Genomic DNA, 144179 nt, shown 5'->3' with positions numbered 1-144179 from the left:
TTTATTTAAATCCTCCCTTCCTTTCCACAGTAATGGGACTGTACCAAACTAGAGATTCAGCCCTCCCTTGAAGCTCCATGTGGCCAGTATTTACTTACCTATTGTTGAATCACAAATTATTCTGAAAGGTATTATTTTAATAATTAATTCTTATAAAGTTAATTATTTCATTATCATTAATTTATTGTCATGGAATTGCTCCTATAACACACACACACACACACACACACACACACACACACACACACACACACTAAATTAAATAAATTAAAAAAAACTTTGTTAAATTTGTCTATGAGGCTGGGGAGATAGCTCAGTCACTAAAGTCCTCAGCTTGACCCCCAAAACCCACATAAAAAGCTAGACATGATAGCATGATTATAACACTAGCACTGGGAGATGGAGATAAGCAGGTCTCTGGGGCTCGCTGCCCAGACAGTCTGACTAACTTGGTGTTCCAGGCCTGAGACTGGTATGTGTCACCTGAAGAATAACACCCAAGCTTGTCCTCTGACCTCCACACAGACAATCGCACATGTTCACATGCACACATGCTCACACTTCCCCATTTCCGCATGCAGCCATACACCTTCACAGTAACCCATGTCTTTGCGTTATGTGACACCTAGCCCCATCTTCCATCCAGCACCCTCTTCCAGAGCCCTACAGGCCCTCTGGCCTTGAGTCACAGATGTACACTTGCAGCTCCTGCAAACAGTTCCTGGTCGGCCATGACTTCCCCCTTCAAATCTATGGTGTTGCGCACTTTATCCATCTGGAATGTCCATCCATTGCTCTAAGAGATGGATTGTCCCCTTCAAAGCATCTTTTAAGGGTCACCTTCATGAGCATCTAACCTTTTAACATTGCAACACGACTTTGTCATCTACAAAGTTCATGCTAGTGAACCATATAATTAAGTCACACACACGGGGGGGGGGGAGACAGAGACAGAGAGACAGAGAGAGAGAGAGAGAGAGAGAGAGAGAGAGAGAGAGAGAGAGAGAGAGAGAGAGAATATCACATTTTAAATAAGTTTAGGATTTTGTCTTGGGCTGCATTCATAGCTACCCCTGGCTGTACATGGCCACATGATCCATACACCACTAGTGGGACACACTTTAGGTATTTTTCTCTATCTGCACTCACTCCTTTTCAGTTTTGTGGAGACTCGTGCTTTTAATTTATCCCAACAAGGAATAGGTTTTGTCCAAGAATCTATACTTCCCCACAATATTTCAAGCTCTTTTTGAATAGGAGTAATGAGCACTCCAGGTTTCTCATTGTCAAACAGCTGAAGTTGCTATGTTGGTGGGAAAAAGAGTTACCTAGGTGGGGCTTGCCTCACAAGCACACGGACCTGAGCTTGACTCCCAGAACACCACATGTGCCAGCCTCGGTGGCACATGTTTGCAATCCCAGTGCTGGGGGCATGGAAAGGTGAAGACCAGTGGCTTTCTGGGGATAGCCAGTGATCCTAGACTACTCAGCCATCTTCAGTCCAACCCCAGGTAGGGACTGTCTCAGAGAACAGGTGAATAACTTCAGAGAAACAACCGTGGGATTGATTTTCAGTATGCATTGTTTAAAGGATGTGTTTTATTCCTTCGGGCAATATTATGTAATTTTAGGAGGGAGAGTGGCATGCTCTCTTGGGGAATAGAGGCTTCCCTGGACATCTGCATTTAGACTTTGATTACAAACACACGCCAGTCTGCAGTGGTGAATGCTGTGAAATACATACCAATTTGGTGAATGAAATTTGGTGTTTCCTATGGCAGGAAAGAGCCACTAGGGGGCGCCTTTGTTACGTACATTTCTTTGTAGTTGGTCAATTACAGTCAAATTAGTTTTGAGCACAAGAAGAAACCAATGTCAACGTTTGTTTAGTCATTCTGATTTTTTTCAAAATGAAATAGAAAATGAAGTTGCTGTTCTTTACTTCCATCTTCACAGTTCAAAGTCTGCTCAGATTCTCATACCTTTGACAGTTCTGAGGAAACTGGATTCCTCACTCTCCCCCTCACTCCAGTGGAATTCATCATTTATCAAACATTATCTTCAAGTCTGTGTATAAGACAGTTTGGAAGACAGAATTTTCAATCATGTATGCAGTGGCCTGATCCAGAGTTTAAAGGTTCAGGGTAATAGGATAGTGTGTATATCTATTCACCCTCAAATAGAAAAGAGAAGTCAGTTTATGCATGTTACAGAGGTGATTAATGCAGTTGAAAGTAGCATGCATCATTGTTCTTCTGTTATGGAGACAGTAGCAAAAGAATAATGTCAAAACAGCTGGGTTGAACTCATGCAAGTTGACCATGCCTCAAGGTGGAGAAAGACCTGCAGAAAGGCTACATACATGGACATATAAGACAACAGCACACACATCACCTATTGAAGCTCATCTGTTCCACAGAAGCCCATCCTGAGTAAAGCAAATGCCCTAATTAAAGGTGGGCTAAAAGGAACCTTGATCCTCTTCCTACTAAAAGTTTAAAAAAAGAGAGAGAGAGACCTCTTACTAGTTGAGAGACAAATAGTCAGAGACTGAGGCTGAGACAGAGGCAGAGGCAGAGGCTGAGGCAGAGGCAGAGACAGTGGCTGATACCTTGTGATCGATATTCTTGGTTGTCACCTTGACTACATATAGACTTAATCCCCCAAAATAAAGGTCATACCCATGAGGGATTTCTAATTAATTTGAAGTGGGAATATCTTCTTCTAATCTGGATCCTTGAAGGAGGAAGGCACACCTTTAATCCAGATTCTTAATCCAGATCTAATCTGATGGGAACCTAAACAAGCACATTGGAAGAAGGGAGCTTTTGCTCCTTGCCTGCTTGCCCTCATCTTGCTGGCAAATCCATTCCTTCACTGGCATTAGAGGCTACTTCTTTGGGATTCCAGCATATGTTGAAGACCAGCTGAGACATCCAGCCTTATGGACTGAGCAACTACTCTACTGGATTACTGGACTTTCTGTTCATAACTAGCCATTGTTGGATTAGCTGGACCACAGCCTGTTAGTCATTCTAATAAATCCCTTTTCTCTATATATATATAAAAAGATTCATTCTATAAATTCTGTTACTCTAGAGAACTCTGACTAATACAGGCCTCATTAAGTCTAGGGCCCTCAAAGCAGAAGTCATCCTTACCTTCAAGTAGAAGCAAATGTACATCCTATCTAGAAGAAAGTTTCCCGTTTTTTTGCTCTGGGACTTTCCAGAAATTTAATCCAATTATATATAATTTCATCATCAAAGGTCACCAACACATGGGATTAAATCCCATGAGACAAAACGATTGGAAGCAAAATATAAAACAGCTCAAGATGCTGTTTGAATAAAGATGAGATAAAACTAACCAAAGTAAAATAGAGTAAACATTTCTAAAAATTTAAGCTATGAAGAAAGGTTTTAAAATGCTAAATATGGAATTGGAATACCTAACATCTGCCCAATCAGAATTCTGGAAAGCAGAATATGGTAAAGGGAGGTTAGCATACAGAAACAGGAAGTCTAAGAATGTTCTGAGACTGATCCCACTTTCATCAAAATCCTGCATCTCTACATATCAGAAAGCACAATGTGCCAAGCAAGGTATAACATACATGGAATACCTTACATTATATAATGTATGGTCTAAAGCATGCCACATACATAGTACCTTAAATTTTAAGGGGGTACTTGTTAATAAGTATCACATACATAGAATCTTGAATATGTATAGGTGCAGGCTAAGAAGAAACATCAAACTGAGTTCAAGTTAAAATGAGTTTAGGAAGATGAATTTCATTCTTCATCACACACACAAAAAAGGCAAATAAGAGCTCCTGTCATCAAACAAACTCTGCAGCTCAAGGAGACTCAGAGACAAGGATCTTCCACCTTAAGCCTGATTCTACTGTGTGTCCCAAATGTTCTAGTGGCCGGTGACTTCCAGCCAGTATGAACACACTGTCTTTTTTAAAATTATTTATTTATTTTTATTTCATGTACATTTTGTGTTCTGCCTGCATGTACATCTGTTTGAAGGTGTCGGACCCCCTGAAATTGGAGTTACAGGCAGTTATGAGCTGCCATGGTGATGCTGGGAGTTGAACCCAGGTTCTCAGGAAGAACAGCCAGTGCTCTTAACCACTGAGTCAGCTCTCCAGCCCCGAACACACTGTCTTTTAAGAAAGAGTCCAGAGATTATGTGCACCATTCATTTGTGAAGAAACTAGTTCAACATTTAACAATCTGGGAAAGCAACAAGTCAGATTTGAAAATGGAAGAGATGCAAATGAAAAGACCTCATTTTCCATCCATCATAGTCTCTCCCTGGGATTTTCTTGAGTAGACAAGCCTCTGTGAGATGAACGAATGGTAGGAATAATGGTAAGAGACTTCCAGAGCTAGAGCATAAAAGGCAGGTGACTTCCCTGTTGGTCTGTTAGACCATTTGCCACTGGGCAAACCAGTCACATGTCATGAGGTCACTCACATATATATATGGATGTAGCTCAGGCTTAGCATGAACAAGGCTCTGGCCAGCAGAAAAAAGAAAAGGAAAGGGAGAAGGAAGGAAAAGAAAATACAAGCGACATCTAAAGTAAGTAGAAAGGGAAACATGGAGACTAGAGTAGGTTAATAACCTATGGAATAAACAGAGCACCATGTGGGGACACTAGGAAGTAGAGGCAGGATGAAGAGTTCAAGATCGTCCTTGGCTGAGGCTAGACTGTGCTGCATGACACCCTGTCTCAAAAGTAAAAAGCAAAAGTCACTACAAGAAAATACTATAAACAAATGTGTAGCAGCAAATTACACCAATGAAATGGACAAATTCTTTTTTTTTATTAAGAGATTTTTCTATTTGTTTTACATATCAACCACGTATTCCCCTGTCCTCCTTCCTCCCACCTCCAGCCTCCCCCCCCCAAACCACCCCCTATTCCCACCTCCTACAAGGCAAGGTCTCCCCTGGGGAGTCAGCAGAGCCTGGTACATTCAGTTGAGGCAGGTCCAAGCCCCTCCTCCCTGCACCAAGGCTGCGCAAAGTGTCTCAGCATAGGCACTAGGTTCCAAAAAGTCAGCTCATGCACTAAGGACAGGTCCCGGACTCACTGCCTGGGGGCCCCTAAACAGTTCAAGCTAAACAACTGTCTCTCTTATCCAGAGGGCCTAGTCCAGTACCATGGGGGCTCCTCAGCTATTGGTTCACAGTTCATGTGTTTCCACTAGTTTGGCTAGTTGTCTCTGTACTTTTTCCAATCATGGTCTCAATATCTCTTGCTCATACAATCCTTCCTCTCTCTTGTTAATTGGACTTCTGTAGCTCCACCTGGGACTTGTCAGTGGATCTCTGCATCTGCTTCCATCAATTACTGGATAAGGGTTCTATCATGACAGTTAGGGTGTTCGGCATCCGATCACCAGAGCAGGTCAGCTCAGGCACCCTCTCGACCATTGCCAGTAGTCTATGGTGGAGTCATCTTTGTGGATTCCTGGGGACCTCTCTAGCACTCTGCTTCTTCCTATTCCCATGGGGTCTTCATTTATCACGGTAACTCTTTCCTTGTTCTCCCACTTTGTTTCTGATCCGGCTGGGACCTCCCGCTCCCCTAAGCTCTCTTTCCCCCATCTCTTGCCCTCCGTTACCCACCCACTCCCACCCCCACCCCCCGGTTTGCTCATGTACATCTCATCCATTTCTCTGTTGCTGGGTGAACCCTGTGTCTTTCCTAGGGTCCTCTTTACTAGTTAGCCTCCCTGAGTTGCAGTCTGGTTATCCTTTGCTTTACATCTAGTATCCACTTATGAGTGAGTACATACCGTGTTTGTCTTTCTGAGTCTGGGTTATCGCACTCTTTCTGAGTCTGGGTTACCTCACTTGACAAATTCTTAGAAAGACACAATTACACTTAATCCAGGGAAGAGAATCTGGACATAAAGGTAAAGATTTAATAAATAAAAAGGCAAACAACCCCCATGAAGTGTCAGGCCCAGATAACATTACTGGAAAATTCAAATCTGCAAATAAAAATTAACACCAATCTGGTGACACAAGCTTGTGACTCCAGCTTGTGGAGTCACAAAGGCCAAAGGTCACAAATCCAAATCCTTTTGGGGCTATAAACAGAATTCAAGGCCAGTGCAGGCAACTTAGCAAGACCCTGCCTCAGAACAAAAAAAAAAGGATTTGAATATAACTCAGTGGTAGATATCTTATGTGAAATCCCCAACATGATAAAAACAAAACAAATCAACACAAAGTCCAAAGCCTAGACACAAACCTTTTTTTGTTTGTTGTTTAGTTGGTTGGTTGATTGGTTTTTCAAGACAGGGTTTCTCTGTGTAGCCCTGGCTGTTCTGGAACTCACTCTGTAGACCAGGCTAGAATCAAACTCACAGAGATCTGCCTGCCCCTGCCTCCTGAGTGCTATGATTAAAGGCATGCACCACCACTGCCCGGCACAAACCTTTAACTAATCAATGAGTTCTGAAAAGTTGTGGCTTACAACATAAATATATTTTTAAAAAATCATTTCTAAGTGCAATAATGAAAAAAACAGAAACCAAAACCAAAAATTCAATATAATTTACACCGTTTAAGCTAAAAAAAAAGCACTAAATATAAACCTGATACAATAAGCACAAAAGTTCCATGATGAAAATTATAAAATATGAAAAATAAGAGATGATGTAAGAAGACAGACATGCTCATGAATTCAACACAGTAAAGATGTCAGCTCTCCTCAAACTGATACAGAGGTCTAATAAAATGGTAGCAAGATAGATTTAAATAATGTTATGTAAAAAAAGCTTATATACAAAGACAATGAAGAAATTATAACTAAGCAAAGGAGAGATGCTAGGAAGAACCTGCGTTGGAGTCAGAGGTATCAGTATGCCCTCAAGTTTATTCATATCCATATATATGTGTACTGGAATTTATAAACTTATCCTTATCTGTGTGTACATTTGTATCTGTCTGTATACAGATATATGAATGGAGAAATAAAATGCAGGTGTGTATATGTGTGCGTGTGTGTGTGTGTGTGTGTGTGTGTGTGTGTGTGTGTTCTTCTGTTGCCTGAGAGAGCCTGCATGTAACAACACCTCTGCAGCAACAAACACACTTATTTGATGGCCACATTCTGGATTCTAAATTCCACTCACCCATAGAAGGAGCTTGGATTCTTTACAGGAAGGATCTATTCTAGGCTTTAGACAATGGAAATACAATTTATGCACATGTATCCTAGAGCATATTACGACACCACAAAGGAAGAAAGTGACAAAGAAATAAAAAATAAAAAGGCACCCCACACACACAAAGAAGCTCATGGTAAAAGCAGAAAGAATTGGGTGACCGAGTAAGTAGTAATATCCCCCAAAAATAAAATATAAACAAACAGGACTCAAGTCTTAGATAAATAAATGAATAAGTTGAAGGGAATAGAAAACGCTTTTTCACAGAATTCTAATTACTAAATGAATAAATGAGAAAAACCAAAGTCATTAAAACACTAGTCATTTCTGAAGGCAATTGATAAATATTAGAAATATCAGGCTTATTGACACAGCCTCAAATTATCTTACTGTTTACTACAATAGTTTCAATGTGTCCAAAATTCTTTAATGTTTCTCCATCCAGAGGAAGAGCATTACTCTCCCTACCTTGAGTGTGATCTAGACTTAATGAATTACTACAAAGATTAAAATATGAAAATAGAAAATCTTTACCTAAGAAGTCTATCAGACATCATCTAAACAAGTGGCCCAAATTATTGTAACCTGTCATAAATACGTGGCTGTTACCCATCCTGGACATCATATCTTGGTACCACTGCGATGTTCTTTCCCTGGTCTGTAACCTCCATCCTGTCATGAGAATTCTTCACTAAAATGCAAAGCCAATAAAGTCACGTAAGAATTTTTTTCATGATACTTTGCCTCTGTTCTGTAAGTCCAAGTTATTTCCAAATAAAATGTTCAAAATATAAATTATGTATACTTATAATCCAATAAATTATGTTAAGATAGGAGAAGACAATAATGAAAGATTGGCAGATGCAAAAACAAGAACAGTTTTCAGAAACATACTAAGAAAGGGGAGCCTGGTGCGAAAGAGGGCATAGTGTATGTTTCTGGTTATACAAACTGCTAGATGGGCAAAACCAGTAACGACAAAACTTTACTTGTGGTGTCCCTGAATAGGGGGAGACTGAGCAAAAGGGGGAATGTTCTGGAATAATGAAATATTCCATGTCTGAATGAGGGCGATTATTACATGAGTGTTTACATTCGTAGAATCATATAAAGTCTCTGTTTTAAAGGTGAGCTCGTCATATGTGAATTCCACCTCACAAAAAGCTGCTTTTAAAGGAAGATGATGGAGTGGAGAAATGAACTTAGAAAGGATTCTTTATAAAACTTACAGGACACAGACCCAACAGCACTACCTTGATCAGGAAAGGACACAAGAGCAGGCAATCATCCATTAAAGCTTTGAAAATAACCACAACACCCCCCCCCCAATTAAGCCCAATGCTCTGAGCACTGAAACTGGGAAACGTTTGAAATTTCCAGTAAAGCAAGAGTGACCGTGGGCTGTTCCTACACCCCCAGCTAGCTCTGGCCCTGTGTATATTTGAGATTAACTTGCAGTAGTAAAACACTAAGAAATGATCAGAACCCACGGCACCATTCAAGGGCACGTTCTGAAGTGCCAGTCATTTCTTTCCAATGCTTGGAAGCACTTGAAGATAAAGTTCTCCAAAGAAACAGGTGAGCTGACACCCACCCCCCAAAAAATAAGACTGGGCAAGTCATCTAAGGGGTTCATTCGAGGACAACCTTGTATCACCCAATCCACACATCCAGCCCCAAACAAGGATCTTGGGTGGCTTCCAAGCCATCGACAGGGTAAACTAGATGAGAAGGAAGACAATGGAGAGGAGATATGAAAATTAAGTTGATCTTGCTACCTTTTGCTTGGTTCATGGGCAATAGCAGACTAGGAGAATGGAAAGAAAAATGAACCTGGTTTGGGCAATGGACTCTGGATTGAGGGATCAAACACAACCTTGCTCTGGAAAACGAGTGCTTGTAAGCCATCTGGACGTCAGTCTCACAGTAAGAGAAATGTTAATATCCATACCATGGGATGGAACTAAGCAAATGGCCAGGACAGCCCAGAGACCAGGGATAGAATCAAACACCACTGGCCAAAAGAAAAAAAGATGATTTCAGGCCTCCTGCCTTGGTGATTGAATTTGAGTGGGAGTGATCCTCACATTCATTTCTGGTTGACAACTTTTTTTGTTAGATTATTTATCCCACTTTTCCCTCAAAATTTGGGGGTCTGTATTCTCCCACGCCCTCAGGATTCTCACAACAAAGTCTCCCAGAAATAATGTGCCATCATTCAGGATCAGTTTTGCAGGGTCTCAATATTCTCAAGAGACGAGATAGACAAATGTGTGTTGTTCTTGTTTTTGTTGTTGTTGTTGTTTAAGTAATTTCCTAGATGAGTGATATGACGTACACCTGTAATCCCAGCACCTGGACTTGGGAGGTAGAGGCAGGAGGCCTGGAAGTTTAAGGACAGCCTGGGTTATGCAACAAATTGAAGATCTATCTATGATCCTGACTCATATAACCATAGACTGGGAGTGTGACTTATTAGTAGAGCATTTGTCTAGCATGTGCAGAGGAATAGATTCAATCACCAGTGCCATTAAACACACACACACACACACACACACACACACACACACACACACACACAGAGTTTTTTTTCCATGGAAAAGTCATTTGTTAGTTTGATGGATTTTCCTTTATATAAACTTACAGTTTTCTCTTTCAGTTTTCAATACCTTTCTTTGCTCTGGGTACTGGTTGTTTTAACCACAATATACCCAGGGGAGTTTCTTTTCTGGTCCTATTTGTTTGATATTCTATGTGCTTCTTCTATCTGAATGGGTATGTTTTCCTTAATTTGGGGGAGTTTTCTTCTGTTATAGCATTGAAGATCTGGCCTATGTCATCGACCTGCTACTCTTCTTTCTTCTATGCCTAAAAATTCATTGATTTGGTCTTTTCGTGGTATCTCAAAGTCCCTGCATGTTCCTTTTGAATGTTTGTAAGTGTTTTCATATTCTTTGATTGAGTGGTCCAGTTCCTCTACTTTCTCTTCAAGTCCTGATGTCCTGTCTTCTACTTAATCCAGTATCCTGGTAAGACTTTCTCTGGATTTTTGAACTGGGTTTTTGAGTTTTACAAGTCCATCTTCATTTCAGCTTGAGCTGTCTTCAGTAATTTTATCTCTTTACTGAATTCAGCTTTCAAACTCTGAATTATCTTTATCATTCCATTCATCAATTGTCAGTGGTCAGCCCAAAACACAGGTACATAAGAGTAACACTAAGTAGACTCAGTAGCGTACACTCATTCGTGCATGCATGTGTGCACATGTGTGTGTGTTTGTGTGCATGTATGTGTGTGTGTTTGTGTACATGTATGTGTGTGTGTATGCACGCGTGTGCGAGTGCCACAGCATATGTGAGAAGGTGAGAGAACAACATGGGGGAGCAGTTTCTGGTTCTGTCTTTCCACTATATGGGTCCTGGCATGGATCTCAGATTATCAGGCTTGACAGCAGGTGTCTTTACCTAAGGAACCTTCTTGCCTGCTGCAGCAAAAAGACTTTTTCACAGCTCAACTGAAATTAGAGTGTAAGTATGATGCTCCAGCCTTCCAAGTGGAAAATCCCAGCAGCAAGGACATTCTCTTACAGAATCAAAAGCAGGATACAGACACATACAATGATCGTTGGGTTTCAGTCAATGTTCGCTGTGTCTCTAACAGTGGTCTTGAAACCAAAAGAAATCATCCATTGTCTTTAGTTACAAAGCCAATTGAGATTTCTCCGGGGTGAAACCATTTCTCTGTCTTCTTTTTCCCCTTGACTTTTCTGACCTCGGTTCTTTTGGGTCCCACATTCTGTGGCTGCTTATCTCATCTAAGCAGATCGCATCCCTGCTCTGACTCTATCTTGGGTCACTCCACGTAGGAGCAGGATGCCTTCTCCACCTTCCCATGTGCGTGCAACTTTAACACACTCTGACTCCAGCATGCCATCCTGGCATGGATGACCCCTTCAACTACCTTTGGATGCCACACCCTTAATAAAATGCTTCAGGAAGATTTCCACATTCCACCTGATTTAGGTTAGGGAGCAGGACATATAAATGAATTTGGTCATTTTAATGGTTTTCAAGCCTGCTAGCATAAAGTTAGCTTAAACGAAGCTACTGAACTATGTGAATACCAGATGTAAAAGACAAAAATGTGATGGGAACTGGTGAGCCAACTCTTAACCAAGTCATATGGTTCTGTGCTTTCTTCTTCCTTCACAGAATTGCTAACGGCCGCCGAGAGGCACATTAATTCTACCAGTGTGAGTTAGAAGTGGTCTCAGGTCAATCCTGCCATCCCATTATCACTCTGAGAAATACATAAATATCTCAATGTTCTTTTATTACCAGAGGCAGAAATCATCTGGCCATTGACTCCACAGTTAGACATTTGCTAATGATGCCTTCCAAAACATCAGGAGCAAAGAAGGCAAAGAGCAGGAGCTGAGGGAAAAGCACAAAGTGCAGCCATGGGAGCAGACCATAGGAGGAATGTATGACAGGGCCATCTGGCCTCATGTTGCAGGTCATTCATCACCTCCAGCCCTACCCTCCCACTTCTCCTTCATCTTTCCCACCAGCATACAGCATTTCTAAACCTCTCCCATCTTTCAAAATTCCTCCTTTATAATGTACAACCTATTCTTTCTCACCTTTACCTTACTTCCTTCGCTCCCAGACTGCTTGCTCAAGGCAGCTGATGCTGACCTTTTCTACATTCTCACCTCACTCATTTTTCCCATTTTCAAGCCATAGTCCCTCGTCACCTTCCCCTTAAAGACAGCCATCAACTAAGACTATCCTGCTGCTAAATCCAACCGGCAAGTATTTGTCCATCTCTATGTATTAGCCTTCCCAACAGCATTTGGCTCTTACACCATCTCCTCGTACCTGAGCTGCTCTGCCTTTGCATCACAGGGCATTCCTACCTCCTGGTTTTCCTGCTTAGCTCTCTGGCTCCTCTGCTGTCTTCATGACCTCTGGTTTGACCTCCCCCAGCCAGCCCAGGGTTACACCAGAGCTTAGTTCTCATTCTCCAAGGGCTCACATGCACTCATGTCCCAGCCTTTCACAAACAGCCAAAGTGCTTCGATCCGTGTGTCCTGCCTGCAGCTCTCTTAACACCTCCAAAAGCACTGTGTTGTTCACCCTATGTCCAAAACAAAACTAAACATCCGTTACTAAATCTCAACCCAAACCTCTCTCCATCATTGGAACACAAACAACACAGCTGATGAGAAAACTGGGAGTCCTTCCGCACATGTCTTTCTCCCTCACCTCTCCTAGGAAGTCTCACACAGGCCAAACATCACTTAGACTCCATCTCTATTTCTATCATCATTGTTTTAATTAGAATGTTTTTCGTCTCTCGTTCAAGCTACTGATGAGCCTCCAAACAGCACTGCGCTTGCTCTGCCTTTGTCCCTTCCCACCAGGAAGGTCTAAGTTTCTGTCTGATCATGCTGAAGACTCTGCTCCAATTCCCTTTACAAATCCTACTGCCTTCAGAATATGCTGTGAAATCTTTATGGCCTATTCTTCTAGTCTGGTACCAGGCTAACTCACAAGCTTCGTCCTGCAGAATTTCAGGCTACCCTGCAAACCATGAATTACCCAATCTCTGCCTTCAGAGTTTGCCTCACTGTACTGCCTTCTAACCATTCAGGTGTGGGCCAGTCACAGGCTACTTCATCTAGTAAGCATACCCAGGCCTTCCCACTGGGCTAACACAGGCCTCCCCTATCAAAACACTCATCAAACTATTTTGTGTCTGCTGGCCCTCTTATTTCTGTCCTTGTTTACAAAGTGGTTCCCTATACAATGTGTTCAATCCAGTGCATACGTGCCTTTTATTTACAGAAACATATTTAAAATTCCTACTTGAAATCAGTTGCCAATGTGAAAACTCTGGAGATTTTCTGTAGCAATAATTTTTTAAAAGTCTGGATTTCTGTTATTTCTGGGGCATAGGCCCAAGTTCCATCCTCCTGAATTGTACTGATTTTTTCTGAAGTCAAGTTATGGGTGCTTCTTTATACAAAGAGGAATTGGTCCTCAAAACACAGTCCCTATATGACCTCATTGCCTGTCCCCATTTAGGTACTAGACTTGCTTCACAAACCATGTGCTCCCGTCAAACATGAATGGCATCTTATGTGTCTATGCTTAAGGAAGCTTAATAGTTTCATGTTGTTCTCCCTCCTCGGCCACAGCGAGTGCAACAGAGTATTCTTCAGTCAACAGCTGCTGACCAGGCAACTAGACACGGGCCGTTGGGCCCTTCAACCACGGTTCCATGAAACCGACCAGGGTGACTGTGCCTAGGGCTCTGTAAACACAGGCCAAGTGGGGAAGGGTGGAGCTGGAGACACTGAGGGAATTGTGGAAAAGAAAATCAGCCAGCTATTGCATCCCGGCTACTGTGGCCCTGGCTTCTGCTCTGGTAACATTGGGTATTTGGTGAATGAAAGCCTAGCCCGAAATAAAGTATGTCTGCTTTTCCCCACTCTGGGGACATGGCTTTTTTTCTTTCTCCTTGGAGAAGAGACCACGTTTAAAGATCAGTTTCCTCAAACAGCTTTGAGGGTTGTTGGTTTTGTGTGTGTGTGTGTGTGTGTGTGTGTGTGTGTGTGTGTGTGTGTGTCTGTTTTATATTGAATCTCTAAGAGCAGTCTGCCTAACTCATTGCCAAATGAGTTTTAGACATTATTCAGGAATAACGCTCAGGGCTGTGGTTTTCTGGGAGAGAAATAAAAAACCACTCCTAAGACTAACAAAACAACATTTGAAAAGAACAAATGGTGATTCAACAGCCTTCCACCTCACCAATCACACATGCCAGGTGCGCACATGACTGTTCTCTCCAAAGCCTAGCATCAGCCAGCCAGCATCTCCTTTGTTTGACCAAGTGGAGGAGGCTGCTGACATCTACAGCTGCAATAGCCCTGAGGCTTTGATTCCCAAGTAAAGAAAAGCTCTTTGTCCATCTTTCCTTATCTAGCTGGGTTGGGGTATGCAAGCGTGTGTGTGTGTGTGTGTGTGTGTGTGTGTGTGTGTGTGTGTGTGTGTGTGTATGCGTGTGTGTTCTCAACTATTCCTAGTTGAGAACATCCACAGTTTTAGAATTGTATCCTGTCCTCACAGAATCATTTTTTATTAATTATTTCTCTAGTTCAGTGATGGAGATGTTAGATAGCTAAAGCATGGTCATTTCCATTTCTAAAACAGTAAGTACTCCATTAATGCTGTAAGCTTTGAAGTCAAGGAGAATTGTGTTCATATCTCGGTGCAAACATTTCCTAAGTGACCTAAATCAAGTCACTTAACTGTATCAGAAGTGACTCATGATGGAAAATATTGGTTATTGGGATAAACTTGAGATCTATTAAATACAAAGAACATTTACAATGCTGTACAAACACCAAATGTATTTCTTTTTTAGTAGGCAACATCTTTCTATTGCATTATATCAAAATTACACAACTCTTCATCATGACCAGTGCAGGGTGACATCATCCACATAAGCCTTCTTTCACAGGTCAGGAATCCCAGATGGCCAAGAGCAAGTCACTGATGGCTATACACTAAATGATCAAGAGTCAGGACTGAGCTTGTGGAACCCTTATGATAGTTTTCAATGTCAAAAAGATCAAAAATTTAAAAGACTTAAAATTACACCAAGCCTTGTACTTTCAAAATGATAAATGGTTCCTTAGCCCACTTACCTCCATCCATTTCATAATATTCTCCCCCATCCTCCAGCTCTTATACTCTTTCTGCCCCATCTTCCACAATGTTTCCTAAGTTTTGCAAGGGTTGATATACAATGCTCCATTCAGGGATGAGCATTCAAATGTTACTCATTCTTACCATTTTAATCATTTACAGGTCTCTCCATTAACAGATACTAAGTACAAAAAGAAGCTTCTCTGCCTAAGATGGAGACCAGAACAAACCTATGGATGTAGATATAAAAATATCTAGCCTAACAGTGGGAGTGTCGCTGACTCTTTTGCCGGCTCTTGGGAGCCTTTTCACCCGCTGGATTCCCTCACCCAGCCCTGATATGAGGTCTTGTATCTAGTCTTATTGTATCTTGTTATATTTTGTTGCTTTCCCTGGGAGGTCTGCTCTTTTCTGAAGGGAAACAGAGAAGTAGCTTTGAGGGGAGGGCTGGGAGGAGTAGAGAGAGGGAAACTGAAGTCAGATGTATTGTATGAGAGAAGAACAAATAGAATGAGAGAGAGAGAGAGAGAGAGAGAGAGAGAGAGAGAGAGAGAGAGAGAGAGGAAGGAAGGAAGGAAGGAAAGAAGGAAGGAAGGAAGGAAGGAAGGAAGGAAGGTTTAGAAGGTAGTTTGACAAGATGACTATTCAACAAAACAACAATAGTAGACTCCTCCTTAGAACCTATGACCTCCCCCAAGTATGGGTATTTGATTAGGTTTATAGTATGAGGCATGAGTTCCCTCTTCTGGAGCAGACCTTAAATCCAATTGGAAAGTGGTATGTTACCCCCATAACAGCTGTGCCACTCTTGTGGCATCTGACAGGTTAGTATTGTAGCATGGAGGGTTCGGTGCTGGATATGACCATTGATTTCTTCTCTCCACCAACATCCTGCATAACATCTTCCGGCTCTATGAAAGTTATCAAGGAGAATATTTTCACTTATTCCAGACTGATTTTTCTATGTCCTACAACCAATGTGTCTTCAGCAACAGAGTCTTTCCGTGTAGTTTTCAAGCTCCTTTTTGTTTTCCATTATAGTTTTCAACTAGCTTATAAAGGACTAGATTTTGTGGTAGTTTGAATATACTTGGCCCCCATGAGCTCATAGGGAGTGGCACTATTAGGAAGTGTGGCCTTGTTGGAGGAAGTGTGGTCCTTTGCCTTTAATCCAGACCTTGAGACTGGAGGGCACACCTTCAATCTGGGCCACACCTTCTGTTGAAAGTGTGTCAGTGTGGGGGCGGGCTTTGGGGTCTTTTTCTTAAGCTTCAGTCAGTGTGACAGTCAGTCAACTTCCTCTTGCCTCTGAGTCAAGATGTAAGACTCAGCTCCAGCACCACATCTGCCTACATGCAGCCATGCTCCCCATCACTGATCATAAATGGACTGAACCCCTGAAACTGTAAGCTAGCCACCCTAAATTCTTCACAGCAAGGGAGAAACTAAAAATGTTGCTTTTTAATTCTCCCCCACACTTCCAATGCTTTGCCTGTTTTTCTAATTATGTTAATTACATCTAATTAAAAAACAATCTTTTTCTAACTGTGCCTTTAAATATAAGAAACACAATTTAATTACATACTGACCGGAACCAGAATTCTGAGCTAGGAAAGGGGTGAAATTGCTAAACATCTACAACATTCTGTCTCAGCTGGAGAAGAGAAAGTTTCTGAACAGATACATGTGCCAAACAAAAGGACTGTCCAAACTTTAATTATGTGTCGCCAGGGAAGCGACTCTGTCCCTAAATTCCCATCTTCGCAGCTCTCTATTTTCTGTTCAATGTAACCCTTGGCCCCTCAGCCTCTTCCTGTTTTCCTCGTGTTCTGACTCCTCTTGGCTTCATGAGTCTCCTAACCTCACTTCTCCTTTACAGTCCAAGAAGCCCCATTTTTTTTCATTGTTCACTTCTCTTTCTTGCTCAAGCTGACACAAAGAGGCTCCAGATTGCACTATTTTTTAAACTGTGGTTAAAAATATATAAGATCTAGTCTCTCCTTCAAAAATTATAAATGTGCAGTGTAATGTTGTTAGCTAGGAGCGCAGTACTGTACGGCAGCTCTCTGGGGCTTTTTCACCGTGCCCTACCACAGCTAGACAACAATCCCCTCACCACCTTTCCTCAACCCCCAGCAATCACAGTTCTATTTTCTGTTGCAACAAGTTTCTAATTGTATATACTTCCTATGAGTGGAGACAACCTAAATATCTACCGGTGAATAAATGAATCAATAAATATGATTCTGCATACAGTGGGATATTATTCTAACACATTTGACAAGATGAGTGTTGAGGTCTATCTATGATCTGCTCATGTCCCCCAAAGTTCACAAGCTAAAGCTCAGTAACCTACATGATAGCACTCAGAGATGGACCTTTTGAAGGCTGTTTTGATTAAAAGTTCAAGAGCTCATAGATTTAGGAATGGGGCTTTGATATGAGGATTTGATGGATAGGATCACTCTCTTCTACTTGTCTGAAAGCAGATCTTACATTAAATCACAGCGTTTGTCTTTCACCACATGGAGATAGAGCAAGAATTGCCAATTTGTAAGCAGAAAGTTGCTCCTCCACTATGAATCTACTAGAGACTTGAATTTTGACTCCCTAGCCTCCAAATTCTGAGGAAATAATTTTGGTTCTTTATAACTTATCCAGTCTAAGTTTTGTTTTTTTAATAGCAACACAGACTAAGACTTTACACTAAGTCAAATAGTTGGGTTTCATTTCTACAACAGACAGGGTTCCTTGAGTGTGGAAAGCTTCCAGAGAAGACTTATTCATCTCTGTGTACCCAGGGTATATAAGATATTTGGCACTATTGAATGCATACATGGCAGAATGTTGAAATTGGCCCCAATGAAGTATCTATCTACCACCAGACTTCTGCGAGGCATATAGCCTGATTGTTGAGCATCCTTTTTTGAATCTTAGCTTCTCTTCCTGTTACTGTGATAAAATACTCTGACAAAAACAAGTTAAAGGAGGAAAGATTTATCTTAGTCCAAGGTACAGCCCAAAGAAGTAGAGAAACTAAGGCACCAGAACTTGAAATAGCTGGTCACACCCCTTCTACTATGAGAAAGCAGAGAAGGATAAATACATGTATGTGTTCAGCTCAGTTTCCCGTTTCATACATTCCAGAATCTCCTGCCCAGGAAATAGTCCTGCCCTCAATTAAGATGGCTCCTCCCATATCAATTAGCACAATCAAGATAATCCCTGGCAGACAATCTCAGAGGCTAACTTTAATCTAAGTAATCCCTCACAGGTGTGCCCAGAGACATCTCCTCAGTGATTCTAGATTCTTTCAAGTTAATGATTAATGCCAACCATCACACCATCCGTAAGTGATTTCTTATTAAATGTCCACAGCTACCCTAAATCTTTTCCACATGTCCCGCTCGCATGCCCACTTCCCTACCATCTGCACCCGGAGTTCCGTCAGCTTGTTCTCTCCTTTGAAGCTATCTGTTGAGAACAATCTTTGCATGTAATTATTCAAGATTATGCCTCCCAGTCCCCAGCTACTCTCCAGAGTTTTGTGCTGACAGAGACCCTTTTCAAATCACACTGTCATGACTAAGTCCACACTTTTTCCTACTAAATGTCTCAAACATATTTGAACCACATGGAACAGTTTTGAAAGCCCACGTTTTCTCCCAGAAGTCTTTATTTCCCTCCAAGTTTACCAGCCTCCAGAACGTGCTTTATAGGAAACTGGAGAAAAAGGAAGAGAAGTTAGTGGAGCTATATATTCCTGCATCAGTCCAGAGATATTTACTACTAAAAGCCTATCAATTTCAAAATCAGGTCATTCCACATGATGACAAAACTCAATTGCCTTTTTAAAAACTAATTCTAAGTTTTTGTTCAAATATGTATAGTATACAGTCTATTCCCCCTCATACCTCCTCCTTCCCATCAGTTGTCTTTGTCACTCTACACAGTTCCACTTTTATCTGATGCCATATATGTGTATATTATTTTATTCATCTACATAAAACTCTAGAAACACACTATGTCTGTCTTTCTGAGATTGGCCTGGTTCACTTGATATGGGTACTTCCAGTTGCATCCACATTTTCTAAAAGTAGCATGATGTCATGATGACGCCTTTTCACAGATGAGGCTTCTCTGCGTTTCAGAAGTGGCTCACACAGTACTAAGCCTCTCACAGATGAGTAGCAGCCAGGTTCCCAAGGCAAGCAAACAGTGCGTCCCTAACACAGAAAGTCAGTCTGTCCCGTGCAACCCAGCCTCCTACTCTTCACTTTCTTACTGGTGCTTACACAGGGATGAGAGGAAGATCAATTTAAGAAATCTATGTGCAAGTGTTTGGTGACTTTAAGGTCTTTACCCAAGGGAAAATGCACTCTATTTATACTGGAATCCTTGTGATGTTATTATACAAAATCTCTTTTTTTAAAAAATCTTTTTGATGATTCTTGGTGGGTTTCACATCATGCACCCCAATCCCACTCATCTCCCCATCCCCTTGCTTCTGTCCTCTGCCCTTGAAACCTCAACAAAGTAAAACGAACAAAAAAAAAAATCTTGGCATGGGAAACCTGCAGAGACGACCAAACCAAACTAGAGGGAACTCATGAAAGAGGGGGATCTTTGATTGGTGTGTAAAATGAATGAAAAAATTTTTTCTTAATTAAAAAAACAGAACCCCCCCCCAAAAAAAAAAAATCTTGGCATGGAAGCTGTAGTGTGACACAGTGATTCACACAGTATACTCTTTAGTCCATACATCTTTACTTGGAAGTGTTCATTGCAATGAGTCTTTGGTCCAGTTCAAGGCCTCTGGCTTCTGCTACACTATCTATACTGGGACTCCTTTTGGATATCTTGTTGTTGCCTTGTGTTGTGGAGATCCTGCAGCTTTGGATCTGCAGGTTCAGCCCCTTCATATGCTCCAGCAGTTCATAGATGAGATGGATATTGGGGTGGGCTACCTCTTAGTCCTGGTTCTGGGCCTCAGTGGTTGCTGGGTTGGTCAGCCTACCAGCTTTCCCTCATTGTCACCACCAGGGCGAGCGCTCCAGGACCGCCTTAGTTAGCTCACCCAATGTAGCAGACAGCAAGGAGACCGGACAATTCTCCTGCTCTCACAACTTTGGGTCCAGCTTACCTGCCCTCACTCACACCACCAAGGGCCAACTCTACCGTTTTTGCCCCCGCGAGGTGTAGGGCCCGCTCTCCCATTGCTGCACTTCATGAGGGCAGATGAGACCAGCTCTTCTGATCTCATGCTCCCAGCCCAGCTCTCCCACCGGCCACAAGCAGAAGGGGAGGGCCGAGAACATCTCTCCCTCTCCCACTCCACCATATAGCAGAGGAGGGGTGGGGCCAGATTTCCCACACAGGTTCATGACACCGGATCACCTGCTGCCCTGTATCACCAGAGCCCTCCCCACTACGCACCCCCCACTCCCCACTACGCACCCCCTACTCCCCGCTAGCCCCGGTCAACAAAGTCAGCTCTACTGTGCTGTCGCCCATTACGGGATCAGCTCTCTCACTCTCTCTCCACCCTGGGACCAGCTTTTCCCACCTGTAGTAGGGGGCAAGGGGCGAGGGCAAGGAGGGTAACTCTCCCTCACCCACACCACCGGACTATGGGGCTAGCTCTCCCCACTCTCATGTCTTCAGGGCCAGTTTACCCACACCCCACTAGCAGGGACAACTCTACTGTGCTTCAGTTAAGGGGCGGGGCCAGTTCTCCCTAGTGCTGCAGCCAGTGAGGGGCAGGGCCAACTCTATGCAGCTCTATCCCCACTGCTTTGGGTGGCAACAGGAGCCATGGACATCAACACAGACATGGTCCTAGGCAGCAGCCCAGGCCCTGACGACGTCATGCCCCCAGATGGCAGCACAGTCTACTCAGATCTGTATGGCCCCAACAGAGATTCAACCCTTGGACGCTAACCTGGCCCAAGTTGGCAGCCCAGGACCCCATGAGTGAGTTTTGAGGCTACATCGATCCCGCCTCAAAACAAAAAAAAAAGAAGAAAGAAAAGAAAGTTGAGTGTGGTGGTACACACCTCCCAACACTCAGGAGGCAAAGGTGAGCAGATTTCTGTGATTGGAGGCCGGCCTGGTCTACATAGTGAGTTCCAAGCCAGCCAGGACTGCAACAGTGAGACCATATCATAAATACATAGGTAGGTAGATAGATAGATAGATAGATAGATAGATAGATAGATAGATAGATAGATAGATAGATAGTCCCCCTCTTCAATTACTTAGTACTTTGTTCACAGTAATATACTCTAAGTCCCTGTTATAGTATGGGAGAAACTGAACAAATGTTTATTTAGCTGCCACTAAGTACCAAACACGAGATTACTGATAGAGAAAGCACTACCCCACAGTTAGCACAATAGCAGGTTACCCAGTTCAAAAATAGCACTGTTTACAGTACTAGAGAACTGAAATTGACTTCAATGTCTACCATCAGTGGAATGGCTGGATACAGTTCATGGTGTATATACACTGGAGATCTATTAAATAAGTTATACCTGCAGCTATAGACAGGAAAGTAGATCGATGGTGCATTGTTAACTAAGAAAAGATATTTCCGATTAGTATGAGTGATACGACGTCATTTTTATAAATACAAAAGAAACAGCAAAATTATACATTCATGTGTATGTTTTTGTATAAATATGGAAAAGTCTTTAAAAAAAATAGGTATTAAGTTATTTACAACAATTACCACTTGGTCACCAGGGGAAGAATTTTATTAATATTCGTATATCTCTGCAATTGGGCAGTGGAAGTGTTATGATTTATTTTTTATATTACAGAGAAATTCAATGAGGAAAACATAAAGAATAAAACAAGATGTAACTCCAATTCAGCAATGCTCCTCACATCTTTTGATCAGTGTATGTAAATTGCCTCGATACTACATGCAACATAAACAAAGAGGAATATTTTAATCTGGTTTGGCAAACAGGAACAGAAACAGCATGCAAACAGAATTGAAAACTTTTAAAGTATTATGCCTAATTTTCTCATATATAAGTATTTCTCAGGGTGATAAAGAATTTAGTGCTGACTAGATGAATGTATATTGGTCTTGAGTCCTGAAACAAGTGATATGGTGGTCATAATCCATTCTCTTGGCACCTATTCACCATAGACAACCACTACCAACAATGAATGGCCTCTCTCCCCTGATGTAGGCTTTCTCTACACACACACACACACACACACACACACACACACACATAACACACATACACACACATATACATACATATATATATATGTATGTATATCCAAGCTTTAACTGATCATTGAGAGAAGGGATGTATGGTTATGCTGACTGATTTAAGTAAATGACCCACACTGCAAACAGACAGAAAATTGTCTCCTATATCACATGATAAAGGGATTCATTCACATCTGTACTCTGCCCTGTGTTGATCATACTTAAGCAAAGGACTTCAGTTTGACAGTGGGGATAAGATTCTGCTTTTCCTTCTGCATATAAATAAGAAGACCTATGGCTTCAATTCACAGCCTTGTTAAACTGTGAAAGGGCTTTGCACAGATGTTAACCAACAAGGACAAAAGCAAAGTTGTGCCTTGGTTTTATGGATGCCTACCTGACCTACAATCCACCTTAACGCTAAACTTTACAATCATGGACGCTAATATATTTTATTTACTGATTATAGCAGTTTATGCTAAATATTATGCTATATGCCACCAAAATATTTTTAAAGTAACCCCCTGTCTATAATAGTCGGATTTAAAGAAAAGAAGAAGGAGGAGAAGCAGAAAGAGGAGGATGAAGAGGAGGAGGAGAAGAAAGTTGCATTTTCCTATATCTGAGGTACTACTGAGAAAACATTAGCCCTTTCTAAATTACCTTAATGACAGTGTCTACTCACAATAGGCAAAGGAAGAAGAAGCCATGGACCAGCAACTGAGCAAGATGACAATGGTTGCCAAGAACAGAGATTGAAGGCATTAGAGAGATGTCATTCAGAAGGTCAAAATTCCATAGAAAAGGGAAGAAGGAAGTTCAAGAAAGCTTTTGTGCAACACGGTACTTAATACATGGTACTTAGTCCTGGCTGGCCTGCAACTCCCTATGTAGACTAGGATGGCCTAAAAGCTCAGAGATCCACCTGCCTCTGCCACCAAATTAAAGGCATGTGCCACCATATGTTCTTGAGAATTGCAAAAGAATAGACCTTAATTATCCACACTACAAAAGTATGTGAGGCAATACATGTTAGTTTTAGTCATCGTGTGTGTGTGTGTGTGTGTGTGTGTGTGTGTGTGTGTGTGCCTGTGTGTCTGCATGTAAGTTAAAGCATTTTATTGTATACCAGCAGTATATGTAATTTTTATACAGCAATTAAAATAGTATTTGAATCAAGGTCTTAATTCAAGCTGGCCTGGAATTCGATATGGAGCCAAAGTTGGCCTTGAACTCACAAACTGCCTGCCTCAGTCTCCCACATGTTTAGATTATACCTGTATGCCACCAAGCAGGCTAAAAATTTATTTTTAAAAGTAAGATACATAAAATAAAATTTAAAAGACCCACAGAAGATAATTAGACTACCTGGAATATACTCAACATTAAATTTTACATTTTATTGACTTATATCCTGCTCCTTGGCATTTGCTTTTCTCAGCAATAGGAAGGGCCACAGGCACAATTTTTTTTTTGTATGTCATAAAACTCTTTTCAGTACATCACATAAGATGGTGGCCAGCATCATTGAGAGGTAGGAAACATATGTTTACTAAACTCTTCTCCGTTTCCTAAGTCTCACCCCAGATTTGGTCTAAAAGCACATGGGTGCCGATCAAGTGTCCCCAGAAGGGCTAGGAACTATGGCTGGATGGTTGGAACCTGCAAAGGTTTGGAATATTCTCATCAGTAAGCAAACGCCTTCAAGATGGAGACAGTTTAGTTTATTGGGTGTAAATGCCATTTCCGGCATCAATCATGAGTTAATCATGAGTTAATGCCTGTCAAGTCCAGAACATTGGATACCTGTGCATTCTTCAGCATCATTACCTTTAAAATGAAGATGATAATTAATAACCACCTTAGGACTTAGCACTGTTCCTAAATGATGTCCGGAAATCATTTAAGCAGTGCCTCATAAAGGCAGTAGGCACTCAGGAGCCGTTACCTGTAAAGATGTGAGGAACTGGTTAAAAACGTGAGTGACTGACAGGGAAGTGGAGAGCCCAGATGCTGGAGAACCAGATCCAGTGCTCGTAAGGGGTCCATGCTCCTTCATTGTCTAATACTTTGCCAATTTTTCCACATTATCAATAATGAGTTTGCCCATCACATCTGGGAACAATCAGACCAAGGGCAAAACTTTCCAGCCAAAGACGCAGGCACTCTCCTACCCCCACCACGAATCAATTGAAATTGCTTTTCCAGTCTCCAAATGCCATAAACACACACACACACACACACACACACACACACACACACACACACACACACACACATACACCAGCATACTGAGATATCTTTTGTGCATGACAGTGGGCAAAAAGAGAAAAGAAAGTATTACTCAAGATCAAACACTGTTTTCAAGTCTAGGTTAGAATTCCTGGAAAATCCATCCACAGTATTTTTCAGGCAGGTTAAAATTTCTGAGCTGTGATCAAATAGTGCGCCAAGAACGTGGCCAGACATACAGGCTTGGAAAACTGGAGAGAAGGGCTTATTTCCAAATGAAAAGCAGAACAAAGTTATGCAGGCAACTCAGCCTGAAAGCCTCTGTGGAGGACTGCTTTGTAGATGATTCTGACCGGCAGATGAATCACTAGATGGGAGCAACATCAATATTTTTCTCTTAATTTTGAAAGATCCTCTCACATAATCTGGGTTTGTCTTGAACCTGCCATATAGCTGAGGATGATCTTGAACTTCTGGTCTTCCTGCCTCTACCTCTGGAGTGCTGAGACTACAGGAAAGCACCACCATGCATGGCTTGTGGAGCTAAGGAGCCAACTGATGGTCTTATGCATAGTAGGCAAGCACTCTACCAACTAAGCTGCATTCCAGCAAAAACAAAAACCAAAAACACCCACACTAAAGTCAGTAGAGGTGGCACACCTTTGCACTGTTACTTGGAATCTTGTTTTTCTTCTTCCTATCTTTGTAGCTCATTTGATCCCATGACAAAGGTGTCCCTAAAATGGAAGAAGTGTCATGGTGCCAGCAGGCTTCAGGCTTTCAAGAAAGACTGTAGGGACAGTCTGCCTGGTGACTTTCTCTTCCCTAAGCCATCTGAAATACAACTTAGTCCTTCCTGGAGCCCAAGGCCACAACCAACATTCAATAACTGATCCAGCAGTGGTCAGCAGCATAAGTCAGGGTGTTTAGATGCAAAAAAAATCCCCCTCCTCATGTAAGTATATGATTTATGGAAAGGAAGATGAATGTACTCACTCTGGAAATTGATAGGACCAAGAAATAAGCTCAAAAACGAGCAAGGATTAGCAAAGACGGGTGGTATCTAGACCCACAACTAAGATCTCAAGCTAAGATTGGTCTGGATTGGGCTTCTTTTCTTTTTTTTTTTTTTTTCTTTAACCTGCAAATACCAGATGCTTCAGGAATGAATTCATAGCCATTCCCTATGACTACTTAGTACTTAATCTCCACTCAGGCCATATAATCTGATGCCAAGGCTGCCAAGGCTGCCAAGGCTGAAGGTAAGGAAGCATTTGATGGCAGCCTTCCTCAGCAGGAGATTAAGGTCCTGACTCTCACCCCAATCATGTGAAGGAGGGTCTTCAGACAAGAGTTTAGATACTGGGCTAGTGTGTGTGTGTGTGTGTGTGTGTGTGTGTGTGTGTGTGTGTGTGTGTGTGTGTAGATAGACAAGGCGATGAAGACAAACATAGATGCTATATTTATACAGATATCAAAAAGCATCAACTTAACTTGGCTCATCACTTAGGCTATATCATTTACATTGTATCACTTATGTATGCAAGTATCCATGTGAAATTATTTAAAAGCAGGGAAAGAGTTATCTAGGCTCATGGTTGTAGAGATTTTGGTGCGTACTCACTTGGCTCTGTTGATTCTGGGCCCTTACATCATGATGGGGAGTGTAGAGGCAAACAAAGAAATTTGCCTCGTGGTAGACCAGAAGCAAAGGAGGGACAGGAAAATTTTGGGATAAGGTGTATCCTTTCAGGGCTTATCTCTACTGAGCCACATTCTCTAACTAGGCCCTACCTTGTGGTTTTCATCATCTTTCAACATGCTGTCCTAGGATCCATCAAAGGATTCACTCATTGATTGTATCAGAGTTCTCATGATCAAATTACCTGGCAACCCCTGGATCCACCAGCTGAGGTACAAGCTTTCAACACATGAGCCTTTTAAAGGACATTTTGAATCAACACTGTAAGTACACTCATGGGAAATGGTTAGTCAAAATTGTGCAAGTGTCAAGGCCTTCCAAAACAAGGAGATTTAGACAGTAGGTTAAAATAATGAAGATGACGAATAATCTCTAAAGACCAAACCACCACTTGGGTTCTGCCTCCATAAGAACGGGTTAGTGAAAGTTAGGCAAATATTGAGCCCAGATGGCTAGACACAATATTGACAGGAGGTTCCAGTTTCTCTAAAGTAACCAAAATGCACTCAGGAAACCTAGGAGAGCCCCAGTCAAAAGCTGGAGACGAAAAAGTGACAAATGTCCATGGCTCATTCCCAGCACAATATTATCCACAATATTGCCCAAGGGACTTATGATTTAGCCAGGCCTGGTGTGGGCACTAAGTGGAGGTTGATACTTTGAAGTTGAAAATTTTCCTGTTTCAGCAAACAAGCGTGGCTAGTGAAGGCCATGCCAGGAAGATAAATGACCCAGAAAGAGGAGCAAAGAGTTTTCTCTTCTTCTCTATCACCCCCAGAACCCTCCCTCAAATAAAGAAAAAGACAGAACAACATTTCTTCGGTGCCAATGTACTGAACACTGTACTACTTTAAAACCTCAGAAAGAGATCTGTTATCCTCATTTTCCCACCGCAGAAGCTGAATACCCGAGATCTTAAATAACTTGTGTTGAGTCCTACTGATTTTAGATTCAGATTCTAGACTGCCCAAAACCAGAGCATGTGTCTGTGTATTACCCGTCCTCTCTCACTTGCATTTCATTGTAGGTCTACCACCCTCATCTTACTCTGAGGGCTTCTTCTTCCATTTTAGATGGTATACCTCTAACTAGAATACACATTCTCATTATAATGTGTCAGGGGGTATAAGAAGTGACCAGGTTAGAATAAGGTACACTGTGCAGTAGCAGTTTTGTGTGGAGTTTTTCCAGGGCTGGGATTGCAGGTAGAATCAGGATGAGGGCTGATTTAATTGCTCCAGAGGTTGAAACTCTTTTTGTACTAAAGGAAACAGGTTCAGGGGGTTATAAATAGGTAGGACAAAATGTATAATGCCAAGGAAATCTCAAATCATTTTGGCCTTCCCTACAAATCCCTGAGAGAGGAGTTCACCCTTCTCTGTCAGTAGAATATATCTATCCCAACCTTTTTTGCATGTATATGTATGTGTGTGTGTGGTATGCCTATGTGTATGCATGCTCTTGCATGCATGCGTGTGTGTGTGAGTGTGTGTGTAGAATCAAGAAATTGACTTTGAATGTCTTCCTCGTCACTACCCACTGAATTTACTTAGGCACAGTCTCTTGCTAAACCTCAGGCTTACTGGTTCCAGCTAATTGAGCTAACCAGTTTGTCCTAGGATTTCCCCATCTCTGCTTCTCAAGTTCTAGAATTACATGAGGCTACAAGGCCTGTTCAGTTTTTGTATGTGGGTTCTGGAGATCTGAAGTCTGGTCTTCATACTTTGGGGGCAAGTTCTTTATTCACTGAGCCATCTCCCTAACCCTGTGAACCTCAACATTTAAAAAATACAAAGAGCTGGAGAAATAAGCTGTCCAATAAAGTGCTTAGTATGATTCCCCCAAACCAATATAAAAGTGCTAGATGCTTGGCACCTGCTTGTAATTCCAGTTGTAGGGAGTGGAGACGGTAGCCTCACTTAACTGCTAAGTTACAGGCCAATAAAAGATTCTGAGTCAAAGGTGAATGTGCCTGAAGAATGATCTGAAGTTAACCTCTGGCCTCCACATGCACAAACACATGCATCTATATACACATGAATACACATGCATACAAGAAATTCTAATTATGAGGGGGAGCCATGAAGAAAACCCAACTAGGCTCATAGGGGCTCTAGACTCTGGGCTTCATTCCTCAGGTCCCCATCATAGAAGCAAATGAAGAATTAATGATCCTTCAGAACATCATGGACACTAGGGAAATTCCAATGGAAAAAGTCCCTAAAACTTCAAGATTTTTTAGAAGAATGGAAACTTCTAAAGCTGGAATGAGTCAGAGACCCAAGAGTATAAAAAGAGGAAAAATAAGATAAAATAGAACAAAGGAAAACTTTAGCTCAGAGTCAGGAAGTTTCCAAGCTTGGAAGAACCACTGGGTGATGGAATGATAGAGAAAAGAAATGTAAAGTCAGTGACAGTTGGCTCATCTCATTGGGTATTCCCTGTGACAAGGACTGTTTGTACCAATCCTGAGGAAAGAGATGACCATGCAGGCCATTTTCAGCTTTAATTTCAACCTCTCTACAGAATACAAGGGATTCATACTGTATGCCTTTAAACCACTTTTCATTTTCATGGCTTGGGCTCTTTTAAGGGATCACATGACTAGGGCCGTTGTGACAAAACAAAGCTCCCACAAAGTTTGTTTCTGACCTGACTTTCTTATCTTCTCCCTACTCTGCATGTCAGGCAATGTACTTTCTCTTAGAACTGGAGCCAGCATAAACTGGATTGATGTAGTATTTTTTGTAAACTATGAGACCAAAGAACAGGATAGGAAAGATCCCACAGTGAGCCAGATCAAATTTCAGGGCAGCCCAAGGTTTTGCATCTGACTTTGGTAACCAGGGACATGTGGTAAAGAAACACATTGGTTGTTGTTAACCTCAAAAGGACAAGGACTAACCCGGAGCAGGAAAAAAAAAATGTGTCTATCTTGCATGCAGATCTCTGATAGATGTCTAACTCCATCTCTAGAATTCAGTTGCAAAGGTCTGGGCTATGGAACCAAAGGTCACCCTGCATTACCCTGTCATACAAGAAAGAGACTTCTTCATCTTTAAAATGGATATAATAAAAGCTATACTGAGGAATGGCTAAGAATGAGGAGGAAAACGAATGTGCAAGAAAGATGAATGTGAACGACTAGTTGAGAACAAGAAGTGGATAAGCAGGAGTGATTGGAGGGAATGAGAGTAATGGGGGGCTGTGAATATAACAAAATGCCATATGAAATGCCATATGAAAATGTTATAATGGAACCCATGGTTGCATGTAACTAACAGAAAACTTAAAAGTACCACATATAAACATGGGCTTGTATTGTATCTGGTACAGCACTACTAGAAAAAAAAATAGAAAGAACAGAAAACACACGTGCAGTACAGAGTGCCGTGGCTGGCACGTAGTAGGTACTTCAAAAATTATAGTAGGACTACAATGGAGGTTTGTTCTAAAGTATTAGCTGGTGCACTGCTCAGGTGTGTGTGAAACTCAAGGCACTGTTTAAAGTGTGTCCCTTTAATGAGTAATTTCCCACCTAACCAAGAAAGGCCCTAGCTAGAAGGGAAGGTTAGTATTTGACTAACATTGCCTCAACCCCCATTGCAAGAAAAGCCTCGCTCGGTTCATTCTTGGTTCCTAGGACACTCTTGACCTCTGACTTCTTTTCTCAACTCTTCCCTGACTCCTTAGCAATTAGCCTATTCCTTGCCTTCCAGTTGCTACACATTAACCTTCCTCTTTTATGGGTTTATTTACACAAACATAACACTCACTAACATCTGTCATCCAACAAGAGATTTAGTACTTACTTGTTGTGAAGAGAATGTTAGGAGAGTCAACGAGAAACCAGTAGCAGCTTGTAGTGGCCTTGGCAGCAGATTGTGGTCTGCCCAACAATCTCTTTGGAAACATGCTAAGGTATTTGTAGCTCTCTCGTGTCGTTTTTTGAGAGTGCACCCAAATGCACACATCTGGGGGCTTCACTCATGGGAAGGTCTACACTCTACAGTGCCTGTTTCTTTTGATAGTAATCCTGCCATAGAATTATAAAGAGCGTGTCTGAGATTGGCCTGGATCACATTAATCACCAGTCCAAGTATATGCTGTCTGTGCCCCTATGAGTCCTTGATTCATTGAGAATTACTCACCAGAAGATTTAGATTTTTGCTCAGCTTCATACAGTGAGAAATATCCGGGTTGGATTCATGAGATAATGGACAAAATGTCCTGGTGTCGCAGGTGAAAATGGAAACTAATGACTCTAAGGAACGCAGCTGGGACCTCAGAGAACAGCAAGTACCACTTGTTCATATTTGCTGAGCAATTACAGTGTCCTTGTTCTCATCGTGAAGACCCAGGCTTCCTAGGGCAAAGAACAAGAATGCTGTTTTACAAGCGCAAAGGGGCGCTTGTTTCTGTCGATTTTCATCTACTTTGGACTGAGTTGCCCTTGAGTTTAACTGCCAACCCCAGTAGGTATCTGTAGAGCTAGGATTCCATTCCAGAAGATCCATAAACTAGGGTTTGGTAGCAAATTCCCTAAATAAACTCTAGACTACTTGAGCAGAAAAGATACTGACTGCACAGGTGCCTGCTACCTTACTGAACTGATAAGATGTGACAAGCAGGCTCAGCAGAGACCAAGGGAAACACAGCTCAGGTCTTTCCAGAAATGGTCTGGCTGGAATGCCACCACTGTTCTTCAGCCATCAGATTCCTGTTATGATAACACTTGCCTCATGACTCTGCTTTAGCCTCCAGAAATCATGGGTTTTTTTTTTTGAGTGCATGTGGGGCACACAAACGTGTACACATGCATATGGAGAGAAGTCAACATTAGATGTTTTCCTTCGTCCTTTCAACCTTATGTGTTGAGACAAGATCTTTCATTGTATCCAGGACTCACCAATTTAGTGAAGATGGCTGGCCAGTAAGCTTCAGGGAATCCGATGATCCTTGCCTCCCAAATGCTGGGATTTGAGACATGCGTCACCACATTCAGCTTTTCTGGGGCTCAAACTCAGCTCCTTTCATTTGTGCAGCGAGCATTTTATTAAACGAACCATCTCTAGAGCCCCCAGAAATAACTTTTTACTGTCTTACTCAACATATTCCTTCAGCAGTCAGTCTGCTGTATGTAATCTGATTGGCTACACATGGGACATGACGATGCTCCACAAACTGCATGGCTGAGCAGGGCTGAGAGTGGCCCATTCCTTCCACTTCTGTACCTAGAATATCCCTCCACACAACTTAGAATTTTTCCCAAGATACTGAAGATATTTTTATTTTTCTGAGCAGTGCAAATGACTAATGCTGATCACTGTCCACCACAGTAGCTAATTTCCCGCCAAATCTTCCTTCTTACCTTAACATTGCCAAAAACATTTCTCCTGTTCAACACAATGACACTCAATACCTCCCCTGAACACAGGGCAAGCAAAGCCTCGTCTGCTACTCTAACCAGCTCAGCGTATGATGGCCATTCTCTTTCCTGATATCCTATCACTGTAAGCAAATGAAAATCAGCTCCAAACAACACATGATACCTACATGTAAGCACACGGTAGAGAACAGGAGCAGAAAGGCCAGGGAAATCATCACCACCAAGGAAAGAAGTATGGTTTGAGCCTGCTCCCTTCATTTCTTTCTGTTCCTGAAGTGAGACCGCAGCTTGAGCTGGAGGCTGGGTACTTCAGAATACAGACTCTGAGGTGGATGATGACTTGCACAACTTCCTAAAGAAAAGCTCCTGAAATCAATATCTTTCAGAGGGGTAAAGAAGGAACCAGAGAAAAACAAAAAGAGCTTTCGAGTTACACTGTTGGCCCAACAGCCTCAGTCAGTCCCTACGGAGACCTTGAGGGCTAAAGTGACATTTGGTGAGCTGAGATGACCAAGCTTTGGAACCCCCACTGATGAGTTAACTATATGCATGCCAACCTAAAGAAATCGAAAGAATGTGGGTGAGGCGGCTGTCCATAGTTGAGCTGATCTGTGTAAGGGCTCTAAACTGAAGGGCTTTGGCAGTCTCTCATCAGCTAGGTTGCGCTTCTTTCACTGAAGAGTGACCTGGATGCTGTATCTCACTCACTATCCAGCACACTTAGTGTTTTTATCTTTTGCTTCCTCTTCTGTGATATTTATAACCTCCAACAAGCACTTCAATTAATGGGGATTACTCATTCAGTGAGGCAACCCAAATTTTGTTCCTCAAAATGTGAAGTTAAAAGTCTCACTGTCTTTTCCTGCAGCCATAGCTAAGACTTCATAGAACAACCTATGAAGAATATTTTATTGAATTGGTAAGGAGATGTGGCCTATATCCATTCTCTGACATCTTTACATTTTAGTGCTTTGCTGGTTGGGTACCACGAGACAATAAGATACATTCAGACATTTATAAACATCTCTTATCTAATCCAACGAGGACAAATAATGTCTTTTCTATGAAGTTTTCCATTAAGTCAACTTCTATCAGGGCTCAGGAATGGTCAAATGGTCAATTTGGTAATTGGTGGTGGTCACCAGCTTATCCATGGTCATGTTGTCCAGCTTATATATAGGATACATCCCTAACCCTGGCCCTCATCCCAAGAGGCACCATAGCCTCCTATTCATGTGTCAGTAAACAAACATGGTGATGTATTGGGAAAGAGACTCTGGAATCTTAGATTCCTGAATTAAATTTTTTCTCAACAGAGGAAGTCTTTTATTGTTAATTCAGAAGACATGAAAATTTTTTGATGAATATTTTCTAAATAGACATATTTTGTGTCAATTTTTAAAAACAATTGATGATTCTTGTAACAGTTTTAGGTTCACAGCAAAACTAAGTGTAAATTATAAAGGATTTCCAAATGCCCACCATGGTTATCAAGTTTGATACAGAATAATTGTTTATTCTTGAAACTTCTTAAGAAGCAACTTCACACATTGAATTTGATTTCCAATTGTCTAGGTTTAAATCCTTGATATATTACTTCTTAGCAAATTGGACTTGGAAAAAATTTCTTAACTTTCTGTGCCTCAGTTTCCCCATCTTCAATATGAGGATAACAGTAGAACCTGTCTCTACAGCTGTTCCCTCAGAAAGAAAAGCAAATATAGAGCTCAGTGGTGGAGTGCTTCCCTCGCGTGTATGAAGCCCCATGTTCAACCCCTAATACTGCCAAAAATAAAAATAAAATAAGATAAAAAGAAACAAATAATGCTTCCAAATAAACTCTATGATACTACCAATTATGAACACATCCTGATTTCAGAAACATCTAGATGTGGTATTTTTTAATTGAAACAGAATTACATCATGTTCCATCCCTTTCCTCCCTCCAAACCCCTCCCAGTTACTCTTTCCTACCTTGCTCTTTGCCCCAGAAGGCCGGTGCCAATGTACTAGCTCATCTTCTAGTCTTGGACTGGGTATAGATAGTGAGGTTTACCAAGAGGAGATCAGCCGGAAAAGAAGAATGAAGAATTGATTTACTGGCCCTTGTTTGCCAAGTCATGAGTTAGCAGTGACTAGATTCTTTTATCAAAGTCCACCATTCTTATTGAAAATTTCTTGAGGATTATGGGAAGTGACTGGGTTGCAGGGGCGCTCACTCCATCAATGAGTTAATCCACTGATGGGTTCCTAATACAGTGGTGTTAGGAGGTGGTGCACACTAGGAGGTAGGTCCTATTTGCAGAAGTAGGTCTCTGGTTGTGTGTCATCAAGGGGTCGATCTTATCCCTGTTCAAACAATGTGAAGAAAGGGATTCTTTATATTTTAACTCACAATTTTCAAGGTCTCAGGCCTAAGAGAAGCAGGGTGGAGCAGAGCAATTCACTTCCTGGAGGCTAGAAATCAGAAACAGAGCACAAAAAGGGGCCAGGCAGGATCTAACCCCAAGGACACACTCCTTAAAATACTTCACCACCCTTGCTGATTTTCTCTAAACCTGCACATGATATTGTAAACAAACCTTTGATTCAACTTTTCAAATGCCCTATTGGAGTCTACCATCTCTTTCCCACTGAGATCTCAAATAATAGTCTTCATTTCAGATTCCTGGAGCCTTCTTCTCTATGCTAGAGCATTATCCACTCATCCCGGCCACCCATGTCATACATGTGAGACCCAATCAGAAGCAATAGTTTAATTAGCAAATATCCAACTGTGTGCCTTGAACATGCAGGTTTCCATCTCTGAAAAAGAGACCAGACTTAGCCAGAAAACTACCACAATCATCACTGGTGTTGTTTTCATAGAATAGTCCATGCCATAATTGATAGGACCAACACCTCTAAACTTGGACTTCATCTCTTTGCCAGCGGCCACTCAATTTCACCACAGTTGTCCCTAGTGACCTCCAACTTCATGGCAATTACTTCTCCAGTACACTTGCTCCAGCATTTTTATATCAGTCACAGACTAAGCCTGGAATCACCGCCCCAGGCAGCTCAGGCTCTCTGTCCTTCTTTGGACTCAGAGGTCCAGTGTTTTGTTTTGTTTTTTTCCTGTCTCTCATTCTTTCCATTGCCTTCCCTCTTAAGCATTCATTTGTAAGACCATTCATACTGCTCCTTGTCTCTGACAGCAGGGGATAATGCAGCTTTGGTAGGATTTAAAAGCCAGACATGTGTATGGGAATAAATTCATTCTTCCTTCATAATTTGTTAGACTTCTTTCTTAGTCCATTCATAATGGCAAACACCAAGATAAAGAAATTCTCCAAACATTTATGTCACATTAAGGCTTTCAGGTTTTTTCTTCAATAGTCTGGAACACCGGTATGTCTAGCTGCCTGAATAAAGCAAAGCATTAATTTATTCTTAGTTTTGCTATGTAAAGGATGTGAAGGACATGTAATCATTCTTGACTTCCCAGTTCCAGGAAGAATCCTTTAAGATACCTTTCTTACACATAAAAAGGCAAGGCAAGTGGACAGGTATTATAATAATTTGAGGACATTTGCCGAAAACTTGCCTCTCCTGAGAGTTTCTGTTATACCAGATATAATACAGTGACTTGATGAGAAACTTTATGTAGAGATGAAGAAACTTCAGTGAATATAAATGGTGGTGACTCCAACGGTTTCCATTCTGATATTCAGCATTTAGAGCTCTTTAATAGATTAAGATGATCTTATAGACAACATCACCAATGGCCATTTAAAAAGGGGCTTATGATGAGTAAATGTAGAACATGGACAGAAAACAAGTTCAAAGGTCTATTCTGTAATAGAAAGGAATAGATTCCATCTGAGCATGGAGTTCACAGTCTTCCTGATTCAACAGTCATTATAGATGCTTGAGAATAATGCGTTTTCATGGGAATAAATTAAGGAGATAGAACTACAAAAGGTTACCCATGAGGCACCTTGAAGCTCAGAAAACAGTGAAGACCTTGAAGAGTTACTGTGGAAAGCCCAGGAATCTACCCTAGCCATTCTATCAAAGCAACTTGGCCAGCAAGCAATTTGAGTATCGTGAGCACTGAAGATGGAGCCCTATGTGTGTCTTTGGAATTGTAAGACACATCATCTTAGTTAAATGGAGCATGCGATGCTAAAATATTCGTATTATACAGACTTTTAATTCTGCTTTTTTAACCTATTTTTTAAATAATTTTTTCATATAATATATTCTGATCATGGTATTCCCTTCCCTCAGTTCCTCCTAGATACTGCACTTCCCCATCCAATCCGTACCTTTCTCTCTCTCTTTAGAAAAGAAAAAAGCAAGTAAAAAATAATAAACTAGAATAAAACAACAACAGAAGAAAAAGCAAGAGAAACATACACACAAAGACAGACAGACAGACACACAAGCACACACACACACACACACACACACACACACACACATCAAAAACCATAATATACAAACAAGAGACCAGTAAGACAGAAAAAAATGTCCAAACAAAACAATATGAGACAAAAAAAAAAGTACCAAAATACCACTGAGTTTGTTTTGTGTTGACCTGCTAATGCTGGTCAACCATAAGCACGGTTTATATACCCACTGAGACTCCATTGGAGAAAATTAATCTTTCCTTTGCAAGTGGTTGTCACTTGGGTGTGCTTTCTTGGTTGGTTAGTGGTGAGGGATTGTGTTCACTTCCCTCTCTCAGTGTTGGAATCCTGTCTGATGGGACTTGTACAGACCCTGTGCATGCTGCCACAGTTTCTGTGAGTTCATACGCGCATCAGTCCTGTTGTATCTGGAAGATTCTGTTTCCTTCGTGTCATTCATCCCCTCTGGCTCTTAGACTCTTTCCACTTCCTCTTCTACATGGTTCCCCAAGCCTGAAGGAGAGGGATTTGATGAAGTCATCCCATTTAGAATTGTGTGTTCCAAGGTCTATAACTCTGCACATTGTCCAGTTGTGGGTCTCTGTGTTAGTTCCCCTACTGCAGGAGAATGTTCTATGATGATGGTTCTTTACATACATCCTAGAAAAAGATCCATCCACTAGGGGATGGCCAACACTGGAGCTGATGGGTTCATAAAGCCACCACCATGCTAACAGGAAAATGCTCCAAAGTTCATCAACTCTTGAAGAGTTGGACTTTGTACCGTTGATTTGTACCCTTTTGTATTCTTTATACTGGTCAGCCTAAATCTGTGGCGTGGACATTGTCTATTGCAAAGACTGAAACGCCATTCATTAAAAAAAGTATATTTAAAAGTTTTACCAGTAAGACCTGATGATTAAGTTCAAGCACTAAACTGGGAATGGGTGGACCAACTTGATTCCCAGACCTCATAAAACATTTAATTATCTGTGCAATTATGGACAAACAAGTTACTTTCTTTCAACTTAGTCCTCATCTGTAAAATCCATAAAGTGAATAAAGCAAAGCAAAGCAGTCTAGATAGCCTAAGGTTACTATGAAGTCTAACAGAATACTGCATGGACTATTGCAATGCAAATTGGATTAAGCAATGTATAAATGTGAGAGATGATGTAATTCATCTTAAAATTTTAACTGGTGAATTTGGACTTGGCAAGAACTCATTTGGAATAACATTTCTCTGCGGAGTTCAGGACCTCTCCATCATCAATGCCCCAAAGGTTTTTAAAGAGAGTCACAAGGCTGAAACTCCACGGCCACATCCAGAGTATGAAAAGACCTTTCAGCTGTCATCCCTTGCTCTTGGCTGACTCCCAGGGAATGCCAGCAAAATATCTGAAATTGGAACAGCAACCCACCAAGCACATCCAAATCCTTCATCAAACTGTGCCTAGTTTAGAAGTAATATTATGTTAGCCTTACCCCCACTGTGGATGATTTCTAGTGAAACCTGTCTGCCAAGGTGAAATGAGAGCATGTGTCGCAGAGAGGCATAATTGGGCTGACCTGAAAACTAAGCTGAAAAGTAAATATCCTGTCAATTAAAGATGAGCAAAAAGGTTCCAGAAAATATCAACCCCCCCCCCAAAGCTTTTCAATCAGCTCCCTGTCCCCAAGACCAAAATATAATCATATCTTTAAAGTTTCTGGATGCAGCTAGAATATAAATTTGTAAATCTGGTTATTGAGTCAAATTCTGTTGAAGTATAAACTCTTGTACTTGTTGGCTTGTAAAACTCAAATGCAAAAGAGAGAGAGAGAGAGAGAGAGAGAGAGAGAGAGAGAGAGAGAGAGAGAGAGAATTTCCTTTCAAGCTAGCAGGACACCATGAAGAAAGTGGATGAAGACACCATGGCATCTTTACGTTCAGTCCCTGCGTTGACATCATTTCCTTCCTCTTCCTCATGGCATCATTGTTTCTTCCTCTCTTTGTGGTCACCTCATGCTAGGCTCCAGTGTTCTGTCATCCTTCTGTTTTCTTGCCCTGGAAATGGAAAAATGAGTAAAATGTTGAATACTCTGCTTTGATTCTCAGCCACTCCTCTTCTCTCTTCCTGTCCAGAGTCACACAGCTCCTCTGTGGTGCTTATCCACAGTTACCACAGAAAGCTAAAAGGTGTCTTCTTTATATTGTATCTTCCCTTGGAACACACATCCATTTGAATACTTACGTTGTCATGTGTTACAACTATTATTTGAAATTGGTGGTCTAGTCTTTTCACCTTTCTATTCTAACAGTCTCCATAGTGTCTGGTTCAAAATAATTATTAAAATACTTGTTGAAGCAGTGATTCCCCAATTCAGTTCTTCCTTAGTCACCAACCATATTCATTTCTACCTCCTTAGTGTTTCTCATCTCCAAATCCCTTTCCTTCAGTATAGATGCTGCCCAAGTATAGTTTTCTTCACTTTTTACTATGTCTGTTTCAAATATATTTAGTATTTAAAAATGTATTTGCTTTTATTTTACATGCATTAGTGTTTTGCCTGCATGTATGCATGTTGACCACATGTATGCCTAGTGCCCACAGAAACCAGAAGAAGGTGTTGGATCCCTTAAAAATGGAGTTGCAGATGGTTGTAAGCTGCCAGGTGGGTGCTGGGAACTGAACCCAAGTCCTCTGCAAGAGCAGCAAGTGTCTTTAGCCACTGAACCATCTCTCTAGCACCTCAAGCAAGAACCCTATATTCTATTCTTATGCATCCCCAATATAATTTCTGATCCTACTGCAGTTATGTGTAGCATGTGTCAGACAATATCATTCTCCTCATCAAATGGTAGAGATACTCTGATTTGTCTTCTTAAAGTTCCCACCGAATTCCCCATGGTCCTAAATAGTTTATGCACTTTTGATGCCCACATTCTCTCTCTCTCTCTCTCTCTCTCTCTCTCTCTCTCTCTCTCTCTCTCTCTCTCTCTCTCTCTCTCTCTCTCTCCCCCTCTCTCTCTCTCTCCCTCCCTCTCTCTCTCTCTCTCTCTCTCTCTCTCTCTCTCTCTCTCTCTCTCTCTCACTCTCTCTCTCTCACTCTTTCATATATATAACTAGCCATCTAGTTCCAGGGGATCTGGTATCCTCTTCTTGGCCTCTGTGGGCACCAACACTCAATTCACTTAATATACATGCAGGTAAAACACTCATATACAGAAAATGAAAATAAATAAATCTCTTTTAAGAAGAAAATGCAAAGGAGCCCACGAAGGGAAAGAATGACTAGCACAGCCAGCGTAAGGGCATCAGCTGAGGAGGAGAAGAAGCATTGAATAATGTCCTTGGCAGGTGAAGACGTGCTAGCTTGAGCCTGAGGAAATTCCAGTCTGAAGCATCAACTGCCTCTGAAACCAGAGAGGAGTCAGGAACTCAGAGTGAAGGGGAAAGATGACAAGATGTTGACCCTAGGTTATTATGAAGGGTGGCAGGGGGCGGGGCTAATGGAACAAATAGAAGATGTGGCCGTGAACTTGTTGTGACGCTACTACGCCCTATTGTATGGCTCTCTCTAGCATGACTACACAATCCAGATATGGATTTAGAGAAGAAGAAACCAAGGCTAGTGCCAGGTTGTATCAACCCCCCCCAAAAAAAATTATGCAGAGAAGAAAGCTGCAGAGAGAGAGAAGCAACTCTGAGACTTTCTTCTAAGGTTTTCTTTTCGTACATTTGTGTGACAGGATACCACATTGTCCTTTTCCTCACACCCTCAAGTTGCAGCTAAGACCAAAAGCTGAGGACCAAATTGGCAGGTACAAGTCATGTTCTACAGGAGACTTCCAATAGTGGCTGGACCAAACTAGGGCCAGGCTCCTGCCTCTCTCACATCACAAGGCTTCACCAAGAAAGAGTGGAGTAGGCCCTACAAACATAGGATTTCATTCACACTCCTTCTGTTGACACCAACCATATCCAGTGTCTACACATATCTTGGGATAAATACACAGGACTGAAAAATATAGAGCTTTTGTAGGATGTAGAAGCAAACAAATGTGTATATTGGTAGAGCACAACGTGTAGAAAGGATAGCAAGAAAGGCCAGGTGATGAGAAGGATGGAATATAGGTAACAGACACTAAATCCTCTGGCTGGGAGCCACCATGTAGGTGTTGGGAACTGAGCCAGGATCCTCTGCAAAAAACAGTGAGAGGATATAAAACTAAATTTTTTTCCATTTTTGTAGCATATAAATGCCTACAAGTATATTTGATAATGGATATGTAAGTTCCAAAATGAAGCTCCACAGCTTCAGAATGGCTTTCCTGACAGCATAGAAGTTCATGGTTCAGGTCTGGTTAATTTAGATGTGTGTGTGAGACCTCCTTTTTTTGTAAGTTCTTTAAACATTTAATAAATTTTTAAAAAGTGGTCAGAAAGCTACAAGTCTTTGCCCCAGATTGCCATAAAGAATGAAGAAAGAAAATGGTCATAGTATACATACAAAGATTGATGTGCTGTCTCTACCTAAACATAAGAGTTACGTTAGCCACATACATCCCCTGAAACATGACTTCATATGATGTAAGTGCTACAGGAAAAACTCTGTTCTTTGCCAAGTAGTCCTGTCCTGGTGTTTGTTTATTTTTTTTTCATCACTCATGCTTCTAACTCAGTAATTAAACTTTTTCCTCCCCAAAGCCAATTAGTGATGCAAAGATAAGAGCCTAGGATGGAGAGATCTAACAAGATTCTCTGCGGCCACTGCACTTCTCCCATAGCTCGTGTTTGCCCAGATTCACTAAGCACCAAGTCCTCTCCCAGCTTCACTTTTCCCAATGTTGTAGGACAGAGAAAAGGGTTGTCTCCTCCATGTCCTAAGGGAATTGAGGCTTCACAGTCCAGGGCAGATGGCATCTCTCCCAGGCTTGGAAAAGAGCAGGGGATTGCTGCCAATGTTTCAGACCCTCTGCTGAGAGGAGATCTTACCTTAGTGCAAATCTATCACTGAGCTCCAAAGCAGTGACTTCCTCTCCCTTTTCCAAAAGCAACACTTCACTGTTTGATGAGTCATTGGTTCCCTGACATTTGTAGAACAGGCTTGAAATGATCCCAGAGGGGGTAAAATTATACAGTAATCAAACCACACTCACTCCCCACCGGCCCTCCCCTTTCTCCAGCTCTCGAAAGTGCGGACCCTACAAACATAATCCCCAAAGCCTCTGGAGCTGTGGTCTTTCTCATATAGCTCAGCTCAGTGGCACAGTTATTCAATTTTCCAAAAATAAGTGAGCCAGGTCTCCCCTCAAAGCCTCATTCAGGACAAAGACACTCGTGTTTTTCCTTGGAACTGAAAAGGCTTGGGAGGTATGACATGTCCAGGGTCTTGTCATGTTATAGAATCAAGCTTGTTAGGAAAAAGCAGAGACTGGATCCATCTGATTAAATGGTAACTGAGTTTGAGAAGATAAACAGGTCTCTAGAATGAGAGTTCTGAGACCCAGAGAAAGTGACACTGGAACATAGAAGAAAGTTCTTCTTTTGAGAAACCAGACAGAAGTCATAAACTAGATAGAGGCCTCTGAAGTACCATTTAATCTTCATTTCTGCCTAAAGATTGTCTTCTATAATTATGCTAACCATCTTATAAGATAGTGAGGTTAATCAATCATTAACTGTCATTCAATAGAAACCAAATCAGGGCTAAGTTTTGCTAATTTAAATATGAAATATCTGCCATGGGCTCATGTGTTGGAACTTTGGGTCCTCAGCTGGTGGAACTATTTTGGGAGGTTGTGGAACCTTTGCAAGATGAAGCTTAGCTGAAGGAATTAGGTCAGGGAGTGGGGAGGTGCTTTGTGGGTTATAGTCAACCTCAATTCCCCATCAACTCTGCTTTCTGGTCTACAGAGAGGTGAACAAGCAGTCTCACTACTTCTGCCTCAGTTTCCCCATCAGCTCTCTGCTTTCTGGTCTACCTAAATGTGAACAAGCAGTCCTGCTACTTCTTCCTCTATGCGTTTCCAGCCATAACGGAGTATGTCCTTCCTTAACTTGAAGCAAAACAGTTCCTTCCTTCCTTGAGTTCCTTCTTTTCAGGCATCTGAACAGTGATAAGAAAAGTTGCTAGCCCACAGGCATTCTGCAAAGTTCTGTGGAGAGAGGTGACTAAGACACAGTTCACTACCTTGGAGATGGAGGAAATGAATTATTAAAGTTAACTGGCAGCAGTGATTACTACAGTGATAAAGCCACAAGGGGGAAAACATGCATTAAAAAAAAATTGATAGTGAAAGTGTAAAAGTCTAACATGAAGCCCCTCAGCTTCAGAATGGCTATTCTAACTGCAAAGAAGTTCATGGAGATGCATAGACTTTGGGTCTTGTTAATTTTGGTGTGTGATGTTTATTTGCAGGTATTTTTTATAATGAAATTTATTTAAAATTTTGCTAACAACTGAACTATTTTTAAAATTAATTCATTAAAAGGGTAACGTATCTTTCTGGCAAAGCACTAATAAAAATGTGAATCAGGACAGAACAACAGTTCATCTTGGCTTGTCCAGTATTTCCACACACTGTTGTTGTCATTTAAGACAAGGTCTTACTGTGTAGCCTTGGCTGGACTGGAACTCACTATGTAGATTATGCTGGCCTTGAACTCTTAGAGATCTACCTGCTTCTGCCTCCCAAGTACATCCAAACTAGCAAAAGAAGGACCACACCTGGCCCGACGTTTATACCTTTGAGTGTTGAAAACTTCCCATTCCAAGACAGTCTGAGATACCAGGCCACACAATATGAGAATCAAAATCCTTTATCTTACATCTAGTATCCACCTATGAGTGAGTACATACCATGTTTATCTTTCTGAGTCTGGGTTACCTCACTCAGGATGATTTTTTTCTAGATCCATCCATTTGCCTGCAAACCTCATGACGTCATTGTTTTTCTCTGCTGAGTAGTACTCCATTGTGCAGCCTGGGTGAAGGGAGGAGGGCACTCGATCTGCCTCAACTGAGTCTACCAGGCTGAGCTGAATCCCCAGGGGAGTCCTTGCCCTGGAGGAGATGGGAATGGGAGGGGTGGGCTGGGGGGAGGGTGGGGGGGGGGCGGGGAGTACAGGGAAATCCATGCCTGATATGTAAAATTAAATCAATTATAAAATTTAAAAAAAATAAATTGTGTTAAAAAAAAAATCAATTGCCTATAGACAGATAAACTAAAGTAGTGAAGTAGGGAAAGCATACAGTAAATAAATATAATTTCAAACACAATGAAAAACAGCAAGTTAACCTCTACTTAGAGGAAGAAACCTGACTCAGAGCTATGTAAACCCATGTCTTCTAGATGACAATAGCCAAGACTCCAAATAGAGACAAAAACAACAACAACAGGACTTCATAAAACCTTTTAAAGCGTTGAGGAAAGGTAGTGTCGTGAGCAGGACCAAGGACCCCCATTCGGACCCAGCTGGCAGTTGTTTCTGTCTGTGCAATGTATGAAGAAGAATTGTTCTGTTGGGTTTTTTTTGTTTGTTTGCTTGCTTTTTTAAACATTTGAAAACCCTAAAGAACAGTAACACTTTGTGCCCTACTGGAGAACAGTCTCATTTTATTGGTATGAAACTGTTGCATTTACCTGTGACAGGCACTCTCTGTGGGCACATTTCAGAGTGCCAGGACAAAGACAGTGAGCTTCCTAAAAAGATGGACAGGATAACCTAGCTGGCTGACTCTCCAGGAGTCTGGTGGCTGCGTGGGTGGTAGGGAGCGCTGCAGGCTGTGGTGGCAGCCTTTGGGTAAGGTGAGGAGAATGAGAAATCAAGAAGAGAACTAACGGAATCAGAAGCTGGCCTGTAAGACAGAGGCCAGCCCCATATAGAGAGTCATAGGCCACGAAACATTGAAGTCTGAACGGATTTCACAAGGAAACTGACCAAGGTTGTTTTGTTTGTTGTTGGATTGTTTTGTGGCACTGGAGACAGCACTCTAGGCTAGAACTCCAGGCTAGCACTTCCCCTCTCCCCGAAGCTAGATCCTGATCCCTCTTCCTACTTTTGTTTAAGTCAGAGTCTCATTGTGTTGTCCAGGTAGACCTTGAACTTGTTCTCTAGCTCAAAAAGGCCTTGAACTTACTTTCTTTTTTCCCTTTCCTTTTAAACAAATCCTGGGATTTTTCTTGTTTTTTTTTGTTGTTGTTGTTATTGTTGTTGTTGTTGTTGTTTTAAGATTCTTTTATGAAAAAAAGAGGTTTCATTACGTCTTTACAGTCAATATCCTGTGCTTTGCTCATATCCACCCCATCCCATCAGTCTCTTCTACACCTCCTCACCATCACTTATTGACTCTCTCCCTCTTCCTCACCATGTCCACACACACACACACTCGCACATGCACGCATGCATGCACACGTATGCACACCAGAGAGAGAGAGAGAGATACTCACATTTATATACATATCTTTAAATGAATATATTTACATATATTTAAATCTAGATTCGGCAAATGCAAGGAAACATACAGTATTTCTTCTGTCTCTTCTTGTGCCCCTCCCTCTGTGTTTTAGGCCCTTCCTCCCCTTTCACAGTCCATCTTCTCATTTAATTTCATATATATATATATATATATATATATATATATATATATATATCCATATATGTATGTCAAATTATTTGTGCATAAAAATCCCTTGAGTACCCACCCAGGAGCGGTGGAGCTAGGTATTATGATAGCACTAGTTTTAGTTTTTCAAGGAACATCTCAACTGATTTTCATAGTGGCGGCACCGTTCCCACCAACCATGTATAAGGATGGCTCTTTCCCCACATTGACAGTACGTATTGTTTGGCTTTATCAATGATGGCCAGAAATAGCACTACTTTGTGGCTTTAAAAAAAAAAAAATTATGAAAGTCAAGTCTGTCCGGATAAAGTTTATTGGAACACAGCAAAGTCCATTTCTGCATTGTTTATAGTCGTTCCCAAACTTTAACCGCAGGACACAATAGCTAGAAACGATGACAAAGCCTGAAGTATTTACTGTCCAGCTCTTCAGAGGAAGCAGTTGCCAAGCCTGATTTCAAGAGCAGCTGCTGAGGCTCCCACTGATCGTGAGCCTACCAGGCAACGATTAACATTTTCAATCCTTAGCATCTTTTTTTTTTTTTTTTTTTTGGTTTTTCGAGACAGGGTTTCTCTGTGTAGCTTTGCGCCTCTCCTGGAACTCACTTGGTAGCCCAGGCTGGCCTCGAACTCACAGAGATCCACCTGGCTCTGCCTCCCGAGTGCTGGGATTAAAGGCATGCGCCACCACCGCCCGGCCTTAGCATCTTAAGAAGGGCAAAAAAAGAAATCTGGATTTTTATTGGAAATTTGTTGATATTTTTAAAGTATTGGTATCCAACTTAATTTTTTAAAAAATGGATTCAATCAACCAATTCATGACCTATATCAAGTTCACAGGGAACCACTTTAGAAAGTTTGATGGCCGTCATGTGTACTTTAATAATTTCAAGTCATGATGCGTATATACTGGAAGCAATTTATTTACAGCTGAGTCTTCATCTGTTACTTTTAATTTCAAATTTCTTTGCAATCCAGTTTCCTTAGATGTTAGTTCCTTTCCTCTCAAGAGCCTGTAAAGCTTTTCCCACGCTGAACAAGACAAAATCCTCCTCAGGCTTTATCTCCTTCTCACAGTCACTTGTGATTCTTCTGTTTCCTGCCCAGGTTCCTTCACAGGGCAGTCTCTGCACACTGTCCTTAGGGTCCTTATTTTCTCTGTAGCGCAGCCCATTGTGGCCATTTTCAGACCAGTCCATTGAATTTACTTCCCAAGAGGCCACCAACACCATGTCACTGCAAAAATCCAGTAGATGTTTCAAATCCCCATCTGATTTGACTTCTCTCTGGAATTTAGTATCTCTAACTCCAGTATCATGAAATATATTCTAACTCCATATTGTTCAGAGTTAGAAAGATGGATTGAAGACCTGAGTTCAGATTCCCAGAACTCACATACAGTCAGACATGGTAGCACACGTCTATAATCACAGCATTCTTATGGTGATAGAGGAAGTGGAGACAAAGGGATGAATCTCTAGAAGCTCACAGTCCATATATAACGGTCAGCAAGAGATCCTGTTTAAAATGAGGTGAAAAGTGGGGCCCAACATTCAGGAATGCCCTCTGACTGCCATAAATACTCACCTATCTCCTATCTTCTCACACACATACACACATACACACACACACACACACACACACACACACACACACACACACGTGGTGGGATCTCTAACCTTGGATTTTAGAGTGTCTGTGGTTTCCTGATTCTCTCTTCAGTTCTGAATCTGTTCCTTCCTATTTCTTTTCTTGACTCTATTTCCTGGAGTTAATATTTATTGAATACCTGATATGTCGCAAGCACAGTGCTAAGCAGCTTCTAAAGGTCTGTATGTATCTTTTTTTTTTTTTTTTTTTTTTTTTTAAAGATTTATTTATTTATTATGTATACAGTGTTCTGCCTGCATGTATGCTTGCAGGCCAGAAGAGGGCACCAGATCTCATTACAGATGGTTGTGAGCCATCATGTGGTTGCTGGGAATTGAACTCAGGACCTTTGGAAGAACAAGCAGTGCTCTTAACCTCTGAGCCATCTCTCCAGCCCCAAGGTCTGTATGTATCTTATGCCACAGGAAATACAACTTTATTTTTTTAAAACAAGAGTTATCGTAATGGCTATTCTTGGTTGTCAACTTGACTACATCTGGAATTAACTAAGACCCAAAAATGAAGGGCACACCTGGGAGGAATTTTTTGCTTAATTTTGAAGTAGGAAGATCCACTTTCACTCCAGATCTTTGAGGTGGAAAGACACACCTTTAACCCAGATCATTTGAGCTGGGAGAACCTCTCCTCAGATCCCCTGAGCCAGATTCTTCCCAGAGTTCCTATCTCTGCCTGAAAGTCCTGCCTATCCTCTCCTGCCTATCTCTTGGCCATACAGCTCTTTATTAAACCAATTAGAAGGTGCCTTAGGCAGGCAAGGAAGGAGAGAAAGACATATCTTCACACTGTGTGATCAAACATTCCAAAATACAGGACTACAAGCCCGGGGTTGGCACCACCCGCAATGGGGGTGGGGGTGAATGAATCGCTCAAATGAATCACTAATTAAGAAAATGCCCTACAGGCTTACCTACAGCTCTTATCGAGGCATTTTCTTAATTGAGGTTCCCTCATCTCAGATGACTTCAGCTTGTGTCAAGTTGACATGAAAGTATCCAGCACTGGGGCGGGGGGGGGGGGGGGGGGGGGCATTCTTATTCAACCACCAAAGTTATGAACACTCAGTTTGTATGACTTATTTACTATTATATCAGTTTTTATCATGGCACCCACCTTTCCCCTGGGGTCATATGAGAATCTGATACCCGTTAAAGGCACTGGACATAAAGGCAAACCTGTGTGCATCTGGGTCCTTCGAAGGATGCCAGTCTCCTGTACCCAAGCCATGGCAGAACCCCATAGCCTGTTATTCTTTCTCCCTACATCACATCCCAGAATGAACCACCCGCTCAGACCTCCACACTTGACTCCGGAGACCAGGGAAATCTCTTTTCTTGTGCAGTTTATTCATTTTCTTCTTAACCCTCTTCTGTAGATTTAGACTTTTGCTGTGGATGATTGTTTGATAAATAAAACACTGATTGGCCAGTAGCCAGGCAGGAAGTATAGGTGGGACTAACAGAGAGGAAAAAGGAAAGGACAGGAAGGCAGAGAGGGGAGACACCAGCTGCTGTCCAGGGAGCATCATGTAGCGGCAACAGGTAAAGCCACGAAACACGTGGCGACATGTAGATTAACAAAAATGGGCTTAGTATAAGAGTAAGAGCTAGGCAATGGTAGGCCTGAGCTAATGGCTGAGCAGTTTAAATAATATAAGAGTCGATGTGTTTATTTTATAAGTGGGCTCCGGGAATGGCAGGGCTTGGCAGGAGCTGGAGAGAAACTCTCCAGCTACAGACTTTTCATTCAAGACACAGAATTCATGAATTTCAGAGAGTTTCTTCTTTACATCCCTTCTTTGGGAAAAAAAGAATTGAAGACCCTCAAAGCCAGACAAGCCTTCCAAAAAGGTATCCTTCTTTCACAGGATACCTAGGATGTGAAGACAAAAATACAAGGCTGTTTCTGCTGTCTGTGCTTTGCTGAAATATCCTCTGATAATTCATGGTTTTGCTGTATTGCTGTCAGGTACTGAAGACTTACTACGCTCTGACTGCTTTTGTCTGTATGATCTTGCGTTAAACAAGGGAAAAGCCAGCATTCAGACCCTGGGACTTTTCAACCAAAGACACGAGAAGAGAAACAACGGGTTACAACAGAGTGCATACCTGTGGTGGGCTGGAATGTTTTGTTTATTTGTTTGTTTATCTGTTTATTTTTACATAGATTTAAGTCGAGAAACAATGTGTGAGAGAAGACATGGTATTTGTCCTATCGCCATTGGACCCTCTTTTGTTCTCCCCGTAGTGGGTAGCTGTTCCAGTTTTGACCTTGAAGCACTGCCCCAGTGAGTCAGCCAGTAACTGCCACACCTACCTAGGACCTGCCCCCGGGGCGTGGCCAGGACAGGAGCCCTTAAGACCCAAGATGCAGCACTGCTGGTGCTCTTGGTCCCTCATGAATCTGGATGCTGGATGGCAGACCCAGTCAGAGTTCTCCAGAGAACCCCGCTGGACTGTACCTCACCTCTCTCAGATCCTGTAACCAACCCCTCTACTGGCTGTAAGTTACCCCAAAATAAACCTCCTTTTAACTACGTGGAGTTGCATTGTTAAATCCCCACTTTACTCCCCTCCCAATTAGGCCTCTTCCTTGCCCCACCCCCACACTGTCTCTTCAGCTCTAACAATTCTGGAGAAACTCAGCCACCATAAGTTAGGTGCAGAGCTCTGCAGGAAGACACCCAACATCAACCCCAGGCCTCTACTTGCACCTGCACATACTTGCCCACATGCCCACACACATATCAGATACCACAGATGTATGCATACATGCAAAAACTTTACAAATGCCAAGATCAAAATTACTAAATGGATTTAAAAGCCTTTTTAGCTTAAAAAGTTAACCTTAAAGGCAGGGGGAGGAGGATGGTGAACTTGAAGACATAGAAAAAGCAACCACCTGAGATGGAACTGACAAACGTTGGAAAACCAATGGGCAATATCACAGGTTCAGCAAACCAAATACATGTGCAATAAGTCCCGGAAATAATCCAAGACATTTGAAAAAAATAATAGCTTTTACATTTTCTAAAATCAATGAAAGCTATTAAGTCCTGTATCCTCAGCACAAGAAATAAAAATAAATAAATAAAGTGAAGGCCCATCAAAATCTAGTTGCCTAAAGCTGATAAAAAAAATTTTAGAAGCAGCTGGAGAAAAAAAAGAAGAGGTCAAAAACAAGAATGACAGCGTTCCCATCAGAAATAATGCATGCTAGAGGACAATGAGCCGATGTGTCTCAGGCACTGAAAGGAAGAATTGTTGACCTAGAATTCCTCACCCACTGAAAATATCTTTAAAAGTCATAAGTGAAATGAAGGCCTTCCAGTCAGAAAAAGGCCAACCATTAAGTGGAGAAATACATTTTGTTCATAGGTCAGGATGCTCCGGGTTATTTAACACGTTCACTATCGTTTGATGGATCGAGTCAATGAACATCCCAGTAGGCCCTTTTCTAAAAATTGACAAGCTATATTTAATATTTACATAGAAGCACAAAGAAGTGCAGCAGATTGGATTTATAGAAAAGAAGAAATTTGGGAGGCTAAAAATCCTTCAATGTAAAATCATGAAATCATCATCATTCACATCACATGTATTGGTGTAGACAACAGGCAGACAGATCGATGGAACACAGTGAACAAGTGAACCAACATCTACACACATGACTGGTTTATGACCAAAGTGGAAAAATAAAGATAAATAAAGTGAATTGCTTTTGGACAGCTATAGCACCCCTCCAAGGCTCGGAGATCATCATGGAAGAAGGAGCAGACAGAATCTAAGAGCCGGGGGATGGGGGATGTGCAACAAAGAGATGTATTCTAGACATAACTGTTTCCCTCGTGAACTCTTTAGATCCAACAACACCCATGTATGACCAGTCCTTCAACATCTCAAAGTGAGTGGGGAAAGGCCTGTGAGGACCTGTTCCCACCTGAGGGACTATTGGCAGGTGATGCTGTTGGGAAAGGGTATCACTTTCCTCTGTGATGTAGCCACTGGTAAGATACTCTTGCTCTGGTTAGTAACCCCCACCCACACTCAGGCAAGGGAGTCTAACTAAAGTCAGCGGGTCACACACCAAAAGAAGACTTCAAAGAGGGCGGGGAGGCTTGCTGAGAAGACATGTTCTAGGGGAAAGGAGGGGGTAAGAGAGGGTGAAATAGGAGTGTGAGGAGAACTGAAATCCATTATATAAATGCAAGAAACTGTCAAACAATGTTTAAGTGCTACTGAAAAAATTGGCTATTCACATATCAAGAAAAAGAGCTAAGGTGCATATCTTATATGACATCAACATACAAAACTAATATGGAGTGAACCATAAATCTAAAGTAAAATATTAAAACCTGAAACTTCTAGAATAAAACAAAGAGAAAATGTTTGGCCATGTTGGGTTAGGCAAATATCACTTAGATACTAAACCAAATTAGAATTTAATGAAAATCAAAACAATAAATTGGACTTCATTGTATGTTTTTAAAAAACTTTAATCTCCATAATGTAATATAGAAAGTAAAAGGGCAACTCTCAGACTGGAAAATAATTATTGCAAAATATATGCAAGGGACCTAAATTTAGATCAAAGACCTCTTAAAAGTCTTAAAAAGAAACTTGAAATTTCAAATGACCAAAATCCTTTAACAGAAATTTCCTGAGTGAAACATGTGGATAGTGAATGACCATGTTACAAGATGCTTACCACTGCTAGTCCTGAGGAAGAGCAAAAATGGCTGGCCATGGTAGTGCACACCTGTAATCCCAGCTAATGGAAGGCTCAGAAACAGGAGAATAATTGCAAGTTCAAGACTAGCCTGAGATACACAGCAAGTTCTGGGCTGGCCAGGCTACATAGTAAAGCTCCATCTAAAAAGAAGAAGTCGGTGAAATACTATTATTAACCTATTAGAATTTCCAAAACTAAACCAGCCACACCAAGAACTGGAGCCATGAGACCATGGGGCTCTCAAACCTGGCTCATGGGAATATCAAATTCAGCCACTTTGGCAATGAATTTTACACTTACGTAAAAAAATTAAATTGTATCCATTTACCAAAGGATCAAGCCACTCCACACCTAAGTTTTTACTAAAGAGAAATGAAAACAAATCCCATATGCAAAAAGTTATACACACATGTTCTTAACAATGCAGCTATTTTGCAATTACTAAAACCTGAAAATAATCCAAGTGTCCACTAGCAGATGACTAAGCCAATGGGTTACATCTACAGAATATAATGCTACACAATTAAAAAAGAATGGACTATTGCTTGTACAATAATCTACATGAGTCTTGAAGTAACTGTACTGAAAGAAGGCAGGCAATGACTACTTAAGTATTCTATTGATAGAAAACACTAGGGTGCCAACTATTGCATGGTAACATAGCTGCAGATCAAGGGTTGAGGGTTAGGAGAGGAAGTGGAGTGCTTTGAGAACGTAAAAGATGCCTGTAGGACACAAGGAAAGGTTTAGATATTGTTCTAGCTTGTTATCTACTTTCGTGATAAAGCACTAACCAAAACCAACTTGGAGAGGAAAGAGCTTATTTCAGCTTACATGTCTATCCTTGAGGGAAGCCAAAACCAGAACCTGGAGACAGGAACTGAAGCAGAAACCACAGAGGAATTCTTATAGCTGGCTTTTTTTTTTTTAATTTTTTATATTTTAATACAACCCAGGGCCATTTTCCCAGGAGTGGTACCACTCACAGCAGGCTGAGCCCTTCCACCTCTATCATCAAGAAAATGTCCCCAGAGGCTTGTCAACAACAGGCCAATCTGATGGAAGCAATTCCTCAACTGAAGTTCTCTCTTCCAGGTGACTCCAGCTTGTGTCACGTTTACAATAATAATCATCATAATCATCATCATCGTCATCATCATCAGCAGCAGCAGCAGCATAGGTATGATGGATATATTCACTAACGGTGTCAAGGATCATATCATAGATGTACATATGTGTAAAAGTTTATCAGAATGTACTCTTTACATATATGCAATTTATATGCATTAGTTTTGCCTCAATGGAGTTGGAATTAGAGAGCAATGGAGAAGAATGGGAAGAAGAGGAAACCGAAGAGAAGGAAAGAAGGAGGGGAAAGAATTAAAAGGAAGAGGAAGAAGGGATGAAGGAGAAAGAGAGGAAGGAAGGAGGATAAAGACAAAGAGAATGGGAAAAGACAAGAACGAGAAGAAAATGACGGCCAGAACTCAGTTTTTCCACAGTTCATTCCAGCCAGTACTGGTTGCCAAGAGAGGTCAAGGACATGGGCTTCCTAGAAACACAGCCCAAACAGGAACCACTACCACCCTAGGTTAGACCTCCAGCAGAGCTCTCTACCCCAGCTTATAAACTTCAACATCTGAATTGTGTTTGTCACTGTCCCAAACAATCCCTGGCTTCAAAGCCACAGGAGATCGCCCATTGCCATCACGACTTCCCACCCACAGGGCGGCCCTGTCCTAATTCAGCAGGGAAACAGAACAAGAGGGCTCCAGTGAGAGAAGTGTAAACAGGAGAAGTCATCTGGGTCTCCCACAGCCACCCTCTTCCCCTCCACCACAAGGAACAATGGCAGAGGAAGCTGGGGGCTGCGGCTCTTGGGCAGTTACGCAAACCAAGCTGGCACCCAGCACGGCTTTTGTTCAGAGATTTTTTTTTTAAAAAGTCAACCCTCTTATAAACAATTCCGAGTGTTTTCTCCCTTGGGAAAGCATGTGGCTGCTTTCCTGGTTTACCCCATTTTCAGTGAGATCATTTTCGAGAGGCAGTTTCTGAGCCCATGCGCTGGGGTGGGACCACCGTGCTAGCGAGTGGCTAGCAACTTGCTCAAATGAGAGTATGAATGGACTAAGGTCTCGATATATTTTTTTTTTTAAAAAAATCCCAACTTAAAATAGTCTTCTAGACCTCGTTTTTAATAGAGTCCCTGTCCATTCAGAGACTTTCATAAAAACAACCCCACAATTAATGGCGTGTATTTCTCTGCAAAGCCGTGCACTTGAAATATACAGGGGGTGAGTTTGTTTATGAGAAAGAAAACTTTGATCCAAAGATAAAAATAGAGCGGCGGGATTCAAGCAAATTTACCCTGCTCTCTCCAGGAGCCTCAGGTTTAACCCATCTTGGGAAGAGTTCAATCTCAGGTGATGCAGTAATCTGTCTTCACAAGCAGCTCCTCAGTACTTTGAAAGGCACAGTTAATTAACCCTCCTTCCCTGCAAGGATACTCTGGGGAGATAAGCATGGGCTCATATAAGTAGACCCCATAACTGGGTTTATTCCTGTGTGGATTTCTATCCAGAACACATGAGGTAATTATTACCTACTCAGGTCAATATACAGAAATCTCAAGTCGGAGCTTATCACACCCCTGCTTGAGACTTCTCAGTCATTCCCCAACACCCTGTGAAACTTGACCTGGTCCCTGCCTACCTAGATGCCACTGTGTTGGGGACACCTATTTCAGATCATCACGCATCTGAGACTTTTCCTCCCATCAGTGTTTCTTTCTTGTCTCTATTTTCCTTGAGATCAGCTCTTTTTATGCCCCAAATCTAAACTAGAATGTTGTCTACAAGGCCATTTCCTTTCCACATCCTTGACACTCTCCTTGAATGTATGTCACTAAACGTCAGCACTTTTGAACAGCATCTTTCTCTAACTTGAAAATTAGTTTTATGAGTTCAGGAACCATGTAGGTTTTTATTCATTGTTTTCTCCCTACTGGCCAGCGTATGTGGCTGGCATATGATGCTCATTACATCATCACTGAATACAGAATGAATAAAGAACTGCATTCCTGTTTCTTTCTACCCTGCTTCCTCTCTCTCCCAAACTCCAAGCCCACTTACCACTCACACCTCATTCTTGCCCTAGCCATAAAAATCTTCCCTAGGCTTCCTGTGTTTCAATGTTTAAACACAAGGCATACAAAGTATCAGAGACATGCAGGCAACAGTTGGTATAAATGTAGCTAAATTTAGTAAGCCCATAATCAATTCTTCCAAAGTAGACTTGTGATCCTGCTTCAAGTGTCAATCTTTCTCTGCTACTTACATAAATTTTCACATACTCCCAGTACCATTAATGCATTTTAAAGGGATGTTTGTAAAGCTTTAAAAACCTATTACATCTACCAAAGGACCAATTGTGATTACCACCACAGTGGAAATAAAGCTATGTACTTCTATTTAATATAAAACAATAATAATAATAATAATGGCAGTTATTGGAAATGTGTCAATATTATTGACAACATTAACAAGACAACTACATCTCTCTCCATAATGTGATTGGCAGCATTTAATGACCTCTTTGCTCTGTACATCAATATTATCTGAAGCTATAACTGTGTGCTTTTAAATCACATTCGTATTCTTCTGACATTGTACTGTGACTAATACCTTGCCTTTGGCATTTCTTTTTCTCTAACTTGGTTGGCTGATTGTATGTTTATGACTAGAGCTCAACTTACTTTCTTCTGTTTACATTCTTGATGGTTACTAGGTGGATGATTTGTATGGAATATATGCTTAATACAGTTTTTATTTCTGTAGAACAGGGAACTGAACACAGCATCTTGCATATGTTCATTCAATGCTAGCTATATCCTTAGCCCTATAAAACAGTTAAGGTTGAATCTACTATTGAGAGTTTTGAGCTGAACTGACCAAAAGAGACTGTTCTTCCAGTTTGAAATACCTTATGAAACAATTAAGTTTTTCCCTGTTCTAGTACATTTTTTCTCTGCCCTTCTGAGTCCCCAGTGGATGTGCCTGTACCATCATATAGTTAATTAACAAGGAAGCAGATGGGAAGGGGACTCAATGCAAGAAATGTGTTCCTCGTGGGCATGCATGCACGTGAAGTAAACCCTCAGATTCAAAAATTAAACAAAGACCACACAGAACCAGGGAAAATCTGAATGTGTGATTTATTATATTTAAGATTGGTCTATAAGGCTTAAATACGTTTGTCGGAGTTAACAGCAGATGAATGCAACTTCACAAAATCAGTATTTCAATACAGAACAGGACTGCACGTGGGGTGACTGTGCACTGGAAAATTAATATTTCCTCAATGCAAATATTCAATCTGCAGCACCAAGTGGAAGCTTCTACCTGGATCATGAGCTGCAGTGTTCTCTGCAAGCTCTTCCCAGAACACAACTCTGTCTAAATCAAGCATTAGAGGAAAAATAGCAGAGTCATTCAGGCTTAATATGTCAGATTTGGTATAGGATTAAAATACTAAGTGTTTTTTTATGTCCTGCTTCAAATTAATAAATACAAACACAATATAAAAATATACACCAGTTGCTGAGACTACACTGCACATGTCCAGAAAGTTAAATCTCGCTCTCATATGTATGCAGGTATGTCTTGAGGGTCAGAATTTCTGAATAGCTACGGCTAGTCTTCCGGTAGAAGTCCAAACCGGTGAGATGCTCAATGTCCCGGACCCGAGCTGTGTGCATCTTCATGAGTTCCTCTACCCACTTTGACTCATCCTCTGAACTCTGCAAGGGAAATGAAGCAATTAGATTTTTTCTAGAAGAGATGATCTACATGGACATTTTCCACTTTTACACACAGACCCACAGCATGGTGCTCCCGCCTGACCTTCCTGTCTCTGCAGAATTCCTGTTAGGAATTCACCACAAATTCCTGCTCTTGGCTTTAAACATTTTCAGCAATAGTAAGTTGTGCCAAACAAATGAGAAACATGGTGTGAAGAGGTGTAGTTCTCACTAGGTTCTCAAAACACAAAACAAAATTAGGAAAATCATTGACCTGGCGGAATCTGATCATTTGTGTTTCTTCTCAGCCGTCAAATGTAGGGTTGAAATCAGCACACACTTAACCTGGAATGCTCTTCTACCTCATAAATCAGAGAGCTGGTACCTAAGTGTATATAGGAAACTAAGTGTGTATCCCAAGGCTTCTCAGAAGACCCATCATATCCATCAACCATCTAGTCGATGGCAGTGAATTACTATCTGAGTTCAGCTCGAAACAGGACAGTTGATATATTTGGTACTTTGGCGCCCAAAAAGTCTTAGTTGGAACTGTGGCCCCACCATTTCCTTTCCTCAGTGATTTTGTAAAGCTACTGACTGCCCTAAGCTTCCTAAATTCACAAGTGTATTAATGCTTACTTCACAGGCTCGCTGGAAGGTAGGAAAAAAAAAATTCAAGGGAGAGGAAGAAAGTAAAAAAAAAAGTCAATAGTAAGACCACTAAAGAAAGAAAGGGAATCTCCTTTGGCCTCAGCTGCTCATGTGATAGCCTCATTGGCAAAACTCCACGCTAAAACCATGCAGAATGACAGAACAATGTATTCCATGTCTAATTTGAAACTAAAAGATACTTCAGATGAAGCAACCCTGACATCTCAAAAATATTTCAGTTTGGAGGAACCATGTGGGGGAGCGCGACATAATAAGATCCAAGCATCCTATGAAGCCAAAGTCTCTCTTCATTAGTAGCCAGGGGCAGGAAGGCCTTCACAAACAACATCACTACCTAATGCCTCTGAACAGAAATGTCCTGCGAGAGTCTTTAGAGACGTCTACTGGGTGCTGCATAGCCCAGGGCCAAGAATGTTCAGACATGCCCCCACCTAACTCTTGACCACTAGTGATCTTACTGAACCAGCCCCTGAGGCCCATGAACCTGCAAAGGTTTTCTCAGAAAGCTCCAACCCACGCAGACCTGGACCAAGGGTGACAGCAGCTCATGCCAAGTCTAAATATGTACCGTGAGCTTGTTGGTTCAGGAAACCAATGCCTGGCCATTCCAGGCGAAGTGTAGAAATGGCTTTGCAGGCAGATGCTAGGATTTGGGCCTTTCATAACCTACCCTCCAGCCTAACCTACCCAAGATTTCTGCTACTCCCAGGAAAGTCAAACCTAATTTAGCTCTACCCACAAGGCTACTGACCAGTCCTCAACACAACCATGTAATTAACAAAGTAGGAGGTCTCCTGATGGGTCAAGACCCCTCAGGGTAAGCATGAGGTTATATTTGGGGAGAATTTTCATAGTTTGCTCTTTTGTTGGATTTTTCAATGGTCAGTGAGTTCAATGTTTCCTTTCAAAGTGCAGTTATGTGAATGTGTGGACAGGATTGAAAAAATTTTTCCTAATTCAAAATCACAGCAATCTAGAATGATAAGAATTCAAGTAAGTAGGAAAGACAAAAAACTTGAAAAATAAATAACAGGTCAGGCGGTGGTGGCGCACGCCTTTAATCCCAGCACTTTGGAGGCAGAGGCAGGTGGATCTCTGTGAGTTCGAGGCCAGCCTGGTTTACAGAGCGAGATCCAGGAAAGACGCAAAGCTACACAGAGAAACCCTGTCTCGAAAAACAAAACAAACAAACAAACAAACAAATAAATAAATAAATAACAGAACATTAATGCAACCAAAACCACAATCATGATTATTTTTGCACTATGGACATTCATTCTTTCTTAAAGTTCCATTTATTATTTTTACTTTTATGTGCATGAGTGTTTTGCCTGCATGGATGTCTCAGCACTGCCTGTCTTCAGTGCCCATGGAAGCCAGGAGAAGTGGCCAAGCTGAGATCCAAACTCACCCATCAACACATTCCTGCCATGATTGGAGGATTTCCAAGAAACTGAGATATACTCCAAATAGCCTACCATATGTATACATGTTTATGTGACCTTTACTTCACCTTTGAATCTCAGAGCAGTTTTGAATTTAATTTTTATGTGTTTAGTTTACCTCTTAAAAGGTTTTTAGTAGCGCTGAGGTTTTCTCAAGGGAAGTACAGTGATGTTACAAGGGGCACCACATTCCTCTGTGAACAACCACGATGAAAACATCAAGCTGGTGAACTGATGGCAGTGTGTCTCTCACTTCCGGATTCCCCACTTCTTCCTCCTTTCCAACCACAAGCAGGGCCCCAGCAATCCTCTGGCTACAATACTTCTGCCTTCCAGCCTCCTTGTCAAGTGTTGAAGACCACACCCCGGGTCCGGTTCTGTGACCTCATTCTTATGAATCTTGCCAATACCTTTTGGAGCCCCATTCTCAACCTCCTCTGACTTAAACTCCTTAAAGCAAAACCTAAAATGTTGCCCTTCTGATGAAATATTTTTCTTGCTTATCTAATTGCACAATAAGAAAAACTCCCCAAGTTCTCTACAGATATCTGCTAATTATCTTTGGAATTTAAAGTTTCCTATCCTACCAACTCAGCATCATCTTTTAGTAAATGTAAGTTCCTTAGAAGTTAACACAAAGGCAGGAGAAAGAACAAGAGACCTTACAGGGTGATTAGATGACAGAAACAAATTGTGTAGAAAATCTACACAACACTTGGATTATAACACGTACTCGGTAAAAGGTCACAATGACCTCTGCAGCTATTACAACCAGTATTAATACGACTACCACTCTAGTTTTAAATTTTTGATAACAAGCAATTTTTAAAAACTTCACCCATCACTTCTTAACCTTTTGGCTACTACCAAGTGTAAAATATTATCTCCCATCAAATCCCATATTTTAGAAAAACATAACTACCTTCTTATTACCATAGTTCACATTTCTATTATTTCCTGAAGTCTTTATTTTGCTTTGAACACTCATTGCCTAAATTCTTCATCATAATTGAAGCCTCTGTCCAAGCGCCACACTGCCCATGAAGCATGAAGTTTATGATCTTGATTGGACTAATTGTTATGGTATTTTATTTTATTTCATTTTATTATTTTATTTTATTTTATTTTTGGTGTTTTGAGGCAAGATTTCTCTGTATAACAGCCCTGGCTGTCCTGGAACTTACTTTATAGACCAGGTTGGCCTCAAATTCATAGAGATCTGCCTGTCTCTGTCTCCCAAATGCTGGGATTAAAGGCGTGCATGACTGCTCCCAGCTGGCCTTTTACTTCTTAATGTAGTTATTTCTATTCACATTTTATTTTCAGCCTTATATGGTAGGCTGCCTAGGAGTTCATGGCTATGGCTAATGGTGTTTTTTTCTTCTAGAACACTACACAATTTAGGGATTTGAGTGTAACTTGTTGATTAACAATCCCATTCGACAGATTCCATCCCTGCTCCTACTATTAGTGAAATAAAAGCTTATCAGCTATTACTTCTAAACAAAAGCTTGCAGCCAAGAGTTTACATCACAATAAATGTATATGAAGAGAAAATATGATGTGTCCCTGAGTTTTTACTCTGTGTATACAGCATGGCCTGTCTTCCTGCTGAGGGCTTTTCCTTTTTTAAATTTAATACATTTTACTTATTTTATAGTATGAGTAGTTTGTTTGCATGGATGTCTGTGTAACAGGTGTATGCCTGGTGTGTCTACAGAGGCCAGAAGGCCCTGGGATTAAACTTCCAGGTGGTCGTGAGTCATTACATGGGTGCTGGGAATTGAACTCTGGGCCTCTAGAAGAGCAGCCAATGCTCATAACCACTGAACCATCTCTCCAGCTTCTGTTAAGGACCTTTTCATTGTATCATTCAGCTTCCTAGCTCTCTCCGTGTGAAAATAAACAATACAGGGACCCTCTGTGCTGTTAAATGACTGTTATACCTTCCCATAACTAGTAACAAAAGATAATCTGTCTAAAGATAAAAACATGGGCACTTCATCATTTGTCAAAATTGAACATATAAATAGAACTGTGTTAAATGTACACATATATGCAGAACACACACACACACTAAATGAAAACTATAAAATTATTATTATAGAATTCTAGGTCCCTATATATTCAATGAAGTTCTACTTGGGTCATCTCCCCTTTCCATTTGGTTGGGTGATCCATATGCTTCATTCTGGTTCAACAGTGGGGACACAAGTTAAGAAACAAACTGAATCTGAGAGCACATCCTGCCTCTGCACTCACATTGCAGCTCTCATCATTGTCTGGTCGGTGAGGAAGGATGAACGAGGACACAGAGAGGGGACCGTCACACTTATCTGCAGGCTGAGTGAAGTCCAGGCAGCTGGTGATGATGCTATAGTAGTGAGTTGGGACAGGAATAGAGCTGCCTTCCACATACCTGAACCAGGAAAATAAATACAATTACAAGACACGTCAAAACTCTCTCTTAAAAATGCTCACCCACGACGACGACGACGACGACGACGACGACGACACTCTGCTAGCCTACTTTAGATGTTCTCTCTGCCTGGAATTGTCTCCCTGCCTCGACCTGGCAGAAAGAGAAAGATATTCCAAGAACCTAAAGTGGCTGGAGAGAAGAGTTGGAGGCAGTAAATGGTGACTAGAATAACGAAGTAGAGCAAAGAGCTGGAAAAGTCTATAAAAGACAGATTATGATGGTTTGTGGGTGCCAGGATACAGAGTTTAGGTGCTACGGTTTAGGCTGCAATACTCCATCGAAGGCTTGGGAGATATGGAGTGCCGATATTAGATTTGTGTTTCAGAAAGATGACTTTCATAGGTATAGAAAGTGGTCCAGGGTCACAAGACACTGGCTGTAGAGGAATAGCAGCACCTTTAGTCTACACTGAGAGCCTGAACTTGATGCAAAGGAAGCACTAATATCAAGAGTGGGAGACAAGCCTAGTGCTATTTACTCCAGTAGAGCAAAGCGTACATATTTAGATCCCTCACCCAGCTTGCTCTTATAATTTTAAACATTTTCTAAATCTTGGAAGTGAGTGAACTTAATTTTGTTTAAAAGGTATCAAAATGACCAACAATAAGTATGTAATTAAGATGAAATGTCTCTTCTGAACTACTGAAAAAGGAGTAAGTTGATGTCTATCCAATTAATTATCTGTATTTCAAAATAGCATTTTATTTGCTAAGGATCTATATTATTTACACACTCTGTGCTGATTTCTGATTATTTGGGCATGTATAAATGCACTAGACTACATACTCTTATAGGCACAATGTTTACCTTATTATTTTATATCCCCAATAGTACCAAGGGGAGAGAGATAACTGGATTCAACCAAAGTCTTTATGCAACTTTCCCATAAGACATACTGACTCAGAATATAGAAAGAATCCCAAACTCTCCAAAAAGAATGGAAATAAACTAAAATCACAATTTTCCACTGAGGAATTGTTAAAGAATAAATGACCATTTCAAAGATATGACTGCCGTTATTTTTCTATAACAAAAAAATCGAAATTTCATTCTAACTACTAAAAGCTACATTTAATCAAAGATTGAAAGCAGCTGAAGATTTTCAATAATGAGATTCAAAGAAAAAATGTTTAAGGATGTGAACTCTTCTCTAGCATATGAATATCCCTGAGTGACATCCTAAAATTTAGGCATCTCACACAGAACAGGGGGGAAAAAAACTCACTGTTTGATTTCATCCTCGGTGTCACGTAAGCCATCGTAATTATAGTCAAAAATGGGTCCGCTTATTACATTGACCCCATTCCTTTCTGAAGCATATTTCTTCACCAAAACTCTTTGGAAATAAGTCCAGATACCTGTGCAAAGACACAAATCAGTTCTCCGCGCACAAAAACACTTGTTTCAGACAAACTCTCTGTAGGATGCCTTCTTCAAGTGTAGTGTCGGGAGCCAAGAGTTGCTGTGACTTATCAAGACCTGTTTTCAAGTGTTATCTTTGTTTTTCACTATGAACTTGTAAAAGGAGAGATAAGAGAAAGCAGGCAATGCTATGGAGGCAGTAAGCCTGGCCCAGTAGGTCAGGGAAAGTTCCCAGGGGAGGTTGAAGAAACGAGATCTGAAAGCTGAGTGAGTGCGTATGTCCCAGGCAAAGAAGTGGAGGCAGAGCATGCCAGATAGAAAGAGTTACGGTGTTAGCAGAAGAGGAAGTATTTTAGCCATTAGGCAAGTAAAACTTTAGAGGTCAGACAATACAACTTCCCAAGTGCTAGGGCGAGGGAATGTAGCTCAGTTGGCAGAGTGTTTTTCTAGCGTACACCAAGTCCGGGCTTCACCCTCAGTACTGTATACACTACGTGTGGTAGCAAACGCCTGTGCCCAGCAGCCAGGAGGTAAAGACAGAAGATCGTTCTCAGCTTCACAGCAAGTTCAAAGGCAGCATGGGCTGCATGGGACACCACCTCAAAAGGGGGTAAGCGTCGGAGGACTATAGGTACATGGTGGGGTATGTGTCTAATGTGTGTGAGGCTCTGAGTTCAATACCCAGTACTGAAAAAAATGGCATTTTTATGATTACATAGCCAATGGCCACTCTCTAGGGACTAATAGTTGGTTTTGAGGGCCAGAGTTTATGGTGCTTATTCAATTCATAGAATCACTATCATCCACAAATACTTATCTTGTGAACAAATAAATTACACGGTCAAAGAAGCTAAAATAATAATTTGCATGACCCTAAAATCATCTGATTTAGTATTCTGAAATAAGCAAGAATATTCATAATCTTCTTCTGGATTTTAGGGTCAACATTCAGGAAACATAAGCACCCTAAAGGAAAAGATTGTTCCTGGCCTTTGCAGACATGTTCAATACATAAATATAGATGCTGTAAAGGGTGCAAGTGACCTCTAAAAACTCAGTAACATTCCATCATAAAAATAATAAACATTAAAACAGAAAGAACTGCAGGTTAGAACGTGGTTTAGTTTAGCTCTACTACTCATGACCTGGGTCACTTTTTATGATGTCAGTTTCCTAATTATAAACAAGGGCTAGATGACTCTCTAGCTCCCCTCCCAGGCAGGTCAATTTATACGAATTTATATGAAAGGTCTTCAAAAGGTATAAAAGCTGAACACTTGCAAGGTATTATTAAAATCAGCATGGAGGTAAAAAAGGTAAGTGGTAAATTTAAAGTATTTATTTTCTAAGTAACAGTTTACTGGGTAAATATTATACTTACGTTTGAAAGCGGGATACATTGGGACCATGTTGGTTACAAGGAATGCATCATATTTAGCTTCTGGGGAAGAGCTCAGATCTAAACATGAGGAGAGCAAACAGAATACATTGCTTACCAATGTTGACATCATAGGAGAGCAGTCTCCTAGGCCAACCCAAACAGCTTGAAGCCAGAGGATCTGCTTTTATTCCCACTTATCTCCTCCATTAGACACTTCCGGCTTTACTCCCACCCCATCGCTTCACTTCCCTCAACAGCTCTCAGAAAGTATTTACAGCCCTTTTCTTCCTACAGAGTTCTTGAGTCTATAGTTCTCTGATTCCGTTATTATAACTTAGACTCTTAAAAAAATGTCATTAAGATAATAAGACATAATTGTTTTTAGGAAATCACCTCTGCGGGGCTGAGCCACTAAATAGCCTCCCACCCACGCTCAGGCAAATGACTCTTATTAAACTCAGTGGGCCACACACAAAAAGAGGACGTGGAAATAGGAGAGAGACTTGGTGAGAAGAGGCTCCCAGCAGGAGACAGGGGGACAGAGGGCAGTGAGGGGTAAAAATGACAAAAACACATCATCTGAATGTATGGAACTGTCAAACAAAAAAACCCTTCTTAAGTAAGAATTAATGTCCTCATAACTTACCATTTCTTTCATACTCCCCTTTAACAACGTGAAGGAGAACAAGGTCTCCTCCCTATACTTTAGAATTTTCCAGATCAGGATGTTTGAAAGCTGGTCATTTTCAGGCTCAATTTTGGGAGAATTTCATAGTCTCTCAAGTGCTTTCCCATGGACCACTAAAACCCTAACCAGCGAGCTTCCAACTCCGGATTATACTCCCACCGACACACTTGGGCACATGTACACACACACAGTGATCAGACCCAGACACACTGCAACTCACAAGGAGGAAAAAGGAATCCATAGGACATCTGTTTATCATTTTTATAGGCCAAACAGTTCTGACTGAATCCTGGAGACACACGAACATCAGGGCGAACACAGTTGGTCAGATGCTCCGGGATGCTGGAGACCTCAGCCTGTGTATAGAGTAAAAGACACTCACTGACGCTCTTTCAGAGATAAGACCAATGGCATGAACAAAGCTAGAGTCTTTATTATGAACAGCTCAAACCCAAACTTGCAGGCTTACCCTAGTTCATAATCTGATATTCTAAGTCCATTTCAAAAGTCATTTTAAAAAATACAATAAGCCAATAATTCTCAATCTCTTTGTTTTCTGCAGTGGTATCTTTTTTATCAAAGTCTGAGGTTGAACAACACATGAAGTGCAAATCCTACTGTTGAAAAGGTCACTGAAGAACTAAAGCCCATTGATAGGCACATATAAAATCCCACATTTCAAGAGGCAGAGTCGAGAAGACTGCTCACAAGTTCATAGCCAGCCAGGTCTGTATAGCAAGTTCCAGATTAGCCAAGGTTATATACCAAGACTCTGTCTCAAAAGCCAAACAACAAAAGCCAATCAAACGCTCTATAAAATAATAGATCCATGCTGGGAATACAGCTCAGTCGGTAAAGCACTCGGCTGGCAAACATGTGAGAACCTGAGTTGAATCCTTGGAACCCAAGTAAAAAGTCAGGCACATTGGGCACATTCACAATCCCAGTGCTGAGGAAGCAGAAAGGCTGGTCCCAGCTGGGTTTTGGCCACCCAGCCTAGCCTACTGGGTAAACGCCAAAGTATGAGACTCTGTCTCAAAAAATTGAGGTGGATGGCATCTATACACACACACACACACACACACACACACACACACCCCTTCGGTTAAAAGTGTATCTCTCTCTCTCTCTCTCTCTCTCTCTCTCTCTCTCTCTGTGTGTGTGTGTGTGTGTGTGTGTGTGTGTGTGTGTATACACTTGCATGTATGCACACACAGTAGAAATTAACTAAATTGTTGGGGAAGTAGTATTCTTATCATTTACATTTACAAGTTGAAAATATATTTCTAAGTATATATACTTGATATATCAAATACATATATATTTCAACTACAAAACAAGTTGTGCTAATTTGTAATCTATGGCTCTGTATCTCCTCCTCATGAAACTGAAACTCCAATTAAAAACTTTTTTATTAAAATACAAACGGGGGCTAGAGAGATCGCTCAACAGTTTACAGCACTTGGTGCTATTGCAGAAGACTTGAGTTCGGGTCCCATCACCCACATGGTAATTCACAACCATCCATAAATCCAGCTCTAGGAGATCCTATGCCCTCTGACTTCTGAGGCACAGTCTGCACATACATACATCAGGCAAAAACACTCACACATAAACTAAAATAAGAAAATCTAATTGTTTTTTAATTCTTGGCATTACTTGGCATACTTAAAAAGTAAAATGAAATACAAAGAATACGCTGACAGTGAAGTCAGGTTGACCATGGCTATACATATATATGTATACATATATGTATACATATATATGTATACATATATATACTCTTGCTACTAAATCTCACTAAATCTGACTGCTAACCGACAACTGCCCTAAAAATTAATATCTATTAAAACAAGCCAAACAAAAACAAAAACAAAAACAGGATGGATAGAGAAAACCAACTCCATAAGCTGCTTTTCCACTTACAGGGGCATACCATGGCACATGTGAACACGCATGCATTCATACACAAAAACAAATGAATAATATTACAATAGATGCAGCAGAAGGTTTCTTCAATCACAAAAAAATTAAGGTCAAATCTATTTGTCAAAACACTCATTATATCAAATAAAGAGTATAAGCCCCAGTTTTCTCAATAACCTGCTTAGAAATGGTATATGATGTCCAGAGAGGCATAAAGAATATTTCACTATAACCACTTTCAAAATCCGTGTGGTATAAGATATCGTATCTAGTCCGATAAAGCACCGCAGGTCGTCCATACAGGAGATGTCTCTCTAAGAAAGAAAGAAAAGAAAAAAAGAAAACTGTATTCAATACATAATCAACCTTACACCAACTGTGAAATATTGGAAGAGAATCACGTTGTCTACAGTTTGCTAGCTTACTTATTAATAAGACAGCGATCAAGTTAGTGTTCCTAACACTTCCGTGGTTTATCTGATCACCTTACCAAGGGTCAAAACAATTATATAAATGCTATAGCTATGAAGATGCTTTTTGAAATTGTCAGATTTAAAGGTCTGTATAAAAAGGAAGCATACAGTAAATTTTGAGATGAGTCAGCTAAACAGAGAGCCAATAAGGTTGGATTTTATATAATGAAATGATTTGACCCCTGAAGAGGTTTATTGGGTTAGTCAAGGACTCAGTTAAGAAGGCTCTTTCTTACCATTACTTGAGAACTGCAATTGAAATGTACATTATTTCAGCATAAAAAGAGAGTAGTTAGCAGCTTTGTGTTTAGGCATTGACTTAAAGGAACATGTATAGATAACAGAAGCAGGCCTTCAAACGGGTCCCTCAAATACAAACGAGACACCCATCTATTACCAAAAAACTCACTTAAGACCCCTGAATGCGGAGTTGGGTTCCTTTAAGGAAGACGATCACTGCAGCCTTATTTACTCTTTGAGGTGAAAGATGAGAATTCAGTACTCAAACCTTTATTCCAACCCATAGAGAAGCCTGGAGCTTGGCTTGTCCACTTGGGATAGTCTAAACGTCCATAAATTCATGGAAACTGGGGTCCCTGCACATCCACATATTTAGAGATCAAAGCTTAGAGACGTCACAGTTCCTAAGTGATTTAGAATGAAACCTGCTTTTACTATAATTTTTTTATTAAAGAAAATCTGGCAAGCACTTATTAAATTATGTATACATGTTGCTTTAATTAAAGTGCTACCCTTCTATGCAAGTAGTGGAGAAAAAATGTTCACGCAATACTCCGCCAAACCCTCCCAAGTAGAACTGCTGATTTGTGGCAGAGTGGACAGTGCTCTCACAACACAAGCAACTTCTGGGTAGTCTGGTTTCCTGAGCCTTGCAATAAATGGAGAAGCCTCGCTTAAGCTGCCAAACGTGGGGGTCCACACTTATGCATCAGAATGTACCATAATGTTATTCAATAAATAAAATCTAATAAACAAATTAAAAGCCAGCAAATCCAGCAATAGTACTTGAGGGGGCATAAACCAACCCAGATTTTCCTTTTGAACTCAGACCAAACCTTTTCTAGGTTCAAAATTTCCATAAAGTTTTTTCTTGTTTTCATTTTTGCTGCCTCTGAATTTCCTGGTTTCAGCTGGAAGCAGAAGTATCAAAATTCTTTTGAGAAGCTGTTCTCTATCAGTTCAGTTTTAAAGCTTACCAAGTGTTGAGGTTTGAGTAAGAATGGCCTCCATAAGTTCGTGTATTTGAATGCTTAGTCACCAAGGAGTGGAACTATTTGAAAGGACTGGAAGGATTGGGAGTTGTGGCTTTGTTGGAGGAAGTGTGTAACCAGGGGTGGGGAGGTGTTGAGGTTTCAGGAAAGCCCATACCAGGATAAGGTTCTGTCTCTCTTAATCTCTCTGTTTCTGTTTCTCAATCTCTGTCACTGTCTCTGTCTCTCTGTCTCAATCTCTCTCTGTGTGTCTCTGTCTCTCTGTGTCTATCTATCTATCTATCTATCTATCTATCTATCTATCTATCTATCTATCTATCTATCTATCTATCTATGGATCAGGACAAAGCTCTCAACTACTTCTCCAGCACATGTTTCTCATGCCTGCTGCCACATTTCCTGCCATGTTGGTAACTGACTCAGCCTCTGAAACTGTAAGCCAACCCCATTTAAATGTTTCTTTTATAATAGTTGCCTTGGTCATAATGTCTCTTCACAGCAAGAAAATAGTGACTAAGAGACCAGTGTATTCCTCCAGACTCATATTGAAGCCTGCTCCCTCATCTGTTCCATCAAGAGGCCAGAAAATGAGCATCCATCTGTCCACCTTAGAGCACCCGCCAAACAGTAGTATGGATGATCTACAGTCTCTGGCTCTTCCTTCCTCCAGACCTCCTCATTTCTTGGCATTTTCCAACATAACTCTTTACCTCAGGGGCTGGTTTGCTTGTAGCATCCCACTCATGACAATTCTATATGATACATGCAATTTTTTTTCCTTTCTGTTGGTGATAATATATATTATTCCTCATCATTCTTGTCACTAAGAGTATGTGTTCATGGTGGATGTGTGTGTGTGTGTGTGTGTGTGTGTGTGTACACTCATGATGTGGATGTGTGTTTGTTCATGCATGTGGAGGACAGCGGACAACACCAAATGTCTGTCTCTCTCCACCTTAGTTTTGGGTGTAGGGTCACTCACTAAATCTGGATCTCACTGATTTAACTGGAATGGCTGACCAGCGAGCCCTAAGAACCAACCTGTCTCTGCCTCCCCAGTTCTGGAATTGCATGCATGCCCTGCCATGCCCATTTACTACATGGGTGATGGGGATGCAAACTCAGGACCTCATGCTTTTTGTGACAGACACATTGCTAATTGAGCTGCCTCCCCAGAGCTGTCCCTCAGCTCCTTGCACATCCCTTCATGGAACATTTACTAAGGTCCTTCTTTGTACCAGGCCTTGGGCTGGAAAATGGAGATACTGAACAAAGATGGCTTAGAGCCTTTACCCTCAAAGAGCTCGCAGTCCAGTGACAATCCTGCTGTCTATAACCAACATGCAGTGTACATAGGCTATACTGTCTCCGGTATCCACATGGGGTGATGATAATGCAAATGGAACGTGTTACAAACAGGCATAAAGTGGCATGAGAAAAGGCCTTTATAGGGTGTAATATTAAACCAGGGTGATCCACATACCGGCTTATATCCATTGTGCTTGCATAACTGTGGACAACAAAAAGTGACTGACAAACAATACAATCCTAGAGTTTAAAAGAAAAAAATGCAAGAGACATGAAAAAAAAGGGGGGGGGAGATAAGACACGAGATTGGTGGGACAGCCGAAGGATTCTCCCCAGGAGTCCTCTCCATCTCTATCTGCTCTTCAGCTCAACACACAAAAATTGAGTTGGCTTCAAAACTCAACTCCACAGCTTCAAGCTATTGACACAGCTGCAACCTTTTGAACACAGCCAGAGCACAAACATATCATTGTCTCATTTGCTTTTTTGTCAATTCTTATCAAACTTAGGAAAAAAAAAACCACAATGATATCAACAACCTCCTGAAAATCCAAACAAAATCCCCACCCGGCTCTCCAGAAATCTACCCAGCTCTCTTTATAGCTTAATAATTCATGCAAGGAAGAAAAGAAATCATCTTGGTAAGTAAAGTAAGTTTTGAGATTCAGAATCAAGACTTAGGTTTTACTTTTTCATTGTCTGTGAATCACAGGTCCAGTCATGGCCCAGCTGTTAGCCTTGGACATCTTGGACATTGCATTTCTCTTTAGCACACACAGCATTTCTCTTTAACAAAATGCTCCTACTCAGACCACAAAATGGACTTGATTCTCAGTCTTCACACATGCTAAAATATGTGTCTCAAGGTCAGCCCACAAGCTCTTTTTCTGCAACGTATTCTCCTGATTTCATTTCTAATTTTCCCTACTCTGATTTCTAATCTATGTAAGAGTAGTGACATTTTGAATATTTAATTCTAAAAAATTTTAGAAACTTTTCATGGGCAGAATTGTTGTACATATTAATGAGGCCTAATTCTATTACAAAATTTGTAGTGGTCAGATCAATCAGATAATCAAACAGTAATCAGCTTAAATAGGTATGATTGCTTTGTGTTGGGACACCGAAAATTTTCTCTAAGAGTAGTACTGAAATATACAATTGATTAAATGTGGCCAGTAATAGTTGCCTTAATGTCATAGGACTTTTGAAGGACTTCTTCCTGTCCAACAGCACCTTAGTACCCTTTAACTATCTTCTCTCCCATAATTCATACGTGTGTGTTTGTGTGTGTGTGTGTGTGTGTGTGTGTGTGTGTGTCTAATGTGAGTATGTAAATGCTAATGCTTGTGTGCACATGCATGTGGAGGCCAGGGGGTTGATATTAGTTTATCTATCTATCATCTATCTATGTATCTATCTATGTATCTATGTATCTATCTATCTATCTATCATCTATCAATCATCTATCATCATCTATCTATTTATCATCTCTCTATCTATCATCATCATCTATCTATCATCATCATCTATCTATCATCATCATCTATCATCATCATCATCATCATCATCATCTATCTATCATCATCTATCTATCTATCATCATCTATCTATCTATCTCTGACTCTATCTCTATCTCTATCTCTATCACTCTCCCTCTGTTCTTTGAGACAGGGTCTTTCACAGAACCTGGAGCTCACTGATGAACTAGACTGGCTGGCTAGGAAGGTCTAGAGACGCACCTGTCTCCTCCTCCCCATGCTGGGGTTACAGAAGCATGCCAGGCCTGGTTTTTTGACATGGCCGGCTCCTGGGCAGCCAAACTCAGGTCCTCGTGTCTGCACTGCAGGCACTTGACAAGTGAGCCACCTCCCTAGAGCCCTCTTGTGATTTCCTGAGGTGGATCTAGTGTCACCCATGCCCTCCCAGGCTGCGTTCCTCCTGCACAGAGTTCCAGACACAGCCTTCCTTCCACACCCAAGCTCCCTGTTTACAGTAGCGTCTCTGGCATTTTAGCGTATGCCAGAGTTCCTCTCCACATACCGCATTTGGCAAAAGACCATGAGACGATTCTTTTTAAGTGGTGTGGACTTCCCCAGAACTCACTCTCTTTGTCTTCCAAAGTTTAGTCATGCAGACTCAAGTTTGTGTTTCTTCTCCCTCCTCTGCTTCCTGATTCATACTCCAGCAGATGGACTTGGAGTCACATGAAAATCCTTCTCCCTTTCTGTTTTCTTAAACATTCACTCCCACAGTAACATATGTTTAAAATTTACCACAGAATCTCTACAAAAAAAGCCTTTCCTTTTCCTGTGTCCTTCCTCTCCTTTGCCTTACAAGCATCTATTGTCATTTACGGCCACCTCGGCCTCCGTGGGAACTGATTCCACGCTTCCAGTCACACTTTTTGCTTTCCAAATCCATCATTAAAGCATTCTGCTGCAAGCTGGGCGGTGGGTGGCGGCACAGTCCTTTAATCCCAGCACTCAGGAGGCAGAGGTAGGCATCTCTGTGAGTTCGAGGCCAGCCTGGTCTACAGAGTGACTTCTAGGACAACCAGGGCTACAGAGAAACCCTGTGTCAAAAAACCAAAAACCAAACAAACAAACAAGAAATAATTGTTGTAATTCATCCACTTGCTAAACCTTCCAGCAGAACAATCACTTTATGAAGACAGGGGCTAAATCTGTGTTACATAGTCTGTCTCCAACGATACCAATCACATGTCTACATTTGACAGACGAATTATAAAATGAAGTCTGGGTGTCTACATGCAGCCTGTCTAACAGAATCTTGAGATAGAGTAGGCTCATCAGGGTCACCTCTAGTGATGACATAAATTTACACAAGATAATTCAGATGTATGGCCACGCAAACTCTAGGCCCCAGCATCCAGCTAGTTATTCTCCCTAGTCTTTTGGGCCATCTCCAGTTAGGTGCTATTTGCCTCATTATTCTATTGAAGGGTGTGTTGGAATAAAGGCACAACTCTTCCTGAGCACAAACTCTGCCTGAGTAGCACCTGCCAAGGCGACATTAGGAATGCGCAGTGAGGACAAGCATTTGCATCAAAGCATCCATCAGCCCTTCAGCAACAACTGCCGCCTGAGATAGTGTCTCCTAACAATCCCCAGGAACGTTCTCAGAAAACAACACCCAGACTTGTGTCAAATTGCAGCTCGTAACCCTTGACCTCCCAATGCCTTATCTCACTCAGAAATGCTACATCACTGAGAAGCAAGACTAGAAAATGCCGAGTTCCGTCTTCAACCAAGTGAGCCATGGTTGTAGCTATAGCTGGTCAGTAAAGGGTCCATGTTCACCTTCAATAGCAGCAGAGAAGACTGGTAGGTGAAAGTTATTAAAATGTAGTGTCTGTCATCAAGACCTTGAATCCTACTATAAGTCACAAGCAAGTATGGAGCTAGTTACTTTCCACATGCTTTCCATAACACAGGCACAGACACGCCTATATTGAGAAAAACAAGTTTGTCACCTCCCTTTTTTAGCACAACAGTCTTCAAAAAAAAAAAAAAATCCAACAGAAACGGGAAGCATTTCAGGATTCGAAAAGGCCCTGGAGATCACTCAGTAATAGTCAGGATTCTTCTACCCAGTCAGCAAAAATTATTGTCTTTTTTTTATATATAAATTAACCTCATATGGTGTGTAAAGTGCCAAACACACATAGGCATTAAAATGGCTTGAGTTCCTCTTCATACAAAGGTGACAGCGTACACTTGCTTAAGAAAATGCCAAGGGTTCTGTAGCCATGGAGAAAAGAGTAAGGCGAAACTAACTACGGTAGTTCTTCCTCTTCTGGCTATAATGCCAGAGCTGCTTATGAAGAGAGTCTCCATTTTCCATGCCATCCATCCCTGCATCCGCTGACTCAGCGTCACAAGGAAATGAGTTCTGATTGCCCAGCAAATCTGCCACTATAACAACAGCCGTTATGCAACACAGAGTCAGAACTTGCTACCTACCTAGAAATGCTAGGACTTCAGCAAGCCAGTTTTGAAGACTACAGTGTTCTTTACAAAGGCCTTGATTGTCTAGCAATCTAAACATTGATGGCAAAACATCACCTCAGACTAATTTAATACTTTTTGACCTCAAATAGACTCCAGGCGGTTTCACGACTGGAATATGAAGCTTTCGCATGTGCTCTACATGGACATCTGACTTATTTCATAGGGTACGACATGAAAACAGCAACACAGAAATGTTGCAGTGTTTGACAAGACTCATTCTACAAACTATCAGCTATCTGCATCTCTATTAAACTAATAAAACCAGAAATGTCTTACATTTGCATATAGAATATTAGATTTATAAACTGCTCTATAAGGCTCAATACATATCTGAAGTCAGAAAGTCAAAGTAGTTATTCTGAATATAATACATGTGCAGGCATGAGCATGCACACACACACACACACACACACACACACACACACACACACACACACAAGTGATTCGTATTCACAAGGTTCTACTGTAGCAGACACTAAATATTTCAAATGGGAACCCAGATGTTTGATGTATGAGACACTCAGACTCAGAAGATGCCCCCTTGGTGTTGTAGAAATGAATGTGACAGAACTAAGAAGGTGATGGAGACAGAATTCAGGGGACATAGAAGAGGGAACCCTGAGATTTACACCAATTCCAGAATCTAGCCCAAGAAATGGTTTTCACATAATACAGCGATGCTAGACAGCTGGTTTTATTTCAGGTCTCTCTTATCCTTAAAGGTTGGTTCCCCTAGGCCACGAACAGACCAAATGCATATGCTACTGCTGTGAATTGGTCTGACATGTCCCCCACAGGCTGCAGTTTGAATGCTTTCCCCAGCTAGCGGTGCTGTATGAGAAGATAAGGAACCTGAAGAGGGGTGCACCTGGTTGGCAGAAGTAAGTTACTAGGGGCAGGCCTTTAAAGGTGATAGCCAGGGCCCGGGTTCAAGTCTCACTCAAGGCTTCCTGTCTGCCACACACTGCAGTCACTAATGTGAACCGAGCTGTTCTGCCATGTCTTCTCCCTCATGATAGACTGAAATCTATCTGGAATTACTTTCATGCCTCAGATTGGATCTGACAGGCATTCTTCACATTTATGCAAAAGGAACTAATCCAGCTGTCATGATTTTCCCCTAACATTTGATGCCGTTCTTTTACAGCAAAGGGTTAAAAACTGTCAGTGATGTTGTTCTTTCAGACAAGCCAGAGTCAATCCCAGCTACGGGCCCAACAAACACCGAGTGAGGACATGTGGTTCCCCCCATAAAAGCATCTAGACTTCACACGGGTCTGTGCTAGGTCTTCTGTACACATGCTGTGGTTGTTTAGCTTGGGGTTTCTGTGGGACTCCTAACAGTGAAAGTGGGTGTCTCTGACTCTTTTGCCTTTGCTCAGGACCCTTTTCCTCCTACTAGGCTGCCTCATCTAGCCTTGATATGAGGGTTTGCACCTAGTCTTATAGCATCTTGTTATGCAATGTTGAGTTGATATCAGTGGGAGGCCTGCTCTTTTCTAAAAAGAAATGGAGGAGCAGTGGATCTGGAGAAGGGAGGTGGGGGAGAGCCTGGGAGGAGTGGAGGAAGGGGAGGCTGTGGTTGGGGTGCGTTTGGGGTGCTAAATAGATAAATCTGACCCTTCAGTGATGCATGTAAGACACTTACGGTCAACTCTGAGCAAAGCTGTGGAGAAGAAATGTCACTAACAACAGCTCCTTCTAGCCCTGGCAGCCACACGTTCACCAGCACAAGGCCTCTTACTGTCACGCTTGGAAGTAGGGCTAGGTTAAAGGAGTGATTTCATCATGTGAACACAATGCCATCTCACCAACAGACTAGACGCAGAAATTGTCAGTCAGGTGGAAACACCTGGAGTTTACATCAGCACTGACACAAGAGTCCACTGAGCACTGTCAGAACGCACAAACCAGCAGTCTTTTGGAAGGAGCATCTCGGTGCTGCTTCTTGGGTAAGTGACTATTTGGAAATAATGACACTCCCTACCCCATCCTCCTGGCAACTTGGAATCTTTGCTGTTGCTGTTGTTTGTGTATAATGACACTACCGTACACTAAGAGTTAGGTGCCAAGCTTTCAAGTCATTTGTACAGTTTGTGGGGGACACGCAAAGCTTCCACAGGCAAGGTCCTGCCTGGAATACTGTGCTATCCAACTACATGCCAGAAAGCCTGTGTGGTCTGTGATCAAAGGGTAAAGAGGGAGGGTGGTGGTGCAGAAAAGGAAGAAAGATGAAGATCTTTTATAGAAGGGAGGCAAGGCAAGTAAATGAAACCCATTGCTGCCTTCCTCAACCTCTGCTTGTTCCGATGAGAAACCATACAGTAAACAGGACCACAAGGATACTGATGGCTCAAGGGATGGAGAATCTATGTGCATCATTAGCACTAGATGTATGGCTGCCGTGGTGCTCTATCTGCTACTTCGACCCCGCCCCTTTTGTCTCTGAAAGTCATCCCATCTACTGTGGGAAACCTTCAGAGCAGCCCCCTACTCTCTCTTCTAATTTTCCAGAACTTCAAAATCAATTGTGGCTTACGCCTTTAATTCCAGCACTCGGGAGGCAGAGACAAGGCAGATCTCTGAAAATGGGAGGCCACCCTGGTCCACATAGGGAGTTCCAGGATAGCCAGAGCTACACAGTGAGACCCTGTCTCAAAAAAACAAAACAAACAAAATAAATCAAAAGGAAGAATTTGCCTGTTAGACTGTCTCATTGTTCCTAGTGACTTTCTGTCCTAACCTGCAGCCATGTCCCTTGCAGAATAGCCCCAGTAGAAAGAACTTCCTCTGCACCATTGGCATCAGGAGTCTCCCTTGGGCTGGTGGACTGGGAGTAGGAGTGACGTCACTTGATAAAAGCGGAAGTGCTGATATCGAGTTCACAGGTCTATGTGCTGCCATGAGCATGGCACATCCCTCACTGGGGCAATGCTTTCAGCCTGGATTCCACAGGCAGTGTAGGGGAGCCCGCTTAGCCTACATTCAGCACACTGCAATGTGAACAAGATACGCGTCCTCCTTCCTTGGCAGGAACCACTGGGACACTTGTCTACTCTTTCTGTTTGTCTTGTGTTTAGTTTTCGACACATCACACGATTCCAGAAGTTTACTATCATGTGCTTGCTATTGTCATATATAAGATAAGAGGAGAATGGGTCGGGGTGGAGATAACCCTGGGTGTGATGAAGGAAATCTCACTTATTCTAGGAACCTTTCTCCATTACAACTTACCTGCCGATCCTTCAGGCAGTTGAGCTTTAAGCACCAGGAGCTGATATTCATCACTATGACTAACATTCCCAATACAGAAGCTCCCATTAGCACCTTCATTTGGGACCCATCAGATACCCAGTAGATGTCTTCCTTTTTTTCTTAGAGTTTAAAAACTACTAAAGGAAATCAAAAAGCTAATAGAACTTCCCCCACTAGACAGCTGGTACCTTGTGTTCATAGATATAAAAAAGTTTGCAATACAAATAGAACTTTTTAAAAATATTAGGCTGGTCCTATAGGAAATAGGATGTCTTTGATGTTGGTTGATTGGTTGGTTGGTTGGTTGGTTGGTTGGTTGGTTGGTTGGTTAGTTAGTTGGTTTGGTTGGTTGGTTTTATATGTATGAGTGGTTTGCCTGCATGTATGTCCTTCAACCATGTGTGTGCATGGTGACCTCAGAGACCAGAAGAGGACATTGGATCCCCTGGAACTGGAGTTACAGCTGGTTGTGAGTTGCCATGTGGGTGCTAGGGATCGAACCCAGGTCTTCTGGAAGAACAGCAAGCTATCTCTCCAGCTCCAGTCTTCAATATTTAAAAACTAGAAGTCAAAACTTCCGCTGTTGGTTTTGAACCTCCCCTTACCTTCTGTGGACCCTTTGGTGTGCAGACGTTTATTGAGCTCTTCCAATTTGTTCTTCACATGTAAAAACCAGAAAAGGAAAGAGGAAGGCACATCAGAGGTTTTCTTTCTTTCTCCTTTACCCTTCTTTCTGCTTAGCATCTTTCTAAGTTCCGGTTTTGTCACTGTGGTAAATTCTCCTGGGTAGACTGTTTTATCCCCCATTTGCATTCTAAGCTTGATCCCTGTGTCTGTGAGCACCTTTGTTAATCTCTCTGTGACTCAGTTCCCCTTCCCTTCACACTGTGTGCAATCACAGTAGCTTCCCAGGCTGGTAAAGGTGGTTATTTGGGCACATACATGTAAAGTAGTTACACTGGTGCCTCCTATCTCAGATTAACTCCTGTCTACACTAAAACGATCCACCAATCCAATGTATAAAATTGCTTTTTTCAAATCCAAACAGCAGTGACTCAACACTTCTGGAGAGTCATGACAGAGCAACTCTGGAAAGTCAGTGCTCAGGATTTGTACTCATTACCTACCCCTGAGACCCTCGAGCAATAACTATACAACCCCATTTACAATAGCATCCTTTGAATAACTGTAAAGCTGATATTTGAAAATTACCAAATGTTCTTAGATGGGAAACTTAATAAAAATGGCATGATCTATTTATATGTCAAATGTAACTAATTAACATGAAAAATAAGTGAGCTAAAGGTTCATATGCAAATCCACATAGATGTATCCCAGAAATAATGATGAGTCAAACAATCACAGGATTCAAAGGCTACAACAGCAGCCGCATTAAAATTTCCCATATGCAAAAGTATACCATAGATTATTTTGAGACGTGCTAAGATACTTCGTGTACTATTTAAGAGCTATATAACAGCAAAGTAAAAGTACAGAGTCAAGAATTACACATGACTTTCAGGGTCCCAATTAATGCTGTGCTGGAAAAGAAAAGAAGAAAGAAAGAAAGAAAGAAAGAAAGAAAGAAAGAAAGAAAGAAGGAAGGAAGGAAGGAAGGAAGGAAGGAAAGAAAGAAAGAAAGAAAGAAAGAAAGAAAGAAAGAAAGAAAGAAAGAAAGAAAGAGGGGAGAGAGAGAAAGGGAGGGAGAGAAAGGGAGGGAGGGAGAGAGGGAGGGAAGATAGATATTTTGAGAAATACTTTAAATAAAGACAATGCAAACTTTTTGGAATAGAGTTTATGTCTTATAGTCAAAAGGCTTCCTTACTAGAGATCATTCAGAGAACAAATGTAACTATAGAGTCCTCTGAACTTGCATTTGTGAGCCCCGTGATTCCTACTGATTTTGGCAGCCTCACACCTCCAGCTTCTGATCATTCCCTCCTCTTCACTCATTAGCCTCCCTGAGTCTAATCAAGAGCAAAGGTAGGAAGGAGATAAATACAGGGATGGGGAGGAAGGACAAATGGCTTTGTAGGCTTTTGTAGGCTTATTCTAAAGCCTACAAAACTGTGGCTCCTGAGCCCGTAGGAGTCCTGGGAGGGGACAAATGGTAAGGGAAAGAGATTGTACAATAGGAGAATTACTGCCCATTTTTCTGAGGCTAATAAAAAAAAATAAACAAAATAAACAAAAAAAAAACCCTCACACTTTGACCTATAGTTAAACAGCATATGAAAATGAGTTAACATTCTTGCTTGGTGCAAGCATCTTCTCAAGTCAGTGTGGAAGCATTGGTTCATGTCTGCTAATAGAAACACTGGTGGGGATGCTCTCCCTCCTTGGCCCTGCTGCCTACTGCAGACAAGGGAGCTGACCCTCCTTCTTACCATCTGTGGCACGCAGGAAAAGTGGGCCTTGCTTCTTGCCTAGGCAGCACAATAGAGCTGACCCTGTTGATGGGAGGGGGGACAGGGGAACAGGGGGGCAGGGGTCCTAAGAAAGTGACTGTGGGAGATCTGGCCCCACCTCTCCTTTGATGGCCTGGGCCAGGGAGAGATACCACCTCTTAGCCACCTGTGGCAGGTGGAAGGGCTGGCCCAGAGGTCATAGGAGCAAAGAGGGAGACCTGCCCCTCGCCAGCTGCAGCACTCAGGAGAACGGCCCCTGCACCTCATCTGAGCAACACAATAGAGCTAGCTGGTCCTGATGGTGTAGGTGTGGGAGAGCCCACCCTGGGACATAAAAACAGAACAGGTCCCGCCCCTTGCTCATCTCTGCAAGGGGTGAACTAGCTGAGACAATGCCAGAGAGCTCACCCTGGTCGTGAGAATGGGGAAGATTTGGCAGGCTGACCAATCCTGCAATTACTCAGATCCAGAACTAGGGTTATGAGTTGGCCCACCCTAACAACCACCCCATCTATGATCTGCTGAAGCACATAAAGGGGCCAGTCCTGAAGACCCTACGCTGCAGGATCTCCATGACACAGGGCAACAGTAGAATATCCGAGAGGAGTCCCAGTGAGGGCCCAGCACTGATAGTGTAGCAGAAACCAGAGATCTCGAACCAGACCAATGACTGCAGTGAACACTTGCAAGTAAAGATATTTGGATAAAAGCGTTCACTGTATGACTCACTGTGTCATACTATAACTTCCAGGAGAAGATCTTTCTTTCTTTCTTTTTTTCTTTTTTCTCTTAAATTGTATTTTATTTTGTTGGAAGGGGGTGTGGCTAAGGTAGAGGGCAGATACGAAGGGTTAGGGAAGTGAATGGGATAGAGATGCATGATGTGAAAGACACAGAGAATAAATAAAAAGAAAGTTAAACGAAGAAAAAAGAATAAGCATTGGTTGGTAGCTATGAACATCTTAATCAACTTAAAATTTCAATGAGCAAATTACTGCTTAATACTTTGGAGGTTTGTTTTTTTTTGTTTTGTTTTGGGGGTGTTTTTTGGTATATAAAAACTGCCCCAATGAAGTATGGTGGGTGGTTTCAACACCCCCTCATTCATGTTGTACCTTCCCCACCCTGCTCTGCGTCCCTCAGGGTGAGTTCTAGGGGCTTCATTAAAAAGTGAACTTGCCGGGCGGTGGTGGCGCACGCCTTTAATCCCAGCACTCGGGAGGCAGAGCCAGGTGGATCTCTGTGAGTTCGAGGCCAGCCTGGACTACCAAGTGAGTTCCAGGAAAGGCGCAAAACTACACAGAGAAACCCTGTCTCGAAAAACCAAAAAAAATAAAAAATAAAAATAAAAAGTGAACTTGCTCTTCGGCTCACAATTAGGCTCTAGCATGGAAGACACCTGTAGTAGAGGAGAGGCCATAGTGACCAGGGTGTTACACTACCAGGTCACAGGCCACAGGATTTGGGCTGCAGAATCCTAACAGATACGATTCTCTCTCTCTTTTCTCCCTCCCACCCTCCCTCCTCTCTCCTCCCCCTCTCCTGCCAGTCTCTCTAGTAATTTTCTATCTGGCCTCATCTTCCCAGCCTGGGAAGGTATTCTGTTAGCTCCAGAATATTTCCCATTGCCCAAGTTTTGCCAACAGTTCTCTCGAATCCCTTAAAATCTCAAATGTCTTTCAAAACCATTTGGCACAGCTACCGTTACCTATGAGAGCAGGAAATCAATGGTAACACACAGCTACATAGAAGAGCCAGCTTCTGACTGCAGAGTGTGAATCCAGAGAGTAACATTGTTACCCTTCATCCTCCAGACCCGCACTGTCTAAGGTGGTAGCTACGAGCCACATTCAGCTTTTAATCATACTTAAATTTAAAATAATGAAATTAAAATTTTCAGCCCTTCATCATAACCAGTCACTGGCTCCATTCTGTATAGCGGAGATGGTAATCAACGCAATTATCACAGAAAGCGCTACTACACAACGCTTTATACACCAAACAAACATCTCTGTGGGAAAGCATAAAGATCATTTCTACCTTTGGCTCTACCTTATCATCACAGGTGCAGCCCAGGTCAAAATCAGACTGGAGGTACATAATCCCTGGGTAATTAGGTCTGGTGACTTCCTCTGGTACTGTTGGCCTAAAGGTATTGGTCCGCAGTAGGTGATTCAAACTTCCGTGCGTCCCATTGTTAGGAGCTGGCTTCAATCCTAGGAGATCTGATGAAAAGAAAGAAAGAGATGCAGGTATTCTCAGATGAGCTATAGTAAGAGTCAAAAGCTTCCACCTTCCAGGATTCTATAAATATTGAACACAAATCACAATTGGACTAACTAAATTACCATTTCTGCCACTCCTTTCCCATCTTCTGAATCTTTCTGACCACAGAATGCCTTGCTAACACTTCTTGAAATAGCCCTGTTCATTGCTAGAGCGTGAATACAGACATTCCCCAAAAACCCTGAGTGGAGAAATAGTTTACTCAACCATTGCCCGTGTGTGTGACAATGTTGGTACTGACCCCCTCCTGCACGTCTCTGGACTTTTTAAACCCAAATTTTGAAATAAGACATAATCAATAAATACCCACAGCCTGCCCTCTAACGCACTCCACAAAAGTGTGGGGACAAGAGCAGGCTTTGGCCGTGTGCCTTAAAGGGCTACCCAGGGATGAACGGGCTGATTTCACAGCAAGTGAATGGTTGCCAAGTGGGCATACAGGGACTTGCCTAAGCTGAGAGGCAGGACAGTGGGGAGCTAGCAGCCAACCTCGGAGAAGAACCCAGGAGACCCGACTTTCAGACTCCCCCTCTAACCACCAGACTGGCACTCCCTTACTAAATAGGAAAAGCTGTCCTCACTCAGCAACGAGAAGCTCAAGGAAGAAAAATAATTAGAAGCACATAAATAGCTGGCCGGGGTGCAAGCTGGCAAACTTCTCACTGGACTGCAGTGTGAGAGAGGGAGGTGGGAGAAGGCTCTGTCTGCATGGAACTCTTGCTTCATCGGGTCTCTGACCAAGGGTGTCAAACTGTAATGCTGTGTTGGATCAGCCAAAGGCTGCCAACAGCAACACTATGAAAACTCCCCATTAGTCAACTGTTGAAGGGACACAAAGAAGCCTTAGAAGGGGGTGACATTCTGTCCTTTGAACCAATGGGCAAGTTACAATTTTTTTTTTTCAGCGAGAGAAGGTCTTAGGAAATAGACACCTCATTTCTTCTTCTAGCAGTAAGGAAATTCACTGACCAAAGATTGCTTCATCGAGTTTGATTGAACGAGTGACTTACCACACATAACATTGTAAAGCTCGATGTTTTCAAATGGAGGCACTTTAGTCCTGTACTTAAAAGTTGGGCCGTAACCTACAAAAACAGTCTTCCAAAAGAAAGGAAAAGAAACACAGTTAACCATCCCTGCTTCCAATAGCAGGGTTTCTTCTCTGTCTGAATTCCCAGAAGCTTCATTCGTCCCATGATGCCTCTTCCCCGCTGAGAACTCAGTTTCAATTCAGTTTTGTGGTCATACCTGCATACTGTTGACCTTGTTATCAAAGCCGTGGTCACCCTGGAAGAAACATTTTCCCGATGGCTTCTTATAAACGTCCAACGGTTTCCTACATTGAAAGAAGTTTATGGTCAGTTAGGATTCTGCCCCAAATCATGTTGATAGAAAGCAAGTTTGGGGTACACAGGATCCCTGAAAAGGACTGTCTGAAGCCCGATTGTCTCTGTCTTAATTGCATCACTCCCACGGCAATGACGAGGTATTTCTGTTCATCTTTCTAGTGTTATTACCTTGCATATCACCCCGGATTAAAGGGGAAAGTTTGAAAAGAAGTCGATGTACTCTCTATGCCTCCTACTCGGACTGAACAGCTCTCCCTGCTATGTGCTCACCAGGCTCAGTCAGTCCCAAGACACAGAAGGCATTTTAAAATACGTGATGTCGAATCAATTCGTGGAGATCTGCATTCTATAAAAATATTTGTATGCAAACTTACCTAGCAGGATAATAAGACCAGAGTCCATGAAAGTGGTAAATTTAACACTAACCATGACAAGGCTAACAAAAACCTGGCCTCACCTAGAAAATGTATTTAGAAGTAGGGAATGAAAATATGCGGGCAAGATATCACAATCACCTAATTTTACCTCTTGTGACAGAAAGACACCTTTTATGTAAGTGTTTTCGGCCTCTTCTACCACCCAAAATGTTGATGCTTAATAATGTAAGTATTGCCTGAGTACAGGCAGGGCACATATCAGTGAAGAATAGTGCTTGGGAAAACAAAGGAATCTAACAAATGGATTTCCACCCTAGAGGAACTTGGATTTAGGATAGTAATACCTATGTATAAGAACTCAACAATGCAAGAGTGAACTTCAAAAGATTTAGCACCTGCCTTTGCTCTTCACTAACTTGCTCAACCAGTGTCATCTTTCACTTAACTTCTGTTCCAAGACACAGTTTCATATAAACTAGACAACCGCACCAAGTTCCTTCTCTCCCTAGGTGACCCCAACATTAAACATCCTGCAGAGGACATAGTCCACCAAGACATTTTGGCCACATCTCTGTAACATGTCTACATGAATTCCTGTCTGTTCTGCATGGTTTCAATGATTTCTGGGTTTCATATCTCTCTTTGCATAATCCCATGTGTTTAACTATTTGGTCTTTAATAGTTGTAGTAGATTAAATGCCATGTCTGTTTAAGTGTTTCATATTGATACAGTTCCTAGAAGACCAGTGTTTTTCGGAATCATCTCGTGCTTAGCCATTAACTATTATAAACTACTGCCTACCTCGAGTATACATCATAGTTATTCAGTTAGTACTACGAGCATATTCATCACACTTGTCCTAAGGTCAAAGTTGAAGCAAGGATGAGTGAGAAAACACTACTTCTAGGTCTCCATAAAAATGACAAAATCTATGGTGATTGACTCTTTAGAAGTGGCAGAACCCCCAGACATGCTCTACAGCAGATTCCAAAGCAAAGGGTGGTCTCCTTGATCTGGGACAGACTTTTGTAGTTCAGAAGAAGGCAAACATCGGTTGTGTTTTAAGCAATGTAAAACATGTCTACAGCAACAGAGGTTTCAAGATTAACATTTCCAGGGACCTTCTACAAACACAGCTATAGGCAATCATGTCAACCAAGACCACATCAGCAAGGCCTTAGTTGTGCTTCAAGTTGTTCAAGGGATAAAAAAATCTAGAATGTCTCCATAAAACTTGTACACAGAGATGCATGAGAAACTAAAATAAGACACAGGAACTAGAGATGGTTATTTCTATTCTCCTCGATTATCTACTACACAAAACATTCCAAACAATTATTTCCAGCCCAGATGTTTTTTAACGATGACCAAGAACCTTAAAGGATTTCCAGGTGACAGCAAAGTGCTGGTAAAGACAGAGACAGGCTCCCCACATTACCTTGCAACGTGCCATCTGCGATCCACCAGTAAATGGATATCCTCAATTCTCCTGTTGTTGGCATAGTGCAAACGTTTGGGAAGGTGCTGTTTCATGTAAGGCTTAAAGTGCTGATCTGGTTTTTTACACTGAAATATAAGTGAATACTGGTCTTACAGAGGGATGTTTTCTACCAAAAAAAAAAAAAAAAAAAAAAAAAAAAAAAAAGACCTAGACAGTCTGTCTCTTGAAAGTTGAAGGCAGTGTTAGCCCAACAAAAAGATGGTTAGTAAATAAATGAATTTGCTATCCCTTATTAAATAATGCATGCTAAAAGCAAATCGGTTCCAAGGGAGTTAGACAGCTTTAGAAAGAAGTCATAGGTTATCAGAGCATATGAGGACTTTTTAAGATAAATTCCTGACTCGTGAGCCCAACTGAGGGCAGTTCAAAACTCAAGGTCTTTCCCAACTGCCTCAAGTGGAGGAGTGGGAGGTGGGCTGGGAGGAGAGCGGGAGACATGTGCAGGTCTATCTGATGATATGCTCAAGTGCTTTGAACTCTCTATCTGTGGGAAGAGGGGATAGAAGATGGGAACAGATCTGTTCCAGAGTGGGTAAAGATCTGATTCATCGTGAGCAAATACTTCTCAGCTTAATAGGAAGAACAAAGCCTCAAGTTTGTATCGTCGCCAAGACCATTGGGGAGTCTACAGCTGACCACAGGCCAGAAGTTTTGAAAGCTTAGAGGAAACAAACATACAGGACTGCAGGTCAGTGAGGAAAATGTTCCTACCCACCCACGGGGAAAGCAAACATGGGAAGGTGAGCATGTCGAAGCTGCTCCAAGGCCAGCGGCCTAGTGGCTTGCAACACTTACCGTGAGATTAGCAATAATGGCTTTAGGGTCATCTGTGCAGAGAAAGGGAGAAAGATTTCAAAACATAACCACAAAGAGAGGTGATTTCTACAGAAAGAGACTTAATGCTTCCACCCCGTTCCAAGCCCTTTGGAACGGACGCGTAACTAAGTATAGGTGTTTAATATTTCAGGAATAGAAAGACCACTAGACAAGTGGCACAAATCCTGTAGCAATCTGCACTGCAAGATGCAAGGCTCCTCGTCTAGAAGGGAAGTCCTCCTCCCGTGGCAAAAGAGTGCCGCTGGGTAACTTGCTTCATGCTTTCCCAACAGATCCCCGGTGAGCACCCACTTGCGTTCATTTGCACTTTCATGTCAGAAACTGAGCAGGTCATGTTTAGGGGGTCTTTTCTCATCATTTCCTGTTTCTCTGCAGCGCTGCACGATCTTGGCGTTTTCCCATGCAGCCAGTAAGTAGTTTCTGTGGTGGTATCATAGGTCTAACGACACAGGTGAGCCCCCCTTTCCAGCTGCAGGCTTACATGTGTGTGCTGCCTTGGTTTTTACGACCAGGAGACAAGGACTATTTCAGCCTACACTCAAAGTAGCTTAAAGCGCAACTATGTAAATGATGGGTGTGTGCATACTGGATCTTATTGTCAGGGTGCCCCTCTGTGGGGATGGTGCGGAAAAAGAGATTGCAGGCACTTTGGGTTTTGTTTTGTTTTCAAAAAAAAAAAAAAAGTTTGCCTCAGTATGTCATTATAGAATCAGGAGAAGAGGAAAAGTAGTACTCAGAAGAGACCTGGTTTTCCCAATGCAGCCCTCCCAGGGACAGCAACATCAGCAGCGGAGCTAGCCTTGTGCATATCACTCACTGTTGTAATCCTCAGGGCTTGGTGCTTAGTAAGCACTCAATAAACAATAAAACATTTATTGGTATTTGTGGAAACTGTGGGTTCCCTTAAAGTATACACATGCACACACTAAATACTATCTTTAGAAACTTAGTCCTAAAGCTCTGAAATCCAAAGGTAAAAACGTCCATTTCATTCTGCGTAAGTTTTAATAGCTGCATGTAGTGGAAAGTGAGCAAGTGATCATGGCAATAATAACTGAGTCCATGCCGTGCACCCGTTTCTCTCTAAGAGCTCTGGAGGCACTTTCTCTCTGGTCATTCATAAGGATACCAGAATACAGGGCCAATCAGAGCCCTCACTCAGCCAAGTGGTTTTGGAAGGTGAAGGAGCTTGCACACTGGAGCACAATATGCAGCCCCACTAAGCCAGTCATGCTCTGAACTTCTGCACTCTTTGGCCTTGTGAATCATAGTCTTTATGGGGACTAAACAGAAGAAATCCATGTCCTTTGATAGGTTAGAGCATTGGTTCTCAACCTTCCTAATGCTGCAATCCTTTCATATAGTCCCTCATGTTGAGGTGACCCACAATCATAAAATTATTTTTGTTGCTACGTCATAACTGTAATTTTTCTACTGTTATGAATTGTAATGTAAATATTTCTAGAGATAGAGGTTTGACCAACAGGTTGAGAACTGCTGGTTTGGAGAAATCAAAAACATGAGACAATCTCATTCTCGGACACATCCCAGAGAATTCTTAGGTAAAACCAAAGGCATCTGCTTAAGACACCAGTCCTTCAGTCTAAATTCATCATCATTTCATGCTACCAAGCCTGTTCTGAATGAGGAAAGGGTGGTGATTAAGAATCAGCAAATGGGGCTGGCCAGATGAGTCAGTCAGTAAAATACTTGCCACCATGCCTGACAACCTGAGTTTCATTCCCAGGGCCAACATGCTGGACAGAAAAAACTAATTCCCACAAGTTGTCCTCTGACCTCCACACATATGCAATGGCACATGGCATTGTTGCACATCTATGCATGCATGCATACATACATACATATGTACACATGAACACAATAAATAAATGTAATTAAATTTTTAAAAGAATCAGCAAATCAGGGTTCTAACCCTAGCTCTACCATTTACTGTCATCCTCGGAGCCAGCTCCTTCAACCCCCTCTCTGCCCTTGATTTCCACTGTCCATAAATACAATGGCAGTATATACCATGCAAGGATACTGGAGGGACTTACGAAGAATGTGTTGATACTCATCCGAAACAATAATAAAGCCAAGACCTCGTCTTTGTACTTAACATAGAGCTTTGACTATGGATTAAATACAATGTAATTACGTTTACACAATCTCTCATTCAGTCATCCCACAATCCTTACTCTACGCGTGAGAAAGATGAGGCACAGTATGTTGAAGAGGCTTGTCCAGGGTCTCAAGGAGAACCTGGAAGAGCTGCAGAGTGAACAACAGCAAAAGGCCACCACTGTGCTCTTCACCACCAACCTCACTGTCTCTCCCAAAACGAATGGAGAGCACAAATATTTCATTAGTAGTAATACAGTTCCACAGGTCCCCAACAAAGCTGCTCATCTGCTCAGTCTTCCCATTACATATACTGATGTCAGAAATACTTTTTGAAATAAAGAAATAAGCAAATTCTTACGTACACCTTCAAACACAAGTGCTGAAATAAAGAGGTATCCTTTAGGAAGGCTCACATCCAGTCAAAGAGACCAAAGGTGCTGAGGCCACAAAGGACAGAAAAGGACATGGAAAAAAGTAAGAAACACCAATATTTTGTTGATTTCACAACGTTGACCCTGGAATACGTCCCACTTGTGTTGACTTAGGAACATAACTTAGGAAAAATTTGAGTTTCCAGAGCTTTGAGCTTGGTGTCAACGGTTTATTATTCTGAAGGTTCTATTCAAAGGTAGCATGTCTGAAGTAAAACTATATATATTTAGAAACATACAATATATGCTCATAGGAAAATGCCCTTATGTGACATAATGCCACGTACAATTAATATACACAATAAAAAAAAATTAAAGAATTAAAAAGAGGATCCAGGGGCTGGAGAGATGGCTCAGAGGTTAAGAGCACTGACTGCTCTTCCAGAGGTCCTGAGTTCAATTCCCAGCAACCACATGGTGGCTCACAACCACCCGCAAGTAGATCTGGTGCCCTCTTCTGGCCTGCAAAGACACATGTAGGCAGAACACTGTATACATAATAAATAAAATAAATCTTTAAAAAAATAAAAAAAAAATAAAAATAAAAATAAAAAGAGGATCCATGTGGTTTTCAAAATCTAGATGGCAGCAGAACAAAGTAAAAGTTTGTGTTAGTGGCATATTGCATATCACACCCTCAGCATGCTAAATAAGTTAAAAAATCTCACAATTCTTTCAGGGTTTCTTTTTTCAATTTCTAATTTTTCAGAATAGCTCATAATCTCTAAGAATGTAGTATTTTTCCTCTTGTGGATTCTGTACATCACTTTGACAAAAGGAAAGAGCCAGGAGGTGCTGGGGAACTTTGAGGGTACCACTGTTGGTTGTGTCAACCCTGGGACTCTACCTTCACCAAAGGGACCAGCCTGCCCTTGAAACCAGAAAATTCTCCCCTATAAGTAGATGGTGTAAACATGCTTCAAATTGATTGCAATTTCCAGATGATAAAAACAAGAGCAAATGTTCAGTCAATGACGCTTTATGCCAGGAACCACTATAAACAATCCACATCAGTTAATGTCCACAAGAGTCCTCATAGATAACAAGTCTTTAGCATCAGATGAGAAAAAAACTGAAGCCCAACTAGGCTTTCTTGCCCAACTAGGATTTCTCTAGCTTCAGAGAACAAGTCTTACCTTTCCCATTGATTATTAGTTGAACTACTTAACGTTTGAAGAACCAACTTACATTTAGGATTATTGCTAAATTTGGATCGAATTCTTCCTAAAGTTCCAGGCACTAAAGTGATGTCATCCACGTTAGTCAGATAGTTGCTCAAGAATTCAGTTCTGTCACATGTCACGTCTTCCATTCCTATGGGGATAGAAAAGCACACATACACACAAATACTGTTAGACAGTGTTAAGGTTAAAATCCTAAAACATTCACACAGACACTGAAGATGGCATTCTAATATTTCTTTAATTAGATTACAGTAACCTAATAAGAGGAAACTTCACCTTTGAGATTGTTTTGATGTGACGTCTTTCTCCAGATGTTCATTTAACCATACCATCTCATATGCAGGAGGAGGATGAAAATGTGTCACCTCAATTATTATTTTGAGGTTTTTTTTTTTTTTTTTTTTTTTTGGTTTTTCGAGACAGGGTTTCTCTGTGTAGCTTTGCGCCTTTCCTGGAACTCGCTTGGTAGCCCAGGCTGGCCTCGAACTCACAGAGATCCACCTGCCTCTGCCTCCCGAGTGCTGGGATTAAAGGCGTGCGCCACCACCGACCGGCTATTTTGAGTTATTTAGCAAGAACAGCAAGACAAAAAGCCATGTTTGAGGGCCAGGGAGATAACTCAGTGGGTAAAGGTGCTTGTCCTCAAGCCTGACTACCTGAGTTTGATCCTTGAAGCTCATTATGGTACAAGGAAATAATGGACTCTCACAAATTACATTCTGACTTCTACATGAGTGTTACACTCACCCCCCCACACACACAGACTAAATAAATAAGCAAATAAACGTAAGAGTGTTTGAAAAACACAAGCTATTGACAGTCGTTATAAAAAACATTCATTCATTAAAAATAGACCCTATTGAGCTTGTGGAGTAGGAATTGCAAGTCTAGGACCTCTACCCAATGAAGGGGGCAGAAGGGGGACTGGAAGGCAGGCACATGGCTCTCAGGCAGGTCACAGGGTTGGTGGAGTTTCCAGCATGTGTTTATGGCCTCTGTCTTGAGAAGGGAAGTCTTTGATCAAAAAGATGGGTAGAGTGAGCAGTGAAAGTCTACATTCCTGCCTAAAAATGGAGGCCAATGGCATGTGGCAGGGATGAGTGTAACTGACTGTGTGAATCTGAGGTGCCTGTATGAACATGGGGACACAGATGAGGTAAGGAAGGCAGTAAGGAATATGTGGTCCTCAATAGGTAGGTCAAAGGGGTAGTTTCACATGTATAAGGTTCTTTAAAATCACATTTCAGCTGTTCTTCTTGGTATGCTATAAGCAATTTTTATACCAGAAAATATTTACAACCTTCAAGCAATACTAAACAGGAAAGATATTAAACATTTCTAGAAATCAAAATGTTGGCAACTATTAATACCACAATAAATTGTTTATCACTCATGATAAAAAAAAAATAAACAAACAGAAAAAGTAGACCCTGCTGCTTCAATTTGTTTCCAGCAGGATAAGAGAGAGGGTGGCATGAATGATTGGTATATGCACTTATACTTCTCTTTTGCAAAATGTCACTTCTGGGGCTGGAAAAATGGCTCTGTGGTTAAAAGCACGTGCAGTTCTTGAAGGGGATCCGAGGTCAATTCTTAGAACTCACGTCAGGCAGATTACAACTGCCTGTAACTCCAGCCCCAGGGGTATCTACACCTCGGGTCTCTGCAACATGTACACACGTACGCGTGCGCACATATACACACAGACACACAGACACACACACACACAGACACACACACACACACACACACACACACACACACATTTAAACGATGCCATTTCCTGTTCTTTTTCCTTCTAGTATATCCCCTATCTTAAGGATAGAGTCACGACTCCTCACTCTGTCTTCACTGGTGGCCTTGAGTGTTTACTGACAAACAATACTGGCAACAAGAAATGAGGGAAAGAAAAACAAAGTCAGTTCAAATGACCACCCAAACTGACAAGCAAAATAATGTGCAAAGACAAGTGATAAACAACATAATTACAACCGGAAGTTAGCATCTACCACACAGAAAAGATCTAGGGAGGGATTTTTTTTTTAACTAACCGATATTCCTTCTCACCTTCAAATTTGTTTTCTGCCTTCTAGGGGAATTTTCAATATTTTGAAAAGTAATTTAAATCTTAAGATTATACTCCAGCAGCTCTGCAGATCTAAAACTCATAGAGATCTTTATTGACATTTTTTTTAGAATTCACAAGTTGACCCAGCACAATGAAAGTTTACAGTGCAGCTAGTGTCAGCCCACACACCTACAGTGTGACTCTCTGAACTTCTAGTTATCTGTGGTAAGTAACAATCCAAAACATATGAATGGAAATTTCCAAAAATAAATAACTTACAAGTTTTAAATTGCCCTTCTAAATAGCACAGTGAAACTGACTGCTACCCATTCTGTTCCATTTTTCTTAAAACTAAGTCATCCTTTGTATCTACACAGTACCTAAGAGAGATCATATTCAGATAACTTTTTACAGCATACTCTCTTGATCGATGTGTTTTATCGCTAGCGATTGTTGTTAATTTCTTACTTTGTCTAATTTATAAATTAGATCTTATCATTACAAGTGTATCAGAAAAGGCAGACTTACAGGGTTAAGTGTTAACTGCAATCACAGGCATCTACTAGGAGTCATAGGACACATTCTTCTTGGATCAAGGGAGACCATTGAACTACCTTCCACAATCTAGTATATTAATATTCTCCATGAGGGAAAATAAATGATTCTAGGAAGGGCCTTAAGGGTTTAGAGCAAAGAAATGTAATCCAGAATGATCCAGATCTGGTACAATTCAAATTATCACTTTTGGAGATCCTGGATCTATCTCTTCTTTTCTTTCTAAAACTCTTTTTATTATTGTTGTGTGTATTCATGACAAGGGGTGCTACAGTGTACATATGGAAGTCAGAGGACAACTTGATGGAGTCAGTTCTCACTTTGTACCTTTCCACAGATTCCAGGGAATGAACTCAGGTCACTAGGCTCACCTGGCAAGCACCTTTATTCACTGAACCATCTCACTGGCTCTTTTTTAGTTTTTAACATCAATTAGTATGAAGAAGGAATAAAACATATTTTAACAGATCACAATCATGTTGTGTTTTGTTAAAAGTCTTTCCTTTCTTTCATTTTTTTTCCTGAGACGGGTTTCTCTGTGTAGTCTTGGCTGTCCTGGAACTCACTCTGTAGACCAGGCTGGCCTCAAACTCACAGAGATCCTCCTGCCTCTGCCTCCTGAGTGCTGGGATTAAAGGCATGTGCCACCTCCGCCCAGCATGTCTTTTCTTTTAACATTGAAGCTTTCAGGATGAAAAAGTTAAAATAATGAATAGCTATGTGTTCTAGTAAAATGTTACCCCAGAAAGGGGAGAATCTGCAATTACAAATGAATGGAAGATGGGAAGACTCTTGTTACATTTCAACAGTCACTTCTGCAGTTCCAACGCTGAGCAAATTCCCTAGGCTGCAGAAAGCATCAGGCGCATGTGCCTAGGGTTTCTCTAGACTCTCCTCCCCTTCCTTCCAGACTGATTTTCCCTGTGTGGAGTCCGTGCTTTTATTCTGCAGATGAGGGAGCTGAGATTTGCAGAGGCAGATGCCATACAGAGACATGCAGAGGCAGTGCACAAGAGTCATGGTGTAATCTGAGTGCCATACAAACTCATTCTGCCAAAGCCCAGGGCCTGCCTGAAACGGTAGGCAAGATACCTTTCAAAAGAGAGGTGCCCTGGCTTTCCAGAACCAATGGATCCATTCATTTTAGCAATCTGCACATTGAGAAAGGGTTTTACTCTGCCCATGACCTTTATGGTGCTCCGACATGTGACTCACTGGGACCATCCACTTCTTAGATATCTGCCTCTAACATGTGAGCAAATGCTCTCCACACTTCTGGGCAACTTAAATTGAATTAGAGTGTCACATGCTCCAATTTCCACCCTGTTTGCAGCTTTCCACTAAGCCAAACGAGATGAGAATGATCTTGCAGAGGGTATCATTTAATCCACTCAGGGAAGCAAGTTAGCGTCCGCAAACTCCACCCCTTGCCCAGTTCCTCAGATCTTCTAGAATGCTCTGGAAATAAAATTTCAGGGGCCAAAATATAACTAAGGAGATTCACAAACTATTATTAACAGAAACGCCAAGAAGTCAATCAATTTTGATTTGTTTGTTGTTGTTTGTTTGTTTGTTGTTTTTTTACTCTCTACTAGACGGGAATGGCCTCAAATTCCAAGGTCATTATTATAGTTCACATTTTGATAGTTTCAGAACATAGGTAGCACTCTCTAGAACCGAGTCTGCATGTCTATGAATAAACATGTTCTCTGAAAATCAAGTTGATGCTGAATATGAAGCTCCCTGCCTGCTAGCTAGATTTCAGAGTATTGGAAGGTGCTATGTAGGCTGCTGGGCTAAATATTCATCAACAGTCTTACTCAGCTGTGAACCCTGTAAACTACACTGACCAATGTGGCAAGAAGCCCCAGGGATGTAATAGTGGCAAGAATGTTAGGAAGACAATCAATCACTCTCTACTTGGATTTCAGGTCTGCTCTACAGGAGGAAGCACATGACTGGTACTGTAAACCTGGCCAAGAATATACAGCCGATGAGCTTACAAGCCCTACTTACAGGGGTAAACCTACTATTATTACTTATCTAAGAGGACATAGTACCTAGCTGCCCTCTAAACTTGTATTTCTGTATCCATAGATGAATACAGCTTTCAGATCTCACCAGGGTATTTTTGCAACAGTGAATGCAAGAAACTCACAATGTGTCAAAATGCAGAAAGTTGCTGGGTGGTGGTGGTGCATGCCTTTAATCCCAGCACTCAGGAGGCAGAGCCAAGAGGATCTCTGTGAGTTCAAGGCCAGCCTGGTCTACAGAGCAAGATCCAGGACAGGAACCAAAACTACACAGAGAAACCCTGATTCAAAAAAAAAAAAAAAAAAATGCAGAAAATCAGTGTCTGTGGAGTACTCAGCCATAAATGGAACATCTGTTATCACAAGCCTTTCCCCGAGGCTCAGCAACCATTGCAGAAGGCAGGGTGAAAAAGCACAAGAGCTAGAGATTAGAGCTAGGGCAAGAGAGGAACAGTGTCTTCTGGACATGACAGGACCACTGCCCTCATGAACTCACAGCACCTGTGGTTGCCTGGACAAGATCAAGGCGGTCAACATTCCGTGATGAGTGGAGACGGGGTCATGAGCCGCCTTTCTAACTGGAGAGCTACTGACAATTAATGAGTCCTAGGGAGGGAGAGTCAGTTTTCCTTAAGGATGTGTCCCCTGCTAAGTCTACCATGTTCCGACAGATGCCCCCACAGTCATGAATATATGGGTAGCACAAATTGCACTTAGTGGCTTATTAAAAAAAAAAAAAAAAAAAAAAAAAAAAAAAAAAAAAAAAGGACATAAGGATGGGAGGAGGTGGGGAGGTTGGGTTGGATCTGGAAGGAGTTAAGGGGAGGGCTGTGTGTGTGTGTGTAAAGAAGAGAGGGAGAGCAGGTCACTTCCTACACTACTTCTTCCTCTTTTAATGGTCTTGTCTGTTGAGGCCTTGATTTGGGCCTTAAATTTTCTCTGAGAACTCCAGGAAACCTTTTGACTTAAATGTCATATCTTTGACAAGACCCCTACATCTCTGTCTCCTTCAAACAATTACAATTACCATTTTAACCACACAGACTCTCTGGGCTCCTGTTGGAGATGAGGTTCACAGAGGCAGGAGACTGTCACATGCTATGTGGAAGTCACAGAGGAAGTCATTAATATCATGTGTCAGTTGTCTGCAACACTGTAATAGGAGACAGAGTTTTGTAGAAAGGTCTCTCCTACAAAGAACATGAGGATGCAGAAATCCCTGGATCTCTCCAACTTTTGCATCATGACCTAATTTCTTTCCCCGTTCTGAAGCAAAGAAAAAGAAGTTAAGAACAGAACTTTGGATTCTGAGAGCAGCAATTCCTTTTCTCAACACCCTAGAAACCTTCTATCACTTTTTGTTAGTTTATTTGTTTGTTTGTTAAGACAGGGTTTACTCTGTATAGGCCTGGCTGTCCTAGAATACATTCTGTAGACCAAGGTGGCCTCAAACTCACAGAGATCTGCCTGCATCTGCCTCCTTCCTGAGTGCTGGGATGAAAGGCCTGCACCACCACCACCCTGCAAAACTTCTATCTTAATAGCGAAGAAGAAAATGAAGCCTTACCATGGTCTCCAACAAAGATAACATTCACACACCGGTGCAGCTTGAGTTGCTTCAATCCGTCCATTAATTGCCCCACAGTTTTGTCAATCTCCCTCAGAGGATTTGTCATCTGCAAAAAGCAAGTTAGTCCTCACATACTTATTTACGTATTTTTACCTTTTGATTTCCATAGGTCTTCTACCCCTAGAACGTTCTGGAAAAAAAAACTTCCGGCCCAGAGGCAGAGTTTTGTCTAGGGAATATTTTCCCACCATTTTCCTTTTTTTTTTTTTTTTTTTTTTTGAGGAAATAAATAAAAAGCTCTCCTTATTCCATCCATTTTTAAATATTTTGATGTGAAATATCACAAATTGCTGAGGCAAATTCTTTTTGCGGCACAAAATGGCTTTTCTAAAATGTACACGCATTCTTTAAATCCAAGAGTTGTAAGAGTGAATAGAAAGTCAGACGGAGAGTGGAAAACCCTTGTTCTCTATATAAAATCTCCAGACTTTGAACTATGTCAAAAAAAAAAAAAAAAAAGAGAGCGGCTGAGGGAATCAAAAGCATTAGATTTAGAGGTTAAAACCATCACCTCCTCCTGGGAAATGAATTAGAACATTATTAGTAGAATAGGATTCATCACTTATTCCAAAGACCCTAACTGCCAACCTCAGAGCGCAACCAATTGCCTGCAAATAAAGCTGTCTGAAGGACAGGCTACTGCTTCTCAACTTCCTTCTCAAACAGACTGAATAAAAATCGACAAGAATCCTAACAAACAAAAATGAACCACAGAATTCGTTCTGTTTAGACTGATGAAATACAAACTCCCAATTCTACTCTGAGGACCATTTCCAAAGCCCAAGAAACTTAATCCACCATCTCTCGCTGTAGCTTCAACAGGAGTCCTGAGCGTCCACGCGCACACAGGATTACCTCCCTAGACTCATCCGACGATGCAATGGACAGACTTTTAAGAAACCTCCCATCAGACATTTCACAGTAGTTTAGATGGATTTCACAGCTTAGGTAACAAACATTCGAGATAAACAAGATGCAAACAAAAGACCTGAGCATCGCTTCCAATCAAATACATTACGGCATCTGCCATTTGAATCTACTCGGATGATTCAAGACCTTTCCTTGTATCCTTTCATTCATGAAACGAGGTGGAGGCCTTTTTTTCTTCATGACAGGCGTCAGCATTCCAAATCACAACTGAAATTTGCAGATTGAGATGTGCCCCAAAAACTTGAAGGGACTAACAGATGTGAGACTAAGTGGTATTTGTCTGAGAAACACACACTGTCCTCCAAGATCCGTGTCTAGACATAAAAACACGAAATGCATAACACATGTCTATCCTTGGCACTGAGTTATTTTCCTTTATTCAATGGGACAATTCAGGTAAAATCCAGAACCTACTTCTAAGCAATCGGGTTCATAAAGAAGAATATGCCTCAAAGGAATTTGAAAGTTTTAAGGAAGTGAATAAGCAAAGGTTCTTTTGAATGTAAATGCTAAAAGTAAATCCTGTTACTATGATTCTGAGAAAAACATGCAGCTCTATCTGCCCATCATTTTCTCTTCCTGGCTGTTTCAACTATTCCTTCGTCCACAAACACCTCTGCTGGTCTCAGAGACGACACACCTCTCATGTAAGTCAGCATTTCATTGAGCTCTAATCTATACTGTTTTAAAAGACACACCCTACTACCTTCTGAGAGTCTTGTTAAGAGGCAGCACCACAAATCATGGTGACTTTTTTTTTCCAAACAGAAACAACAGCCCTACAAACTTAAATGGCAACATCCATGTGGAGTCAGCTAACTTGAGAGAAGATAAAAGACTCCCTTTTTTCCTGTTGTAAGGAGAGTTCAAGATGTTTTCACATCACTGTTAACCCCTAAAGGACCAGATGGCCCTCGACTCAAAGCCAAAGACAATGCACTACGTTTCCTAAACCTTACCCAGACTATTTTCAAACCAAGTCACCAAAGGCAGCCTTCAAGCCAGACCTGCCCGCCACAGAGGTTTGGAACAGTGAATAAACTTACTTTGTCCTGACGAGTTTCCGCTGCATAATGATCCATCCTATGTAATTTTCTTCTTCTTTTCTTTGGAGGAGCAATTGGTCTTTCCTGTCTCCTCTTAGGGGCAACTTTCCTCTTAGGTCTTTTAGCCGGAGTAAGAGGTGAGCCATAACTACTCTCCTGTGCTGGCGGATAGAGATGTCTGTACTCAGAAGTCGTCTGTCCCTCTGGGCCAGATAGTAAAGCTCATACTCTCCCAATCTGGGGTCAGCAGAGTCTGAGTTAGAAAAACTAAGTTCTCCTTAAGGGAGAACACATTGGAATGAGGGGTGATTCAGGGCTCTCTATAGAGAGAAGCCACTGACCTGGGTCTCAATGTGGTCACAACTTCATTGCTGATAGCAGGATATGATTTCAGAGGATCTAGTCATGTGGGTGCTTTTGGCTGAGAAGCCCATGTATGGATACATTTGAAAGTGATATAAGGCAAATGCCATGATTCCTGAGCTGGGGATAGACTGTCCCTTGGTTACGGAAAGCTCTCTGTGCATGATATACTAGCGTATAGCCAAGCAAAGTCAAAGTCACTTGGTCACTTCAAGATGAGCATGAGGTTCATGTAGGTGGTTCGAATTCAGCAACTGAGGGACATCTATCTGATCACACCACTAAATACATTAGAGGGCTCTCAGCTTGCACTTGGTCAACCAAGGACAAAATAAAACAAATAATAAACAGTCCCCAGTGGTCCTGAATGAACGCATACACATCAGGACTTTCAGCCACAAAGAGGAACACAGGACTGTGTGCCTAGAAATCCTCTTTGAAAATGAGAGCTATCAAAAGTCCCTGAGATTTCTTCACCAGGGTAGAGAGATGAAGAAAGCCTCCGCTCAGACTCTTGCTATGGGAAGCCGGCTCCCTGTCTGAGGCAACAGTGGTTCTCTAAGCATTGTTTGGAATTCCAGAGAGCAGTAACATCTAAGGAAGACACCCCCCCATGCTGGAGATAACCAGCCCCTGATTTGCTGATGGTGCAAAGGTGAATTAAAGCAGCAGGTCCTGCTGTCTACCTAGCTACCTTATCTCTTGGCAGGACTGTTCCAAGAGCCATTGGGATGCAGGCAGGGGCAGGAAGAGGAACAAGGTTAGTGCCACCAAGGAGAACATCTGCCATGCGGTTGCTCTGTTCCCAAGGCAAGCGGCTGCAAGAGCACTTCTCTTTCTGTCTCATCCTCTCTCTCCGGCAGAGCAATCAAAAGTCACAGCCCCGTAGACTTTGGTTCAGTTTGCTTTGGTTTTAATGCTTCTAGTTTAGGCAAATCTCCATGAGAAGAGCAGGGAAAAGGAAGAGGGTTTTTCCATGTCATAGTCACCGAGTACATTCCGCGAGTGCTCAGATCTGCCCATCGAACTCTAGGCCATTTGCAAAGGACTCCAACATTCCAAAGATGCCCAAAGAGAACCCTTCCAATTGCAGCAGGTTAGAAGAGCAGAAGAAACGGAGTTTAAGCAAACTGAGGTTTCATCCAGGGATTACAAAGGCATGTTTCTCTTTCTTCACATGTTAGAGGTAGATGAAAGCTAAGTTTTCACTGACCAGCCATACTTCAGCCTGAATTTAGAAGTTTTAGCCTGAGGTTATTCAGAGGATGGGAGGGGGCGCAATCTTCCCTGTTTTTCAGAAGGATTCTTTACCATCTGAAGGTAGGGACCAGCCAGCCAAAGCTCTGCCTCTAGGCTCAGAAGAGCAGCCGAATAAGAGGTCACAGAGAAAGCAGAGGTCAAACAGAAAAAAAGATTGTGCCAATAATCAAAAGCAAGCATATTTTGAACATTCACCATTACACTATGAAACCAGGAGCAGTACACCATTTCTTGAAACTGTTAGCCCCGTGTTTGGCCACCTCAGTTAATAGCTTTTGAGACTCACCCTGAAAAACAAGTGTACTCAAATATTAAGCAAATAAACCACAAACTTCAATTGAATTCATCTTACTGTGCCATATAACTCTTTTGCTGTTTAGATTCATTTCAAATGCAAATTTTTTTCTTATTACTTGTAAAATAATATGCATTTTAAAAAAACCTTTCACCTAGTGTGTGTAGTGCTCTCTTGCATACTTAAGATCTACGATGACACATGGGTGTATATAAATATATTTTTATGATAAACAGGTATGTAAGCCAATCAAGTTTATGACACAAGGAAGGTTTTGCTGGCTTGCTTTGGTTCTATTTTAAAAGCACAAAACCATTTTGTTTTGATTTCAGTAGAAGTTAACTTAGAACCATAAGGAAAATAGTCGAAATCTGAAAATGTCCTTTTCTTTATGAGAAGAATGTGGTCAGGCTATCATATACTCTAAGGTATACAATTAATAATGTTTACCCAGCAGATAGGGAAGAAAACTCCAGCTACAAGCAATGTTAATACTGAAAAGAACATAATAAGAATACTTACAACTCTTAATTCAAAAATACTATGCGGGGGAAAGGCTTATATGTTTATAAGCAATTATAGACATAAAAAATCATCATTATACCAAGTTAAAGCATTCGACACTTGCTTCATTTAGTCACTGCTCAGCACTTCAAAACAACCGGGTTGTTTCTTACTCAAAATACATCTACTTTCACAAGGTAGCTATAATGAAACCACACACATCACAAACCCAGAAACGTCCCTGGAAAAGAACACTGACTGCTAAGCCGTGTGACTCAAGGTAGCAAACGTGTTATAATCGATGTGTATTGTTAAGAGCCAGCTCTTGCCACACAGATGGTCTTTCCTATCATTTGAACACGGTTATTAATAGGTGGCTTTGCTCATCCCAAGGAAGGTTGGGTGGTTCTGTGGGAAGAAGTTTCATGGTCTGTGAGTCTACCACAAATCTTCCACTTACCAAGGAACTTAAATAAGCCACAAACCTCTTTAAGTACCAGACTCAACTTTCAAAAGAATGGCCATATCAATATCAGCTCCCGTTTTCTTCTTTTAAAGGATATTACTCAGACAACGTTGGACTTTTTAATAGAGCACATGGAACTAGTTAGGTGTTTAGTGGGACGGATTTTTTTTTTTTTTTTGACATTTTAATAAAATCTAGTCCCTTTAGCTCATTTTAGATTAATATCAAGGAAAGTCTTCCCAAAGATAAAACAGCCATCCTTCCTTTTTGTGTTTCATGTATGCAGATGTTTATCTTGTTTTATCATTTGCGTGTCATGATCCTGCAATAACGCTTGAACATCAAAAGAATAAAAGAGCCCCAGATTTATATGACTTCCGTGATTCAAGACCAACTATGAATGGTTTCAGATAGCTATTAGTTTCTAGTGCTTAAAAAAATTCATCAAACACTGAATTGACGTTAAAGTATTCAGAAATCCTCACGGCTTCTTGGTATTCACTGCCTTTGTTTAGACATAGAGAAATTTGTTCAAAACTGCTTAAAATCAAGATATGTTTATCTGCACCTCTAACATATCTGTATGCTGAACACAGTGAATTTAGTTAGAGCAATCGTGCCATCACAGGCTTCCAGAGAATTGGAGACAATACCCATCAACAAACACTTTTTAAAATAATTTTCTCAGCTCAAATCAAGTTTTACATTGTTGTGGTAACCTCTGTGCCCCATGGGGGAAAAATGGAAAATATTTAAAGTGTTTTAAAATTTTGACTTGTAGACTTTATTGTACTTCAAATGCTGTATACTGAAACGTTAGAAAGCATTTCCTCTTAAATGAATAAAACACAATAATAGTCAACCATTTCCTGAACGTGAACTTATAGTGAACCATGCTTTCCAAGCAGATTGCCTCCTACTGGGATGGCTAAGTGTGACCAGGGTGTGGCCAGCTCCACTAGCCCCAGGCCTCAAGTGGAGAATCTCTCTCATTTCAGAACTCATTTTACCTTTGGGGGTACTCATGGTTTCACAGTAGGAACACCTATGTCCAAATAACCCATTAAGTGTATCTCTACTAGGCTACATGTCAAGTTAATCACACATGCTAAGGCTCCTGGGCTGGCAAAAGAACTTCCCCTCTGTGAACTGTGTAACCATTTGAAAGGTGTTAAAATTCAGTTGTGATGTCCTATATACCAGAGGTTTCATAGATTCCTTCAGTCCTAGCCCATTGCTGGCCAAACCTTCACCTTGTTCCACTAATACCTTCAAGGCTGAAAATCCCCCCCATTTTCCATAACATCGTGTTTAGGATGTTTTTATACCAAAGCAATCTCAAATGAAGTTCCTGTAAGAGAAACAAGTATATTTAAGGTTTTCTTTTTTTAAGTTTTCTGTCTTGAAATTATTTGACCTTGTATACGCCTTGTAGATTTGAAAACTCCCAGACTTTGCACAAATTCTGAAATAAAGTTTTGGACATTAGGTGTCCCAGCAACATGGGTTCTCCTCAGGCAGATGATAAATTACTAACCTCAGGGCCAAAAGGGCCATATTTGTGTCCAGAGAAATCGGGCTGCTCAGAATAGAAAGCATAAACTGAAGGCCTGTGGGAAAATTAGAACCAGAGTCAACCCCAGGCTACACAGAGAACTCCATATCACACGTTTAAAAAAACCTCCAAGGGGGTCAGGGGTACACAAGAAGGCAGTAGGAAGGAAATAAGAAGAAACAAACATTGTAACACACACACATATATATATATATATATATATATATATATATATATATATATAATATACATATATATATGCAAATACCATAAAGACACTTATTGCTTTGAATGTTAACCTAAAAAAATTAATTTACAAACAAAATCCTTCTAGCTTAGTTAGTCTCCCACCCACTATTAGTATTACCATGGAAAATTTTTAGTTTCCATGACTTCTTGACCCATCACTCTACACCTCTACACCACTCCCCAGTGTGGTAACTGCAAGTACCACTTCAAAAGACTAAACGTCACAATGAAAAAAACTGAACATCACCGGAGATTCTGATCCTTCAGTAGCAGAATCCAGTAATCATCGCCACAGGCCATGTAATCTGTGGGACTGAAAAAACTGACTATATTCAGGGGAACACTCAGCCTTAATGCCTTCCAATCCTTGAGTTACTGCTGATCAATTCTGTTATCAAAGCCAAAAACTCAATTCAGGTCTACTGAAGTCACCAAGATTAACAGCTGGAGTAATCCACGTAATTAAATGGTCCCCAGTAACTCCAAACTTCTAAAGGAAATAATGCTTAATAACCACAAAACTTTTAATAACATCAATCCTTGGCTGTGCTTCTATGTCACAGTCCATCCAGTGTTTTGTCCAGCACTAACCCAGAATGAAAAATACTGAAGAAAGAAAAGGACAGATGGGAACAGATACCTCTCGTTGTCTGGTAGTGAAAGCCACTGGAGGATGGTTAGGATTCTCCGCTCATGAGGGATGGTCCTGTAAGGGTGTAAAAACAAAGCAAATCCTTAGGTTGCATTTTCACAAACCCACACCCCAAGCTCTTAACACTCAGGCCAACGCTCTCTCCCGTCCCCACCATCTGTTTCCACTTCAATGCGATGAAGGGCCCCCTTTGGGATAAGTGTTTAAATTTTCATTTCCACCCCCCCAACCTATTTTATTGCTCAACCCCTTCTATGAATGACTGGACTGGAAACTCTGATTCATGACCAAAGTGAAGAACCTAGCTTGCTGATCAGAAACTGTGCTGCAGGCGGGAAGGACCCTGGCTTTAAAACCAGTGTTGTTAAATGGGTCAGGCCCTTTGCTGTGGCAGATGGCTTCCGGCATCCATCTCTGGCTGGCAATGTGACTTCTGTGGACCTCAAAGCCTCCAAACCTCTCTGAGCCTCAGTTTGTCCATCAGAATGATAATGATAACAACGAAGAACGTCGCACACCGAGTTGCAGGGTGAAGTGAAATAAAGTAAGGGAAGGGCCCACCCAGTGTGCCTAACGTATATATAGCAGGTATTAAAAAAAATTATCAAAACTAAAAATAAGTCATATTTTATCAATGATCCCAGTTAGATAACCATCTGCCTCCAAATAGCTATGACTTTGAAAACATTATTTAGCCTCAAACTTCAAGTTCCTTCTCTATAAAATAATGGGTTAGTGGAGGTGCTCTTGACATTTTCTTCTAGCTTTATAAAAATCTATCAAGAGCAGGCACATATAATTATGAGACTCACAAAAGGGTTATAATCTTCATCCACAAAGGCTTTTGTGTTTAAGTTACCATTCCTCTGTTGAACATAATTACCCTAGGCCTGGCAGTAGCATTAGAAGCTCTTGGCTAACACAGGATGGCATCCTGGGCTGAATGCTGTTAGGATGCTCGCAAGCTAAGCAATATTTTGACTTGAGAAAGAGTCATTTATTTTGTCCCAACAAGAAACACAAAATGTTCTTCTGCTCTAAGATCAGGCCAGAGAGGCAAATTCATGATGAATCCAAAGTAACACTAGTTTCATCGTGGTAAGGAAAATTATTGGGTGGGCCATTTGAACCTTTACTCTTCGGGAGAACATCAGCAAGAGGGCTGGGAGAAAGATAAATCCTCAGAAACAGGGTCAATCACTAGGGCTACAAGGCCTCTTTCTGTGTCTGTCATCGCCACCCACCCCACTAGCTCAACGTGGCTGTCCTCTCGGGATTTGACACCACTCTAGAAATCTCTCTGTCTACAGATGTCCTCCAAGACTAGAAAACCATGCTTACTGTAAAATAAGTCCTGCTGTTAACATATTCCAATGGCACTGAATAAATGTGGCCATGCTTATTATATCCTATAAATGAAATAGAAATAGACTGAGCAAAGCCAGGCTAATCACTTAAGGAATTTAATCCTTTAGCCTTAGAAATCTGTTGTATCTGAACAAAATAATGTTAACTGCATGTTTTGAATTCTTTCCTAACTTATATATAAAAAGAAGCCAATGCCTCAGCCCATTCATGTTACCTTATTCCTCACCTACCTGAAAGCTGTTTTATTTTGTGTGTGCGGTATCACCCCACAAATTTGGATTCTGACAAGCCCACTCCTGACGTCAGTGAAGAAATACAAGGTAACAGAACACATGTCAAGCTAAGATTGCTCACCTTTTAACCCCCTTGCTGCATAGGGTACTTGAATAACTCTAGAGAATCAAAGACACCAGCCTGGAGGGCAGAATGCCTGGGTTTGAATCCTAATTCCTATAAGCACTGATGATAAGATTTTGGCAAGGTACCTATCTTCCAATGCCTCTGCAAAACGCTGCTAGCGGTATCTATTCATAAGGTTATTGGAAGGTTTCAAAGAGGTAATGTTTGGAAAGTGCTTTAAAACAGTTTCTGGCTCATAGAATGAGTGTAGGACAATGTTAGTTTTACAAGATCAAGCCAATCAATAGTCTAGCATGGGCTGGGGGTGGCGCTGGCCAGTCTCCACTCCTAACTGAGGAGCTACTGACAGCTGATGGCTTCTAAGGGAGAGAGTGAGTTCTCTCTGAGGTTGTGAGCTCTGGTCAGTCAACCATGCTGGATGGCCCCACATCCATGAGTACATGGGCAGCATCAAGAGCGTCAAGTGGACTTGGTAGGTAGGTTAAAAAAATAAAAAGACATGAAGTTGGACAGGTGGGGAAGGAGGGGTGGATCTGGGAGAAGTTGGGGAGAGGGTGGGGAGTTAATACCATCAAAATATAAGAAATTATCCAAGAGTTAAGAGTTAATAAAATGTTATATTAAAAAAGAAAAATTCTAGTTTATATAATCATGTACCAGATTTTGAGGTCTATAGAGAGGATACATTCATTCATGAAATAAATATTAAAGGTACATTGTGATTTAGACCTGTATATAAACACAAAGATGCAAGATTTTCCCACCAAAATGACTGTAGTAGAAAAGTCATCCTCCTCTACTCGGGATGGAAAAGCAGAGGATTATTGTATCACTTCTTGAGTAAAAGCCACCCCCCCCCCAGTGTTGTGTGTGCTACAATGAAGACTCTGGAGGTCTGTGTCCATCCTTAGTGTGTCCTTGAACACAGCATTTAACAATTCCAAATCTTAATGTTGTCATCTTGTAAATAAGGAGTTGGGCAAGGTGGTCTCTAAAGTTTTCTATGTGTCTGGAAATAACCTCACAGATTAAAAAAAAAAAAAAGATATGGTCAGTTAGGTAGTGGTGGCACATGCCTTTAATCCCAACACTTGGGAAGCAGAGGCAGGTGGACCTCTGTGAGTTCGAGGTCAACCTGATCTATAGAGCAAGATCCAGGACAGCCAAGGCTACACACAGAGAAACGCTGTCTCGAAAAACAAACAAAAAGACACGATCCTGTGGTCCTTAACCATTAGTGTCTCAAATACAGGGCAGAGAATTGCAATAACCTGATCAAGGACACCAAGTATCTAAGCAGCAAGGAAAACAAGACACGTGTCATTGTCTTCAGCACCCTAACTGAAAAAGAATTAATCTTGAGACCAAGTACAATATTATGACACAGTCGCAAAAAGGAAAACTGAAAACGAGAAAATAAAGAGCCAAATGAAGTACTTACTGGTGATGGGCTACATTGTCTAGTCAGTATTTAAAGAGATAATGAGAACAAAAGACAAACAAATGTCGGCTGTTGACTGTTCTATCTGTACCAAGGAACCTAATAAAGCTCTCTAAGAAAGGTAACTCAGTCTGTCTCCACAGTACCCTTATTATAATCCCTATTTAAAGATAAGAACACTGATTTGTTGAGGTATTCAGTCCTAAGCCCAAGACCAGGAGCCTCATAAGTAGCAGACCTGGGATTGCACTCAATCTGAACACAAATACATAATGGGAATTACTGCCTCTGAGAATGAATTGAAACAAAAGAGTGAAGTGCAGTATCAGCTGGGGATGATTTTGAAATGAAATACTGTCATTTAAGAAGCAAGAATGAAATTCCAGACTGCAATACAGAACCATATTAAAAGGATAGGCCTTTAAAGTCTAAACCTATGGTTTGAATCTGGTTTTATTTAAATTTAAAAATTTTTAGAATGGACTATATGTAGATTCCCTTGACATCTATTCCCTGGGAAAAAAAGGAGATGCCTGATCATATTTTATAAAGTTATAAAAAGCTTCAAAGCGGTGAGGGTTGGGAGTAAATGAGCCCACTCACTTCCAGGACGTAGAGATAAAAGAATAGCTAGGGAAAGCAAAGACATCTTGGGAGCACACAAAAGCCACCTCCTTATAAATGGTTTCAAATGGGTAGAGAAAACTGTCATTCAAAGCCAGAACACTGGGCCTTTTCAGGGAAGCTCGGCAGCACTTCCGGGGGGGTAAGGGAGCCGACTAAGTATTAATTATGGTGTTGGCCCCACTCCATTCTGCTGGGGGAATGAGTTGCCCAGCAGAATTGCCACATACATCTGTGAGAGCCAAGGGTTAAACCCTGAGCTGTGGAAGGTTAACTTGGTAAATAACAGGCCACTTGACATTAAACAGCATCCATTCGAACATAGCCATACTCGCCCCTCAACTCAGAGAGCTCTTTAAAAGAGGAAAGAAAAAATATCTCTAAATCGGTACTGTCTTAGCTTCAGGTCACCCAAAACAATCAATGGAACCCTTCTAATCTAAAGAGGCTGCCTCTATTCCTGAATTTGGAGTCTGCAGAAAGCATCATTTTGGATCAATCTTAACCCATGATTGGTCTCACTCAGCACATTGCTGTTAAGAGAACAGTCTAGATTTTTTGTTAAAGCATTAAAAAAAAAAGCAGTCATGGAAACAGCTTTAGGGGGTTAGGGAAAAAAATGGAAAGACCATCACACTGGGAATACAATCCCCATGAAAGTCGAACCGGGCCCCTTTTCTTATTTAAGAAGCCTTAAAAAGAATCAACGTTTTTGAGAATTTTATCAGGTAAATTTCATCTGAAAGCCTGAAAACGTCTATTATTAATCTCCAGTTACTTCTGTAGGGATAAGCAGTCCCGTTTTCTTACTGGGGAAATTCGAAAAGTTTGGTAGGAAATGAAATAAAAAACGGAGGCTTCCCCTACCCAGGTCTACTGTGGAGAACTTCCAACTCTAGACCATTCCATCAGCTTCCCCACTGCCTGAGGCTACATAATACGTTCAAAGTTGAGAATCAAAATAAATAAATACAATCAAAATGAACACAATAGTTTGTAATATATTTATAAAGAATGGTAACAGAAACTACAGTGATAGTCTAAGAGGAATACACATTCCTGGGCAAAAAGTTACCAGAATAAAGGTTAGCATGATAAAAGATCTAGCAGGTAGGTCAAAGAGAAAATTGTCCTTAACTGAGGGATGGGATAAGAGAGAAGAGAGAGAGAGGACGAAGAGAGACTGAGAAAGGGGAGCAAAAAGAGAGAGAAAGAACCTTTGAGGAAAAAATACCTGAAAAGTTATTTCTGAATTGATAAATTCTCATCAATTTGACATGCTTACATTTAGCCAAAATGAAATTGACCAAAATCATGTTTCATAGACTGAACCATAACTGTAATTTTACAAACAATGACAAAATAAAGGTAACTTACACAGACCAGAAGAATGTTCCAGCTCTCACCCCTTGCTTGGTGGCTGTAATCCATAGCTAATGAGGAAAATATAAGAGGCTTATAATACATTCTGAGCTCTGGTTAAAGAAGAAAAACACTAAAATACATTAAGTCTGATACGCAGTACTCTATTCGTGTGCACCATAAATTTCACAAGATTTCCAACCATTTTTTTTTCACATCTGGAAGTCAGACTCATTATATCCATAAACGTTATTCAGTACATATTCTGCAAAAAGCCTCAAAAGCCTTGCTGTGATGCTACTGACTTTTCAAAATTTTATTTCATCCCCAAAGTCTGTCTTTCCTATACCTGTCTTTCCTGATAACTGTTTTAAGCATTACTTATGTGGTGGAATTCTGCTCATCAAAGGATGTAGGGATTGACCACATGTGTCTTTTACTACTGATGGCTTTACAGAGTGGAGTCTCAATTTGGTACCCAGATGTCAAAAATCTTTAAATCTAGCTTGTCATGTTTGACTTTAAACTAGATGAATGGGGGGGGGGGGAAGAACTAAAAAGGCTACTTTTTAATCTATAGTTTTATATTGTTCATCTAGCTTTTTTTCTTCTTTTTAGTAAATGGGGTTCTAGAAGAAAGTATGTAGGATAAGTTGGGTGAATGAAGAATGTTTGTAAATATTCCCTGTAAACCAGCCATTGATGCACGTCTGCAATCGTAATCCTAGGAAGTCTGAGGCAAGACAACAAACCTAGGCTACACGATGAGTTTTTTTGTTTTTTGTTTTTTTTTTTTTTTTAATTCTAGCTCATGCTGATAAGTGAAAGACGAAGGAGTTCAGAACCCAGGCTTTGCACCTTTGCAGCCTGGACCTTGACCCCTGTTTCTGTCACTTAACAACGGCATGGTCCTCCAGAAAGTTACTTCATCTTTTTGGGCTTTGGTTTCCTTCACAATGCAGATGGACTTTTCCAGCACATGGGATGATGCTACATTTGAATGAGTTAATTCACTGAAAATCCTTAAACCAGTGTTTTAGCATTGGATAAACAGTCTGTTTCAGTCTTTTATTATTGCACAATAGTGAAAAAAATCAATGGAATCCATTGACCCCAGGAGTATTAAAAGCAGCTTACAGTGGCAAGTGTCCCACGAGAAGCCTGTGGGAAGAAATCCTCACACAGGAAGACAAGGGCAATTTGTGACAGGGACTGTAGGCCAAGACCAAAGCAAATGGAATCCTTTTCCCATTTCATTGCATCCAGACTTTGGGAGTATTTTATGGTATTTCTGATAGAAGTTTCTATTTTATTTACTTATTTGTTTATTGTAGAAATATGTACTTGGAAAGCATAGGGGATCTAGGAGCTTTGGTTGACCATGCCAAAACAGCATGAGATGCCCAGCTTGAAAACTTCTGAAAGGATCTCAGAGCCCCTTGGAGCATCTAGAAATCTACACCCTAAGATTCACAGCTATTGCTGCTGACCAGTGAGTCATGAAGTAGGAGAGCATCAAGCACCTGCAGATCTGAGGGCTTCTGGGGTGCTAGTGAGCTCGAGGGAGGAGGACCTCGCCTCATTCTCATGGCTCCTTCTGGTCCAGGACATCTGGTTCTCTGGCAAGGCTCAAAGATTTAAGGGTCTCAGATTGCTCTATCTCCCCTTTGTCTGGTTCAGCACCGAGAAACAGCCTTCCACCTTATAGGTAGCCTCTGGCATGCTCCAACCAGGTTTTATAATGCATCCTGGACTTTAAATTAGCCTGGCCTCAGCACTCCTACCAACAAGAGATGAACTCAAACTAAGAGCCACCTTGTGCCAGCCTCAAAACTATGCCAGATCCTAAAGAGGCCTGTTTCTCATGAGACCAATGTTTATACTTACTTTATTTCCAAGGATACAGGCTCACTGCTCTCATATCCAAACAACTTCCTGGAAAAGCTACTGCCTTGCTGTTTCCAAGGAAACTGTACCAGGCAGTATTTGATATGTAAGAAATATAAAGTCAACCTGGGCTTGCTAAAGGAAAAAAAGTCATAACATGAACTTCTCAAACGATGACCTACATTTCCCAAAACTATAGCATAGAACCCATGCTGATGTCGGTTTATCTGGACAATGGGAAGTCTTAGGGATAGCGTTTAGCTCATGTACAAGATCACCAGCAGAAGGATTCACAGTGATAGAAGGATACAATCATGGTATGAAGATGACAAGTAGCCATGGTAACAGCTCTGACAGCCCACATGAAGATGAAGAATGAGGATGCAGGAGGGGTGACAGGACTACTCAAAGGAGCTACTCAGGTACCTGGCCTGGCCCAGCTCCATCCTGCTAAGGATGACCAAGATAGGTCACCAGAGGGCTGTCCTCATATGCTATACTCTCAGGAAGCTCCAAGCCCCTCCCCCAACCCATGGCCCTCCTGAGTGAACTGGCAAGCCCACTAATGTATGATATTAAAGAGGTGGCAGTAAGTCACTTATGCTGGTGACAAAAATCAGAATCTAATTTTTTAGACAGGATCGTTTATAGACTAGGCTGGTCTCAATGTCATTACATAACTGAAGATGTTGATCTCTCCAGCACAGAGATTACAGGTGCATGCCATTAGAATCAGTTTTCTGTGTATTTTCTGTATTTTCCATAAATTTTCTGTTGAAGTCATATGTGTACTTTTAAAATCACAAAATATAAACTACTGAGACAATTTGAAGATCAAGAAGTGTGTTTCTAGCCCAGCATGGTCTTGTCCATCTGTAATCCCAGCAGTAAGGAGACTGAGAGTGGAGGATTAAAAATTCGAGGACAAATATATATATATAAAAAAAGTGCCTTTCTTTTGAAAAAAGAAACAAGAAAATTATCTCTCCTTCTTAGTAACTATCACACTGACTATATTTCTAAAAGAAAATGAGGGGCCTCATCAGAAGAAAACAAAAAGTGAATAACAGAGAATATATGAAATTAAATGTATATTTACTTATCACATAATACTAATCAAATACAGTGGAGTAAACAAACAAAAGACATAAAAAGAGGGGGAGACTAGTTGTAAAGTAGAAAAATTAAATGAGTAATGGAGGACAAGAGAGCAATGGGAGAGAATCTGACCAAAATACCTTGGATATATGTGTGAAATTGTCAACAAAAATCTACAATATATTTGTGCATGGAATTGTACAAAAAAAATACACAGGCTAAAATACTCTATCAAAGATGATATATAAAACTGTTCATACCAACATAACTTTTCTTTTATTGTTTATAGTGTATATGCCAACATTTCATTGAGAAAGTATTTCATATTTGAACAAGCTTTTTTGAACACTGTTGTGGAATAATCTTTTTGTACACTGTGAAGATGTGTCACTCCGATTGGTTTAATAAAAAGCTCAATGACCAATAGCTAGACAGGATTTCTGGGCAGAGAGGACACTGGGAAGAAGAAGGGGAGACACCAGGAGCCACTGAGCAAGCAGGATGAGGTAATAAAGCCATAAAGGCAGAAAGTAAATTAGTAGAAATAGTTAATTTAAGTTATAAGAGCTAGTTAGAAACAAGCCTAAGCTATTAGTTGATCTTCCATAATTAATAATAAGACTCCACACATTTTCACATGATAACACATTCCAAAATAATTTTAGGTATTATAAATTAAATGGTTAAAAAACATTTAATAATCTCATAGCATGGTCAAAGTTTAGCAAATTCTGGGAGACTGAAGCCTAAAGGGATTTCTTCAGTTGAATCCTGAGCTGCCAGAACAGCTTCTGTAGAGGCCATATGTATATCTTATATTTCAGGGGTCAGAAGTATGGGGATTATCAAAACCAAAGGTACTAAAATGCTGACTCAAAGAAGAAAATCAAACATGCCCCCTTTAGTGCTATTTTCTTTAAGTAGAGGAGAAAGAAAAGCTCCCAGATCCTTGTTAATTCAGAGATGGATGTCATGATTTTTTTTTTTCTGAACTTGGAGGCAAACATACATTTCCTTAAATGTTAACATTTTTAAACAAATAAAGTAAGAAGCTATTGACTGAGTGTGGACCTCCTTTCCTTAAATACTCATAACTTTCTGTTGCAAAAGCCAAACTCTCGTCATTGGTATGAGAGCCCTCAACACTGTATTTTGAAAACTAAGCAAATGGAAACATGACTGTATCTTTTTGCTGTGTTTCCAGGAACACAAAGAATCAATAAAGCTTCCCCACTGGACCCAGGTTGTTCAATGTGAAATTCAACACTTTATGTAATTATGAAAGTATATAGGTATGGGAGCAGGAAAGTTTTTAAAAAGGAAATAAGCTAGAAATATTTTTCAAAAACTTAAGCATAGAACTGTAATCCTTTCAGCATTTCTTCGCAAGGAAATTGTCCTTGGCAGTCAAAGTTGTAGAACTAAGTAGATAAGAATTTTGACAGACCAGAAGAACAGACAGAACTACCAATTCCACTTATATGGTAGTTTTCGTTGACAATTTCACACACATATCCAATGTATCTTGATCAGAGCCCCACCCCCACCTCACACGCCCATTACTCTCTTGTCCTCTACCCCTACTTCAGCAATAGATCAAGAAATAGTGAGAATGTGAGGTAGGGGGCAGGACACGGACACTCCACTGCTCTCCAGGTAATTACGGCCAGTAGCAGGTGAGCAATAGAGCTGGGGACATGCCGGCCTGGAGCTGCCAACTCTACGATGGAGCCCTACTTGCTCGTTTGTTTATTGTTATTTTTATTTTGTTTTTGTTTTTTCTTGTTTTCTTTTCTTTTTATTTTCCATACAAGAGATATAAGCCAGGGCCACATGAACATAAGGAAAGTGTCTCTGCCACAGAGCTACATCCCCAACCCTCTTTTTACTGTTTTATGTTGTTGAGACTGGGTCTCACTAAATTGCCCAGGCTAACCTTGAACTGGTGATCATTATAACCTCAGCCTCCCAAGTAGCTAGAATTACAGGTCCATATTAAGAGTCCCACCCTCCCACCCAACCCCTAGGAGCTGAGGGCTAAGCCCAGGACCTTGTGCTTCCTAAGCAAGTACTCTACCATTGAGCTAAATCCCCAGCCCTTGGAGTCCTGTCTTAAGGACAAATTCCCTAGAACCACAGGTAAAAACCTGTCACAAATGAGGTGCAGAGCAGGTCAACCCCGAGTTCAGTCTGTGAGGCACCCGATGAACCAGGCTTTTGAGTCACTCTTTAGACTAGAAATGAGTAAGGCAGTCTCTATCCCTATGCAACCCACAGACCAAAGCAGATAAGTAAATGACAATTTCAAAAGGAGTTGGTCTAACATATGATGAGAAAGAAAGCTAAAGTACAGTCACTTAGCTTTGCCAAAACGGGCCTCCTAGGTACAGATACTATCCTGGCTGGTTTTATGTCAGCTTGACACATCAGAGCGCAGGAAGTCTCAATTGAGAAAATGCCTCCATAAGATTAGGATACAGACAAGCCTGTGGGATATTTTCTTAACTAGTGATTGATGTAGCTACATTCAGCCCATTGTGGGTGGAGTCACCCTGGGCAGATGGCCTGGGGTTCTATAAAAAAGCAGGCTGAGCAAGCCATGGGGAGCAAGTCAGTAAGCAGCATCCCTCCATGGCTTGTGCATCAGCTCATGCCTCCAGGTTCCTGCCCTGTTTGAGTTCTTGTCCTAACTTTCGTCAGTGATGAACAACGATATGGAAGTGTAAACCAAATACATCCTTTCCTCCCCAACTTGCCTTTTGGTCATGGTGTTTCATCCTAGCAATAAAAACCCAAAGACAGAGTTCAACTAAAATTTGGAATGAATTAAGAGGCCAGTGCCTGGTAACGCAAAGGAAAACTTCCTGGCTAAGTACCTCAAGGTGAGCAGGGGAGCAGAGTTCATCCTAAGTACCTTAAGGCAGTGGTTCTCAAACTTCCTAATGCTGACACTTTAATATAGTTCCCCATGTGGTGACCCCCAACCATGAAATCATTTCATTACTACTTTATAACTGTAATTTTGTTACTATTATAAATCATAATGTAAATATCTGATATGCAGGACATATGATAGGCATTCCCCCAAAGGGGTCACAACCCACAGGTTGGGAAACTTCCTTAAGAGCTAGGACAAGGAGCATTTGGGGGTGTGCTTAGCAGGAGGTCACACACAAGGCCCGTGGTTCAATACTCAGCAACAAGAACAAAATTGAACACAAACTGGGGGGCAGGGGAGCCTACAGGAACATACTAGCATATGGGGAAAAGGCAGAGGAAAGGACATAAGAAAAGCAGACAATGACTTGGACTTCCCATCAGGCCTATCCCTCTGACCTGGAAATTTATTCCAGTGCTGTTGTACAACCTTGTTGCCATCTCTTTTTGGAACATGCCAGCGTCCCTCATTTTAGACTGAAATTCATTCATAAGGATGGGCCCTACCCGACCAATAGGGGTGGGAAGCAATTCAAGGCCAGGGAGCTTGAGAACAGCAGGAACACATCTGCTCCCTTAAAAACACCCAGGAACTTTGACTTCAGGGGATTTGAAGCAGGAAGCAGGCTTGACTTGCTTCTCCAATCTGTAGCTTGAGTTAGTGCCCCGAGTCCCATACACACATGTCTAAGAGTCCAGATCTAAACTGAACACAGAAGTATTCACTGACCTCTTCATCAGATGTTACAGGACTGTATCAAAACATTTTCAAAGAAGCAAACACCCTAAGGGACTCCATTAAATACATGTAAGCATGCAGGGTCATAAGGAAGTGATAGAGCATTCCAGAGATGAGTAAATTAAAAAAAAGAATAACAACATCAACTCCATGATGAGAGTGATCATATGCAATTGCTTTTTGTGGTGGTTTGAAAGAAAACGTCCCCCAATGGAAGTGGCGTTATCAGGAGGTGTGTCCTTGTTGGAGGAAGTGTGTCACTGAGGGAGTAGGCTTTGAGGTCCTTTTGCTCAAGCATCCCTCAGTGTGACAGTTGACTTCCTGTTGCCTGCAAGATGTAGCACTCTCAGCTATTCCCCCAGCACCACATCTATCTACATGACACCGTGCTCCCCATCATGAAGATAACGGACTGAACCTCTGAAACTGCAAGGCAGCCACAACTATTAAATGTCTTCCTTATAAGAGTTGCCGTGGTCATGGTGTCTCTTCACAGCGATAGAAAGCACAATTAAGATACTTTTAAAAGTGAAATTAAAAGCCGGGCAGTGGTGGCACACGCCTTTAATCCCAGCACTCGGGAGGCAAAGCCAGGCGGATCTCTGTGAGTTCGAGGCCAGCCTGGTCTCCAAAGCAAGTTCCAGGAAAGGCGCAAAGCTACACAGAGAAACCCTGTCTCGAAAAACCAAAAAAAAAAAAAAAAAAAAAAAAAGTGAAATTAAGTTATGGAAATTTTTTTTTTTTTGAAAACTTATTGTGGAGATTCAAATTTTCACCTGATTCAAATCTTCATCCCATCTGCTAGGTTTTAAACAGGGACAAGTAGTGGTCCTTATTCATCATTTAATCTGGCCTCTGTGTTATTAGCCAAATGTCCTACATAGTTTCATCACTTAGGAAAATATGAATGGAATTAAATTGCATTACCAGTCTAAGGTTTTTATAAATAATTTTTCTACTCATTATTTTTTCACTGGGGACGTTATAAAATCTATAAGTCTCTAAGGGGTTTGTTTACATGCTTCAGGAATATATACGAATCATTTTTTACAGTGCTAATGCTCTATGTGCTGGTATCCTTAGCCTATAGTTACTAATAGTTTTTGTTTGTACGTTCCTTGTAGAGGTCAGATTTCAATGCAAGGGGTTTTTATTTTTTTATTTTTTTTTTTTTTTGGTTTTTCGAGACAGGGTTTCTCTGTGTAGTTTTGCGCCTTTCCTGGAACTCACTTGGTAGCCCAGGCTGGCCTCGAACTTACAGAGATCCGCCTGGCTCTGCCTCCCGAGTGCTGGGATTAAAGGCGTGCGCCACCACCGCCCGGCGCAAGGGGTTTTTAAAATAAAATATGGTCCTTAGCGTTCTCATGGTACCTGTCTCAATCAAGATGATAGACAGAAACACAAATCAGTTTCCCCATAAATCTTGGGGAACATAAAGAGACTTGGTCAAATGTGTCAGCTCTGAGAGCTAGTTAGGAAGCAGGCCAACAGAGTAGAACAGAGAATTTACTTCATGGATAAACAGATGCTCTCTACTGGGTGTCTGCAGAAGGTAATGAATATGTGGACTTTTCTGCTGCTGAGTCATGCTAACCCAGAGGAAACTTCATGTCAACACCGAAGTGTAAAGTGATCCAATTAGGTAAGATTACCATTTATCTCCATATATCCCTTGTGGTTCTTCAGGCAAGTTGGTTTCCATAATCAAATTATTGCCGAAGACCAACTCACAATAGTCTGATAGAGTTCACATTTCCATCATTTTATTTACTCGTAAAATATTCCTCTATCATAAACTTGTGAAATCCACCCTGTCAACAAATTTCACTGGGATCACAAACTAAGTCATCATAGACTTCTGGGAATCCAGCCTGAATAAAAACAGCAAAATCAGAACATCTATTATAAAGAGCCTTTTCTAGGGGCATGCAGAAAGTCTGTCAGTGTTTATTTAAAAAAAAAAAAAAGCCCACATTTATCCTTGCATAGTGATTTACCTATTAAGCAAGATGAATATTTTGATCATAGATGACCTCTCAGAAATAGATACGTTATGAAAACATCTCTAACTTCTACTCCTTATTCTGCCCATCTATGGCAGCAAAAGCTCAGACTCAAGGCTGTCTCAGCACAGTGGATGTGTGGGATGAGTGAGGACACCGCCTTCCTCTCACACCTAGGCAGACCACAGAGGTCTAACTCCCTCACCAGTGCTCCGGAGAGCCTGAGATGGAGCCACGTTCCATTCTCCCTCTGCACATCTCTGATTGACTGTGCCCTGGTCTGTGTCCCTGTGATGATCCTCAGCCTTCTGGCCCAGAGCTTGGACTCTAAAACCCAGTTCTACACACTCAACAACCATGGCGTTACGTCATTGCTTTTCTCCTGTCTGACCAAAGCAGGTTACCTAATCATACACAGTCACAGGAAAAACACTGGGAGAAGCCGCCTGAAGCCTTTTGATTTTCTGCCCAAGTGTCTGAGGTCCACAGCAGGATCTCCTTCAAAGTGTTCGTCTCTGCCTCAGAACCAAGGTAGGACTCCATTATTACATCTACTTTCTATGATCAGAATGGATTAAATAAAATAATCTATAAATTTCCTGAGTTTTAGTCCATTCTTTTCTCCACCAACCATTCTTATTTCTGCTTATGATGTCACTGGGGTCAAAATACCTGGAAAATCATAGTTCTTTTTCTTTATACTGTATCCTCAAATTTGATAAGTCAGTAACATTTGATAATTCCTTCATCTAGGTGCTCTGACATTCAACCCACAGTATATTTCCACCACTACCATCCCAGAGAAGAAATTTATCATCTCACACTCTTATCATCCTAACTTATGTTCACACATGTGCATGCAAAGATGCATGTACGTGTATATATGTGCATATTATATACTCACATGTTTATAAATATATATGCCATAAAAATATACTTTATATAGACTCACATATACCCATATAAAATGTACACATATACAAAATACAAAATACACACACATGTAATATCAGAAGATGAAAACACCCCCACAGAACTCAAGACTTACAGGTTGACCTCCCCACCATCGATGATTAAACTTCTCTCGCCCCCGAAGATGGAAAGTAGCATCAAATACAGGATCATACATTGAGTTGCCAACAATTCCATGGGATTCTGGATATAAACCCTTTGTATAAGAGCAATTTTATTGTTAAAATAGCAATGTAATACTCTGCATATATTAGTTCTATTATCAAATTTCTTATTATAGAAAACTTTATAATATTAAATTAACCAAATCAAGTAGACTATATATAGCTTTTACTTTGATTTTATTGTTAAAATAGCAATGTAATAATCTACATATGTTAGTTCTATTATCAATTTTCTTATCACAGACGATTTAATAATAATACATAATTACCCAAATGAAGTGGGCACATATAGCCTTTACTTTGAGTCTGTTTTTGCACACATGAGTCATAGCTAATTTTAAGTCATTTCAGAAATGTAAGATCATGATAAGAAATATAATATTTGGCTTCTTGACTGCTGAGACTTAACAAAATAGACATTCTTACTACTTTATTTGGAATGGACACGTCTCCAAAGAATATTCAATTTATGATTATATTTCTTCTTCAAATTAATAACTTATAAAACAATAATAATTAATGGAAAATTGTACTTAAAACAAGAAAATTGGGTAGCATTTGGAATATTAGAAAATTGAAACATAGACGCCCTTCTGAAATCAACATTCTTATTTGAAAATTCAGAAAATAACTGATAGACACCCCTGAAGTTGAGAGTTGAATGGGAAGTTTGGCAAGAACAGCACTTGAAAAGGCTTCAATTTTAATTTCAAAACACAATTTGGTTACTCACAAAGCTGTGAGTGTCACGTCCTGTCAACAATGGAGGCAAATGGAGGGAAAATGATTTTCTTTGAATACTGAACAATATGGTTTTGGGTTTTTTTGTTGGTTGGTTGGTTGGTTGGTTGGTTGATTGGTTGGTTTTTGTTTTGTTTTTTTATTTTTTTGGTTTTGATGTTTCAAGACAGAGTTTTTCTGTGTAACAGCCCTGGCTGTCCTGGAATTCACTTTGTAGACCAGGCTGACCTGAAACTCACAGAGATCTGTCTGCCTCTGCCTGGGATTAAAGGTATGTGACACCACATGCAACAGAGTTTTCCATCTTTTTGCTTTGGTTTTGGTTTTGTTTTTGCAAGACAGGGTTTCTCTATGTAGCCCTGGCTGTCCTGGAACTCACCTGCAGACCAGGCTGGCCTCCAACTCAGAGATCCGAGGATAAAACTGATTCTCCAAAGTTGTTCCCTGACTTCCACATATGTGAGCGCGCGCGCGCACACACACACACACACACACACACACGCACGCACGCACGCAGCACGCACACGCACACACACACACACACACACACACGCACACGCACACGCACACACACTCTCTCAAACACATGCATGCCCATGGACACACACAAACGCACACATATACATGCACTCGCCAAATAAATAGGTAGATTTAGCCGATACAAGTCAGACCTTACATTTTTAAGTAACTTTTTTCTTTGTTTCTGTTTTTGTTTTCTTTAAGAGAAAGAAAAAAACATGAAGTTGGGTGAATAGGGAAGGGGATGGTCTAGGAAGAGTCAGGAGACAGGAAAGAATACAATAAAAATATGCTGTGGGAAATTCCCAAATAATATATTTTTAAAAAAAAAAACAAATATTTTTAAAAATTAAAGTGTGTTCTATATTTTAAAAAAATAAACTTCCCTTCAAGTCATTCCAGGGCTAAATCTGACCTTTGACTATTCATTACTTGAGAACAAATACTTACAGTGGCCAAAGTGTACAGGTTAGGGAAGGTTTTTGTGGGGTACACAGGCCTCATGTAGGGAGCATGTGTGCCACAGGAGCCTGGAAGCACAAAATGCGTTATCAGGACAAGAGAACCACCCAGAGCCACTTCGTGCGGAAAATTCATTTCCTCGACTGTGAAAACACATTACTCTTCCTTTTCTATTTCCAGTAATGAAATGTATTTAAAAGAAGAAAAAGAAAGAAGGAAGGAAGGAAGGAAGAAAGAAAGAAAGAAAGAAAGAAAGAAAGAAAGAAAGAAAGAAAGAAAGAAAGAAAGAAAGAAAGAAAGAAAAAGAAAGGGAGACAGGGAAGGAGGGAGGGAGGGAGAGAGGGAAGGAGGGGGAAAGAAGGAAGGAAGGAAGGGAGAAAGGGAGAGAGGGAAGGAGGGAGGGAAGGAAGGAAGGAAGGAAGGAAGGAAGGAAGGAAGGAAGGAAGGAAGGAAGGAAGGACAGTGGCTCCATGGCTCTAGAAGTAAGTCCACAGTGCAGCGATGACTATCCTGGAAGACAGATGAGAACATGCAGTGGAGAAGTGACTTACGCAGTTTCTCAATGTTGGGCATGACTTTGCTGCCTTTCTTCATGTACGATGCACGGAACCCATCCACAGAGAAGATGATGAGCGGAGGGCGGACAAACCTTAAACAGTAACACGGGAAGTCTCAGGGAAACTACTGCCGCACACATTCCTCAGTGGGACCCATCAATACCAGAGAGACCCAAGAAGGGAGGGACGTGGGCAAGCCTGGGCTCCCAACCACACAACATTTGAGGCAACTGAATTCAGAGATAAATTGGCAAAGTCACTATGGCCAAGAGAAAGGTGACTCTACTGTTGTTTCCTACCTTGTAATCAAGGACCTTATACCACAGTTAAATATATGTATGTATTACGTATTATGTATTTATTATGGATTGTCTCCCAGTTGGAACCTGGAAAGTTCTTATCCATTCTTTAAAACTCAGCTCAAAGTTGCCTTTTCTATGACATTAGTTGCCCATGCCTCCATATTCTTTCATGATCTTAAGACACACCTCCTTTGCATTTATATATACATTATTGTGTATCTTATTATAGTCATCTGTTAATAGGCTTCCCTTCTAGAGTTTCACGATGACCCAGAACTTGCTATGTAGACTAGGCTGGCTTCAAGCTCACAATCTTCCTGCCTTAGCCTTAGTGGATTACAGGCATGTGCCACCAATGTCTGATGTCAATAAATACTTATCAGATATATTAGTGAATTGCTGACTACATGAGTAATGTAAAATTAACAACAATAACACTCTTTCCACTAGACCTAGGCATCATAAAAATTCCTTTAGTTTGTTATAAAATTGTTTCCAAGATGATTTAAATTATAAAGGATTTTAAAAGTCTCTATCAGGCAAGGACTCACTAATCCAAGCCAAGAATGGATGAAATGGTACAGTATTATCCTAAGGGTGAGGTTAGTCAGTCATAGCAGAATTCTGATCTATGTGCAGAGTTCTTTCTAATAATTTGAAGTTAACTGAGCAACTCTTAGCTTGTGTCCATGAGAAGCTGTGTAACAAGTAAGACATTTTAAGGGGGCCATATATAAAACAATCAGAAATTGTTTCATCCCATTCCACACATCCAAAGTGTTTAGATGTCTTTATTTTTCTTTCCTTTTATGCCTAATTAAGATTTTTTTAAGGAAGGAAAAATAAAGATATCTAAACACTTAAATTCTGCATCCCAGACTATAATACATATATACGTACACACATACATACATATAGATATTTAAAGACTATATAAATTATGAAAACACATTTGTTGAAAATGTATTTTCTGCCAAGCATTGTAAAGACCCATGAAGTCTACACAGTTTCCTGGAAGGCATAAGTGCCCAATTTTGGTCACACTTGAGCTGTTAGGTGTCACTGAGTTTGACTGTCCCCCAGCAAGACACCCCTTTGTCAGCATAGAGCACTTCTACCGAATCTGGTAGGGGTAACCTTCTTGGATGACAGCTTTTAGAAGTTCTAGAAATCTCCTTCCTTTCCTCTCCTTCACACACTCACAAAGGCAAAAACCGAACTCAAGGGAAAATACTGAGGGGGAGGCCCAGTAGGAGAGCAAGCAGGGAATCACTGGAGGAAACGCATCCGTTAGTGGTCAGCAGACGCACGTCGGTGGACCATAGCAGACGCCAAGACTCCAGGGTGCACAGCAGTGACAGGAGAAAGATGCAGGAAAAAAGAACATCAAAGCTTCAAGATACGACTGGCGACACGGCTCAGCAGCTGCCTGCTGATCTGAGTTGATCTCCGGAAGCCATGTAAAGACAGAGAAGAGAATCGACTCCACAAAGTTGTTGTCTGACCTCCACGCGCTTTGGCACGAGCACTTACATATACATCCTGCACACACACACACACACACACACACACACACACACACACACACACTAATAATACACAAATGTGTTTTGTTTTACTTTTTAAAGCTTCAAGATAGCTTGAATGGCAGCCTATTTATAAGAACTCATACAAGTTTATGTGTTGAAGTGGATGTCCATCTTAAAATGTTTGTAGCCGTTTACCCATCTATTCTTCATGATGGCTTATCAAGGAATGTGGAGTAATAGTTCATAATATCCATAAGACAAAATGCACTCACCCTGCAGGGCATTCGGGAACTTTTATTTCTTCACAGTCATCATCTACCCAGTGTGACTCTCCTACAAGGAAAAATGGGGACATTTACTACGAAGTCTATTTATAGACACCATCCAGAGGGGAGAAGCACAATGCCAGAATCTGTGTCCTGTTTGGTACTTGTTTCTGGGACACCATCTAAAAAGAAATTCTGAAATAAAGTCTAGTGTCTGCTCTGGCTTTTAAAGTACACCCATACATGGTGGGAAAGCTAAGATTTAATAACCTCAAGTGGTGTTTATTTCAGCTTTCAGAGCCTAAATGGTTTGTAGATTTAAAAAAAAAAAAAGTGGCGTCAGTGGACAAGATTTCATGTTTGTTTCCCTCCAAAAATAAACTGTTTGGTCATTAGATGGAACATTCTCTCCCTCCATGGCCACTAAAGATTTCAAAGCCATAGAAAGCATGACACATCTTCCCTTCAGATAGAGAAAAGGTTTATGTTGTTATAATAATACACAAGGATAACATGGAAAATTGCAAGAGATTTTTTTTTCCGACGAGAATGTGTATAGTACTGAATAAATGAAAAATCCAAGCTGTCTTTCATTCTTACCTTGCATCAAGATCTGAGAATGTAAGTCCTGCATGTGTGGAGGCCACAGGTCTATGTCAGCTATCTTTTTTCCGTCACTATCCATATGCTTTTCTGAGACAAGATCTCTCAATGAACCTGAAGTTCATGGATTGGCTAGACTTGCTGGCCAATGAGGCCCCAGAATCTTGCTGTCTCCATCTACCACCTTGCCTAGCTTCTTACATGAATTCTGGGGACCTGAATTCAGGTTCCCATCCTTCCACTGAACCATCATTTCCTCAGCCCAGAGTTATTTAATTAGGTTTCTGCTCTGGTTTATACCCCAGGAGTTCAAGCGCTACAGTATCCATCTCCAGTGTGGCAATGCTAAAGCCGTAGAGCCTTTAAGAGGTGGAGCCCATGGAAAGAAACTAGGTTGTGGGAGGACCATTCTCACAAGAGATGAATGCATGTATCTTAGGACTTCATTAGTTCCCACAAGAATGAAACGTCTTCTGGTTGTTTGGCTTGAACTGGTTTGGGGGCACACAGGCAGGGGGATTGGGATCCATCCCTGGTGCATGGGGAGGCTTTTGGGAATCCAGTGCCTGTGGTGTGACGCCTTGTGCAGCCTTGGTGCAGTGGGAAGGGGCTTGGACCTGGCTAGGCTCAGTGTGCCGGGCTCTGCTGACTCCCCATGGGAGACCTTGATTTGGGAGATGTGGGGATGTGGGGTGGCTTGGGAGAGAGGACTGGGGGGTGGGAGGAGGGAAGAGGCGGGATCTGTGGGTGGTATGTAGAGTGAGTAGAAGTTTTCTTAATAAAGAAAAATGAAAAAAAAAAAAAAAAGAATGAAATGCCTTCATTGTGGTAGAATCTGCCCTGTTACAATGTAGCCCAAAAGTCATCATCAAAGGTCAAACAGATGGGACTTTCCAATTGGGGACTTTAAGCCTCTAAACTGTGAGATATCTCATCCATAAAAAGGTGTAACAATGCAAGAGATATAAAGTCGGCATTCTTTGAAAACAGAATTGTCAATAAGCATTTACCTTAAGTTTCTCTAAGATAGACAAAAATTACTTGTCTTGAACTGACGTAAAACTTGTGACCAATATCTTACAGAATTTCCTCCCATATATAGAACACTTGGAAGTCTCCCATGGCCCAGAACCATCTGGCTATTGGATGACCATATAGGCTAGTAAGGAAGCTGAATTACCTTTACAAAGATTGAGTAGCTCAGGGCAGCCACGTGAAGCTCACTACAGTATTGAAATCAGAATTCAAACCACCAAAAATGGCCTTAACCTGTCATGATTCAGTGGCTGATGGGATCCAAAGACCTTTCTCCTTGTTTTTCCCCTTCCTTCTCTTAATAGCCTTGATGTCTTCCTGTTATACTTACTACATAAAGATTAAAAGGAAAAGAGAAATAAATTCTTGATGAATGTCATGCTTCAAAATGAGAGCATAACTGTTAGAGTGGAGAAAGCTTCACAACGCAATAGCAGTAAAGGAAGGTCTCCAGAGCCACTTACACCTCACAGAAACGACTTCCTCCTTTCATGAAATCTCTTTTTTTTTTCTTAAGTAGGGATTTAATCCAGGATCTTGCACATGCTATCTGCCTAACTAGCCCTTCCCTGAAGTCATTTAACAGAAACGCTTCGTAAACATTCTGTGCCAGAGAGGAAAAGGTCTTAATTTAGGAAATAAGAGGTGATGTAACCTAGAGAGATTTTTAAAAAATCATGCTTTCTTGTTTAAACATCTCTAAGTGGCTGTCATGCTTCCTTAAATGTCTTGATAAATGGAGCTGTAACTTTTATGTGTTCTGTACGCCACTGGCCATTAAGATCATAAAAACATCATAGTCTACCATCAACACACATGCACATACATATTATAAAATAAGGCTTTGGGTGTAACCAAATCTGTTGATTCTTTATTACCTTTACCAGCAAGCACCTCCAGCCCTAAGCTGCTGCTTAGGGCCTTGGCCAACAGCTTACATCCACTGAGAACAAAAGTCATGCTCCGATGTTTCAAGGGACTCTGTGATTTACTCTTTGCCACAGAGTCTCTTTTCCTGTCGCTGTGATAAAACACTCTGCAAATAGCAACTCCAAGGAGAAAGGGTTTGTTTCAGCTCATGCATCAAGGGGCAGTCCAGCATGGAAGAGGGAAGTAAGGCAACAGGGATTTGAAGCAGCCCATCTTACCTTGTTCACAATTAGAAAGCACAGAAGCCAAAACTGCCTGCTAGTGCTCAGCTCCATGGTATACAGTCCCGGAGCCCCTGCCTAGGGAATGGACCTGCCCACAGTTAACAGGGTCTTCCTAGTAAAATGCTCAGCCCTAAAGAGGACATCTGTACAACCCACTCTAAGGCTCAAGGAACATTGTGGAAGAAGCGTGCAAAGAACCTAAGTGTGTAAGGACAGGGAGAGGAGCTGTAAAATGCTGTCTGCTGAGCATGGCATAGCCAATGCGCTCATACGCCCATGGCGGCTGCAGGTGCCTGCAATGGGCCTGCACAAGAATGAGGCTGCCAGCAGCTAAGCATCAGCCTAAGAGGGAACTGCCGTGACCCACTGGCTGCTGCTGAATTCTAAGGACCTTAAACCTAAGGTCATACATAGCTGGACATGGTTACATTCCATGGAATTTAAAATAAAATGTCATAGATGTGGGAAACGTGCTTATGGGGAAGGGGAGAATGGGCGTAGAAGGGAGATGAAAATGGGTGAAGGACTACGGTAAATAGAAAGCACTATCTACAATACATGAAAGTTATCAAAGAACCAATTCTGTAAAATTTATTTTAAAAATACATGTCTTGGGAACCTGAGAGGCTGCTCAATGGTTAAGAGCACCTACTGTTTTTCCAGAGGACCAAGGTTCAATTTCTAGCATCTGCATGGTAACTTACAACCATCCATCACTCCAGTTCTAAGGGATCTGACACCCTCTGCCGATCTCCATGGTAACCAGACATGCATGTGGCTCACAGACATGCATGCATGCAGGCAAAACACTCACATACATAAAATTATAATTCTGAGGCTGGAGAGAAGGCTCAGTGGTTAAGAACACTTGGTGCTCTTTCATAGGATTCAAGTTTAGTTCCCAGCACCTACATGGTGGCTTATAACCATCCATAACTCTAGTTCCAGAAAATCTGACACCCCCTTCTGATATCCACAGGCACTGCACACCCACGGTGTGTCTATATCCATGCAGGCAGAACACTCATACACATCAAATAAGTATATAAAAAAATGCAATTCTTCCCCACCTCCAATCCCCACATGTTAGACGTTACACCCAGGCAATTCAAGGTATCTTGGGGTATGCCCCGTGTTTAATCTCTCATGGTTGTCTAAAAGCACGTACCTTTGCAGACCACTTGGTAGTTGGTACAGCAGTCTCCCCTGGACAGGCAGTCTTCTGAGCAGTGACAGGCATTCTCCTCGTTTCGTACTTCTCCACATCTGTCTTTGGTGCACTCCCAGCCACGAGCTGAAATCATCACAGCGAAACACTCTCACTGCTGCGCACAAACCCAATGAAAGGGGCCGCAGCTGCTTACAAGAGGTTCCAATGCAAAGAGCCAGAAGCCCACATCATTTAATCTGTTTGTGAAACTTGAGTCAGCCAGAGGCCGAGAAGACATTTGGAGAGCTGACAGATAGGATGAATTTCTCATTTTTCAAAGCAGAGGGCAAACTCACAGCACAACTGAGCTCTCATAGAAAAACAAAACCCAGAAAGCCAAAGAATCCCCACCCCTCCAGAACTGCCCTAAGTACCACAAAAAGAGAAAGTATAAGGAAGCATTAATGCCCTCAAAATCCTAACTGACCAAAATGTGGTGACTGCCAATGAAGCTCCCTGCCTCTAAGGAGGTCACTAAATGGGTTACAGTCCTGCCTGAGTGATAGCTCAAGATTCAATTCTTCAAAGAAACATTTCATTTTAATCCCAGTGCTATTGTCATATTTTTAATTAAATTTTTTGGCCAATAAACTACAAGTCTTATGAAAAGTTTAAAAAAACATATTTCACTATTATATTTCACTTCAGATATAAGACTATGAAATTAACTGGCACATTCTAGGTGTTCATTGAATACTTATTAAATGTCCTTAGAACAGGATTGGAAATGAACTATGATTCTTGAAACTGAGGACTGTAACATAAGGAGCTTTTATGGTGAATCCAGATATTTAGTTTTTCTCATAATCTGACTGTCTTGTTGTTTTCCATACCCTGAGTGCTGAGGGTTCAGTGAAGAGCAAATGACAAGAGTTCTGTCTTCCTGGAGCTCACATCCAAGAGAGAAAGATCCATGAGGTAACCAACAGGCACCATTGTTCAGCCATGGGAATGCGTGAAGGAGACTGTAGTAGAGCTACTGAGGGAATGTTCAAGGAAAGTGTCTCTGAACCAAAATACACTTGGGTACTTCAAGCCTCCATCTTTCAAGATGTGCAGTCAGCAGAAAGAAGCAATGGGCTGCTAAACCAGCCATTCTCAACCTGTGGGCCGTGACCCCTTTGGAGGATGAATGACCCTTTCACAGTGGTTGCCTGAGACCATCAGAAAACACAGATATTTACACTGTGATTCATAACAGTAGCAACATTACAGTTATGAAGTAGCAATGAAAATAATTTGTAGTTGAGGGTCACCACACCATGAGGAACTATATTAAAGGGTCGCAGCATTAGGAAGGTTGTGAACCACTGCTCTAAAGCAAGGCTGCTCCTTCATGACATTCTACCAAGAGGAGCCCTTGCTAGGTAGTTGAATAGATAGAGGTGGAATAGTCAGTGGATGATGTTCCAGCTGTTTGATGGAGCATTATGAAAAGATAGTGTTTTAAAAGCCTTATAGATATAGATTCTGCCTACCACGTGATTGTATATACATACACACATAACTATACATACAATATCCAGACAAACTAAACAAAGAGAAAAAAAAAACCAGGGAGAGTTTATACAGAAATCTTAAGCTTGCTTCCTGTAGCAGAACCTCAAAAAACTTTTCTCCTTTCAACTTCTTATTGTTATTTGACATTTGATTCTTCCACATTCAAAACATGTTGACTTTAGACACAGGAGAATAAAGTGTTTTACAAAATGTTGCTATCGTCTGTGTTAAACTAGGAAGAAAGGCATGAGCTACATTCAAAGAGAATGAAGCCAGTATCAGAAGTGCAAGGAATTTTAAGACGAGAATGTTGGAAGGTTGACGTAACTCATCAGGGGCAAGATACTCAAAGTACGGCAGAAACATAGAATGTTCTAAAATCTGATGCTAAGCAGACAGATTGCTAGCTTGCAATTATGTCTTAGAGTAAAAGAGATCTGTGGGACATCTGTTCTACCCATGCATTCAATTTACAAGAGCCTCAGCTCTTAAGCTTACGAAGTCATAGCTGAAGAACCTGGTAAAAGTTCCACAGGAAATGCACAACAAAAACATATCTGAACACTTTGAAAATGCATTATGCAAAATATAACCTAGTGAAACCCCTATAGTTTGCAGGCTGAGGGAGAAATAGGTCCTAGTTAGTAAGGGAGTTTATGTTGATTTTCAAATAAATCAGAAACTAAGGTCTAAGTAAAAGCAATAATGTATCATTTCCAATAATATAAAAAAAGATCAGACACATAGCAATGGTAAACTGGGGTTTCCAAAATACCACACATGCATGGAAGCAATAATTTGTCAGGGGAGCTAAGAAATCTGTCTCCAGTGTTCAAAGTGGGGTCCTTGCCACTTTTCTTAGGTAGGTTGAATGAGGTTTTTGCCCAGGGGCAGAGGCATGGCCGTGAACAGGCAAGATACTCCAAAGTCCTATCTAAAAACATTGGGCTTTGAAAACAGAGTAAGTATGATGACAAAAGTGCCCAAGAATACTTTTTCCTTGGCTTGTGTGCATTCATTCAATAGCTCATATGTTCTAATGACCATTCTACTACAGGATAAATAAAATCAGGAAAACTTTAGAAGATGATTTCAGAGCTGCCCCAGAGCACAAGACCCCATGCCGATTCCATAAATGTTTTCCATTTGCACAGAAATCAGGGAATTAAAGTTTTAAACCTAGTACTTTCAAAATGTGCCCAGCGGTAGCCCACATACCCTAGTAGTGAGTGTGAGGTGGTCAGGAAGAGATGGAACTGAGAGAAATGGACAAAGGCCCGGCCTCAAATGCTTTTAAAAACCAATCTACAGTGCCTGCCGTTGGAAAGTGCCGTCTTTGGCTGGGCCGCGAATGGCTGAGCCAAGTTATTCATACAGAGTACGTTCTTCATACAACCATCAGTCATTCAGGAAACAAACTTATTCCACTATGTGCGTAGGCCAAAGCGGAGGTGCATCAACAGCTAGGAGCCGCTAAGCCGTCTCCTGGAGGGGAGAAGCATCCGGAAGTCACATACCTGTTTTCAAACAGAGTTCATCAAAGTCCTGGCAGCAGCTGCTGTAGCTCTTGCATAAGTTGTCACACCGACAGTCAGGAGGTCCAACCTCTTGAAGTTCAAAGCATCTACCCTTGCAGGATCCAGAGGTGTTGGTCCACGGAGAGTCAGATAACACTGCCGTTCGAACAACAGGCAAAGACAACAGCTTAGGGAGTGCTCATGTCACCAGTGAAGGAGTGGCATTTGGAAGCAATTGGTGTGGAAATGCCATCAGACTCTGCATGAGAAGCCTGTCTGCAGCGCCTGCTACCTGGGTACCTCATGCATGTTGCCCAACTTACCTAAACCATGGTTTCCTTATTTGTAAAGTGAGAGGTTCGTAAAAGTAATTCTAGATTGTAATGAGTACTGAATGAAACAACCCGTGTGATCTGCATACCAGGATACCAAATATAAACAGAGTAACAAATGCTGGCTCTGCTCATGATTTTGATTAGGACTATGCCTATGAAATGGCTAGTGCCCCTATTGAAAGAAGAGTTCATTTCCTATTTTTAAAACCCATCCTGATAGCTGAGCATGATCAAGCACTAAGGAAAGAAAAGAAGATTCAAGGCCAGTCTGGGTTGCGTAGCAAGATTTTGGGTGTAAAGCTGTCCCCACCAACAACACTGTAAGGAAATTTGAGTGGGAGTGGTCTAAAAACAGTCTGAACACATATGATAAGAGCTGAGCACTTTTGCAATCTCTTCTCACCATAAAAGCCATGTCAATCTAGTGTTATTGGAACACAAACGCCACATGGCCAAAACAAATCCTGTATCATTGTTTGCATGTGATATAATCTAAAAATCTCAAAAATTAACCAAAGTTTAATAAATGAAAGAATGTGATAAGATGAAAATTGAACAAATTCATTGTATGTGGGTAACATACAATTGAAAATTAACTAGAAGGTCTACCCATAATAGCATTTAAATGAAAAAATCAAGATATGAATTCAATAATACATATGAAGAAATGATTCAATGATTAAGAGCACATACTGCTCTTACAGAGGACTTAAGTTTGGTTTCCAGTATCCATATTGGGTAGCTCATAACTAACTATAACTCCAGCACCAGGGAATCTGATTTCATCTCTGGCCTCCATGGGCACTGCACTCTTTTGTACATACACACACACACACACACACACACACACACACACTAAAAAATGAAATCCTTTTATAAAAGAATATACTAAAGCTTTATGAAGAAGACAATTCTAGAAAAATTTAGTTAAATCATAGGCATACAATTTTAAAGATAAAAAATATTAATACCACAAAAATCCTAATTCATCCTAAACCAAAATATTCGCTACACTCACAAAGAAAAATATCCAGAATTCTAGAGAGTTGAGAGGATAGAAAAAGCCAACTGAAACTGGGTAGTGGTGGCACACAGCTTTAGTCCCAGCATTTGGGGGGGCAGAGGTAGGTGGATCTCTGAGTTTGAGGTCTACAAACCAAGTTTCAGGACAGCCAGAGCTACACAGAGAAACACTGCCTCAATAGATGATAGATAGATAGATAGATAGATAGATAGATAGATAGATAGATAGATAGATAGAGATAGATAGATAGATAGATAGATAGATAGATAGATAGATAGATAGATAGATAAGGTATCCAAAGGAAAAAGCAATTCAGTGACAAGATAGAAAAGTATATTCTGAAGGTAAATAATTAAGGTTGGTACTAAGAAATACATTCATCAATACTATGGATGAGGTCCAGAAATAAAACCAAATACATGAGTTTATTGTTTAAAAATAGCATTTCAAAAACAAAACAAAACATTTCCTAGTTTGAAATTTGCAACATTTTATAAATTCACAGATAATTGTCTGGCCGTTTTGTTCATTGTCTTCTATTTTCCATGCATATAGCGAGATGAAATATATATCACAATATATGTAACAGGTCTTAGCAAATATTATTTATGACATGATATTTGTAACTTCTGTATTTAGAAAATTACCATTTTTGTAATATATATATATATATATATATATATATATATCTTTTTTAAAATCAAGAAAAAGCAAGATGCAAGAGAACAGATATTAAATGACCGTGCTGAGTGCACTGATGCCGTTTATCTGAGTATGTAGTTCATCCCTTAGTCAACTGTCCCCTTCAGAGTCAGAATCACCCAATCCTAGACTTTATGGCATCAGATCAGTTGAGCTGAAGCAAACAGATCCACTAGACCGTGAGATGTGAAATGCTTTCTCACAGTTCATTCCGGGATGTTGAAATAAAAAGGAACCACATCAATTCAGTTTAGAAAATCATGTCTGTTTGTAACGCAGTGTCTTACCTCTGCTCCACAAACCAAATTTTTCTGTTGATTTTGGCCAGCCTATCAGCAGTACATGCTGAGCCATAAGAAACCATGGCACGCAAGAAGGAAAACTAGAGGGGGAAAAGAATCCCACAGCAAAAGGGAAAAGAGTGAAAAACTTGTAATTGAATGTTCTTTGTTTAAGGGTAGTGCTTGGATAGAATCATTCCAACAGCTGCCTAATAAATTCAAAGTAGTAATCGCTCCCATGAGCGGTGTCTGTAAATGCGCCCAGCTATTCTAATAGCCAAGGTAATGAGAAGAAGTCTGGAGGCGTTTTTTTTTTTTTTTTTTTTGAATATACATCCTTTATCGAGGGGTGACAAACAAAAACAAAAAGACCAAACATGTAAAAACCCAGGGTGCTAGAAATACAAACTCAATTCAGATTCAAGCTCATCTAGACCCTGGTTGTAATCCCTAGTGAGGTGCCTCTGAGCACCAAGTCAGGGAAGGGGACAGGAGTGAATTGGAGGCCAAGAGAAAGGGTGGGAAGGGGATCCCCTAGGTCTCCCGGTGTTCACCCCTACAGTGGTATCTCCATCTTCCCAATGACTGTGAAGATCTGCCAGGCCCTGTCCTCTTGGCCCCAACCTCACCCCAGCCAGGACTTGAAGGCCAGTGGCAATCGGTTCTCCCCTCCCTTGCTTAGTCCTCACTTGCTCAGGCTTCTAGCCTTATTCTTTTCCTCCATATTCTTCTCCGTGATTAGTAGCAGGTTAAGTACTGTAGAAAGCCACAGTGAGGCTGGGGGCCAGAAGAGGTGGGGTGGAGACGGGATGGAGAGGAGGGAAGAGCTGTCCCAGGACCCCTCTCTTCATGGGATCCCAAACTGTACAACCAGCTCTTCTTTCGCGTCCCGTCGTGCCCTCTTTGTGGGGTCCCAGCCAGTAATACTGTCTATGCTCCGTGTTTGTATTCCTCATCGAAATCTCTTCCCTAGACCTTCCTTTATTTTAAAATGCCTGTACACTTCCTAAGCTGGGTAGTGATCATTCTTTGCCCGTCCACACAAGGTGATTTTGTAAACATTTCTTTTGACCACAGCCATTCTCTCAATTTTCCCCTTGCCATCTTTGGAGAGGACTGCACTCCACTCAACAGCTTGCCTTCTCAGCTATGGACCTGCTTGCCAAGATGTCCACTTAGACAGCTGTCAAAGCTGCATCTCTACTGCAGAAACCATCTCAGAAAAGATGGGCAGGGTCAGGCTACCAGCAGCTTCCGTTAGGAGTGAGTTCCCGTGTGAATCAGGGGAAATGGGCCGAAATTCATTCTCAGATGACAGTGGCAAATTAAACTAACAACATCAGGAAGAAAAATGGAAAGATCATGAAAGAGACTTTCTCATCCAATGACCCCAAGGACCTTGAAATGTTCTAGCTTTAAAGACAAAAAGAGAGCCAGACTTGGTGGCACATGCTTTTGATCCCAGCACTCAGGAGGCAGAAGCAGTAGATCTCTGTGAGTTCAAGGCCAGCCTGGTCTACATACTGAATTCCAGGACAGCCAGAGCTACACAGTGAGACCCTGTCTCAAAAAAAAAAAAAAAAAAAAAAATCAATCAGTCTATCAATAAAAACAAAATAGTGCTTGAATTGAAAATTCACTTGGCCTTTCCAAGGTCTACTCCATCCCTTCTCCCTGCTGCCAGAACAAGCATAGTCCTGTTTATTCTACAAGTCACCCTCTGCACACTAGCTTTAAAACAAAAAAATGCCCAAAGTCTTTGTCCTTCTCCTACATCCAACCTAAGGATCGATTTGTTTTGTTTTGTTTTGTTTGGGGGGAGTTTTATTTATTATTTTCTTATTCATGTGGATAACATGCATGTGTGCAGGTGCACGTGCTATGGCACACATGTAGAAGTCAGATGAAAACTTTGTGGAATTGGTTCTTTCCTTGCACCTTTACATGAGTTCCATGAACGTCGGTCATCTGGGCTTAAGTAGCAAGCACCTTCCCCCACTGAGGCATCTCACTAGCCATAGACCTTTTGAAGACTTGTCTTTTTATTAGAATTGATCTAATATCAAATATGGAAAGGGTCTTCAGTAACGTGCCAGAGTTTTGCAATGTAAACCCCTCTTTATTTGATCTCAACAGAAGAGAAACATGGGCGCTTCAGTTCCGTAACTCATTGAGAGGAGGAAAGCAACATGGCAATGAATTGCTGCCATCCCAAAATTTCCATCGGTACTGAGAAAGCCATAAAAATCACAGAATACGAAAGACAAAAGAGCAAGCCAATGACAAGCATTCACAAGTGAGAAGAAGAGGGTGTGATGGGGCGTTTGCCAGGACTCCTGTGACACTGAAATTATAAGCTGCCTTTAATCTGCATCTTCAAATGATGCTATTTCACGTCAGAGATGAAGTCTATTCTCTAATTTTAAAAAGCAAACGTTTACAGGTCTATATAAGACGATTCTGAGGGACCTTGAATGTTAAAATGGATATTACACAATTACAATCTGCAACACCGCCCATGCTGTGTGCTCCTTCTCACCGAAGTATAATTTCATGGTTTAACAAAATGCAAATGTAAATTATAATTTCTTTCTTTCAAATCTGTAATTCAGATAAGAACAGGCAAGATTACTTTAAATTAGTTAAATAAAACCCCTTTTCAAGGACATTTCATTTCACTGTATACACAGAGGTGGAAAGGGAGGGAGAGGGAGAGGGAGAGGGAGGGAGGGAGGGAGAGCTAGAGTTAAAGCTATAAGCCTTTGGTATCATTTATTCTGCAGACGTATAAAAACCATGAACTATTGACAACTGAATTGGACAACTGGGAAGAGTCTAACTGATGGACAAGGGCTGTTACCAAAACTGACTCCATCCTATACTCTCAATCATATTTCTCTCTAAATCTCCCAGCTAAGTAGAAAATTCAAATCTGGAAGATGGTCAATAGGAGAGGTGATGTTTAAAGTTTCAAGGACTTCAGCCTAGCCCCAAGCTCGATGGACTTAAGTTTCTTCTACCAGGTTGGTCCCACTGGCAGGGTTACATGTTGTCCCCTCTCTATCCCTCCTGTTGTCCTTGGTGCTCAGCGCAGGTTGTCTGCTGAAAACACAGCCCTGAAATGGCCTGTGGGCTGATCATATGCCGGCTCCTTCTCTCAAAAGCATGAAAACAGAACCAGTTCCCTTGGGTCTGCTGTCCTGTCCCAAGTGTAACCTGCCAGCCAAGGCTTGGAACATGTGGTGGGCATTCAGGGTGCCGCTCGGCTAGGGCCTGGAATGCGGTCATCCACCTCTTCTGCATCATCCCTTCTTGACTGAGATGCCCCTCCCCCCATGTTCTCTGGGTGCTTTGGTATCATCCCTTCGCCAGCAAGCACCATTGGTTTATTCGCAGACCCGTGTGTCAGTTTTCACTGCTTCCTAAATATCGAACTTTCTAGAAACCGCCACTGTTCTCTCTTGTCTTTAGAACTACTGGGCCAGATTCCACAGCGGAGGGGAAGGTGGGATAGAGAGGTAGGGAAGATGGAGACAGACAGGCAGAAATGGATAAACTGATCCACCTGGCAAGTTTTCAAACATCTGTACTCTGAAAACACTGTGTCTATACACATAATATGGTCGTATGTAGAACAACTTCACAAACTACAAGAAAGCAGAATTCTGTGTCATTTAGATGAAAACTTTTAATATTTGAGGTTAACTTCTAGACCAGTGGTTCTGAACCTATGGGTTGCGTGACCCCTTTGGCAAACCTCTATCTTCAAAAATACTTATATTACAATTCATAACAGTAGCAAAATTACAGTTATAAAGTACCAACGTAAATAATTGGATGGTTGTGAGGTCATCCCCCCACTATGAAGAACCGTATTAAAGGAAGGTTGAGAACCACTACTTTAGACCATTTCAATAGTACTCAATGTAATGAATCGCATAGAGCTACGTAGCCAATCTTCTAGCAAACAAGAACATGTCATCACTTCCAATTAGGTGCTGTCAGCTCCATCAACTGCAAATGTAGACACTGGCCTTATAACTAAAGAGAATATAAAAGCTTCACCACATACCTTTTCTGACACACATTATGCTCATTCATTCATCTTACGTCATTTTGCTTTCAAAACTTTTCTTCTTCTGATTGAAGAATCAAGTCAGTGACTCTCATGTCAGTAAGCAGCTGCTCAGTTAAAATTTCAGATCATCACAGCACAGCCACATTATTTATCTGACTAACAAAGGCAGATCTTTTGTTTAATTTAGTTGATTCACACAGGGCCTTTCACTGTAGCCCCAAATAGCCTCAAACTTGCAACCTTCCTGTCTCAGCCTCCCAACTACTGGGATTAGAGCCGTTCCGTGCTATACCCTACTTTTGATTAACTAAGGAGTTTTCAGATTTTATACGCAGGCTCCGGATTTTGAGTGTTCTTTTGAAAGATTGGCTGGTTTTTTATCAGTTTTTAAAATCACGGGTTTTTATGGGATCCGTGTGTGTGTGTGTGTGTGTGTGTGTGTGTGTGTGTGTGTGTGTGTCTGTCTGTCTGTCTGTCTGTCTGTATGTATGTATGTATGTATGTCTGTGTCTGTGTGTCTGTGTCTGTATGTGTTTCTTGTGCTTTTCTTTGGCTCTTTTCTTCCTGTTTGAGTGTTTGTTTTGCCCTATTCTGGTTTGTTTGGTGCTTGGTTTGTTTTATCTTATTTTTATTCTTCTTCTTTAGCTGCCTGTTGGTTTTCTGAGACAGAAGAAGTGTGGATTCAGATGAGAGGGGATGCAGGGAAGATCTAAGAGGAGTTGGCGGGGGAACCCTAATTGGAATATACTGTATTTAAAAACCATCTATTTCCAATAAAAGAAATATCGAGAAAAAAAAACAAAAAGGAAAAAATCTATGTTGAACAAAGCACACTGAAATTTCAGATATATAAGCACAGAGAGTTCTCTGCTATATATAAGTAAATGGGAAAATCACTCCACTGAGCCCCACTCAACAGAAAACTGCAAAGTCTATGACATCCCTGAATTCTAAGTCAGATGATTTCATCCCATTGATTCAAACTCCCCAGTTTCTATGTTCAGTCTAACATGAAGCCACACTGAGCACTATACCCTATCTGACCACTTTCCTCACGGAGTGATGACTGACCATCATTTTATATCTTCCTACATTCTGCTGGGCTGTTATTTAAATTGCTCTCAACTGCACAGTGAGATTCCTAAAATTATCAAAGAACATGAGCCTTCTCATCCCTAGTAAGATTTTCTATTTTCTCCTAAAATTATTAGTTATGCTTTTCATTTCATATGTACTCAAAAAATCCATTACTCATGTGTTTTTAATCACTCATTTCCAACCAATAAAAATGATGATAAATTGGACTGAGTTATCGGATGTTTATTAGCCAAGTATTCACAAGCTCACAAATCCCATTTTGTCATACCAAAGTCACTTTGCTTCAAGTTCAAAGAGTACTATGTCTCCCTGGGTACTTCTGTAATGCAGATTCCTCCACGACTCCAGACACACCACATCCACATGCACCACACACAGTATGCAGACCACTGCTGGCACATACACTTTCTCTTCATCTCAAAGACGAATGGAGTGACCACGTCGGATGTTTGAAACAAAGATATCCAATTAAACTGCACTTAAATTTCCTTTGAAATTTGATGTCTGCCACCCATTTACCTTGGTGTCCATTTCCTGCGCTTTGTAAGTCACTTTGGTCTTTTGACATTTCCTACACATCTCAGGACCTGGGAGAACTCTTATTTCCCTCTGCTCCTAATAGATGACCAGGTCCTTCCTAACAATCAATCCAGCTACCAAGTGTGCTAGTTAGTTAATTATAAGTTTCTTTGCATGGTCACAGCCTTGGAGCAGACACCTCAGTTCACAGTGCAGCAGTGTGAGTATTCATGCATACAAAACATTCTCTGGAGCTACCAGGACTAAACCAGAAGCTATACGCCTTGAAAAAAAACCTCTTTGTCTTCCTCCTGTTGGTGAGACACCTGGTGACAGTGAGTTTGCAGGATTTCTTGGGAGCTTGAGAGTGTTGTTTAAAAAAAATTGGGGTGCTTTCTCTCAACTCTTATTTTAATAGATGTAGGAAAAATTCACCCAATGTTTTCTGATGCCAAAATTGTGCTAGTAGTCAGAACAGCCTATCACTTGTTATTTAGGAGAAACCCCCCTTCCCAATGTAGTCAGCGTTTAAAAAGATATGAACAACATCTACACTACGTTTTCCCCCACTTTCTAAAAGGCACCTTCGCTTTTTTCTATTTAAGCAGAAATGAACCCCAGTGCACAGACAGCAGGTAAGCTGCATCAAAGAGAAGTTTAAGAATAAAAACCACAGAAGAATAGCTAAACCCTGAAACTCGAGTGTAAATTGTATGGCGTCCTAAGACTACACTTCACATAGGTAGGTAGGCATAAGTGAACTATCACTAGATACCATGAAGGCTTAAGATAATGATTATATCAAACAATTCAAGACGTAAGTATTCTGTAGTATATTTAATGCTATCTAATTGATGAGTTATACTATAGACTGGACTAGTTTCCCAGAAGTAATATTGACAATATTGACACATTCATTCTCGTATCTATTTCCTATGGCATATGGACGTAGTTTATTATACAAGTAATGTTTTCAGGGGGTAATACATTTAATCTATACTTTTTGAGTTTTCTGGTAGAGATCTCACACACTTAAGAGAGGGAAGAAACAGGACAGAGATAATTGATGATTTTTTTTAAAATAAAAAATAGAAAACTTCTAAGCTGATCCTCACTGCTGAGGGCTGAAATTTTATAAGTGACTTGCCTGTGACCATAGCACTTACTAATATGGACCCAGGGTGCCAGGCTGGGACCTTCATGATCCAGTTCCCAAAAAAAAGTCAAGTTTGAAAATAATGCACTTATTAAAGAAACACCATTTATTCCTGTCGATATCATTTAAGGGAAGCAGGAAAAAGGTTCCTTTTAGGCTCCTTGGAAAGACCCGGCAGTGGCTGTCAGAGCCACATGCCCACACCAAGGGCCCTGTCTGTTAGTCACAATCAGCCTTAGCAGGAGTGAAAAAGAGGGCTTTGAAGACAGCATTTGCCTCCAATAAAAACAGCATTCTCTTCTGGCCCAGTGACCCCCTCTCCTCCGTCCCCAACGAAACACAATGAAGTCTTGTCCGTTTGGGCTCCCTGGGGCCACAATGTCTTAAGATCTGTTTTCTCCTCCTTCCTTCAAACTACGCCTCACCTCAGCTCCCTCACCCGCGTTTCCTACTCTTCCTTCAACCTTCCCAAGCCTAATTCAAGTAACTTGCTCGCCGTGTGGGAGATTCACTATCCCATCATCCCTTGTTTAATAATACACATTTATGGTGGTGTAAAGACAAGTGGTGTTTCATGCTGCTCCAACCAAGAAATGCAGAGGAACACAAAATTCCCAGGAAGACAGAAGACATCCTGTGATGTCAGGAAAAGGGAAGCAAACATTGCCCCCTAGAGTGCCTAGAGTCATTTCAAATGCAATTTTTAATTCTGAAACCAGCAGCAGCTCCAATTTCCAGGAAATTAACCAAGTCATTGCCTCAGAGCAGGTCGGCGGAGGCCCCTCGGCCAGCACGAGCGTTCCTTTATGAAGCCCCACTCGGCTCGGTGCGCTGCAAAGGCGCCCCTTTCACTCCGGCTGCGGCGTCAGTGAAGTCAGGCAGGCTCCGAAAACTCACCTTGCCTCCTTTCAGAAGAAAACACAGGGAATGCAGATCTGCTCTTGAGACTCACTTTGAGGGTTCCCTTACTCTCAGTAAATCTTAGTCCCAAAGTTCTGAATTTCTAAAATTTCATTTAAAAAAAAAAACAAAAAACCTTCCTTTCTTCTCACTCCTAGGACATAACTTTCTGGTAGCAAATAATGTACTTTACAGCTTATGGCAGCATCCCTCTGTGTCACCCCTCTGTATCACACGGAGCTTGTCAGCCTCATCCCTCTCCATCAGTAAACCGATACCTGTTCTCTCTGCAGTCAGCCTGGCTTTATTTATGAACAAAGATTCTCGTTCTTTTTCAATATTCATAAATTTCAGGGTGCAAAAATGTAAAGTCAGTTATTAAGAAGTGACAGTCAATTTTTCTGATTACAATAACATACCTGGGGGCTGGAGAGATGGCTCAGTGGTTAAGAGCACTGGCTGTTCCTCTAGGGGACCCAGGTTCAATTCCCAGCACCCTCATGGTGGCTCACAACTGTCCATAACTCCAGTTCCAGGGGATATGCATAGGCATGCATACAAAATATTCATACATATCAAATAAAATAAAACAAAAGAGCACACTTTACAGCTAAATTATAGACTAAATTAATTGCCCTTCAAGGTCATCTGAAAAATGAATGTCTGAAGGTGCTGACGTGGATTGCCTAGGTGCACCGTACTGTTAAAGAATCAGAAACACTAATAACTGCCCCCTCTTACCTGTGGGAGGTCCTTCGTCCCATTCTGCCCTCTTGATCCTGCTTGCTGTGAATGCTAAGCAGATGTTGACGCCAATAGCAAAAGTGAACCAAGATATCACCTAAGGGAATAAAGAGATCACGTCAAGCACGGCTAGATTAAACGGACTCAGAATTCATGGAAGCAGTTCAGATGAGCACAGCCACCCCAGCCCTGCCGATTCCGAAAGGCATTCTCAGATGATGTCTGGATTTGAACAAGGAGAGAGAGAGAAAAAAAAAATCGAATTCAAATGGAAGTGATTTCGGAAGACCGAGCGGCTCGCTCGTCGGTGCATCCTCCGCCTACCTGGTATGACCCGAAAGAGCCTTTTCTTGCCATGCCGAGGGATTCTTGGAAAGCCTCTGCGGAGTGTTCTCTGCGTGCCCTGACTGCACTGTGTTCGTTCGGGGCTCTGAGTTCAGTCTATTAACTCCAAGCAATCCCACCTGGGAAGTTGACAGGCGCCTCTGATTCGTCCAGAGCTAGATTTCATCACCGCTGGTTCACAAATTGCAACTCTGGGCATAAGAAGCTTAAGGCAACATCCTTCTTGGCCCCACCCCCCCGGGCGGCCCCTCCCCTCACACAGACACTTTCATGTGGTATCCTTTGGCAACAGAGGGATTTCTTGTGTAGCCGTGGCCAATAACAGTGCATGTTCGGTTTCTTCCCTCACAAATACATGGTTTGTCAAAAGAGAAACCAAATGTATTTTATCCGATAAAAATGAAACAGAACTGCCCGGAACTTCCCAACAGCTCGAAGTTTTTGCTATGTAATTATTCCAGGTCTTCAATTCCACAACTTCAGGGTTTTTTTTTTTTAACAAGAAAAAAAGATTACAATCTGTAAACCAAATAAATCTCTCTGTCCTTCCCATTTGTTTATTTTTCTAGCAGTTGGAATGACCCTGTCTCTATATAACTACACCCTCAGCTACTTCTGATTTCTTGGGAGCTTCTCCCAACGGAATCTTCCAAAACTGCAACTCACACAAGAGATAGCATTATCTCCCTCCATGTTGTTAAATTTTACAGAAGTAACTTTTATCAAAATACTGGGACTGCCCGCTAAGCTGCATAAAGTCCTTCTTCGTGTGAGGAAAGACAACATCATTCCAGTCTCTACCCATCCCTGACAAAGGTTAGCTTGTTTGTGGGGTAGGGGGTGGGGGTAAGAAGCGGGCGTAAGAGACAGTAGGGGGAAGCTTGAGTAGCCTTGAATTTAGCTTGGAAACGCCAATGGCTGCAAGGACTCCTGTTAAATGCTCATCTAGTTTGAAGAGGCTGTGTCCTGTGAGGTTGTTGTGTGTGTGTTGAAGCTTCTAACCTTAGTAATTCAGCAACTTGGCAACCACACCAAATTTGGAAGTCTCTAAATTGGAAAGCCGTTTACATGTTACATGCTTTTAGGATTCAAATGAGGGAAGGGTTGTTTTGGACTTTTCCCTGCCAGGCCCCTTGACTGTCATTCTTGCAGAGCACATATGTGCATACGTAAACAAACAGGAACCTTCCAGGCAGCCACGGCTCAAGGAGCCCCCATGGCTCTGTTCGCATAAAAACCTGATAGCACAAAAGCCAAGAGCTTGTTTACGTGGATTGCAGGGTAAGCCTGGGTTTCATTATAAACTCCAGAATTTAGTAAACAGCTCATTGAAGAGAAGAAAAGACACTGCCAGACATTCAGCTGTCCTTCTCGATCCTCTTAGCTTTGCGCTCTCGCAGAGGGGGCAGGCTATGAATTTATCTACAAGCTTCTTGCTTTAGTCTGTATGCCAAGCTAAACTGATCTGGAGTTGATTATTTAGCAAGGCTTCTAAAAGATGTTAACCCGTGTAAGATGTTGCTCCGTTTATATTCCATCTCAAGATGCAAACCTGCTGTTCGGGGGAGAATCTGTAAACCGAAAGGAAATCATCAAGTCCACACGCTTATTTCATTGTATGCTGCATGCTCCAGAGGGTCTGAAAAACAGCCTCCTTTTCTTTCTCTAGCCTCCCCAGGCCTCCAGATCCCGGCAACTTGAGACTTTCTCTGACATTTGATTATAGAAACCCATCTCCAGGTCATTGTAGGCTCTCCTTGTGTGTGTGTGTGTGGGGGGGGGGGGGGGGGGTGTTTGCAGCTCAGAAACCGAATATTAGTTCTCACTTTATTGTTTTATTTCATGGCATGCAAACTAGCTGTGCAGGAGAAAGAGGCCACAAAGTGTGACAGCAAGTTGATACACGTCCATGTGTGAGTCTGCACAGCACTGGATTACCCACGTATCCAAAGGGATCAAGAACAGCCACTGTTAAGAGTTCTGTCAAAGAACCGCATCTTCACCTGGCCATTGTGTGTCACAGACTTGTTAATCACACATATGCACACACATACCTACATATACACGCATATACGCGATGACACATATGCATGCATACATACACACATAAACACGTGCATATACACACGAACGCATGTGCACATACACATATGCGCACATACCTGCACATATACAAGAACATACATGCTTGCATAAACACACACACACAAATATACACACCATCTAGTTATAGTTAAGCAAATTATGCTGTGTTTTAGATTGCATATGCATGTACTCTCCACGTGTGGAGGCCAGAGGAGGGCTTTTAGTATCCTGCTCTATTATTGTGCCCTTTATTCCCTGGAGATAGGGTGTCTCATTGAAGTCAGGACCAGGCTGACAGCCAGAAATCCCCACTAGTCCTTATGTCTCCACTCTCAACAGGGCTTGAAGGGCAAGACACAAGGCAAGCAGATTTTCACTACAAGGTAATCATTATAGATTAAGTGTCGGGGGCGGGTAGTCAAAGTCCCTACTTTGGCAACAAATCAACAGTAAAATACAATTACCCTTCATTATCTCAAACAGAGAAAACCCAAACACCCGGTAATGTACAAAATAGGTCAAAAAAAAAAAAAAATCACCTGAAATAACTGAACTACAGCACAAAATCTTCCATAAGAAAGTTCACCTGCTGTGGTGTTTAAGATTTTGGTAAAAAGACATCCATGGCTGGCTGACTCAATACAGCAGAAAGAGTTCAGAAAGGGGGCTTTTAAACTTAACGTCCAGTGTGGTTTATTAACCCAGCCATATTTCAGAGAACACTGCCCTCTGGCAGAGAAAAACCTAACACTGTAAACATCTTTTAACCATCTCAGCCTCAAAAGTCACTCTGGTTTTCCAACTCTATGACCCACAAGGATCCTCTGAGGGGCAGATACTAAAATGTGATATTTACGCCTTACCCCCACAGATTCTGCTCCACTAGATCTAGGGGGTAGAGAGAAGAAAGGGAGATTTTAGGGGACAGACAAGAAGGGCTCAATCAGTCATTCTGATGCAAGCCATACAAGGACCACATCCAAATAACATTAAAATAAATGACCGTGGCTTAATCTACCAATACCCCACTTGTTGAATGGCTTGGTCTAATTCATAGTGTAATTTTTAATCTATTAGTGATAGTGTACAATGTTCATTGGACTTTAAGTTTCAATCTCTTTGTAGCAAGCTGGGGTGCTCCAGCAGGGGGATCATCTTGATGCTGTGAGCTGCAGAGCAGTGATTTATTTACTCTGCTGTTTATACAAAGATGCAGTGTGTCACCTGATTGCAATATAGCAGTTGCATTTATATAAAGGCACAGTCTATCTTTTCATGAAAGTAGTCTATGGATCCTTGTTCACAAGCCCTGATCAGGATAAGGCTTGAGGTGACCAATGAGATTTGAAAACTAGGTGATCGACACTTGCCATTCTCTCTCCCAATTATGAAACTGTCAGGAACTCACCAAAATTTTGTCTAAATCCTGTTTCTCATTATGCTTGACTTGACTTGGCTCAGTATTATTCCAACTGTAACTCCAACAAAACACCATGAACATTAGAAAATGGCCCCCATATGTATTTCCCCTAATCTAGTTGAAAAGTCATTATGTCTTTCTTGTCTTTAAATTCCGTTTTGGCTGAGGACTACTAGAAAGTCCAGAATTTATAAAATGAACAACAGTCTTTGTTTCCCAACCTAATGGGTAGAATGTTTTGACAGCTAAAAGAATAATAAGCTGGCTCATTGCTTCCACAATTCTGAACTGCAGATGGGACTTCAGATGCTAAACCACAAAGGCAAGGTTTCATGGGTAATATATGTTCCCAGGAGTTAGCCAGTTGAGAAATAGCAGATTTCAGTTCAAATGCCAAGAGGGCTTGTTCTCCTAATTATCACACAATTGAAAGCTGAAATTAATACTGCCATGTTTTCCAGTGGGTTTAACTTATGTTGTAACTGTCTATATATTAAATTTGCTACCCATAGAAACTAACAAGAATCCCACACCAAAATAATCTGTGAATAACTATTCATCATTCAGATATTTATTAGCTTCCATGTGTACTAAAAGTTGTTCTGGGTAATAGGAAGCCGAACTAGACATCATCCATGCCTTCCACATTCAACTAGATGCAAAAATAACTGTAAAATGGAAACTGTGGTAAGTGTAGACATATAGAAATCAGTGGTGTTTTGAGAAGACAGAATTCAGGTTCGACCTAGTTGGGAGGGTTTGCGGAAAACTTTGTAGAGTCAATTGGGCTGTGATTTGAAGGGTGGGTGGGAATAACTGCATTCGGACAGGAGAAAGAATTCTAGACAGAGAGACCAGAAAGTGCAAACAGTTTCTGTAGGTTGAAGGTGAAATTCATGATGTCCAAAAATCAGCCAGCTTGAGTGAGGTCGGGAGCACAGGAGGGTGCAGAGGTTAAGGGAGGCCAAGCATGTGGCTTTTCAAAGGTAACTTTAATGGCATTATCTTTATCCTTAAAGCAATGGAAAACCTTTAGAAGAAAGCTTAGGAAGGTAGAGGTTTAATCAGATTTTAAAGCTAATCTCTTTGTAGTGTGGATACAATTT

General features: G+C 41.3%; 1 protein-coding gene across 6 annotated transcripts; it reads right to left on the bottom strand.

Moving 5' to 3' along the window:
- Positions 1 to 55072: 55072 nt before the first annotated feature.
- Positions 55073 to 139766, bottom strand: Enpp2 (ectonucleotide pyrophosphatase/phosphodiesterase 2). Of its 6 annotated transcripts, none has more exons than XM_059248136.1 (26): positions 139548 to 139765; positions 139221 to 139320; positions 128387 to 128542; positions 125328 to 125453; positions 121374 to 121434; positions 119265 to 119362; positions 118702 to 118781; positions 116904 to 117023; positions 107207 to 107262; positions 102025 to 102090; positions 101118 to 101190; positions 96693 to 96848; positions 94654 to 94762; positions 88435 to 88560; positions 84650 to 84681; positions 83792 to 83919; positions 81875 to 81962; positions 81637 to 81724; positions 80381 to 80565; positions 76538 to 76589; positions 65808 to 65944; positions 63925 to 64060; positions 63017 to 63094; positions 61499 to 61631; positions 60054 to 60210; positions 55073 to 55674 (listed from the first exon to the last, which is right to left on the bottom strand). In XM_059248136.1, the coding sequence occupies exons 1-26, from the start codon at positions 139578 to 139580 to the stop codon at positions 55504 to 55506; spliced, it is 2745 nt and encodes a 914-aa protein (XP_059104119.1). In that variant the 5' UTR covers positions 139581 to 139765; the 3' UTR covers positions 55073 to 55503. The 6 variants fall into 6 exon arrangements, with proteins under 6 accessions (XP_059104119.1, XP_059104121.1, XP_059104117.1 ...); XM_059248138.1 differs by having other exon boundaries at positions 80393 to 80565; XM_059248134.1 differs by lacking the exon at positions 96693 to 96848 and having other exon boundaries at positions 139548 to 139763.
- Between the last annotated feature and the right edge of the window lie 4413 nt (positions 139767 to 144179).

This window comes from Peromyscus eremicus, chromosome 20 (assembly GCF_949786415.1).
Source record: "Peromyscus eremicus chromosome 20, PerEre_H2_v1, whole genome shotgun sequence".
NCBI lineage: Eukaryota > Metazoa > Chordata > Mammalia > Rodentia > Cricetidae > Peromyscus > Peromyscus eremicus.
This window is presented reverse-complemented; position numbering and strand designations above follow the sequence as displayed.

Excerpts from the sequence above, each read along its gene's own strand:
- Enpp2 (XM_059248136.1), bottom strand. The coding sequence starts at position 139,580 with ATGGCAAGAAAAGGCTCTTTCGGGTCATACCAG. Across the intron at positions 125,454-128,386 it reads TGAACTCTGTTTGAAAACAG|CTCGTGGCTGGGAGTGCACC; the intron begins GTATGTGACTTC and ends TGATGATTTCAG. Across the intron at positions 119,363-121,373 it reads GTTCCCGAATGCCCTGCAGG|GTTTGTCCGCCCTCCGCTCA; the intron begins GTGAGTGCATTT and ends TTACTGTTTAAG.